Source organism: Aythya marila, assembly GCF_965140915.1.
Source record: "Aythya marila genome assembly, chromosome: 3".
Classification (NCBI taxonomy): Eukaryota; Metazoa; Chordata; class Aves; order Anseriformes; family Anatidae; genus Aythya; species Aythya marila.
Window position 1 is genome coordinate 104,564,286 of NC_139044.1, and position 144,179 is coordinate 104,708,464.

General features: G+C 38.4%; 3 protein-coding genes across 9 annotated transcripts in view; 1 reads left to right on the forward strand and 2 right to left on the reverse strand.

Moving 5' to 3' along the window:
- Positions 1-2,621: 2,621 nt before the first annotated feature.
- On the forward strand, positions 2,622-12,467 carry SLC66A3 (solute carrier family 66 member 3). The gene is made up of 7 exons (XM_082755609.1): positions 2,622-2,798; positions 4,795-4,877; positions 5,360-5,429; positions 6,046-6,103; positions 7,348-7,468; positions 8,625-8,666; positions 10,159-12,467. Exons 1-7 carry the CDS (start codon positions 2,656-2,658, stop codon positions 10,245-10,247), a joined length of 606 nt encoding a protein of 201 aa, XP_082611735.1. The 5' UTR covers positions 2,622-2,655; the 3' UTR covers positions 10,248-12,467.
- Positions 12,468-18,011: 5,544 nt separating this feature from the next.
- On the reverse strand, positions 18,012-120,661 carry ROCK2 (Rho associated coiled-coil containing protein kinase 2). 5 transcript variants are annotated; one of them, XM_082755893.1, is made up of 35 exons: positions 120,130-120,661; positions 78,182-78,263; positions 66,919-67,019; positions 59,896-60,033; positions 57,078-57,338; positions 51,456-51,600; positions 47,006-47,144; positions 45,217-45,308; positions 44,223-44,382; positions 43,437-43,500; positions 41,496-41,575; positions 41,160-41,208; positions 40,286-40,421; positions 40,069-40,160; positions 39,568-39,814; positions 39,119-39,225; positions 38,307-38,466; positions 37,054-37,214; positions 36,470-36,654; positions 35,168-35,237; positions 33,735-33,838; positions 33,395-33,581; positions 32,974-33,067; positions 32,763-32,857; positions 32,122-32,301; positions 31,718-31,886; positions 31,145-31,327; positions 28,560-28,630; positions 27,535-27,623; positions 26,886-26,964; positions 26,412-26,673; positions 25,549-25,762; positions 21,380-21,489; positions 20,119-20,153; positions 18,012-19,881 (listed from the first exon to the last, which is right to left on the reverse strand). In XM_082755893.1, the coding sequence occupies exons 1-33, from the start codon at positions 120,310-120,312 to the stop codon at positions 21,393-21,395; spliced, it is 4,476 nt and encodes a 1,491-aa protein (XP_082612019.1). In that variant the 5' UTR covers positions 120,313-120,661; the 3' UTR covers positions 18,012-19,881; positions 20,119-20,153; positions 21,380-21,392. The 5 variants fall into 5 exon arrangements, with proteins under 5 accessions (XP_082612019.1, XP_082612022.1, XP_082612020.1 ...); XM_082755896.1 differs by lacking the exon at positions 21,380-21,489; XM_082755894.1 differs by having other exon boundaries at positions 18,397-20,153; positions 41,496-41,569.
- Positions 120,662-136,392: 15,731 nt separating this feature from the next.
- E2F6 (E2F transcription factor 6) overlaps positions 136,393-144,179 on the reverse strand; it is a 10,796-nt gene continuing 3,009 nt past the window's right edge. For all 3 annotated transcript variants that reach the window (XM_082756976.1, XM_082756975.1, XM_082756977.1), the window contains exons 3-7: positions 142,858-143,074; positions 142,360-142,519; positions 141,021-141,134; positions 139,325-139,472; positions 136,393-138,596 (exon numbers count right to left, since the gene is read on the reverse strand). In XM_082756976.1, the coding sequence (XP_082613102.1) occupies positions 138,592-138,596; positions 139,325-139,472; positions 141,021-141,134; positions 142,360-142,519; positions 142,858-143,074 (644 nt within the window). In that variant the 3' untranslated portion in view covers positions 136,393-138,591. The remainder of the gene's footprint in view (positions 138,597-139,324; positions 139,473-141,020; positions 141,135-142,359; positions 142,520-142,857; positions 143,075-144,179) is intronic.

Genomic DNA, 144,179 nt, shown 5'->3' on the forward strand with positions numbered 1-144,179 from the left:
TTGAAGTGAAGGTAAATGGTATCCACTGCTCTTCCCCTCATCCTCCAAGCCAGCTAACTCACAGAAGGCAATCAGGCCAATTCAGGCACAATTTGCTCTTGCTAAATCCAAAACAGCTGCTCCCAGCCACACTCTTGTCTATCAGAACCTGGAAATGGCCAGAGGAGGCCAATATGGAGCATGTGCTCCATAATATTCCTGGGAACTGAGGTTAGGTTGACCAGCCTGTAGCTCCCTGGATCCTTTTTCTTGCCAAAAGACAGGGAATAACATTTGCCTTTTTCCAGTCATTGGGAAATGTCCTCTGCTAACCATCAACCCTCCAAAGATGATAAATGTCAGTGGTCTTGCAATAACGTCAACCAGCTCCTTCTGCAAGCTCAGATTCATCCCATCTGGTCCAGCAGAGCAGTCTTTGTCCAGATCTCTTCAGCAATCCTAATTCTTTCCCTACCACAGACAGTATTTCACTCTCTCCAACTGTGCCCCTAGGCTCATGGAACCTGAGGGGCCTGTGAGTAGACCTTGCTTGTAAAAACAGACAAAAGAAGGTAATGGCCATGTTGGCGTTTTCCCTGCCCTACCACATGAAGGAGATGTGAGCAGTGTGCTCACCTTTTCCTTCATCTTTCTCTTCTTGCAGAAGTGCTTATTGGAAGCTTTTTTTCTCCTTGACATCCTTCACCGATTTCAACTAAGAAATTGAAACAGAGTACTAAGAATTTCTTATTAACAAACAAATAAAAGCATTTTTCATTGGTTCATTATGTAATGCCATACACTAATCCTGGGCTGTGCAGCACCATGACACTTGTTTTTCCCCTAAGTGGCTACTTAGGTGACCACTAACACACACGCACAGCAATACAATTACACAGACACGACAGGGGAAGGAGAGTAGGTCTTTGTCTAACTGATTGCTTGCAATACGAAGCAAAATTTTGAAAGCTGCAATGCCGACTAAATGTAAACATTGCATGTCTTTGTTAAAATATGAAAACAGTTGGATAAAAGTATGCTCATGGAGCTGCTTAATAGCTTGAGTTCAGTTCAGCTCCTTGATTATTTCTAGCAGGATAGAAGGCAGTGAGTATTATCAGTATTTTTGGAGCACTTTGTTGAAGCTGCACCCACACAGCAATGCAAATATACAAATTCTACCTTAACTATTTCTCTATTATTCCCAGATTATCTGAAATGCCAAACACATCTATATCACAGGCCTAATTTTAAATGAGCATGAGATAACTTCTTGTGATGGGTTACTCAACTCTTTTCCAAGTACATAATACTCCCACAAGGCTGAAAACTCAGTTTATCAAGAAAATCTTGGAACAGTAATTATTTTAAGCTATTTTCAAGTTTTGCTTTCTTTTAGAGTTTGTCTTTGAAAAGGTTGATTCATTTGAATTATATTGACAGATCGTAGTTTTTAAATTAGAATTCTGCATTTTGAGAGTCCATTTTTTGAGATTTTATGTATGCATGCATACATCCATGTTTTATGACTGATTTACACAGAGGCTGACATGATTTACAAATTAGGCATTAGTAATATTATTGTTTTGAAGTGCCACTAAATGCATATGGAATGAATGCAATAAATCTGTTTGTCAAAGCATATTATTGAAACCATTGAAAAAAAAAAAAAAGAGTAAAATTGCAGAAGAGCAGAAACTGAATTGTATAAGGACCATCAGTCTAATATAAATACAGCTTTCATAAGAATGCTAAAAGTTTTATGCCTGCAAATAACCCTGAATGTTATTGCAATTATGCTGTAGGTAAAAACCTGAATTAATGGTATGGATTTGACACTTTGAGTAATCCCAGCCAAATGCAGTCATGAAAGAGCCAAGATCCTGTATCCATGTGATCAGTACAAACATGCATTCCTCAGAGAATGGCTTTCACTTAGTTCTAACAATCCGGTAGGTACAAAAGCTTTAAAAACAGCACTTTCCTATTTTTGTGCGCAACTGTGTATGGTAGGTAGGTGTTATGTTCCAGGAAAGCTACTCCAGCTCTCATTATTTGACAAGAATAATGTTCAGAAACTTAAAGCTTTTTATTTATTTATTTACTTATTTATTTATTTTTTATTTCTGTACAACCAGAACTGACACTGCCAAAACCACACCGTGCCTACTGATGGAGCCAGCACCGTGATGATTGAGACAGGGTGGCCTAAAAACCTGGGGGGCTGAAGGAGACTTCAGTTTGGGGTAGCAAACCGAAATTCGCCCTCGATCTCTGTGCTTCTCAACATCTCCCAAAGCACTGCTGAGATCCACTACTCCTAGGTGAACGCAACCTGTGGCGGACCCTTTACACGAACACCCTGCGACCATGGCTGTGGGACTGTCATTTTGGGGGACAGCAAGGAGGAATTTCAGGCTCGGAGCTCCTAGCCCCGAGCATGGGGCTCCTTGTGGGGCAGTTTTAGGGGAGTATATGGTTTTAGGGGAGCCCAGCGGGGCCGGGCCGGGCCTCGCCCTTGCTGCGGCCGCCCGGGGGAGCTCGGGGCGGAGATGGCGGTGCCCGGGCGCCATCAGCTGCTCCGTGAGGGCCGCCCCATGGCGGCGGGGCCGGGCCGGGCGCTGCTCCCCGCCCCTCCGAGCCGTGCCGGGCCGAGCCGGGTTCCCCATCGCCGGCATGGCCCCAACGCTGCTGGAGCTGGCTCACTGGAGCACCTGGGCGGTGTGCGCCGTGCTCAAGCTGCCGCAGCTGGCGGCTGTGCTGGCGGCCGGCTCGGCGAGGGGGGTCAGCCTCGGCAGCCTGCTGCTGGAGCTGGCCGGGTAAGGCCGGGCACGGGGAGGGGAGGGGAGGCGAGGCCGGGAGGGGAGCCGGGGGGGTGGCAGCGCCGAGCCCAGGGGCTGCGGGCTCCGGAGGGGGCAGCCGAGGCGCCCCCGCAGCCAGCAGCGGTTCTCCCTGACGGCTGGCAGCGGGGTGGGGTGCTGCCTCAAGCCGGCCCTTTTACCTTTCGGTTTTATAAAAGCGGCGTTTTTTATAGAGAGGTCCGGTTCTGCAGCCTCCACAGAGCCGGCATCCTGCTTCGTGTGACGCACAGACCTTTTTTTAACCCAAACTTCCCATTTCTGAACACTGCGCTGTTCAGACACTCTTGTGAGACCAGCGCAGGCTACCCGTGTAGTTAGAGACGATACCTGCTGTGGGATTTAAGCCATACAATCGAGTTATTAGCTGGTCCATGAGCCCTGTCGTGCAGGTGATGGTACCAGTTAGGCAGGATTCTTTCACCCAAGGAAGTAAAATATAATCATTCTTTAAGAAGATTACAAGCCTTGTCTGACTCGGAAGGTTTTTTTTCAGCCTGCAGTAATCATACGTTGGTTGGGCTTATTAAATCTTGCTGGAAGAGGATTGTACAGAGTGGAAAATAAATAAGCCACGGACGTGCACGCACAGATTTGGGTATGAGTCTGTGCAAAAGAGCGCCCTGAGACATCTTGTGTGTGCCAAGCGAAGCGGTGGAGGAGACAACGGCTGGGCAGAGGCTGCCAGCGCCGAGCCGCACTAGCAAAGGGTTTTTCACTCCAAAGCATCACCTTGTGAGCATGGTTTATGCTTTGTACACTTCAGAACTGAACCAAATTCTAGTTCCAGCAGAGAAGACTTACCTAAAGTCCCGGGCAAACAGCCGTAGTAACATTTTAAAACCATTTCATGTGTGTTGGTGAATACTAAAAAGGCTTTGTAAGTGACCACACTGCCATAGGTTCTAGGCCTGCCATGTGTTGAGGACAGAACTAACTATTCAGGAAAAGTTTCAGGGAGGCTTTTTTGAAACATTTACTGGGACTATTTGCTTGTTTAGTAGGCCTACTTATCCTTTAAAGACTTGGGGTCCAGCTGCAGAGAGTTATGGCCTACAGGCACACACTGGGATGGTTCTGCAGAGACCCAGTGCAGTGACCTGCCAAAGGAGTGACACAGATGAATGGTGCAATGCCAAGGGCTATAATTTGACAGTACAAGGAATAAGACTTGTCGGCAGTTCTGGACAGAATTCAGATATGCAAATTGTGAATATTGTAAAAGCCAGTTACCTAAAAGGCAGGCAGTTCCTCATGTATATCCTCAGAGACCTTTCTGTTTTCTTCTAGACTCTGCAGCTTTGAAGTTCCTGTCTAACTTCATGGACTTGCATGAAAGTTGAAGAAAGTAAAGAAAGCATGATAACAGCTCAGTTCCTTTTAGATACTGTATTGTGAAGTAGCAGGAAGGAGAATAATTGCCATTGTTTTGTGCAGTTAAGAGCAGACTCTCAATCTGACCAGTACAGCTACATGAGGTAATCTTGTAACAGTGTAGTCTGGATGGTTTGGAAAATATTTCTTACTCCAGTAAGGCTTATTTAATTTATAGGTGAAACTATGAACATAGATTAAAAAAAAAATCGGAACTATAACAGATGTGCCAAGGCAGATGCAAAGAGAAGGCAGTCTTTAAGGTCTGGAAACCTTTGTTTCTTTCTCACCAGTTGTAATTAATGAAATTATGCCTTTCATACTCTGACACAGAGACCTTGACAAGAAGTGTGGGCAGCTCTCTACATCTTGTTCTATTTGAAGATAACAAGAATAGACCATAGAATCATCAGGCCTGTGCTTTGTGTTCATATTTGTTTGATCAGTTTGACAGCAGGGGCTACACCTATCTGGATCCTTTTGGTACAACCAAAAGATAGTTTAAAAGACAATAAAAAAGAAGTTGTGAAGGAGCTGTCCTGTTCCTTTGTACAGTCATGCTGTTTTGTGTCTTTTTGTTCAGCTTCCTCGTGTTCCTGAGGTACCAGATTTATTATGGTTACCCTCTGCAGACATACCTGGAATATCCCATCCTCATTGCACAAGGTAATCCTTTGTAAGCGTGGTTTGGGAAATGAGGCAGGGCTCCTTCTACATGCAGAGGCTCTGCATGCAGGTAGAGTATTCCACTGTAATGATGTGAATCCATCGACTGATTCCAGCAGGGGTTGGGGGAAAGAGACAATGAACATCTCAAGTATAATTGAGCTCTTGTATGTGTTATGAAAATTGATGGTCAGGTAGAGCAGAAAGATCTAATTAATCCACTCAGTGGAGTTGTAGTATAAGCTCACCCTTTATCCAGTGGCACCCTGTGGAGGAGAAGCTGTATAAACACCCCAGACTCGCAAAAAGCTTCATTTTGGAGCTTGCAGTGTTTCCATTGAATTCCATTGAATTTGAGAGACAAACCTCTAAGAAACCAGTGTCCCATAGACATGGTGCCCCGTGGAGCTAATTCTTGTTGTCTAGGAGTGTTTGGGCCCTCTCTCTCCCTTCTCTGACAAGCAATCCTTTATCTGTTTCAGATGCTGTTCTCCTTTTGTTTGTTCTGCGTTTCAATGGAAACATGAAACGAGCTTTGCTCTATGCAGCCATGTATCCTTTAAAATCTGGCAATTAGTTTATGTAGCATGTTTGGTAGTTCTTCACATAGCAGTATCATGTGCTTGGTACTACTGTCAGAAATCGTATCCAGCCACCTGCCTCTCACCGTGCATTCCACATCCCCAAGTTATTTCTTGGATCACTGTAGATCTCTGCGTGAGGTAAACTTGGCATGTGGCTATGGCTAGAAGGCCCACGACTGCTAAGGAGTCTGACCTGTTCCTAATTTACATCTTTGCTAGAGATGCAGGGTACAAATCATGAATCTTCTGTCTCTGCTTCCTGTCCATGCAGGTTGTACTTGCTATGACAAAGACAGTAGTGTTCGTTTTTAAAACATACGTAGGATTTGGGCTTAAATCTCAAGCTGTGTGCATTGGAGCAGGTCTTGAGAAACCCCAGGCACTGTTCAACCAAGGACTGTGAAAAATAGGAGCACTTAGTGCTTCTACCGGTGCTTAATATGTTTTATCCAGATTTAAACTCTATTGTAGACTATACAATAATATTATTTCCAGATGTTAAAAAAAATAGTAATTTCCCAGACAGTTTAGAGAGCTTTGGTATCCTGGCATTTTCAGTGCTATGAAACTTAACATGCTGTAAGGTTTTGGGGAGGCTGGTACGTGCTAACGCTGCGGAAGTGGATAATAGACCTGGCCATGGTAAGTGCTGCATGATTGTTTGAAATCATGTCCACATATGAAATCATTTTTTGCGGAAGTCTTTACCGTTGAAATCTCTCCTTACACTTGGAAGAATTCATCATTTAGTTCAGCTTTCAGAACAAACAACCAGTTTCCAAATACAGCTGTTTCTTTCACTTCTGTGTGTGGCTTGAAAACATAGCACTTACATTACAGACTGGGGGGAGGGGGCGGGGGGGAATGTTCTGAGGTATAGTTATGTAAATTGTGTTGGGTTGGGTTGAGAGTGTTAGAAATGCTGGTGTGACCTTGTCACAAAAATGCTAAAAGTAGCAAAGGTTTAAGATGTCCTCATACATCCTACTGGCATAATCCCCATTGGTAGACCTTTAATGCGAAAGGTAAAAGAACACAGCATCAGTCGAAGCATTTGAAATGTGGAGTGTTAAATATATCACAAGATCTTTTTTCCCTCTAGCCCTAGAATTTCCAAAGAAAACTTATTATTTGATAATTCCCCTCGTAAGTTAAAGATGTCTTTGCCCTTTTTATCACAAGAGAGGAAGTTAGAGTTAATTCCAGATGAACTGGAACTGCTAATGTAAAAAGTAATGCAAATAAGGATAAAAGCTTCTGAGTCTAGTACCAATCCTTACTTACAAGGGAAATCCAAGCATTGACCAAAGACGCACACGGAGGGACTTTGCAAAATCCCCCTTAAAAAGATGACAGGTTGAATAGTCTTTTCCCTTCATTACATTTTTTTCCCCACCAATTGGACTCATTTTCCACACATTCTTGTCAGTTTTCTCATTCTTTTCTGGTTTTGTTTGCCAGACGTAATGGTAACAGATGGTATGAATCAACCTTGCTGTTTAGACTACATCAGTCTCATTTTAGCTAACTTTCATAATCAGTTTTAAGGAGCAGGTTGAGAGGCTTTTTTTTTTCTCCTTGTATTATATTTGCCTCAATCAACTATTTTCCAACAGTAATAGCAGTTGTGCTCTCTGAGCTTCTTCTTGAGCAGTACCTCAGAAATCAGTCCCATGCTTCTGGCAACTTTAATTTTGTGCTTCACGGTTCCTTAGTACAAAACTGTAACGCTTAAGTTGCAAAATACTAAGAAAGCATATATTTTTTTTCTATTCTAAATGAAAAAAAAATAGTCTTATTTTATAGTAAGGTATATGCTGACAGCCATAAGCTTAACACTCAGCACAATGGCAGGGGTTCATTCTCTCTCTTTACGTGCTTTTCAGAATTTGTGCACGTTCATCAGCGCGGCAAGTAAGCTGGCTCAGCTGCGGTGTCTCTGGCAGACAAAGGATTCTGGACAAGTGAGCGCCTTGACCTGGAGCATGTCTGCATACACCTGTGCAAGTAAGCTATGGATGGGCAGCTTGGTGCAAAGCACAGAGATCACATTTTTTGAAGCCATCTTTGCTCCTAATGCTGTCAATAGGTCTTTACTCAAATGTGTATCTTGCCTAATGCAGTTTCACTTAGTGTTGACTGCTGAGACTCAGATACCACAGTCAATCAAGTATTATTGACACTAGCTGAGTCACAGTGCCACTTGGATTTAGAAAACACGCAAAAATGGTCAAAGAATCTCGATGCAGATGAAATAATTGAGAGTGCCTTCATGAAGAAAAGATTTCAGTGTTCTAGAATTCAATAGAATTACCACTGATCCATCATGAAAAGGTGCTAAATTTTGTAGCTATGTCAACAAACAACACTAATTCTAAAAGCCATCTACGAATTATACTTAATGCTAAATACCTTTAATTATGTCTCCATGTAAATACTTTTTATCAACAAAAGAGAATTTAAGAATATATCAAGAACAGGGAGTTGTGCAGTTCATATGTTAATTACCTAGTGGCCAGCATAAACATTTCTACAGCTGTTTATCAGAAATACCTTTGTCATATTCACAAACCTTGTTTAAAATATCCTTACTGTAAAACATAGCACTGCTGAATCTATTTCCCTGTGAAACCAGTGTTTGTAAGTCAATAATTAGAAGTTGTGGTATGTCAGCTGAACAATGGTAGTAATCCTTGTAAATGGTTCCCTGTTCCGGATGTGAAATAATTAGCATTTAGATTTGTTGTGGGAAGGGAAACTGAATTCCTCATACTTGCAGAAGCCTAAAAGCATGCAGGTGAACATTTACAAAGGTTGTCACACTAACTCAATTGTGGGTGTAACCCAGTATCAACTGTGGAAGGAGGGGGGAGAACTGAAAGAGAAGCAGTAAACACTGACCACATCCTATTTAGGGACAGATTTTTTTATATATCTCTATCAATTATTTTCTAATTAAAAAAGGCCCTTAGTACAGTGCCACTCAGCTGTGAGAGCTTGATCTCTGGGACGAAACCAGTCAATCCACTAAAAGTGGCAACGTGTATACAACATATATTTTCATGCCATATTATCTGCTATTGTGAAACAGAGATTTCATCAGTTTATGAAAGTATAAGCATGTTGTATCTAATCCACTAACCACAATTCCTCCAATTTACAGCAAGAATATTTACAACTGTAGTGACTACAAATGATCTCTCAGGTGAGTATGAGAACAGTTTACCTTCCAGACTAATAGCTGCCATAGTAGTTTTTAACTGCTTCGTAAAAGCAGTTAAAGTGGCTTAAAATAAATATTTTGCAGCTAATATAATTATAAAGAAAATTTATTTAACATCTTCTTATCATCCTGTGAAAAAGTGTGATCCCAAGAAAACTGAAAGAACTAAAGAGTGCAGCAGGTTTATCAAAATCAAGAGTCAGTAGATGCAAGAACAGTAACAGAATCACATTATACTTTATCTGGTGGATTCTTTTTCTTGTTCAAAGCTAGAAATTCCAGCAGAAACATCATCTGAGTGTATTTTTGTTTGAGCAGTTCTCTGCAGCACAGTAAGGCTCTAGTTTTACAAGCAGTTAAAATGGCTCTTTCACTGGAAAAGCAAGTCCCCTTTTCAATTCCTTATTTCCACCCTTGTGCGTGCTGCCTGCTGTATGCCTGGCTAAAGGTGTATGGGGCCATGCAGTTAACTGGATCGCCAAAGAACTGGCATAATGCTTATGGCAGAAGTATGATCTGAGCTCAGTTCAGCCACAGCTACACACCTCTGCAGATTACAAGTGAGAGGTATGTTGAGGAGAGGAAGGAAGGGAGAAAATGCTGTCTTGACAGTGCTAGTAAAACCAAATCACTTGAAAGTAAAGCTGGCTCTGGTTACAGCGACTTTTGAAAATATAACACAGCACACTTTGGAACATGAAAGAGATGGCAGCAAACATTGACACTATGCAGCTCTAATGGAAAATGTTTCACGTTAACTTCTAGCACTTAACAGTTCGGTGTGTTTATCTCGGTTTCATGCAGGCATATGAAACTGTCAAAGATGACTTATTTGTGAAGCAAGGTTTCACGTACATTTCTGTCAATGTTCCATCTCCCACACGGGTGTTAGATGTACCTGTACTTCAAACTGTGGTCTCAAAGGTAGTAATAGTCTGCTTCCTTTGATTTAAAAACAATGTGAAAGTTAATCAAGATACTGGAAAACAGTTTTGTTTTGTGTTTTTTTTTTTTTTCCTCTCATTAAAGTCTGACAGATACAATTATTTCCTGTATCCCCAAGGTGTAAGCTTAACAGATGGCAGTAGAGAATCTCTATTATAAACAACACGCAACCATAAAGGACACAGAAGCTGCGGCTCCAAGTTTAAGGCTAGGTGTAAATATAAATTTTTATGAGGCTACTCAGAGTTGTGCTATTTTGCTGGTTTTGTTACAAAACAATTAAAGATGTATTATTTTCAGATATTGCTTGCAAATGTGAAATGCTCTTTTCTGCTCTGTTTACTTTGAGAAGTTCTGGGTTCCGGAACATGATAATTTAAACCAATTGGCTGAAATGAGTTGCGGAATGGGAACCAGCCAATTTGTACACCAGGAGAAGTTTACAAAACAACATGTCTTCTGAAAATGACAGCAGTTGATTTTTTTTTGGAATTACGCTTACAAGATTTTCTTTTTTTTCCCCTTTTAGTTCTCATCCGTTTCATAACCATGCTCATTCTCAATATTTGGGTCACAGTCACAATTCTGCGCTACAGGAAAACTAAAAAGACTGATTAGAAGACACATCAGCACACAACATAAAAACCAAATGAGTAAACAGATATAATTAAGCTTAAACAACAAAACAAAAGTTGAGGCAGCTCTCTCTCTTAAGCTTCATTTTTATCTCTAAACATATTTAGTACATTCCTGCTTATTTTCTCTTGGAAATAATTCTTTTAAGATACTTAATTTAAGCAGCGTATTTTTATTGGTTATTTAAGAGAAGTTTTACTGATACCACATTTTCTATGGAGTTTTTTACTAAATGGACAAGGTATTTTGTATTTAGATGTTTATATATTCTCCTACCACTGCAGTACTTTCTGGTTACACAGAACCAATTATTTTATTCAATTATACAAGAGCTATTTTTTGCCAACGTATCAACTCATCTTTCTGCATCTGCTGCAAGTTTGAAAACAACAGATGCTTGTCTTTTTCTTGCAAGCATTCCAGTTAAGTTAGGTATTAACCATCTATATTTTAGGATAAAGAAAATCTGAATAAAAGGCCCAATTCAGAATAATGTTGTAAAGGTGTTTTACGTAGTCACAAATCCAGCTGGGCCTGCAGTGCTTGCGTGCAACACTTAACCAGTACAATGTATACAGCTGATACAGGATACCCCTGGTCATTTTCTATAATGTATAGAAAAAAAGTGTAGAAATTTTCTATTTCTATACTGAGTTTTTATTATAAGAGCAAAAACTCAGTTATGTATTCTTCTTTTTCAACCTGAACATTCAGGAATAAACTGTTTTGGGAACAGAAGAAACTGGAAGGTATAGAAATGAATGGTATTTTGAGCTACAGAGTTAAAAATACTGTTCAAGCAGAAGTCCTGAACTGATGCCCAGTCTCGAAATGCAATCCATATGGGCAGTGACCCATTTACAAGGGCAGCTTGATGCATCAAGGCAAACTCATCTCCAGTGTTTTTTGATGATACTACTCCATGCTTTATTACTTTTTAACCTGTCTGTCCCGAAGAATTTGAAGACTTCAGTTGAATTTTTACTTTGGAGATTTTAATCGGTTAGTAGTAGGTATATTTAAATAGGGAAAAGTATATTCTTGAATATTGTAACAGGATTTTATTTTTGGAAGTAGTACTGTTCCAGCCAAAAGTTACAGAAGTAACCAGAGTAGTACAGTAACCATTCATCTCTCATTATGTTCTCCAAAATGAAAAAAATAGGCCTTTTCAGAAGAGATTTTATAGTATTACTTTTGATCGGCATGCTAAAACCCAGGCACCCTTGATCCTGACATGCTTGAAAACTATGGGAAGACTCGGAAGACTCCATTGACTGTGTTTGAGGCAGGCTTTCCTTGCAACGTGCTAAACCTTTGGACTCTACTAGAGCAGCAAGATCTGCAAAAGCCAGTTTACACGGGGAGAAAAGCCTACCCTGCAATCTCACTGAGACCTTGACTATCAGAAAATACAGCTGCTTTGTAAGCTCTGGTTTTGGGGTGGGAAGAAGTATGTCTGTGGACATACGATTTAATGTATCTCACATTATTGAGAGCAAGTTAAAAGATTAGTTTTTTTACTGCTCCAATAAATCTGTATAAATGCTCGGAAGTTTCTATGGTGGTTGAGAGAGTAACTGTAAACATTCTGCTATTGATTTACTAAAGCTGTGTTAAATACCTGAACTGGTCTGAATAATTTGGTGGCAGGTGGCATGTTATACATTTTCCTGGTCATGTTAATAAATGGTGTTAATCATGATTGATTCATGTCATTCTTACAGTGAATTTTCACTATGCATTCAATTTTTAATTCTGTCTCTGTTTTTGGAGAGAAAATAAAATGTTCTTTATAGGTCATGAATGGGCAGCTTTCATCTTAATATTCAAAGCATCAGTCTGTGTATCAATCTGTAAAATGCTAAAGAACTCCAGCATCTTAAAGGAAAAAAAAACACATCTCATCTCCTTTTTTTTTAAAAGCCTCTTGTTAGAGAAAGATTTGCTTAGAGACAAAACCCAGTTATTGGCGTCTTTCATACTCCTGAGTGATGCTGTAGCAAAATAAAGAGCATTTTTTGGCTCGATGATCAGCATTTGTTTTTTTCACCATAAAATGTTGAAAATACATTTAAGAAAGGTTCTGTACAGGTTACTTAATATATCTAGAATAAATCATCTTGGAAAATTGTGGGAAATAAAGAAAAGAAACGGCCGGATAATCCACAAACTTAAGTAAAGTAATTCTGTGGACTTGGAAAGCTGGACCAGGAGTTGTCGCTCAAGCTGCATGGGATATAGAACAAATCAGAAGGTAGCAACAGGTAGTTTCACATACTTTTAATTTATTTCTCTCTTTCTTTCTCTTCTTTTCTAATGGAGAATAATGTCTTTAATTTTTCTAAGGTAGAAACATGGTCAAGTCCTGGGCAAGCCCCATGGAAGTGTAGCTCCCTCCAGTACGTAAACCATAATCTTCCCAAGTAGCTGGATTAAAGGCAAGAGCTTTAGCCAAGATAGGGAGGACAAATCTTGTTAAACTTGTCATTCAGTGGTACCAGGGTGGATGCAAGCAAGTGCAGCAGCTGGCCAAAGGCACGCAGGAGAAGCATCTTGGACCTGTTTTACTGTGGTCAGCTAGTGAGTAACTTTTATCCACAGGGCTGGAAGTAACACTTCTCCAGTCACAGAGCCTGTTGAAGCGCTGAATTACACACCCAGCACCTACTCGCACCAGTTCACAACCTGCTGACAGGCTAAACCAGCTTTTCTTGGCTTGGAAGGTGTGGGGTCTCCTGGGGCTTTCAAAAAGTATGCATTTTCTTGCCCGTGACAGTACAAAACTTGAATTCTAGTACAGCCTACTGAAATTTGAGAATAACCCCAAACCTCTCCAGCTATGAGCTATGAGCTATGCATTTGGTAATGGATAAGCTTGGTGGCATGGATCATTTGGTGACAAAGCTCAGTTTAACAGTATGAAAGAGAAGACATTTATCATGACATGCGGTATCCAAAAAAAAAAAAAAAAGAAAAAAAAAGAGGACGTGATTCCAGAGATAACAGGTTTTAGTTTTAGATGTAGACAGTAGAAGACTGAATGGGTTTAACTTTTCCCAAAAGCCTACTTCTGAACAGGAGTTGTATACAAACGCATACAGGCACCTCCCTTCCTTTCAGGCATCCCTAACACTTGGTGGTTTGCACAGAGTAAGACCACGTAGACATGGGTGTGTTTCATTGCATTACTCTAATCCAGGAAAAGATTGTATTGCTTGGACGACTCAGAACTCCCTGTCCCTGAGCCTTGCCTGCTGGCTTGTGTGTGCATGTAGCTGCTTCCTAACCTGGCTCTGCTAAAGCAATCCAACAAAACAGGACAGAAAGGGGTGGGGAATGGGACTCGCACTGTAACTGCTGGAGTACAGAAGGAGGCTTTTACAGCAGATGGACTCTGGAGAAAATCATCCACAATTAGCTAACAAGTCTCAGGCAGCCTTCATTAGGTCTTCTACATTGCTCTTCCCCCACCACTCAGAGCTCACAGGAAGAATTATCAGAATTGTGGAGATCAACATAAATGGGGTGGTTTCCCAGCCATGCATTTTTGATGATGAATAAATTACTTCCTTTATAATTCTCTTCAGGCTGATTTATTCCATTCCATTCCATATTCTTCACTGATAATCACAGATCACTGATAGTTGAGATTCATATTCATGTATGTAGCAGAACATGAAATGTTCTGAACAATGCCCCAGTTTGGTATATAAGGAAGCTGAAAATTGTTGGAAAAGAAAAAAATAAAACCATAGAATTGGGTGTTATTAAATCTACTAAATTCTTAGTTTTTGCTGGAATTTAATTTGCTTGTATTTGAGCTTCACTCCTCCAGGACACTTAAGATTTTTCAGATATAATGTCTGTTAGGGTCAAATAGGTGTCCAAGAGCCACGATGAACATTACTCAAGAACCTACCAATTAATCACTGTTTTGCTGTTGTTCAACTGCCAGTGGTTTAAACAAGTACTTCTATATATTATGTGGTATTATTTATTCACAGGAAGAGCACTGTAAGAGGGTATACACCTTGTTTTATCTGTCAAGTATTCTGGAAACCAAAGGACAGAATCTGCACTAGGCTAAATGTGACAAGAAAAGCCAGCTAATAATGATTCAAATTGAATAGTAACGTGGCTCCATGCTAAAACGTAATTTTACCTACCAGCTTACTGTAATTGCAAGTCTTCTGTGTATATGCCTGCTTTGGGATGTAGATAATTTCCACTTTTGACTTTGGAGACATTAGTCAGCAGTACCAAGGTGCCGACCCGTCTCATACTATACGAAAAGCATAAATGGAAAAATTTGCTTCCTATGCCTCAGTGTCCCCCTGACACGTAAAGCACAGTCAGCACTCTACTGAAGGGTAAAATTGAGCCGGTGTAAAACATATTTTTAAGTTATGCACTTACTGTAAAGAAATTGTTGCCTTTGAGGTATTGACTATATACAGATTTCACTGAGCTGACTTCCAGAATGACTCATCTTGGGAGACTTTAAATTGTTTCCCCTGAAGTGCACAATCAGCAGGACTTATCAGCAGTCCTCGTGGTCTTTCTGACCTCCAGGATATTTTCTTACCTCAGTGATGCTGATGCTTTTTTATAAGCTTGGGTGTATGCTCACCTGCCCAGTAACAAAACTCAGGTTGCTGTAGCTCTGAATGGTACAGGGGAGCTCCAATACTGCATTTATCAAGCTCTTCCATCACTCCAGAGTGGACATGCAGCCACACAGATCCTACCAATGTTTGTATGAATCTCGGTCATCCTCCAGTACAACAAGGCTGTAATATGCCAGACGACATCACACAGGTTCATGGAACCATAGGACCCAGCAAATCAACATGAGTCTTGAAGTTGCAGACCTACCTGTGGCCTGCACCTAGCTCCAAGATTAGCTTCCAAAACCTGTCTTAAAGACAGAACACGGTTACAGAGACCCCACTGGGCCCAGCGAATGTAAGGGCGTTCAAGCAGCGGGCTTCCTGGCTCTGTCAGAACAGTGAAGGTGTTAAATATCTCAGAAAACTCCAAAAAAAAAGTTTCCACCAATTCACTTGTTAATGAAAAGTAGCACTCACTGAGATATGTCGCTAACAGGGCAATTTAGTGCTTAAGCTCCAAGCAGCTGGCAAGCTGAGGGAACAAGGAGGATTGGCAGCGATCCTGCAGGCCTTGTGCACTCCTTGTTTGGTGGCTGTGCTCACCAAGTGGTGCAACAGCATCCTGGGGGAAAGAATTCCTGGAGAGCTGGAAAGGGTGATGACAAATGACAAGATGAACTGGATTATCTAAGAGACACACTGGGATGTGACGGTGTAAATCTACACGTACAAGCAGGCTCACATTTCTGAACATTCAAGGCCTAGACCTCAAAATGGGGGTGATACGACTGAAGTGTCACACTCAGTTGCCTTGGTTGTGAAGGCATTGCTACGTAGCTCCTCCAAGCAACCAAAAAAGGGCCAAAGGGACATAAAACTGCTGCTCTCTTCCCGTTCGTTTCAGGGGGAAGAGGTTTCTTTCCAGAGTTCTTTAGTTATGCAGGAATACATACAGTTAAGGCTTCATAACTTTGCTCCCTCGTACAGCAGTTCTTTAACTTTCATTTTGAAAGATCACTTTAATCTTGTGGCTTCTGTAAGATTAATGAAACAAGAGCAGTATTGATCAAATCTAGCTGCACACTTGCAATAGCAAGTATTAGACAGTAACTTGACATTCGTACCCTGCTAAAGCAATACTTCCTGCCTTCCAAGGGGCAAAGATCCAAAACCCCAATCTTTATAACAAGACCTGGTAATTAGCAGCCCTGTGCTAATAAATTACAGTTCCTCTCATTAGTATCTTGGAACTATGGTTTTACATTCATTGTAGTAATTTCTGGAGTGAACTAGACTGGATGTGTTTAGACAGTGTTCCCATACATTTCAGCAGACGTGTCCCATGTTTTACATGAGTGTGTCTGAGTACAACATTGTCTACTTTATAGGTAACTTAACAAAAAGTATGAATTAGTCTTTGAACTGCTCTGCCAACATCTTTTACAGAGATCCAGATAAAAACTCCTTCCCACTTTGAATTATCCCCATAAAGGATAATTCAAAGCAACAAGCAAAACCCTATGATCTAATGGGACATTGATAATCTCTAAAGTAGTTTATAGTGCCACTGCAAGATTATATATACATATGCTCAAATTCCTAACAACCAGCTGAAGCTGCCTGCGACAAAGCACATTATTTCTAGCAGCAGCTTTGCTGGCCGTGGTGACTTAAGAGAGACACTGAATGCCTGTCAAAAGTTCAGCATCCCCAAGAGAGCTAGTAAGAGATTCAGACACTTGCAGAGAAACTTCAGTGATGTTTTAAATTTGGCCACTGTTGCCAACTGCCAAGATTCTTGAGCTTCTTGCATGTTTCCTAATGCTTGGTGGAACTATGTTCCACGTCATGTTTTGGTTACAGCATCAATCATGCTAAGAAGAGCAAGAATGACAAAGTTTTCTGTCCTACACAAGCTTGATGTACCCAGCATTGCTGTGAGGGGCTGAGCTTTGGCAGCAGTCCCTGGAAATAGGAAAGTGCAATACACAACTAGGACAGAAGTGGAAATCTTTCAGGAAGGCCCTCGTGACAGCTGACACACACTGCTCTGATGGGGTCTTCCTGTCCAGTTTCTGTGCTGGTGAGCTGTTGTACGGGAACCAAACAGCAACTTCCCCATGAATGTCTTGAGTTTCTGGCTCCCCGTCTGACCCCTGATATTTCCAGAAGGTTAATTTGCAGCTTGGCTATGCCATCTGTGCACTGTTGCGAAACAATAGGACTTGGAATAAGAGAATTTCTATAGATAGATTGAGCCAGTCCATAAAAATGTCCTGTTTGCTGCAACAGCCCTGTTACAAAAGTGTTTAAACTTCAGTGACTTTAAAACAACTATTCCTTAGTCCGGTAATATTTTCCACACCTCAAGAATTTCAAATGGTTACTACAGGACAAAAAGGAAACAACACAATCCCCAGGAACTAATGGTAAAGAGTTCTTCGCAGTCCACAGCTCAGCAGATGGAAGCCCCATCTCACACAGAAGGACAAGTGAGAAGGACAGAGGGAACTGTTTTCCCTTTTCTGTCCTGGGTACAAAACAAGGTTTGCTCAGCTCATACCATTGGCCAAATTGTCTCCATGTTACAGCTCAGTGTGGCCCACACCATTCCTTTGAGACAGGATTGCATGAAGGAGAACTGAGAAATGCTATGGTACTTGCATCCCCAGAGGCACTCAAAACTCAAACAGACCAGGTCTTGGGAACCTGTTCCAAGTTGGCCTTGCTCTGAGGGAGAGGTCAGGCCAGAGGACCTCCAGTGTTCCCTGCGAGCCTGTATCATTCTGTGATAGCTTCTCAATACAGCCTGCTGTACAAGTAGCTAATAACTCATTTATCTAAGTATAGAATGTATAAATACTATAATAAAGTACATTTACAAAAATGTCAGGCTTAACAGGGCCCCAGGGATTCCCAGTGAACAAGGGCAAGCCATGCGGAGAAGGTGCACCAGACCCATCCCCAGTACCTGACGGCCTGCCAAACCAGCTCCGCTGAGCCTGCCCTTCCTCCACACACAGCCTTTGCTTGGTTTTCTTTTGAGCAGCCTTTGCCTCTCACATATCTGCCGCAGTAGTTGCCTATGTATTTAAATATTTTAATTAATTACCAGCTTGTCGAGTTCAGGAACTATTTTACCTTACTCAAATAGTTTATTTAAAAATATATATATAATACTCTCCAATTCAGAAAAGGATAGAACTTCCCACAATGTAACATTTTTTTTATATATATATATAAAATATTTATGCATTCAGTGAATGGAAACAGTTTTACTGTATACATTTTTAATGTTGTACTCTATGCAAATCTGCATTACCTAAAAATATACCGTACTTCTGTAAATCAAAACAAGCAGGGAAAAAACACCGTAGCTGTGCATTGGGTTATAATACCTAACAGAAATGATATGCAAGTTTTAGGTTTGGATTTAAGAACCCACAAACAACGTTTTACTTTGCGAGTGCATAAATAGAAGACTGAATACATTCTGGCTCCGTTAAGACGAACTGTAGTAGAGGTTACAAAATGCAAATATATTTATTCATTTTCAGTATTTCAGTGTTTCCAAGTCCACCTTTCATGATAGTGTTAAATAAATCATGGTCCTATCCTTCCAAACATTTCAACACTCTTTTAAAAAAAAACAAAAACAAACAAACAAAACTTTAAAGTGAAATGTCCTCCTTCATTGAAGTGTTAGATCATATTTTAAATTACTGCACTCCCACACAATAGTTTATATATATATATATTTTAAATATATATATATATTTATATATATAAAGAGACCAAATAGGAGACTACATTTTTTACTGTCAATATGTTTAACATAGCATACTGTAGTTGTATAAAACATGCATTTTCTGGGATAATTATGAACACATCATGAATGAGCCCACATAAATTATATTTTTTGTACAACTCCAAGTAAAAAAAAAAAAAAAAAAAAAAAAAAAAAAAAAAAAGTCAGATTAAGTGCCTCTGAGGCCCTTTATTCCCAGCTATCAGTTCTCAAAACACACTACTGGAATATTTATCTATGCCTACAGCTATGTGCTGGAGAACCAGATTTAAAATTTTAAAATACATCTACAGTATGTTTTATTTTTTCTTTAAAGTTTGTGACAGTCCTTGGATACTGTTTTGTGAAATGTAAAAAATAATCACATATTCTCTTTTTTTTTTCAGAAATAAAAACTCATCTAGGAGAGTATGCAAAAACAAGGCAAAATGAAGTTTTCATAGCACTTAATGAGGGTTAATATAAGTTGATAACTAATATTGAGGTTTGTAAAAAGGGCTGGATGAGCAGTTACACGTATAAGTAAATGGTCTAGTAATTCCAATGTTATCAGACATTGTTTTTGTAACCAACACTTCTCCACCCTCAAAACCAGTCGATATACATTCAAAATAGGTTGACATTGATATACTTACTAGGTGTAAAAATAGTGCACTATTTTTTCTGCCACGAAGCAAAATTGCATCCTAAGAGCTGGTAAACCTTCTTTTCCTTAAATACAGAGAATGGGCAAAAAACTTGAAAAAAATTAAATTAAGGCAATTAGGCAAAAACAGACTGCCCATGATGACAAGCTGAAACTAGTATATACTTCAAACTTAAAACTAGCTGCTTAACATTGACGTGCAGCTTCTGATAGACGTGTATGAATGATATAAACTTCAACATTATGGCTTTATACAAGTGCATAGTTGCAACTGCAATAAGTAACGGTATCTGATTAATAAGCATAAAAAAATAAAGTGGAAAGATTTTTAAAACCCTCTTGCAGTATTACAGTACAATATATATACACAGTATAATGGTCACTTCTTACAGATGCAGTCTATATCACTGTGATTGATCTTCCTCCTGTTCTTCTTGCAGACGTGCTGGTGGCATCTTTACGAAAGCTGAAAAGTCAGTTTCTTCAGTTTAAATATTCATTCCTCTCAATCCTTTTATGAAATGTAGTGTGTGTGTCTTGCCGAGAAAGCTTTTGTGGAACAGAGTTTAAAAGGTTACCTAACATATCCTTTTACTATTTACCAGCCATTCCTCATTTGATCAGTCATTCAGGGGAATACAGGAAAACCCTCAGAGATTAGTAATTTATATTGCAGCAAAAATGTAAACCTCTGATATATATAGCACAATCTCTCAGGAAAATATATATTTTTAATATATTTTGGGATATGTTTCAGTCTTGCTGTAACGGGAAGAAAATTATCACCTTGAATTGTGTCTGCATTCACGGAAAGCAGTTAGCTGAAAAAGAAGCAGGAAGTTTGGTCAGTAAAGGCAGTGAATGAAAATCGGACAAGAACATACTTCCCCAAAACCTTCATTTAAGTTGGGCTCATCAGCATACTTGGGAGAAGTCATTCCTCTGCATTCAACAGCATCACGTTACTCAAGTATAGTGCATCCTTACGCATTACAATTCCAAATCAATTAACCCCCCTTGTAATATACGAGGGTCAAGTACAATAGCATAATTTAATAGTGAGTTATGAAAGATCAGTAATTTAAAGGTTTTTTATACATAAAGATGCATTATATTTAATTAACGTAATGAGCTGGTATCTCAACTGAGTCCATAGCTGAGGCACAGCCCTTGCGGTGCTGTCATTGCCCATTCTTTTATAAAGCTGAGACACACCTACGGACTATTTAGAAAAATTCTTAAGAGGTCACATTTTAATATTTAGGTTTTTCTGCAGTGTAAACGCAACATGTAAAACGACTAAACATTGAGAACTATGAAATAATTTCATTAACTCTTTCCAGTACATTCACGTTGCATATTTGAGTAAGCCACAGGGCAAATTAGACCAACAGAACAGCTGTATCTTTTCTAAAGCACTCAAGGAAACCGTGTCACAGAAGCTGCAAAGCCTGCTTGTTTACATAGTTTTCAAATGCATTGTTAGGTACCCAAAAAGCACAGCACTGCAAAGAGAAGCCAAGTCAAATTCACTTCACAACACAGGTAGAAAAAGCAAAATGCAGAACTCCTGGGATTTCATGTCTGCTAGCCATGGACAAGTGAGTTCATCTTAAAAGTTTAAGAAAAGAAAAGCATTTGTAAATACTGACTCTAATTCAGGTAAATATTCAACTTTTAAAACCTCCCACTTAGGCTTCAGAAATTATTTGCAGAGGTTAGCACTTCTAAGATTACTAATACTACTAGTATTAGCACTACGGATGAACAGCTACTCTGACAACAACAGGTATTTTGTTTTGGGGGCAGGCAGACATGAATTTTGAACAAAGATCTAAAATTAGAAAAATAAGAACATTGAAAAGGCAAAACCATCATTTTAATGAAAATAAGTCCTCTAAAATTTGTCACCATCAACAGAATCTCATTTTTGCTGTAAAAAATATTAAAATGAGATCTTGTGTTTTCTCTACTTTGAGAAACAAAATCCAACATAGCATGCTGTATTCAAAGGCAAACAAATCCATTCCTCACTATTTAGATTTACCCCTTATACTTCTTCAGAAATCAAAAACATCGTCATCATCATCATCACCATCAATATCATCAACATCATCAAATGACCAATCCCAGTCTTTAAATGCCAGATCAAGTAATCTGCAACAGGAGGGTTTGATATTTAATGTGTGTCACGCTTCTTACAGAAGAGACTTCAAAATTCCATTTGTTATCACTAAACCTTTCTATATAAGACTGTCTTAAAATAGGTGTGCTCCTTCCTTTGTGTACCATGGAATATGAAGATTCAGTTACCGTTCATGTACGCCACGAATGCTGTATTCAAAGGAAATTTATCTCACAAATCATTAAATTCTACCAAAGATTTCCCAGATTGATTTTTTCCCCAAATTTTCAGTAGGAAAGACCAACATTTACATTTCATAAAATTAGCTGCTGTTTTGCTGCAGCTGTTGTTGACCCAGGTGCAGTTTTATGCTCAGCTGCCGCCCCTTTCCAGACAACAATGCAAGACTAAATTTTTCCAGCAAAACTCAGTAATTTGGTTGTTGAACAGAACATCAAACAGAACAGCGTCATCTGAATTCACAAACAAATACAGTGAGATTATACTTCACAGCTGTCCTGCAGCTCATTATTTCACGTTGGGCAATGCCAAAAAAAGAGGATGTATCACCGTGTTCTCTATGCATCACTGCTGATGCTCCTTCTATGGTCACCACAGAATGGAGGAGAGAGAGGCAGGCTTTTTCAGCAAATGAGTCATTTCACCTATTTTAGGCATTCATTTTGGGATGGGATGAATCATTGTCTAAAGGCATTCATCTTTCTGCTATTATAGAAGGATTTTAGACAAACATCTCAAGTACTAACTTCTCAACTTACAAGAAATGAAATCCAGTCTAGTCATTTCTCCTCTGAGCTCAGTGGATTTGAAATCAGGGTTATATGCCAACCATATGTGGCAGAGATGGAAACTTTATTCTAAAGAAAGCCTTCAGGATATTTTAACTAAAACATGTTACAATGTTTATTATAGTTAATTGCTTGCTTTAAACAAAGCATGTTTCGGTTTTTATTGGGATTTCAGCTCTTAGAAGTTTTTACGCTTAAATGATATATCCCTAAAAAGGCTCAATATTAATCTATTATATGAATTGTGGTTATCATCTTCATAAAACACAGAAGTCATTAGGCATTATATTAGAGTTGATTTTTCTATTTTGGAACGATCCTTTTAGCACAATCTAGTTGAATGCAGAAATTATACAGTCTGTATGACAAAGTTCCTAGGACAGATGGCATTTATAGGACCATGTGGCTTCCAATGCTCTTCAGGAGGTCTCTCGGCTGACCTTCTGCTCAAAGCAGGGCCAGCTGTGAGGTACAGCCATCGGTTCTTGAAAGCCTCCAAGGATGGAGCCTGCCCAGCCTCTCCAGCCCTTCTCCCTGCTGACTGTGCTCATAGGGAAGAGGCCTGGTGGCCTCTGCTTGATTTTCACCAGTTGGTCAAAGTCTTTCTTGAATTTGGGGGTTCTAAACTGGACGCAGTGTCTCGCCATAGAATAATGAGTGATATCTCCTCCCTTAATCTGCCAGCTGAACTCCTTTAGTGCAGTCCCAGAGCCTACCTCGCTGCCAGGACATGCTGCTGGCTCATCTCCAGCTTGTCCCCAGCCACTGAGCTCCCACATTTATCTGGCAACTGGATCTTCATTCTCAGTGAAGTTTGTAACAGAGAATTAACTATTCCACACTGTAAGTGCTTGCACAAAAACATCACGGAAGCACTGGTGAGATATTAACTGGCTATAGCAGTAACAGAGATTTTTAAGTGTGTGGTTTCTAATTTAAAGTGTTTACATCCATACAGATTTCCACAGAACTTTGACAAACCTGCATTAAGATGAGATGACCTCACAGAACTACATCTGTAGTTCTTTCCCATCTGTAACTCCTGAGGTGACAGGTACATTTGAAAAGTTAAAAAAAAAAAAGTTTCCAAGTAAACTTGGAAAGTTTAACTGCAAGCATAAAACTGCTTATATGCAAAAATATTCATTCTCCTTTTTTTCCCACCATTACTAAATATAAAGATAGAAAAAAACACTGTTAGGGAAAAATCATTAAAGACTGATTTGGAGTGGAGGAGAACCACAATAGAAAGAAGGGCAAGCTAGATACAGTTCTGAAAGCATTCTGTAAATAAACATCATGAAGATTGAAAGAAGGGTGCTACAACAAGAAAAATTTCTTTTTGAGAACTCAAGCACAGCTGTGGAAAAAGAATCAGACTATAAAATATACCCTTTATATGTCACCAATAAGAAACAGAATAATGCTGATGAATTAGAATGTAAAAATGCAGAAGAAAAGCATTTTACTTGTCCCCCAGCTTGTCATGAATAATGTCGCCTTGCTTCAATCCAATAGTTAATATTTTCATTGATTTTGCACAAAGAATCCCTTCAATAATTAATCTCTAAAATGTGGAATTGAATTTTTCACCTCCACGGCTATAATCAAAAAATCTAATAATTTAAAATTCAAATTATTAGGTCAGACTTTCTTTTAAAGTATGGAAAATAAATCATCAAAAATTAGTTTGTACGGAAATTAGGAGGGAAGTGAAGTTATTTTGAGTCCTTTCACTATGTATTTCCACATATTAAATATATATATATATATTATTTTTTTTATTACTATCTAACTCTTCCTACCATAAGGCTGTTTTGTGATTGAAACAACATCACAACACTGAGCATTCTTGCACTACATTCCCCACTGTAAATCTGGTGACTCTTCCAACCCAATTTTCAACCAGCCATCTTAGACACTGGTGGCAGTCTGGTCAGAGGGATAAGGAAACCAGCACTAACAAGCCACTCCCAAATTGCTTCTTGAAGGAACAATTTTAAACCTTTGTTGGATTGTCCATTGCTGCTGGAACACTGCAACAAAGCATGTCAGACAGACCAAACCTTTCACAGGCTGTCAACAACTAGGAACTATTATGTTTAAGTATTATTAAGTATTAAATATTTATCACCTTAACTGTTCCTTCCTTCTTAACTAACTGTGCAGTACTCGAGGTGATAGAAAAATGCAAACTGGAAAAATCCAGAAATTCTGTACTATGCAATCACTTAACTGTAATCTGTAGAATGTTATCACTTCTATGGCTGCAACATAGGATTTTGCTCTTTAAAACTGATCCAATAGAAGATTACTGGGGTTTATGTGCATATTTCTTTCCCAAATTAGAGGAACTTGATGATAAGACTACTCTTTTAGGAAACATGAGACATAAGCATGAGTACTTCTAGGCTAAATAAGGAATTGAAACCAATTCTCCCTCCCGTTGGCAAGTGCTCCAACTACTTGTCCAAATGGTGACCACCACTTCCCATCTACCAGCTCTTTCCAAAAGCATGAGTGATGCTCACACAGATGCCTACTGCTGCAGAAAATGGCACCACACTGTGGAACCTGCATGGGCAGAGATGCAAAAGTGAGATCCATCTGAACTAATTTTTTGCTGTGGATGTCCAAGAGTGCTTTATGCTCCCTTTCTTCATTAGGATGTTGTGAATTCAATTGTAAAACTAACTCTTCCTACATACCAACTGTAAGCAGAGTTAGACATACATTTGGTCAGATGAATCACACTTGAACACACAAATTCTGAGTCACAGTTCTAACCTCAGAATGGGGCAGGAATTCAACACATTCCTCAAAACCACCCAGTATGAAAGAAAAGACATGCAGTCGTTAGGTATGTGGAAGACCTTCTGGATTGCTTTTTAAAGGCACCAAGTTCTCTCCTAGGTTCATTAGAACCACAAATACCTAATCATTATTCAACCTCAAATCATGTACAGTAGTGGCCATGTTGAAAGTCACTAAACCTTTTTTTTTTTTTTCCTTAATATCTTCACAACCCTCTCACTGACTCCTTGCCTAGTTAAACCCCACTTTCCCTACCAGCTGCCAGTTCAGGGGAACAGTAAGATACATTATCAATGCATTAGGTTAACTATCATAATGGGTCTTATAACTTAAATTAGGTTTATAGAATATGACATATTATATCAAACATCAGTAGTCAACAACACTAGTGGTCAGTTGACCATATTGACAAGTATCACTGTAATTGCAGAATGTTTAAAATAAAGTAAATAGCAGCTCTTGTGTCACCTTGGTTTGTTTGGAGGAAGCTGTCGACTTGGTCGTCTGATGGACTGGTTTGGCTGTACCTTCATGGAAGTTCTGGGAGAAGATCGAGCAAAGGGGTCTGGTGCTGGAGGCTTCTTGGGTATTTTTTTCACCAGTCGGCTCACCCATTTTTGCTGTTCTTCCGTAGAATTAGCTAACAGTAGTAGATTCTTTGCCGTTGAAATATCATAATACACTGTAATAATAGTTTTTCAAATAAAAATTAATATTGTTGTTTTTCTAAACATCTACCCACATCAAAAATTAGTGGTCAGATTACCATACTCTCAGAATCAACACAAAGAGAAATCTGCAGAGAAATCAAAAGCAAAGTGAGGCAGATTTTGCCAAACTTAAAGTTTCCTTGCTGCTGAGATTGCCTCCTTATGTTTGTTTACTGGATAACAGTTTAGTACTACGGAAGACACATATTCATATGTTAAAAAACAAGAAAAGGTAACACAAAGGCATGCCTGATCACCAGAAACCACAACCTAAGTCACAAGGAGCGACTTCACTGAATATCATCCATTTCCTAACTCCCACTAACATTATCATGTCACATAGCAATGCTGCACAACACACAGCAGTGTGAGCAGTCTTACAGCTACTATGCTTTGCTGCATGAAGCTGACAACACAGCACGCATGTACCTAATTAGCTAAAAGCCATTCACTCACAGCAGGGAGACAATCCTCTTGTAGATACCTTTAGGAAGCTTGACAGCTACGTACCCATAAAAGAAAAACCTACCTGTTCAAGTTTAGTTGGTGTCACACCACTACTAACATTAGAATGTTTTGTCATTCCTTGACTGTACACACAATCAAATACTTGCTAATTACCTTTGCAAGGTGCTATAATCTCTTCTTTTTTATCCATGTGGTCTTTGTGACACTTGATATGGCAACGACGACATTCTAGAGCAGGAGGAGGTTTAAACATATGCCACAACGGCTTCATACAAGCTTCACAATTGGTTGGAAAGTGATAAAGAGTAGGTATGAACTCATGTCCTTTGTGACAAATGTAATTTGACTTCTCTCCCATAGGCTCCACAGGAAATTCCTGTTCCTTTTTGCTCTCTCCTTCATTAGCATATAGAATCTAGAATCAAGGCAAAATAACCTCAGTACTCCTATATGACAAACATATATTCAGAGTAATTATCTAATTAGAAAGATTGAGGAATTACACCAGAATGGATCTTTTCAACAATTTTGTAGTAATTACTTCATTTGATAAAGTTATGAAAATATTTTTGACAATGTGATATACCATGTGTGTTACATTAGAGATATTTATTTATTATTAAGTACCTGGAATATCCTTGGAATTTCCTTGGCATCTGCTCTGTACACATCAGTCTGAGTGACTGGCCGGACGTGGAATAGTTTGCTATAGGAAATTATTTCAATAAATACAAAAATTAATGTTACCAAAATGATAGGCCAATCTTTGAATCCTGCACATGAATTTCCAAACCCTAAATAAAAACAAGTCACAAGTATCCAGCTATACTTACAAAAAAAAATTACAACACTGAAAAACTGACTTCATGTGACTTTAGTGATTGCTGGTAGCTTTCTAATACAATCCGCTGCCCACGCTCCAACCTCTGAACAGCCACAATCTGTATTTGTTAAGGAAATAAATTAACTGCACCACCTGCTTATAAGCGCATAAGTGAAAATGTACAAACACTGAAAATTACAGTCCCTCAGCTACAGATTTCTTAACGTTTCTTGCTACAGTGTATGAGGTAAGCCTAGCTCAGCTAGTGGAAGCAGTTCAGTGAGGTCAGTTCAGTGGTCTGTGTGGGTTAACACATGTCAACAGAGCTTATTGCAAAAGTATGTCCCATTTGACATTGTGGTCTAAGAAGGTCTTTCTAAAAGGCCTTTTGTCAAAACCTTTCTAACAAAGTCCACCTGCAAATCAGAGGAAGCAATTTTACAGCATACTTACTCTATATCTAATACCATATAGGGATTAGATTGTTCCTTATCTTGTTCGCTGTCATAGAACAGGATCTTCTTACTGCTTACAATTACATACTGTTCAGGGGCAGAAAAGCATACAATACACATTTTACTCCAACTCATCACATCAAAGATATCACATCAATTATCACAGATGTCAAAGCAATATTTCTCTACCTATTGTTTTGTTAAATGGTAACTAAAAGGACAGTAGTAGTACTGTATTCTGAGTCCATGATTTGCCAATAAATTCACTGGATTACAGATAAGATTTTTATTACTTCATGTATCAGTTTATGTTATCAGATTAATTGGTATTTAAACAGATTTAGTATATATGAGGAGACAAAAACAGAAGTTGGGGGGAGAGTAACATAAAAGCTTTTCCTTTCTATTTTACAGACTTACTTTTCACTTGGACTAATAGTTATCATCTTATAATGCCTGTTTTACATGTGCAGTTCACAACTAATAGGCATCCTGCTCACAAAGATCACTTATCAGTAATAATAGCAATTTTCATAAAACAGCTAGTTATCTGTAAGACCTCGAATTTCTAGAATTTTGTCCAGAATGAACACCACGATGGAGCAGTAAGCGAATTAGTATAAAACTGTGCAGGCTATTCTTTGGGTAAAGACCCACTGAAGAGGCTACTGAAAAGCAGTTACCAAGTGAGGGCTGCACACAGTAGAGGTGCAGCCACTAGCTTTTATCTCCTAAATAAAGTATTTTTCAAGGGCATCTGCTCCCAGACTATGTTAAGTTCCAGATACATTATGCTATTCAGAATGCTTATCGCTGATTGTACAAATGTCCAACCTGTTACTTTCAGACACAGCTATATTACCTAACATATTACATATATATTTACATATATACACATTTAAGTAATGAGTGAAGATGTATCAAAGATAAATGAAAGTGCTGAAAATCTGTGGTGAGTGTACAATCCAGACTACACACGAAAAAATATCATATATATATATATATAAATATACATATATTTACCTTTTTAACCCATCCAAATTTTTTAGTGTTATTTCGAACAGGTAGTGATAACCAGCCTTCTAATCGTGATTCTGAAAAGAAGAGAAATATTAAAGAACATAATTATTCACAAAACAATATTTTTGAGATTACTGTTCACTTAAAAATAGTTATTGAAGATCAATAATAAAGCAACAGAGTAAACGTTCTCATGAACTAATTAAAAATATAATGTCTTGAAAGGTTTATCACAGTAAATCTTTGGGAATAAATTAAATTGTGTATTCCTGAATACAGCAATAACAAACAACAGGATTACAAAAAACTAGTAGGTAAGAGGACGAAGGGGGGAAGAGCAAACTTGCTTATAGCACACACATTCCCTTAAGTTTTTGCTGCTGGCTTTTTTTTTTTAAAGACTTTAAGGTCTACCTTTTCCACTTAGAACAACATCCAAAGATATTAGTACAGAACACATGACATCCAGTTCTGCACAAAAGACAAAATAATGCAAACTACCATCAGTTAACATATATCCTCTGTGTTCCCGGTAAAATTTCAGAAGTTTTATATTCTTACTCATATTTTTTTGCTCTATACATTTTTTCTATTTTTCTAGTTCTGCCTACATCTCCTACACTTTCTAATCCAAAATAAGTAATTTTTGGGCAAACCCTAGGCCTTGCCTAAATTCAACTATGCTTTCACACACTTGTGATATTTTATATTTCACCATTGCATTAGTCAAATGAGTTTTATCAACAGTATTAATAGCTCAACTGTTTTTTGACATACACATTTCAGCAGCAACTAAAAAAAACCTAAAAGCTCAACAGGATCAGACTTTCCTTGTGCTTGGTAACACGTAGTAAATATCTCATAGACTTTGACACTATTCTTATAGTTCCACTTAATACAAGATTTTTTTTCTCCTATGATTTATTAAGAAAAACTCAGTTGTAAACATGATTGGTTTCCCACCCTAGCAGTTAACCTCTCCTGCTACAGACACCAAGGCTAAAATTACAAAGCCTTTAGTATAAACAAACACAAATCCATGAAAGGAGCACAGAAATGCCCCCAAAGTGCAAATGTTATTTTCTTTCTCATCAGATGGCATTTGCAATCCCATGCCCATATTTAGTATAGTGTAATAAATATTATTCATTGATTTTTTGTTACATCTAGAGAGACTTGAAGAGTGGTTATTGAGAAATATTCTGTCTTCAAATTTCATTTCCCTTTAACAATAGCTGCTGATGACACAGTTTAATGCCAAGTATGTGAAGCAGTTCTCTAACACATATTTTACTTCACACGTCACTTCAAATTATTCCTCTCAACTACACCTGATATAAGCAGTAGCAAGCATAATGCTGATGCAAAACCCACATGCAGGAAGCATTATGGATTTCTTAATGTTGAGATTTTTTTTTTCTAATCTTTCTCTGTAATCTCTCTAACTATAGTATGAAAGTGAAAAAAATGAGTTCCTTATTATATTTTGTCATTTCTGGCATTCATTCTATATTAACAGACCAGAGAAAAGCCAAAATGTTCCCAAATTTTCACAGCACGTGTTTGTAAGAACTAGGAGGAAAAAAAAATCAAACCTCAAATCTGCTGCAAATATCTTAGTGAACAGTCCTAGCTTAGGTATGATTTTTACTTTAGAACAAAATAAAACCATGCACATAACACAAGAGCAGCTAACAAGAAAAAAATATGTAAGTACTCAGTAATTCTTTCACCAGAAGCCTCACACACACACACACACACACAAAAAAAAAGAGAATGAAGAAAATATAGGAAATGCCATATGGTTTACTCTAGTCTGAAGAAGTAATGTCTGTATTAAAAAAAATAAAAAAAAAAAAGCCTTTGATTGAAAGGTATTCTTAGAAAAGCCTCAAGTAAAATATAGAAAATTGAACGCAATTAAAAAGCTCCGCTTCTGACATTAACACTAAGTACAACTTTTATTCAAGACAGTGTTCATGTAGTCAAGTAGAATGAGTATATAATTAATAACACAAAGCTCTGCTTTACCAGAGCTCTTTAATTATATTCTTTATGCATCTAGAAAAACAAATAGAAGTAATTTTTTCTTGCTTTATCATACAAGAATCAAATTTAAGATTCAAACTAAGGCAAAAAGAAAAATGAAAGGTACACTCAGAAGACTGAATTTCTATGAACAAGTAATGAACACATTCAGATTGTGAGAAGAGATATCTTGACATTTCACTGAAACACAAATAATTTGACGTTTTGGTATCCAGTACCTTAAGGTCATATAACTTATATAACACATAAGATACTGCATAGAGGCTACCCATCTGAACAAGACAATAAGGAATAAGAATTTATTCAATGCTTTAATAAAAATGGTGTTTTATAAATGGCAGCAACCATCTGAAAACATTTAGATGAAACAGGTGAATTATTTCTTCATGCAAAATTTATCATGCCTTTAGTTACAATGTTTGCTGCCAATTTTTTTTTTTTTTTGGTTTGTTTAAATATATAATGTATTAATAGTGTTAGTTTGAAATTGAGAAAAGAACACAATAAAAACAACACCAAGCAGTTCTCAGGAATGTCACCTGTACTATCAACTTCTGTAGGGCTGTGGGAACAAGACAAAGGTTCTTCCTCTGAGTCAGAATCAGAATCAGAATCAAGAAGCATGCGAGAACTGGAAGGCTTAGTGGCAATACTGACAGAGGTGGAAGAGTGCTGGTAGGTAAAAGACATGGATTCCACAGTGTGGGATTGAGTGATATGGACTAAACATAAAGAATAAAGGAGGAAAAAGGTAGAAAAGAAGTCAAAACAAAATCCCTAAGAAGAGAGTATTAGTTTTACATTTCATCACATAACAAAATGATTGCAAATTAACTACTGTCATACAGATGAAAAAAAAAATTAGTTCCAATGTGAGACAATACATTTTTTTCAAGATTTTTTTTTCAAATAAATTTAAGAATGAAGTTTGATTACATGATTACAGATAGATGTAGTTAGTATGTGGATAGTGAACACTATCAAAGCATTGATAAGATGACAGAAACACAAAGATAAAAAGCCCAAGAAACATCAGAGGAGTATTTCAATATTTCTGGTAAAACACAGATATACAAACAATTAACACAGAAATATTAATAAAAATAACATACCAGGGAATCCATCATCTGTCTCAGTATCTCCAGGTCCACTGCCTATGCTACTGTTATCTAGACCAATGTGCAATGACTGTAGCTGTGAACGAAGCTGTTCAATGTCGCTATCTTTGCTGTCCAGAGTCATCTGGAGTTCAATGCGTATCTGACTCTCTTCTGCTATTTGCTGTAAAGATAGATGAAAAGATTTCCTATTGTTACTATATTCAGTTACTCAGAGAAAACTTGAGTAGATACTTATGGAGACTTTGCAGCCAGTCTCAATAATATATTCTGCATGTTTCTTTCAGACATGCAAATTCAGGAATAGACACTTTATACGCTACCTTAAAAACACGAATCAATTCAACACATATTACAGCAAATGCTATCAATGTTTATATTTGCAAAGAGAATCTTACTGCCTGCATTTCATTGATTTCTTTCTGATATTTGATCATCATTTGCGTTAACTTCTCTCGTTCAGATTTCAGTTCCATATGCAGTTTCCTATTTTCCTTTTCCTTCCGCCGTACATCAGTGTCAGCTCCACGTTTGACTGGACCCTTCCGATTCATGATCTCAGCCAATTTATTCACAGCCTTCCCATGAAGAAAAAGAAGAAGAAAAAAAAACAAACATCAATAAGTACATACTGCTATACTGTGAAGAAGAGCATTCTCTCCTAACCATGACCAGGCACTAGTAACCTAATAGTTCTCTTCAGTTTCTGTTAGCTAGCCCCAAAATACATCTTTTGATTAAAATGACAATAACTCTAAAAAGCAACTGAGATTGACATCAGAAATTTCACATTTTATAGAAATTACAGAGGAATATAAATGAAAAAGAAAACCATATGAATTTGACTGAAGTCTAGATTTATGCTGGTGGACTGCATCCACGAGGAATTAGAATTAGGACGATTAGGAATTCCTCTATGATGAAACATGCAGTTGAAGTTTCACCACACAGTAAGTCTACTTAGTAGACTAAGTAAGTTTTCTACTAAAAATTGTTTCATGAACACTAGCTCTTCATTCATTTATATACATTTGCTTACCTGGGTTTTCAATGTTCTTTCATTCAATAACTGTTTCTCATATTGTGCTTTAATATTTCCTATATTTGCTTCTTCTTCTTTTAGCTTTGTAATTTCTGTAGCAATGTAATTAAAAAAAAAAGAAAACAATTAAAGTTCATTACAAAAGAAACAGTACTATTAAAAATGATACTGTTTTTATTTAACTGCATTTGGTTCAAAGAATACATACGTTCTTGTACTTCCTTCAGTTTATTGTTCAGTTCTTCTTTCTCATTAGCCAGATTAGCCACATCACTAGTTAGTGTTCTATTTGCTTCCTCCAACTGCAAACAAAAAGTATATGTGACTATGTAACTAAAAACATTTGACATATGAAAGCATTACACTACGGAAGGAAATGCCTGAGAGCGAAAAACAGGCAATGTAAGAGGACTAACTATAGAGAGGTAGGAGCACAGAAAACAGTGATCCAAGAGATTCATGGAGGAAACAGGGTATGAGATTTTGTTTTTAGTTAAGTCATAATAAAGAAATATTTTTAAATATCATTTTTACCTTTAAGTATGCTAAACAGTGTTGGATAAATCCAACTGCAAATGAAACTATCGCCCACATAAACCTTTACCAAAATTAGGATGCGTATTACTCACAGAGGCTATGGTGGCATCTTTCTCAGTAAGTTCCTGTTTATGCCGAGCCATCATCTCCTTAATCTCCAGTTCTTTCATAATCTTCTCTTTTTCCAAATCAGAATACTGTTCTTCAGCAATGGAACGTGCAAGTTGTTCTGAATCTGCTTTTGTCAAAGTAATCTCTAGCTGAGCTGCCAAGGAATCCCTGCAAATTATTGGTACATACTATTAACTCAAAAAATAGAAAGTTACTTAAAAAACAAACAAACAAACAAACAAACAAAAAAAAAAACATATGTAAACAAAAGCAGTAAAAAGCCATCCTGCTCTATGCATTAATAGCAGTAGTAAAATCTACCTCTCATCCTGTAACTCTTGTATCTTTTGCTGTATTTCTTTACAAAGTTTGGTCTTTTCTTCACATTCTTCTTTAAGTTCTCGAACTTGTGTCTTATACAGAGTCTAGAATTTAAAGTAGGAAAAAAGAACGTGACTTGCATATTCTAGCTTGAAGGTTCACAAAAATGATGTGATGATACAAGATGATGTAGTGTACAGCTCTATAATCACACACTCAGTTCAAGTACAACAGTGCAATGCTTTCTCTAAATTTAACTAAAAGTCTTCATCATTTCCAAATATGTCTTCATTTAAGGTTTTTTGTTTTGTTTTGTATTAAACTTGTGTTGTTTGTGGATGGATCTATGAGATACATTTTATATGTTTGCAAGCATACTGTGCATAGGACTCACAATATGAATTTTATTTTCTCTACTAATTTAAATCTCTGTCAGAGGTAGATTAGGTAGAGCTTGGACTCTAACCATAAAAATGTATGAAAGCAACATGACAGCCCAAAAGATAAAAGACATAAAGGAGTAAGAGAAAAATAGATTAGGAAAGTATTTGAAATTTAGATTTTTCTGAAAGGGATACAAACCTAGAGATATAGAGGAAATGAAAGAAAAATTATGTTCTCTGTGCACTAAGAATGACTGAAAACAGATAAAGTGCAAGTGGATTTAGTGCAGGACTTAAAAGACAACTCTCAAAATTCTCTCTCTGGTCCATCCACAGCAGTCAACTGACCTCAACTTTCCCGTTCTGTCTCCTTTCAGATGTACGGCTTTTTGATCAGTTAGTCCTTTTACTCACTGACATAAAGACCACAGTAGAAGCATAAGTTTCCTTTAATTCTCAAGCAAGCTCTCTGGCCTTTCCATTGTGGCTGGCTGTGCACTATTAATATAAGTTACCCTTCATATGATAGCAATGATTTCTACCAGCAATACCTATTTACTCTATTGTACCTATCACACTGAAGCAAAAACTCTCAACGGGTCTTTGCCAAGTGTAACTACAATGCAGAAATTTCCTTCAAAGCCTTATATGAATGTTTCATAATGCCACATGATTCTGATAATAGAGTTTTTTTCTCCCATGCAGCATACATGTAGAACAGATGCTGAATGCAAAATGCTTGAAACATGCACAAAATCATTTACATTGTAGAAAAGAAGGAAAGAGCTGCTTGACTACTTCTCCCTAAACTGTGCTTGGGACTCCCTTCCAAAGCTGTTAGATTTCTTAACACAACCTCTTTTACACTGCTCAGTGATCAAGAGCAAAGAGTGGTAACAGGGCTGCAGACAAGACTGAAGACAGACAGAAGTAAAAGAACTAGCCTAATATTTGAGCGGTGAAATGCCTCATGACTGAGGAGGAAGAAGAAAAGCTAACATTACACCCAATAAACATATTAGTATATAAATAAAGAAACATAAAACATACCGAGAAATACTGTTCAGCTTCAAGTTGGTCTTGAAGCTCTTTCATTTGTCCATCTGCATCTTGACGTTCCCTAGAAAGGAATATACTACGTTTAAAGAAAAGATAGGGAGATATTCCAAACAAGTAAACAGAAAGGAGTTCATTTACACTCTTAACATCCTCAGTCTGTCTAGATCAAAGTATGATCTGCAGTTAAACTTGACACCTCCTTTGGGTACCAGACTTTCTCTCATTTTCACCCGTGCAACTCAGAACGCTACACTAATGAGACACCAGTTTAATACCACTCACATACAAACTACAACAGTCTGACAGTTGAACCACTAAGATACACTGATAAAACAAACAGCCACTGACAGAATCTTATTTCCATGTAAAACATCACTGATCTGACAGACTGTTTTGTTTCTTGTTTGCTAGAGCTCAGACTCTGAGAATGCCTTTATTCTTTGTCAGGCATCATTTCTTGAATTCATCTTGTAAAACAACTCAAAGTCACTTAGTCACATAACGAAGAACAGTAATGTAGTAGAAAAGACTTCCACTGTTATTTTATGCTATAGAAATCATCATACTTAGTCTTCCAAGTGAGTAACTTCATCTTACTCACAGAAAAGACAAAGCACAAGGTACATCATCAGAAGTCTAAAAGAGCAAGGAATAAAACACACCTGATATACATATTAAACTTGTCTTTTCAGTCACAAGTACATTCTTTGTGTAAGAAAACCTTAATATTTATTTTCAGTTGCAATAATTGCTTGTAAGAACTTGAAGAAGAATTGCTAGGATTTAACACAACTCCAATTTGAAGGTCTAATGTGTGATTAAACTCCCTTAGCACAGGTTATTTCCAATGGTTACACTTCACAGCTCTGTATTAGCATTACTGTCCAACTCTAATAACCTCTCCTAGACTAGTAATGACCGCATCTTTCCTCTTCACTGAAGCACTCAGTTGTTTAGAAGAAAAGTTCCTAAGCGTTCTCCTAAATAAATGTTTCTCAACTCCTCACACTCTTGTGTTTAAGGTTTTTCTTTTCTTTTACTCTTTTTGTTTCTGATTTTAGGTCTTCAGGGAAGCAAACACTTTCTACTGTAAATCCATCCATACATTGCTCAATCACTAAGGCTAGAGTCGCTGTAAATTATATTAAACAACAATTAAATTTTGCATTATGGAATAGCATATTCTGTGTAAAAATCTTTAAAATTAATGTGGCTCTCAGCTTTTGCAAAAAGAAAATTACAAATCAGCGTTACTTTAAAAAAATAAAAAATAGACTGAGCAACTCTGCTTACTTGCGAAGTTCATTATTTTGTTTTTCCAGACTTAATTTGATTTCCTGAAGATGGTTATTCTCCTGTTTTAGCTGCTTCTCTGACATTTTTAAGGTATTGACCTGTTGTGTTTGCATCTTGAGGTCATTTTGAGTGAGACAACGCTTTTGTGTTTCTTGCTCTATTTTTAATGTCAGGTTTTTTACCTAAAAACATAAACAGAAAGGTAAGTTTTACAAATCTACACAAGGAAGTAACAGTGTTTCTTATTAACTCTTTCTACATCTTTTTACAACTTGTACACATCTTTTGATAGACAAATCTATTTCTTGAATAAAGTTATTAGTATAGAATAAATAAGCTAGTTTTTCCATGTCCATCTCTTAGCATTTTACATTCCAGAAGAAAAACTTTTTAAGATCAAAAATGCCAAAATACTTCAGAGAAGTGAAAATACAGAAAGCAAATTTAAATCCAAATACAAAGGAGAAGTAAAAATTGCTGCCATTTACTTTCATATACATCCCTTAATACAGATATAACAGGGAAAATACAAAGACATTTAAAACAATGTTCCAGAGAATTCTTTTGTCATTGTTACGTACATCTTCATTTAGTATATCCTTTTGCCTAAGGAGTTCATTTATTTTCTGTTGTGATTGTTTGAGATCACAGTCCAACATGGAGCGTTGTTTTTCAGCTTCTAACAATCGATTTTCTACTTTCTGCTTTAAAGCTCTCTCTTCCAAAAGTTTCTTCTCCATTTCTGTGAAGAAGGAGATTTAGTATCAATGTAAATCAGTCCATGTTTCAGAGGGTTTCAAGAGTGAGAAGGAGGTGGGAGGAAGGAGGAGGTCTAGCCCTTCTTAAGAACAAATAAAATGTTTGTTCTTTTAGCACTGAAGAGAAAGATTGCTGAAGAGTAATTCATTAAAATTTTCACAGTAAACCATGAAAAAGCATCCAAGAGGATGCTTTGCAAATATTTCTGCCTGAGACCTATTTCCTACTTCTGAGTTTCAAGATAACTTCTAGCTTATCTGCAACACATCTGGAATGGATAAAAGGGCGGTTACTTTTTAAAGAAATATTTTGTATCAATCCATGAAGCGTTGCTTTGACGATGATAATCTGAAATCAATTAAAGAATTGAAGCTGTTCAGGAAACTGACAGACGAAGTGACTCATACATTACCACTGAATTGTTTGTGCTTTTCTGAAACATCTGCAAGCTCAAAATTTTTGTGAATGCTCTGCAATTGGAATGATAAGGTATATAGGTTGCTTTTTAATCAGTCGCAATAGACATAAGCAATTCAATTAAAAAATAAGAGCCATCTTCTGAAGTTGTTTGCTAATTATTCTTCTCTCTGAGAGATTTCAATTGTTAGGCGACACCAGAATACGCATGGTGACAATTGAAGCCTAGCAAAGGCTTTACTATTTTTAACACTATCCACTAACCTCAGGTGTTACGTTGCTGACATATTCTATTTAGGAAGACAATAAGAAATTTGACTACATAGATAAGCTCTTGAAAGTTTGTATTATTAAAACTGTTTGAAAGATTTAAGAAAAATTAGTTCAGAATACCCTAGCACAGAAAATGAATTAGTGATGTCAGCAAGAGAGAGCCTGCTTTACTCAGCAACTAACTGTCTTTAGCCTAGCAAAGCAGAGGGATTACAACTGATTTTTAAAACTGCTTTACAATGCTAATCATATTTAAAAAAGAACAGAGGAACTGAAAGAAAGAAAAAAAAACACACTACATTTAAATTCCCAGTAACATTAAAAGATTATATTATCTACATTCTATAATTTATACTTAAGTCAACCTGTAATGTCAAATAAATACCTTTCATGGCTTCAGATTTTGCTTCCTCTATAGATTCATAAATCTTATTTTTGTCTGCTAGTCGTGCTTTTGTGGCTTTATGCTCAGCTTCCTCTTGTTCAAGATTCTGCTGCATAACTTTGAATTTGTATGTCATATCTATTTCCATGTTGCTCTTTTCCTGTTAAAGAAAAAAAAATATATTAAAATTTAAATACATCAGGTTAAATACAAAATTTTGGACAACAGTAATATCCTGCTTGGAAGTAAGCTAACAGCAGAAGAAACAATATACAGACCCTAAGGTACTAAGAATTCTTTCATCATATGCTTTTCCAAGGATAACAACGTGCTCTAGAAGTTCACAGCAACATTACCACTTACAAAACCATACAGAATTATAGACTTTAAAAACAGTGTTTTGTGAAAAGAGTTCAAAAATTACATTTATTGAAGAATTGTTTGAATACTTTTGCTTCAATAAAAAAAATCCTAAAATATTAGCAAAAAACTTTTTTTTTTTTGGCAATACTTATAGTTCAAAGAAGGTCAGATTTTACACCAGAAACGATGTGCTATTTCTGCACTTCTAAGCTATACATTGGAGTACATTATTATGTACTTTAGAAGTACAATATATTGTAGTCATAAGGAAAATGGTGTTTTTTTTTTCCCCACTTTTCAAATTGCAAGAACAACAACAACAACAAAAGTGACACTGAAAACAAGTTGTTTTTTTTCACAAACTTTGTCCCATGTCTCAATTAACGAATGCACAAATTTTAAAATTAAGTAAGAATGTAATACCAAAGTTTACTTAGAAGTGCTGTTACCTTCTCTAAATCTGTAAGCTTTTCCTGCAATTGTCTCTTTTCCATTTCCAGTTTGGCTAATGCACTCTTTCCATTTTTCACTTCTTCCTCCAGGCTAGATATTCGACCTAAAAATGAACAAAACATCTATGAGGCCAGGCAGTGTTTGAAAAAAGAATGTACTGGATCTACTTAAACAAACATTTCAAACATAACAGCAGCTTCCAGTTCTGACTATTAAGAAGAGCTCCCTTAAGGATGATTTTAGAAATTATCAGTAATACGCATTCTTATATATATCCTTACTCATGTTCACTTTACTGTGTCCTCACTTAAATAACACTGTATAAAACAGCAAACTAATCTAGTCACAGCAAACTAACCTAGTCACAGTTTGAAGCTCAAATAACATCACCAAAACCTATTTTTACTTCTGAAACTAGAAGAAAGCTTAACATTTGCTGTAATACCTTGTAAATCGCTGATGATCTCTGATCCATGACTTCGATCTCTCCTTTCTGATTCTAGAGCTGACTGAAGATTGAGAAAGTCTTTCTCTAGTTTGAGTTTAGCATTCTCCAGCAGACAGTTCTTATCTTGCAGTTCTCGATTATTAGCTTCCAGCTGCTGGATTTGCTTTGTACTTTCTGTCTGGTTCTTCCTTAACCTGGTTGCAGTATCAGACTCTGATCGCAGCAAAGAATTGGCTTCATCCAACTAAGGATTGATAAAAACATACTTCAGAAACAATTAAAATGTAACATCTACCAGTGCTATTACAGATATTTACACTTAACAGATTAAAGAAATAAAAAGGTTTATTTTTTAAGATTATTTTTGAACACTGGAACATGAAAAAAAAAGAATGGCTTTTAAAACTTCACTACACATTTTAACTCCCACCACTACTAACACAATCTGAACTTCAAAAAGCTACTATTTTAAAATAAACATATAAAAAGTTGACATGCCTGTCTTTGTAGTTGATTGATTTTCTCATTGGATATTTGAGAGTTCTGATTTCTCTTTTTTAAATCTTCAAGCTGGTCTTTCAAACTGTTAACTAAAACAAAAACAAATCAAAATTAATCAGTGCAGTGAAAAAGCTTTAAAGTCAACTATAACTCATTTATTTTATCTTTTAAAACCCACATCAAAATAGAACCCTTCAAACATCGTTCAACATACCCTCATTTTCTAAATTGCGTTTCTTATCTGCTTCATGTTCTGCTTTTCTCTGGTATTCTGTATTCTTATGCTGAAGAAGAGCCTTCTCTCTTTCTAGCTGTCTGACTGCAGACTCTACGTTCTTCCTTGAAGTTATCTGGGCATATTAAAAAAAAAAAAAACACAACACTAATTACATACAGAATCCTGACATTTTTTAAGTGATAAAGAACAGCTCACGCATTCAGTTTCGTTCACAGTGGAGAAAGACATGTTCCATTTGCTTACTGCAAACACAGCATATCAGAGCACATGTTCAAATACAGCCCAGAATAACTACAGCCAGGAGCTTTTACCATTTAAGACTGTATGATGGTTTGACTTCAGTGAATGTTGTAATCTGTTAGCATCATGAAGCATAGAAACATACATGTACTGAAAGATCTCAACATGCACCTGAACGAACAGTACATTAAGTTGTACATGCACTCTGCAGAAATGATAAATTTGCAGTAGCATTAAGGTGCAAAGCTGGGCAAAATAGGGTTCTTTCACTGACACAGTTTGGGCAGGTATAAAAAATGCTGCAAAGAATGGGCTTCCTTTTCTATCAACATCACTCTCATCTTCAAATATAATTACTAGAATTGTATATGGGGTATTTATGTTATCCTCCAAATTGAAAATTTGGAGATTCCGAAGATAATGATATTAGGGAAATCATAACGAAAATCTTTCAGCAGAGGCAGCAATTTAATGCGTGTGAATATCAGGAAATCAGCTGGTGTTACTTGCCATAAATATACAGCTACTCAAAAGTAATTTTCTGGTCCCTAAGGAAAAGAAGACACACATAAAAATGTTCAAGTTCTAATTCCAATGAGAAATAACTTACCTCTTCATCTAGCTCTTTCACTATCTTCTCTAACCGAGTATTAGTAGACCTGAAGGAATTTGAAAAATATTTTTAAACCTTACTGATTACACAAAAATTAGACTCTTTGGATATGTCTCATTGATTTTATGTAAGCTACCCTATTTTCAGCAATCACATGAAACTTTGATGGCTGGGGAAATTATTCAAACAATAGAGAGATTCTTATGGAGAGATAAGGAAGAAAAAAACGTAGCCATGGGAGTAGCAAGAACTTTTAAGCTTTTAATCATTCAGAAACAAAAGGTGTAATAACACTTCTATATGAACATATCAAATATTTCAAAATATTCTCACCTGTACTTCTGTTCTAGTTCATCTTTGGCTTGTAATTCATTACTGAGCTGTTCTTCTAACTTGCTTATTTTTTTCTGAAACTGAGCAAAATGTGAAGATAAGCATGGCCATCATATAAGATTGTAATCACAGTGTAAAACAGTTTAATAACAAAAAATGGAGAGCAAAGAAAATGAATTCAATCTACATTATGGTTTGTTGTTTGTTTGTTTTTAAAACTATCACCAGAAGATTATTGCATTTCTATTTCTCATCTGTACAAGTTATTAATCTTGATAATTTTTAAAATACCGATGTGTAGTAACAGAATTTCCTACATGCTATGTTAAAGCTAACTATCACAGAATGACTGAGAGTCATAAAATTTCTATGGGCAAAGAATGTTGCTGCTGGCCATTTGCTCTCATTTTCTCTGTCTAGAGTCCTGCTGGAGCAGAATTTTTGGGATAGTCTTTTCTAAGTAAAATATAAACAATAAAATAAAAGGTGGGCACATAACCACATGGGACAATATTCAGAGAATATCAGACATTATTCAGAAAAGACTAAACATGCTCATTGATCTCACATATTCAGAATATTTTTTCCATCTAGCACATACAGAAGCAACACTTGAAATTTGGGAATGTTTTGTTTCCCTCACTAAAATATTAAAAAGATATTGTGAGTCAAGTACCCCAAAATTAAAAAAAAAAAAAAAAAGATTATAACAAGTCTTTTAAATTGACTCATGTCTTCAGGCTATCGAATTAATTTCTTTTCCTCCCTTTCCCTTCCTCCTCCAACCCCTAAACATAAAATGCAAAAATGTGGTTTTCTAAAATACTTTGTAATTGTTACAATTATAAGATTACCATAACAGGGACACTTAAAAAGACATCAAAACCCAAGACTCACTGCTTGAAAAAATAAAAATTAAAAAAGTTGTCAGAATGAAATGCAACATTTTACCAACTTTTACTCTCACAATATAAAGCAAGTATCATGAATGTGGCACTCTGTATTTTAAACAGTTGCATTTCTCATTAAACAGGAAACTAAAACTATTATTCTGTTCACTAATTACAGGAAGGAAAGAAGTAGAGTCCAATAAACATTTGCGCTTAAATTTACACTGCCCAATACATAATGCATTTCCTTTACAACTCCTTTTCAAAGTTTAACAATTAAGTAAGCTTTAACAAATGTTAACCATAAACTACCTACACTTGAATAACATAAATATTTAAGTAGTATAATGAAGTAAGTTTGTTACATGAAAAAATCTGTAGCATTCTCCTGTCATCTGCATATTTAAATTCAGTTGGCAATCTTCAAAAACTGGATGAACATGCTTCAGACACTCACTACAGCTGAGAGAAAGATTTATGCTCATAAACATTCCTTTATCAACATAGGTGACAATTTACTTTTCCAAACTCTGGATAAATCTGTCATGAATCACAGACAGTGTGCAGCCGTGATTCACAACCTTTCCAAGAGTAATTCTGTTTGGAGCAAACAGAGTCTCATGCATTTGTTTTCAAAACAAGTTCTGGATTCCAAAAGAAGTCAGGAAAAATCTGTATTCATTCATCTATACACAGGAGTACCTTAACACTTGAATATAACAACTCATTCATAAACTATTTCAAAACACAATTGGTTTACTGTTAGAAAACTGTCAAATAAACATTTACGGTATTTCATGATAAATCATGTCAACACAAATTATGTGGGAATGATTTGCTTCCTTTCATAATTCAAATAATATACTCACCTCCTTGCTGTACTGTAGATGGAAAACATATTTTTATTAATGAACATTAAAAAACTAAAAGCCTCTCCCTCCCTCCCCCCCAAAAAAAAAATTTCTTGACATCAGTTTTGACTTTGCTTTTTCGTAACAGACTTAACCAAATTAGTTAACCATCCATTAATACTTAGAAAAAAGGCACTAACCTCATTTTTACTAGATTGCACTGATTCATTTTCTCTGCAAGATTGAGAGGAGTCACTTAGCAACCTGTCAAAAACAAAAACAAATCCCTCCTGCTCTTATTCAAGTTTTCAACAACTTTGGCAACCTCACCAATCAAGGCATTTTAATCACTTCTCGCAAATCTTAATTTGACCTAGACTATTCTCAGAATGAAACTTGTTTTACCTTGGTAAGAGCTTTCTAATTTGAATCTTTTCTAATTTGAATGTCTCTAATTTGAATCTTTTCTTCTTAAGTGAAGTATAACGTTGAAGACACTTCTACTGTGTAACAAGCTGTAACAGCTTATTTTTAATTAATACTTGCAATTATTTCATGACTATTCAAACACACTGAATACGACTAACAATGCTAAATAAAGGCAAGGGGTAGGCAAGTGATGCCTTAGCAAGCTATTATTTTGCATAAACTTTTTTCTAACTCTACAAATACCAAATTATTTTAGAGCTAAACTACAAATCTAGTGTTTTAAAATCTAGTATTTTAAAGCCAAAACCAGATTTACAAAGACTATATATTTTTACATATATAAAAATACTATTTATTTAAACAGAATTATCAAGGTAGCCACAATATACTTATATTCTACTTAAATTCTGCATTTTGTATCTTCACAGTTGGACACAAATTAATATAAAGCAATGAATAAATTATGTATCTAGGGTAAAAATAAAGGGGGAGAGGGGTAGGATATAAGAAAAATATGCAGGTGTACTTCTAAAAATGCATATTAAATTCTCACATACAAATTGTCTCTATAGTAGGTAAATCCTATAAAAGGCAGCTGGTTTCCCACGAAGGCTTTGGGGATTGGAAAGGTTTCCACGTCTCCTTTGTCATCCTCAATGTCATCAAAATTACTGCTGTCTATATCACTGCTAAGCTCAGGAACAACAGGAGCAGCAGCTATAGAAGGGGGAGAAAAGATCAACTTCACTCCAGCCACTTGGCACATACTGGTACCTCTAATATTAAGAAGCATACTATGTAAGTTGTCATGCTAGTTAAATATGTATTAAACATGCAGTAGAGCTGTACATACTACTGTGATATATTACTGTGATATAATATATAATATTATTTCCCTAAGGAAAAGTATTTTTTCATTATTTGCTTAGTATATGGAATATCGAATGCTCAAAATGTATTTGCTAAAGTAAGCACATTTTGGAATGGCACACTAAATGCAATCACCATTTTAAGAAACTTCAGTAAATACTTCAGAAGTTATGATCAAGCACAGGAACAGAAATACTTGTTTTTCTGCCTAAAGCTATCAAGTCTCAATACTTTAAACAAAAAGCAGTAAAACCAACAAGACCATTCTTAAAGCTAGTCTTAATTACACATTTTAAAAAAGGTTAAAAGGTTAAAAAATGAATAAATAAAACAGAAATCCATCAGAACAACAATAACAAAACCACAAAAAATAGAACCTATTAAAAATTTATTCTGCCAAGATTTCTAAAACATCCAGTTCTGCTGTTCAAATCTATAGAAATCTACAATTCAAGCATGATAAATGTGAGAATAATTTCAGTGGGAAAAACATCTATTATCTCTTACTGATACAGCTTTTATAATACAAATGATAAATAAGAAAGCTTAAGAGAGATTCCTGATAACAGAAAACATTTGCTTAATTTATAGAGCCTTAAGCCTTTCTTATATATGCTATTACTGAACAGTAGTCTTATGCAAATATTGAATAAAAATCTACTTTTAAACCAATTTACTTACTCTCTCGAATGTTGTCCCAGTTCCACTGATCACTCTTAAAGAAAGGGTGATGCTTTATTTCTTCTACCCCATTTCTCCCAAGTCGCACATCCCTAAACATAGCAAAGAAGCCAAATTCACATTAGGAAAAACAGCACTTTGTTTTGCTTTGTTTTTAAATTCTGACTTGCTCATAAGCAGCAGAGCAACTTTCTGTAAAGGCTGTCCCTGTAAACCGCATTAATAGTCAAATAAAAGAAAAAAAGAAAACCAAAAAACCACCAACCACAGGTCTGTAGTTTCTTATATAAAATGTACTTGGTTTCTTAATATCCACTGCCTGCGACTGCTAAAACGTCCAGAAGTTGGAGTCTGCCACGTGGGGAGTAATGCAAGAGAGAGAGCAGTGAGGCAAAAAATAAGAAACTAAAAACAAAAACAAAACCCAACACCCTGGGGGAAGAAAAAATTGCTGAAGTCCGGTGTCTGCCAAACCACATGACAAACCTTAAGGCTCAAGTGAAGGAAGGTCTAACTTACTGCACAGAACAGTTATTCAAAGCTGAACTGAAATAAATACTTGAAGAATTCCATCCTCTGCCCCATAATTAACCCTGACACATCTTTTGCTGATATTTACAATGAAGCAAACCTAAAGTTCAACAAGAAACTTCCAGTTCGACCAAGAGAAGCTTCCCTTAAAATGATCTGCAGGAACAGAGCATAAAACCGAGGCGAGTAACATAACTAATAAATCACGGGGTAGATGCTTATTTCTTCTTGTCCCTTTAAGTGCCTCAGCAGTTATCACGCATACAGCAAGAAGGCATCTGTTTCAAATAAGTCGCCCAAGCACTGCACTAAATATAAACAGGAAGACGGACACACGTAGTGGAAGTACACCTCGCCGCATTCCCATTATTAAATTCTACCCCTCTTTTCTCTCCACCCTGCAGCTACTGGTTAGAAACGCTTAACGCCTATCTTTCCTGAGTGTGATCCTGCACAGTAGAACAAACGATTCTCTTTGAATGCAAAAAACATTATAAGACAACGTATTTATGCATTTATTTTTACTAATCCCTCATTCTCTACAAGCTAGATTCTCTACAAGCCAAATTTGGGTGATCACTGGAAAGCATAAAAAGGCATTATCAATCCACAGTTAACTTTGGACCTACAGTGTTCTTTTAAGTCAAATAAATTCAACTTAATCTGTGCTTTTTGACACTAAAAATTTAAATATTCAGGTCAAGAACAAGTTTACACGGCTAATATCAATAAACAGCTCAGCTTCACCAAGGGAGACCTCTATGATTAATTTACAGCCAGAACATCCTCTTTGTTTGCTAGCTATACTTATCAATTAGTACCATAAGGTAAATGAAAAAAAGTTCAAACCTTCTATGAAAATTTAAACAAACTAGGTAAATGTATGCTTAACTTCATGAAAGTATGTTTTAATTTTTTATAAGCAATACCCACTGAGCACAACAATTTGGTCCCTGCCTTTAGGGGCTTAAAAATTACTTCCAACCTTACAGGTTTGTTGCTCTGTTTTACACCACACAACAGCTGGGAGGATTTGTTCAGCACAAATTATGTTGTAGCATGAGCCATCAGAACTAGTCACAGAAATAAAATGGAGCACCTGGAAAACACCCCAAAAGACAAACTAGAGCGCAGATGATTTTGCAAAAGAGATTTGAATATAAGTTAGCAAAAGCAATGGAAGGAATTCATTTTTACAATGTACATGTGCTAATACCATCTAAAATAGAGACAGGACCAAAATAATACATACACCTACCTGTCAGTTAAAAAGGCACAGATGAGGTTCTTTGCGTGCTTAGAGATTTCCACGTCATCTGGGAAATGTAATGAGTTCTTATGATCCATAATTTTACTGTATGTTCCTACTAACGAGTCTGCATAAAAAGGAGTATCGCCTGAAAATAAAATAGTAAAATGATTGATTTCCAGGCGTGTTCAAGTCATGTAAATTGAAGAAGACAAAAAAGAGAAGAGATGTAAAGTCTACAAGCAGTTTAGCCTGAAATTGTCTTTACATTTAAGAGAGAGAAAATGAGTGCAAGGTACAAAATAGCATATCCTACTAGAATATTCCTTTGTCAAAATGCCTGTGTTACATATTAAACCATTCTCTGTATGACATATTGCTACCAAACTTTTGCCCAGTGAATTGCATCTTTTGTTCTACCTGAATAGTGTCGCTGTGCTTTCTAATTTACATGATGGACGACACCCACATGTAACCCCCTCTTCAAGCACTTCCGAGGGTGTAGGAGAGGAAAACTCAGTAAGGATTTGCTGAGGTACATTCCTTGAAGAGACTCCACCACTGCTCTCCCAGGCCCCTATCCAGGGGCAGGCAAGCCTGGGGCAAGGCAGCTCTGAGCAGGAGCCTTCAGAGTGCATTACAGCATCACCAAACCCACATTCTCACATCTTGTTGACTGACAAATTATATTGGCTTGGGTGCCCATAGTAACGTGGGCAGGCAGCTTTTAAAACTCAGCCCATTCTCACCCAGAAGCTTGCAGTGTAAGGTTTAATTAATTTTAGTTTCTTTGCACACGTAAACTTAGAAAGGTAAAACTGGGACAACTGAAGAAGAATCAGGATCAAGAAAGGTATTTGACATTGAAGTTCACTGACAACATGCTGGATATATAAATGGTACGGGTCAGTAACCAAGAGGCTGCAACTTGTACAAAAATCCCTTTTCACAACCAATCCATAGGCTTAACGGACAAGGTGAATAATTAATTGCTTATTAATTAATATTAATTAACAGTAAATAGTTAAGCAAGTGTGAAAGCCCACAAAGGCTTTTAAAAACAATTGTTAACTGTCTCTTGACAAGGTTACTTCAGAACTGAAATGATAACGCTAAAATTCTTTTATGTTAGGTACTGGTACTAGGGTGACAAAAAAGAACTTTTAAACGGTCAAAACCCTGGGGACTCAGCAAAGGACAGGAAAGGATGGCTCAAACAACACTTGAAAGTTCACAGGTCTTTTATTGGTGGTAAGTGAAAGGCAAGCAGGGGCCAGCTGAGCTAATGTACCCCCGCTTCCCACTGGTGGTAAATACAGAGTCATTCCCCCAGTCCGTCCCTGGCTGAACATCGTCCTCCTCAGGCTGTGCCTTGATGGTCGGCCCCCATTTTCTTCATGGGTGCTTGGTCCTGGGCTGGACATCGGCCTTATGTGTCACCATGGTGGTCTGCACCAGCTTTGTTGGTGGGTGTCTGTCTGTGGCCTAGACATTAGTCTTCGCATTGTGCATTGTGATGGTTCCTCACTGACTTTGTTGGTGGGTGTGTCTGTGGCCTGGACATTGCTCCTCTCAGGCTGCGCCATGATGGTCTGTGCCGAGTCTGTTGGCGGGCATCTGTCTGTGGCCTGGATGTTGCTCTTCTCAGGCTGAGCTCTGATGCTTTGTGCCAACACTGGTGGTGGCTATCTGCACCAAATTGCCATCATTTTGTTAATGTCAACCCACACTCTGATGGTCCGCAAAAACTTTGTCAGTGGGTCCACTTCCATTTCTGCATCATCCACCTTTTGACGCTTATGGGGGGGTTGGCCACTGAGGTCATCCAGTTCTTGGGTGTATTTCCTCTTCCTCCCCAGCCGTACCATTTCATCCAGCCTTGGACGCTTACAGGGGGGTTGGCCACTGAGGTGGCCAAATCTCACTTATTGAGATTTCCTCTTCCGTCTGAGATGGAACACGACATCCATCCTTTGGCTTTTGCAGTGCACCGCTCAAAGGCTGGAAATTCCTGCCTGATTTCTCTGCACCCTGGCAACTCCAAGTCTCCTTGAACTGCAGGAGCGAGAAGCTTGGCAACATGTTGCCAGACACAGGGCAGCCCTTTTTATAGGGTGGGTGCCAGCGGACACGGAGGTGGCAGCTGGCACCACAGGAGGCCTCTTTGTGGCAAAGGAGGCAGATACTGAGTACACCCAGCATCATTTGGCTCATCCTTACCACAGATCAAGAAGCAGTCATCTCCATTTCATCTCCAATTCATCCATCTTACATGGCTCAACAAATTGTCTACCTTGCTGTGGGAGATGGTGCCGATTAGGAGAAACTTCTTAGAAAAAGTGGTTAAAATTGGGAGGGGTTGCTCAGGGAGGTGGTGGAGTCACTGTGGCTGGGGGTGTTCAAGGAAAGGTTGGACGTGGTGCTTAGGGACATGGTTTAGTGGGTGATGTTGGTGGTAGGGTGATGGTTGGACCAGATGATCTTGGAAGTATTTTCCAACCTTAATGATTCAGATTCTATGATAATAGAAGTGATAAGGGTTTCAAAAGTCAGCTAGCCACTATCAAACACTCCAAGCCATCTTATAGGTGTCTGTTTCATAGCAATATGCACGTGGGAGTAGAAGATCTGTCTTGAATAGTTCAAATACAAGAACCAAGAAAATTAAAAGGTTATCTGAGAGAAGCAGCATCTCGATTCAGACACTATCAAATGGATGTCACATGAGCCTCAAATACTGTGTTTGTAAACAAAGCCATTGAAGGAAATCATGTTGGTGCTGGTAGACAGGAAATACAACTGAGATTGGAATAAGATGATGACTGTAGAACAACAAATAAACAAACAAATTACAGGGCATAACCAGGCTCTGTAATTTTCAGTATGAAGGTGAAGCAGGTTTTAACATTTCAAAAAGACTGCATGGATAGTAAATCACATATCCTCTTCAGAGGCAGAGAGGCTCAGAATGAAGGAAAAAAAAGGGGGGGGGGGCATGAGAAGCTCAAAGAATGAAGACAGAGAGTTCAGCAGAAAGGGTACAGTGTTAATCACATGTAGTAGTATGACATGGCTAAAACCAAAACAGAAACAAAGCCATGATTTAACTCCCGTCAGAAAAAGTGTCTAAAAATCATAGCCTTAACAAAAGCACAGATTGCAGTCTAGCATATACACAATAAAAAATGATGTTGAGTACTAAAGAAAAAAAAAAGTAGTAAAAATAGTGTAGGTTCAAATATTATAACAAGATAGCCTTTGGTAGGAAAAATGCATGAGACCTCTGAAATGTTAGGAATTTTTCAACAGACAACTCCAGACTTAATGAAAAAGTACACCAAATAAAAGTACACCACTTAAACTTAAATTACCCAAAGCCTGGAATAAAGCCACAGTGATGCAGTGAAATGAAGATGGATTTTTGTCCTAAGCATGTATAGGATCCCTTACATAACCAAGCTTCTGTAAAAACTGTACCTCTTCACTTCCACATCAAAAAATGTTTTTGTTAGAGGGATGAAAAAGTGAGCATCCTCTTAAGATACAGGAAAAAATGAAGTTCTGAGAAAACATTTCTGAGCAGCTATGTCCAGTATTTTAATACAGAAGAATTCTATTTATTGCTAAAATTGTTTTTGAGATTAATAATTAAAAAATATACTTTTTGTACATCAAAATGCCTTAATTCCCAAAGGCATGGAGATTTCAATAGCAGCATACATTGAAGTGTCTTTCCTGGCTCAGTGTGCCAGAAACATCAGATCTGCAACATTCCCAGAACATGCTGATTTGAATTTTGAGTAATTATATGCTCAATTCCATCCTTCTATAATCAGACTATAATACTGATCTTCAGTGTATTTTAAATCACAGATGACTCATCTCTTTAACAGATTATATTCTATGTTAGTTGCCATAGCAGTCCAGTTTGCTTTATTGGAAAATCCTGACCCAAGCACAAAACAAAGAATTAAGCTATACTTCCATAGTCATTTTGACATAACAGAAGCAATTGCTGGGAGAAGAGGGAAAAAACAAACCAAACCAAATACAAACAAAACAAAATAAAACAACCATGAAAACAATCAAACAAACCAAACAGTTTTGCCCTTCCCACTCTTTTCCCATCTCTGCATCCCTGACATCTCAATGCTGCCCCAAAGATGGGACAAGCATTTATTGAGGTTGTGAGGTAGCTGATCCAAGTCAAAAGCTATCCTAAGAATTAGTTTTAAGCTGAACCAAGTCAGGGAACTAATCACTGTGCAAGCACCCAAACAGCTGTCGCAGCAGAAGAGTGACAGAAAGCCCAGGGCACAGGAATGAAACCACCACACCAGGCAGAAGCCAGAAGCTGTGAGATAATGACGCACAACCAGCCCCCTGGCAACAAAGCACATCTGAAGGCACAGTAAAGACTAAATGCCAATGTTATTAGCAGAAAGAAATTGCTACTTACCAACTAGCATCTCAAAAAGGAAAACTCCTACAGACCACCAGTCGCATTCCCGTCCATAATAGCCATCGCCCCCTTGAGATTTCAAGACTTCGGGGGATATGTAGTCAGGGGTTCCAACAGCCGTGTCACAGCGCACCATGCCTGTCTGTGCAAGAGCAGCAAGTCAAACAGCTCTATTAGAAATACTGCTGAGTCTTCACACAAAACTGCAGCTAGCTTATTAGTTAACCAGGAAAACATAATAAAAAAAAACATATAACCCAAAACACTTGGTTTGAGGTACACATTTGAAAGCTTCTGTTTTTTACTCCAAAAGCAATATGGACTGGAATGAGAAATCCTGATAACCTGCTCTCCTCTCCTTAATAAATACAACTCAAAATTTGAAAAGTTTTGTGATTTTACTCTTGTTTTCAAAATGAACAAGTACATGCTCTATTGGACTGGTCCTTATCTCACTAAATTCACAGACAAGTTTCCAAATACTTTTGATTAGATGAGTTAGGCCCATCAAAGCAGGTACATAACATTTTTGTGTAATTCAAACAATTCAGCAACTTATTGGTAAATTATTACAGTAATGCCTGTTTTTTTTTTTTACTTAGAAAAAAGTTAAAACTATGTTTAAAGAACAGCAAAAAGTTTTACGAAAAATAAAGTAAAATATAACTAAGTGATTTTTATTAACATATCCACATAGTTGTACTAATGGAGTGATTCTTTATCCTCTTTGCTTCACACTGACAGACTACAAAGGCAGGGGCTAAGTGATGCAGAAATAACACCAGATCTGCCAGCATGCTGGTTCAAACTTACAAGCCTTATTTCCTTTAATGAAATTCATTGCATTCATTCCAGAGAGACCAGATGGGTGAATGAAATAAAATCCTGGATGAAGCTAAAGAAGTACCAAAAATACATTCGTCTTTTACTATGTCACTCAGCCTCAAGTCTTTTCCAAGTTAGCTTACAAAGTTCTCTGTGCATTTTGCCATCACCTTTGGCTGACTGTTAATACAGAGTATCAGTAGGAACAACTGAAGCCAAAATCCGTATCTATAGAAATTAAAAGAATCAATTTTGCTTTTGGAACTATCTATACATGGAAAAATTAGATACCAAATTACAGTATTTCTTTTCACATGCAATACAAACTGCCAGGAAATTTTATTTATGTACGAAAACAGGATCCTGGAAAGTCATGAACCAGTAGGCCAAAACACTAATGTGGTAATTAAATACTGCAGAGACTTAGGGAGTACTGAAGATCTCTTCCCTATAAATGCTTATCTTCCTCTACAACTCCATGCTGAAGCTCAAATGTAAAGGAAGTTTAATTTCTCGGTTCCAGAATGAAGAGCAGGCTAACTTCTGTTTCCTGAACTATAAGCCAGATAAAAGCACTCCACTTGATCATCCTGGGCTAAGAAAACGAAGCAACTCATTTTAGAGAAGCTAATGCATTCTTTAGACAAAGAAAAATATTGCATTCTACATTAAATGACATTATGGAAATAACACTGGAAAATAAGCTAACGCCCAAAGGCTCCAAAAATCTAAAGTCAAGAACACTCAAAAACGGATCTGGCACAAGAGGAGAACAATTACTTTGTTGTCCTGCTTCTAACAGCATTGAGGCAAGTAGGGCTGCGGCATCTTAATGAGGCAACAGCCTCCAGCACTGGTGCACATCTACACCTTCCTTACCCAAATGCAAAATTACAACAAGGGAATGTCTCTGCCTTCCCTCGGTGAAGCCTGGCTGAAGCCACCTGAATTCGTCCCCAGGTAGGAAGCTTCGTTAAATACAGTGTCACCACAACAGCGCTGAGAGGTTTCTCTGAGGACTGCAGCTTCAGTCACAAGATCAGCTGCATCACCTCGACACCTAAGCACTTAATGACACCCCATTTCCCATTCGTCTGTAATTAATACAGCAAAACAAGAACACTTTTTAATATTTTATACATGTTAATGTTTTATGAGGAACAGGCGGCCCTACCCAAGTCTGATGGCTGGTAGGCGGCGACAAGAAAGCTTCTTGTCAATGACGTTATAGATACTAAAGAATTCCACTTTGCAAGGCCTGAAGTTTTCAGACAAGATGTCAAAGAACAAAACAAACAAACAAAAATATTTCTCCAGGCAAAACAAAAGGGCTCTGTGTGCTAACATCAGTTTTCAGAGGGCTGTATTTCTCTTAACCATGTGGTGTTGGTTACGCTTTCTCCCCACAGAACTCGCTACTGTCTGTCTCAGGAGCCAATCTAAAAATGCATTATCACTTGACTAGAAACTTGGGTGTTGTCCTGTATGTATTTTTAAGTACTGGGTACTCTTACTACCACGGTCGGACCAGCTTCTGTGATCTCTGGCATCTAAGCCAAGTAAACAGGGAAGTCCTCTCTGTGCGCTCCATGACATCTTGACATTCTGTACATTCTGTGAGATGGCTTCTGCCTTCTGTATTTCATCAGCTGAGGAGAGATCTGAAGGGGGCCGTTTTCTCTGGACAAAGTGCTACTCCCGTGTTTCAAATCCTAAGCTGCTGCTTTATGCCGAACACCACACTTATTTATAGCAGTTCTGATACTGAACTTCCTCTCAGTAGTCTCAGGCTGGCGTTTTTCCTGAGACTTTTCTCACCACCTCCAAAGATCAGGGTGGATCTTGGAAGCCCATTTGAGGGAAGCTCCCGCAGCTATGTGACAGATGTGCAATGAAGGGCTTAAAAAAAAAAAAAAAAAACACACCACAAAAACAAACAACCAAAAAAAGAAGTTGTCAACAAGACAGTATGTTCTCACAGCTTGTGAAGATTTGGCTGTGAGGCTGCTGTGTTTCCTAGGACCGATCGTACAAAACCATTACACTGCTGAAGGCAAAGCAGTTCTGGTTTCATCCTCAGCCAGACCCGAATGAGTTGCTGACTTGGACCAAGGCTGAGAATTAGACTTTCATTCCCTCATGAATTTCTTATCAGCAAACAAGAGCTGGAGCGTGCTGGTGCGGACATGTTAGGACAGTGCAGATCAGGTGTTAATACTACCCTCAGGCTGCAGACAACAAACTGAAGGAAGAAGGATCCAGCAGAGTCTTGGAGGAGCATCAAGGAGAAATTGGTGTCCTGCTTAGCAGGGAGGCTGGACCAGATGACCTCCAGAGGTCCCCTCCAACCTCAGCCATTGTACTGTTATTCTGTGAAATACGCCAGGTTCTAAGAAGATGAGCATTTCTTCTTTCAGCTAAGCTATCTGAGCCGAGGCAATAATCCCAAGTGATAAATGGTTCCTCTTTCAGTCACATCTCTTTTCTAAGCCTGTGCTGTCCTGAAAGCACAGTTAGCACAAGCCAGAGCTACGTACTGAGCCAGGCAGCACTAGCAGTTTCTGGCTCTGCAACACCTACAGTAGTCAACCGTGCTACTGCCTAGTTTAGTAATTACAGCAAACCCGAAGAATAGCATCTGGTGAAACCTGCACTGGGCTTCTTTCCAATACCTACGTACCTAAAGGAACTACAATTCCTACTAAACCTCTGAGGCTAACTCCATCTTTTATTCAATTACAGATATTCACCTTGTTGCAGATTAAAAAAAAACAATACAACACGACCACCAAGAAAACATCACAACCAAGATACATAAAGAGACCGTTTCCTTTCATGTTGGAAAACATCACTAAGAGACTTAGCAATTCTTTCCACATTCTGGTAAGGAGGAATTCTGCTTCAAGTGTCCAGAGTGGCCTGCACAACTTAACACTCATTTCAATTCCACAGCAACTATCAAAAAAGTCTCCCTTCCAAATTGTGTCTCCCACAAAAATTGAAACAGAATTTTCCTCAGCTCTCAACAGTGTGAGGAAGATGCTCATATGTACAACTGCTAAAAGAACTCCAAGTCAGAGAAAATAAATAAGTGTTGGGTAAGCATATATTGTCTAGAAATCATCCTGCCAACATCAATATTATATTTACACAGCTGGGATGTGTTCATGTTTTGTAAGAAGTAGCATGAGATTTGGAGACAGTCCAGAGCCTCTCAACTTCTAAAGCTTCCTGTATAAAATATTTTTGCCATTCCACTGAGTCTGAGAAACATGAGGAACTTAAAATGTAGCCCGTTAAAAATTAACTTCTTTAAGAGATCACCAGTTCACTGATGATGCCCAGTCCAAACTGGAGCTTGCTATAGCTCTTTATGAGTTGTGCATGCGATTCTCACTTTTATAGCATGATCACCCACATTTTAGTATTCCATACTTTTAGACAAAACAAACAAAACAAAGAAGAAGAAAAAAAAAAAAATTGGTTCACAATTTCTGGGCTCCCTAACATAGCAGAAGCAATTACCTTTTTTTATACATAAGTGTTTTGAACTTTTTGAAGCTTTTTTATTGGCTCAAAATGAAGGATAATCTAAAGACTGTATTAAGAGATCAAATACCACTTTTGACTTTTCCAGTTAAAATAAAGGCTGTCCCCTACAGGCAGCTAAGTAACGAAAGTGGAGGTAAACAATCTGTACGTCTTTGGAATAACAACTACAGTATCAGCCAAACTAAACAGACTTGAATCTCAATAAACAGATGTGTTTGTTCAAGAGTAATATATTGTCACTTGAAGGGGAAAAAAAAATGACAGCATTTCTAGATACAGCTGGATAGATACTAAATTAACAATGCAAATGCAAATTAAGTAGATTTCAGAAACTATACCAAGCACTACCTAAATAATACAGAATCTAACCCATTAAAGCAAATAAGCTGAAAAAGAATCATCCTTGCCAACATTAACACAGAAATCTTTCAAGCAAATGATAACATACTTTCATACAAGTTTTTGAGTATCTGTTATAATTTCATAGGAAGAATGTATCATGTAAATTGCCTGACACTGTTTGTCAGGGAAGATTTGTGCAAACTATTAAAGATAGTTTTATTTCTATGTCTCCTTTAATAATACAAGGTAGTACATCTTGTTAAAAATACAATAGCTATTCTTACGCAACTTCATTAGAAAACTGTATTTGGCTGTACATGATACAATCTAGACAGCTAAAATATGACATTTTGACTAATAGCAAACATAAATTTTAATCAGTAGATCACATTCCACTCCTGCCTTACTGTGACCTCATTTTAATGACCACTAGAGGATGCTATGAGAACAATTAGACCTAGTAAAAAAAATAATATATAATATATATTCTTTTATATATATATATATATAAAAGAATGTTACCTTGCCTATAAAATCATTTCATTTATAGAAAACTGTCAGCTTATGAACTGTTCCAAGGTTACTAATGTTGAAACTAGGAGTTGTCTCATAAGCTTTTCAGACATTTGGCAAAAAGATGAACCTCAGAAATTCATAAACACGCATGCTTTCAAAAATAACAAAAAGTAAGTTTATTTCCTTATTCCATGTGCCAAAACAGTTTGTTATAGACAATGTTACACTATTTAAAGTATCCTGGTATTTAAAACTAGGAGACAAGGAACAGCTTTCCAACCAAGTGGACCATTTGATAAGTATTCCTTTGAGTGTTATAACTCATAAGAAAATATCCCTAGAGTTACAGTTTATAGATTATATATTATTCAGTTGCATACTTACTTCATCCATTTTCATGCAAGTGCCAAAGTCTGCCAGCTTCAGATGCCCATATTTATCTAAAAGCATGTTGTCAGGCTTCACATCTCTGTGTATCAAGCCCATGGAGTGAATTGCATCAAGAGCAAGAACAACTTCAGCCGTATAGAACTTGGCCCATTTCTCAGGCACATCGTAATTGCTCATAAGGTTTACAAGATCTCCTCCTGGCATGTATTCCATTACCATATACAAGTATTTGTCATCTTGAAAGGCACAAAAAAGCTGCAACATAGAAAAACAACAAAAAAAAGGAACAATTACTTTTCAGAGACAGCTGGGAAAAATAATAAAGTACTTGAATACTTCAAGTTGCATTAAGCTTGAGCATACATTTTCAAGGATGTAAAATAACTTTATTTTATATATTCAAACCATCTCTATTTCCTATTAATTATTGCAGTAGCTTGAAATTTAGTGAGCTTTGAAAACTCTCACTTTCATTTTTAAGGAAATAAAAAAATTTCCCTGTTACTTCAGTGGCATGACTATGTAAATCTCCATGTTTCTTGGCATTAAGAAGCATCGCTATGAATCAATATGCCAAATATTAAATCTGAGAAAGGGGGTACCTTGTAAGGATTTGAAAATAGCTCAACAGTGAAGGGTATTTTACACACTTTCTGAATTTCATGTACTATAAACATATATATGTGTAACATTTCTATGCATATTTATAAAAACAAAACAAAACAAAAACAAAAACTGTCAATACTGATTTTGTCCTAAAACAACATGTATACTGAAATGAGAACAAAAATGAGAACAGAAATAACATGACAATAATAAAATGTAAAGAAATTATCCTTAACAATGAAATTAACTGTTTGGCATGCATTACAGCTACTGTGTTTCAAACTGGCATGATAGTTAAGATAAGTTTAGTCTTTTTAAAAGACCTAGAGCACTGAAGTTTTATAGAATTTCACTCAGCAATCACCAGGTCTGAAAATGACCCAAAACAGCAAAAAGAATCACTATGTATCTGAAAGTCACTTTCTCAGAGAATATTGCTCATTAAAAACTAAAATTATTCACATCTTCCAAGTTACACGTACTCACACAAAGTTCAAAGGCAATAAAAAAAAGGATGAATGGAAAGGAAGAAATCAGAACTAGGGAGTCTGTGGAGGACAAGGAACCCAGAAAGATAGGAAATTTATTACAGAGATTTGACCTTCATAGTAAAATTTACTGTGTATTACTTTTCACACATACATGTAGATAGTATACACAATACACAATGTGATCATGTATTTAATCATTAAAGTCTAAATTAAAATCCAAAATAGGGCCTATATTCCCATACCTAAAGGCATTAATTTAACACAATAAATAACACTATACCTTTATACAGCACTTTCACTATTGATCTCTAGAGATTTCATAAATCAACAGTATCTAGGGCTCTGCTTTCACCTTTTTTTTTTTTTTTTTCCCCACACACAAAGAAGAAGACACAGAAAAGCAGTGTGAGCTGTCCCAGTTTCTAGCTCAGAGAGCAGGACCTACATTTTCTTAAAACCAGCTCCAACCCCCCTGGACCACAATAGCTAAATATATCACTCTATACACTTCATCACAGAAAGCACAATTGCAACTATAACACAGTTGACATTTTCCATTTATAAATATACATACACATGTAAAGATCATGCAATACCCTTTCCTGTGATAATAGTCAGACATTTTCTTTCAACTGCATGATCATTCAGTTCAACTGTAAAAAAATAAAAATACTTCTAGACAACTTTTGTCACTAGAACAAAACCAAAGTAATAAATAAATCATCTGTCCTGTTAAGTATTTCGCTTGAATACAGACAAGAACACAGAATATGCTCAGAAGAGCAAAACATCTAAATGCAAAAAAAAAAAAAAGTGAAACATTGCTTGAAGGCATGATGTAAAATATTATGAAAAATACATGGAATGCTTAAGGCCTGTTTTTACTTTCTAAAAATACAGAAGCATAGCAATGTAACTGAGAAGACTTAAGTGTATTAATTATTTAACAAAATATATTAGTAATACTTTTCCCTAAACATATACTTTCACTATGCATTTTATTAATCTGTGTAGTCTACCAATTATACAAATTGTAGTATTTAGCACTAATTCTTCCCAAAAGGATAATCCATTTTACAAACATGATAATGAATACCATGAGACAGTTGCAAGCAACAGACAGCTGAAGAAGTAGTCAACGCTCCATCAGCTGGAGGATATTACTTCTGAGCTGAGAAGTGGCAACTGACCACCAAAGAGATGATGGTTTCAAGCAAACCACTGTTACAATCTCCCATCTTGCAGGACACCAGGAGTGTGAACTCATCCACCTAGCATATCTCAACTTAAAAGCCAGAAATTTCTTCAGGCACTCATAATGCCAATTTCTTATGATCAACTGACCGTATCATCAAGAAAGCCTGGAAATCATGCTGGCATTTGTTACTATATTCCTATACAGATTTTTTTCTAGCTGGAACCATAACTTCTCTTATCTCCCTGTTATTCCCGATAATTATGTGGATGCTTAATTCTGTTATTTTTGGATACTTAAAATTCTGTTTAATTCAATTTTATGATGCATTTTAGCGACCAAAATACAAGTTAGTCTATGTCCTAACATAACCACACGCACAAAACTCACTGAAACACACATCTTTAAAAAGTACGATCTGAATCTAAAACATTCAATTTGGTAAAGTCAAAGGCAGCTCAATACTAGGAATGATTTATGGCTTTAATATTATTATTTTACTCTTATATTTCTGCCTTACCTGAACCACCCATGGACTGTTGGCGAAGGCCATGATATCTCTTTCTTCCCAGAAAAAGGCTGAATCTGATCTCTTGATCATTTCAAATTTACTAAGTAGCTTCATTGCGTAAACCTTCTGTGTCATTTTATGGCGAACCTGTTAGTTGAGAAGAAGCAAACCAACTTTTTCAGTATGTCTCATAAAAATAAAATGATAATAATAAAAAAATTGAGTACCAACATAGCAAATTTCTCCTAGCTGCAAACTGTTTGTTGTGATGTGATGCCTCCAGATCTTCATATATCCAACTTACACAGTAAGAACTTGAGTACTTCTAAACCTGGAAAGAAAAACCTGACAGCTGCTCCAAAAAACATAGTAGGGAAGAAACACGGATGCCAAGCAAAGGAAGATATGCCAGAGCCTGGCCAACTGCTGCAGCTGCTGCTGTAACCCCAGAGGAAGAGTTGTGGGGCCACAGGAAGGACGTGCCTCAGGGTTGCAGACTCTGGGATGTCTGCTTTTTACTGAAGATGCACTGATGCACAAACATATGTTCTTTGTTAATATGGCTATGACCATAAAAATGAGGGCTGTCTTCAGTAGCCTGCTTAATCCAATTGAACCTGCTAAAAGATTTTCTTAGAATCCGAAATGTGCCACCTTCCCATAAAGAGCAAGACTGGTCCTAACATTTTCTGAGTGAATATGCCTACTTCAAATCACCAGAGTACTAGAAAAAAAAACAAACAACAACAACAACAACAAAAAAAACAATAAAATAATTATTTTTACAGAAGAAAAAGAAAATGCTTTTCTATGCTCCCTTTAAAAGTTTCATCACGTAAGAAGAAAAAAAGGCAACTCTGTTTACAACTTCTTATTCTGAACACAATCTCTGTTTCATTAATCTGTTACAAATTCTGCAAGCAGTCCACTTCAGATTCTTCCATCTATTATGTTTTCATGAAAACACTGTTATTTCTTTTCTTGTTTTTAAATTCATTTCAAATGGTGTGAAATTAGTAATACGGATCTTGTTAGAAAACTGAAATTAAAACTTTTATCACCAAATCTGAAAATATTTTGGAAAATTTCATCTGAATATGGACATGAAAGAAAATCCTTACGACAGACTGTAAAGTCATTATCCTGTTAGTGAAATATTTGATTTATGTTACTAATGAAACAACTACTAAAGGGTCACTGTTGTAACATTTACAAGTGTTTCTTGCAGAAATCAAGGTGAGGACTATTCATCTATGAGATGTCTGAGTCAGCAGAAATCATGAATCTTAAGTTTTGGCATATTTTATGCATTAAAAAAAAAAAAAAGAAAATTAAGTTGGCCTAATTTGTGACATCAGAACCAAATGGTAAAGCCTTTGTGGTTCATTTTAAAACCTAATGTGTAGTAAAATAAATCATATTACCCAACCTGTTAGTTTGATGCAATGTCCAAATTTAATCATGATTCCTGAAATAATGTTCAATAAGCTCTTTTCCTGTACAAATCGAACAACTTCAGGTTCATTATAACTGCAGTGCAAAGCTTCAGAGAAGCGCTTATGTGGTCTACAAACACGGGAACATCAGCCTCCTGCTCCTGAGGAGCCATAAGCTTGAGCTTGTTGCTCAAGCTAAAAGGAATGATTTGTAGAAACAGGTAAAATATTAGGTTAAAAATTAATTAAGAAAGTAAAATCTTAGAAGAAATGAAAACATGTATAGAAACTGGATTACCTATCAATTTACAGTTCTTGAAATTGGGTCTTTTTGCTTTCGAGAAACATGTACAAAAATTTTAATGTCAACACCCTGCACAGTTTAACACTGACCAACAACTTTCTGCATAACTAAGTCAAAAAACCTCCAGCCAAACCCTAAGACAGAAACACGTCACCTGCATGCTACGAACATTAACAATTAACCAGCGAGTGAACATGTCTTATAAGAAAATACTGAAAACTACCTTCCTCCCATTTTCTAATCCCTGATGGAAGTATTTACAAAGAATTGGTGGTACACCACAAACTACACTCCATAACGTGAGCTTTTGTAATCCTGCTCAAAAACAGAACAAACTCAGCAACAAGAAACCTCAAAGAAAATCTTGGTTAATTGCAGAAGCATTTTCTGTGAACCTGCATATACATCTCTGTAAGGCATTTTAGTAGTTTATGGTTCCTAAATTCATCATGTAGTTTAGTACAGCTGCCTTCATTTACAGAAACAATTATCTCCAATTACTTAGAGAAAAAGACTCCAGTAGTCAGTACACACCCCAAAGAAGGGTCATGCATAGGAGGAGCAAAAGAAACTCTTGCACCCCTCTAAAGTAATGACATTGGATTATTATTTGACTAAATTATTTCTTGAGAAAATTCAAGATAGGTTTCTTCTGGCACATCCAAAGGCTGTCTGTGTTGGCTTGCTTCGCAGGTGAACAGACCTACCAATTATATTACTTCTTATATCACGACCATGGCTGCTGAAGACAGCCTGTTTAGATGTTCGCCACTGGGCTCTTCACTCAAGAGCTATATTTGTACATACATATATTGGCTCGTATAGCAGATTGTTCGTGTATTAAACTGTCATGATGTTTCATTTTCTTCCAACTGGTTAAATGAACTGCCAAATTTAAACTGCAGCTCACCAGCGTAACACTCAAAATAGGTAGGAAAATCCCTTCATGCCATCAGCATAAAGTAACATGGCCTCATTAACTCCTAGAACACAGTAAGGAATGAGAATTTCCCTCTACTCTGCCTCGTCATTGACAGACAAAAAATCACATCAATGTAGGACTTTCAGAAAATGCACAAAATGCATCCATAATTTCTACAGCATTCACATCAGATCATAATCTGTAGGCAAATAAAACAACAGAAGTATGTAGAAGTGTGTGGACTTATAATGGTACCAACTCTTCTACTGTTAAAGAAATGAAAATCCTAGAGTGAAGTTGTGAATTTAACCCTCACGTTTTGAATATTCTAAATTACTTAATAGAGCCATAGGAAATTTCTGCAGATAGGGTCCTGAAGTTCACATCCTGATAAACTTTTGGTTAAGAGACCATGACTGCTTTATATGCGCTTCAACATCATCAGCGTTTGGGGAACAAAGCCTCATAGAGAAAGCATTTCCTGGAAAATACTAAACCAGCACCTGGTTACACATGCTATGACAACCACTAGTTTGCAACACTAAATCACACCGCGTAGACTGTCACCCAGAGCATCCTTTACCACCCCAGCACCAGAAGGATTTAGCTGTTAGTTTCTGTTCCAGCATACGACCACGTCAGCCTGCTGCGTCATTGCAGTGTTACAGTACTGTGTAATCAGACCTGGGCAAAGGAACTGAGAAGTTTTGATTTCAAATCAAGAGGATTTTTCCTAAAGTAAAAACAAAAGAGGTACTCAGGATGTGCTTTCATTAATTGCTGTTTCTGTATGAACCACAAGCAACAAATTAAGCACCATAATTTGATTTTTATGTCTGGCCTAGACACCAGTCACTTTTATTCGCGCCACTACGTATGAGAAGAGATCTGGCTGCAGACAGGGATTTCTTAGTTTTCTTCACCACTACAGACCCACTACAGACCCAGCAAAGAAGGACAGAGGACAAGAGTCGAGTTTAATACTTCTCAAGTCCTCGGAAATTGCTTTTCCACCAAAATCTCTTTACCAGACTGAATTTGTGTGTGTTGGGGGGAAATCAAGGCTTTTGTTTTTTCTTTTTTAAAATCTAGCTATAAGATACAACAGCAAAAAATGTTTTTCTTTCTTTATAATCTGCGAAGTTGATCTCTATGCTCTGCTTGTTTCACAAGAAAATGCCATTGTGAAGCAGAAAGCTTGGGGGAAGAAAAAAATTACATGAAGGCAGTCACAGCTGGTTATTCTATGCTATATGTTAACATGCTCATTTTTTGTCTTGTTATATTTAAATAGGACAAATATTTAAAAAATATTTGTTCTACATAACTTTATGCACAAATGGCAGGCACTGATAACATGACAATCATGAATTTAACTCATACTCAAGCACATTTTATTTATGGTTCTTTCTGTAGCCCCCAGTGAAACAAATTTCTATTTTGATCACAGAATGTGTTGCAAAATATTTTGATTACTGCAAATCCATCATCTGCAACTGTGGTGTTAACATTAAGAATGGAGTAGAAATAGATAAAGCTTAGCTCAATAGTTTAAACTTGTATCATACCTTATGAGGCAAAACATCTAGGTATGTATGCCCTCATCACTAGCTAATATTAGTTCAGATCTACAGTTGTATTTATTAACCCATTGCTTTTTAGCTGTAAGACAATACAACATCATGGTTTCTACTTCTGTGTTTACATTCCAGAAAAACAATGCTCTTTCAAGTTGGCATGAAGTACAAAAGAGCTCTATAAGAACACAAAGAGATTTCCTTCCAGTACCAACCATTTTTTAGCTTTTTTATTTTGGGGCTTCAAGCACCTGCTTAAAAAATAGCAACTATTTTGGTCATATATGACCAATTTACTGTGTGTTTCAACATTACATTATAAACATTAAGCAAATGAGAACTAAAGTTTGTCTTCAGACCACTCAAACTACCTAGCTGAAGTATGTGCTCTGTCAACAATTTGTACTTTAAAATTTTACAAAGGTACGCATGATACAGTACGTTAAGAGGAAAAAAAAAAAAAAAAGGTTTTCCTTCTAAGCCAGAACAAATTAAGAACATGAAAATTAAATGACAAAAAGCAAATGAAAAAAAAAAAAAAAATTTAATGATTTCAAAAACAAACAAACAAACATGAAGTGCTTAGAAATGTATATAAGAAAACAATGTATTTTCATTTTTGAAGCACATTAAAAATTTAATTTTCTTGCATGCTTCCGGCAAATATGTCAGCGTGACATCCAAAAAACGCCAACAATTTCTGTTACTGGCATCTTCCCCTTTTCATCTCCTCCCAACAATAAATGGAAGAGGAACTCCAGTTGTTACAACGTGATTGTTCTTCGATTCCCACTCGAGCACATGGAAAAAGAGCATCTCAAAAGCATCTCGAGTAGATGCTCTAAGTGCAAATATACAATGAAAAAATGTCTAATATAAGACTTTAATATGAAACAATTGACTATCACTGAAAAGACAGAATAGACCATTTTCTTACAAAGCTCTCTGCAGCAGTAGCTTCTCAAATACATGGAGTTCTGCTGATGGTTTTGTTTTTGATCTCTTGCCAGCAAAGATATAAAAGCAATACACCAATTAATTCTTTAAAGTTTTGATTGAAAATGGCATCTTTGGAAATATCCCTCTCTGTATTTCACAAATTCTTCTTGATAGAAACAGAGCACAACTGACTGAGAAAGAAATAAGGAAGAGGGAGCTACATTCCCATGTTGCCACACTTGGATGAAACTGCCTTAAAAAAATAAAACAAAATAAATAAATAAAACTTGCTGATTCAGTGCTGTTAACTGCCCCATGGATTACATCTAATCTTGCAAATTACCCATAAGGCACAGAAGTAGTGTTAAGCTAGCCATCGTTTTCCCCTACTCCATTTTTCATTTTAACTTCAAAAGCACGTTATACAATTAGCCAGAAAGAGTATGCAAGCAAAAGCTTCACCTTATTTACATTGTATTACACCACAACATGCAATCCACTATTCAACTTATCTAATTTGTTAATTTGATAACCAACACTTGCTGTAACTATTTTGAGATGATAAATATTGACTTATAGGTAATGAAGGCTCAAAACTGCATCTGCTTAAGACAACACAACTTTGATCAAGTCACTGCTGCAAAGTAAACAAGGAATAAACATTAAATAAACAGTTGTAAAAGCTTGTATTTCCTCCATGTTTCCAACCAATTTCACCAACACTAGTATGGAATATACAAGTAATTTGTTAAACAGGTAATAGATTTATTACTATTATACATTGTGTGCCTCCTACGAGCATTGCAGATATAACAACTTGCAACATTTCTCAAGAAATCTCCAAAATACTGTGTTTTATAAAAATACCTTGTATTACCATTGATATGACTTTTCCTTCTTTTTAGTACAAAATTAGCACAGAACAGTAAAATGCCAGTTCCATGTCAAAAGCCCTAAGCAAAATAGAGTTTCTGTTACCTTCTGGTAATGAGAAAACTAGCTTTAATTGCTGCAAATTAGTTGTTCCCCTTTCCATTGACTTACTTCACATCTCTCACATCCTCTAAAAATGCTTACACAGAAAATTAGCATGGATCAGGTGATACACAGCTACCTGTTAGCTCACGGAAACTTGTTTGTGGTATTCTCAGATTCCATTAGCTGCTTACACCTATAGCATGTTTCAAAACAGACATATCAATCTGTCTCGTGCTCAAATGTTTCTGCTGTTTATCTCACAAAATGACATGGAAATCCAGGACAAATCGAAATTAAATGCAAACTGTGCATGATATATTAAGTCAGACAGTGAAAACTTTTTTTGTTTTGTTATTTGACATAGAATTTCTTTGCAATATAAATTTTAAAAGTAATCCATCTCTGACATTAGATATTATATAGGATCGGCTATTGGGTAGAAAATGTCAAGAGAAGAGTCTTAATGGAAAGAAAATACACAAATCATATCAGTTAAATACAATGCAAAGATCAAAATTACAAGACAAAAAGAAGTTTGTTGTTGTTGCACTATTAGCTTCTTCTTTAATTGGAGGATTTCAAACATTATTACATGGTGATAACTGTGGCCAAAAAAATAAAATTGCCATGAACTGCCTGTTTCATTCTGATGACAGCATGGCAAACTGTTTCCCAAGTTTCCCTTCCAATCCATCACATTCTAAACTTAGACTGTATTGGTTTACTATCCATAGAAATGACCTCAGGATACAATGAAATTTCTGCTTTAACATTTATTCTTTGTAAGAACACATTTTTAGATATAAAGCATGCAAGACTGGGTAGGGTTTTGACTACAGCCATAAATCTGTTTAATCAATAAATCATCAATCTTACCAGCTGTACTTCTCCAAAGGCCCCTCTTCCAATCACCTTAACAACATCATAGTCTTCAGCTTTCATTTGTAAAGCTCGTATTTTTTCCACAATCTTCTCATCTAAAGCAAATTAAATAAAATGTGTTGTAATGCATGTGTTAACCAAATACAGTAATTTTCTTTAACATTTGCCATTTAGAGTCAAAATAAGACATTTGTATGCAAATGTTTAGAGCCTTATTGCTAATTCTTGAAATCTGTAGTCACCATAGAATCACCATAGAAAAGCTCTGTTGGAAAAACAACGAATGTTGTTTAGATGTAACAATTGAAATTTCTTTTGGATTTTGCCAGTTCTCATTCTACACCTCTGATAATCATAAACAAGCTTCCAGGAAGGCTCTGATAAGGACAAGAACCAGAGATGCCCATCTCGAATTTTCACACGTTTACTCCTGGCCATATGCTGTGTCACCACAATCGATGGACACTGTACGGAGAACACAGGAGTAAACCAAGTGAACCAAGTCCCTGTTACACACAAAAGCACTGCGGGTACAGCCAGCTTGTACACAACAGTCAGACGGTGAGGAATACAGCTCAGTAACCTTCAGGCACAACTTCAGGCTAGATCACACTAGGATATGATTTCAGATCAATTTGTTCATGATATTGTAATTCATTGAGTGTATTTATGTAACTGCTGGTCATCACAAAGATCCTCCTTAGTGTTCACCACTTCTGTAGTATATGCCAACACCTCTAAAAGTTAGATCTACAATATCACGTTCTAGTATTCTCTGGTACAATATTCTGCAGCTAAGTTTTTTTTTTTTTTTTAATATAAAAAAAAAATTGTTTGCAGTTGGGGGAATCTCAATGAAAGTCAATGAAAGGAAAGTCAATGAAATTCTGACCTTGGACAAATTCTAAAGAACTGCAAGGTCCAAGTCACTGTAATTTTGCAAATGCAGCATGCTAGTGAATGCACTCCTGGCTAAATGCATTTAAAAAAAAATAAAAAATCTATTTACAATGATAAAAGCTAATGGAAGCAATGAGTGCAATCCAAAATACTGGAGGTGATCTTTCTTAAAAGTGACAAGTCTCAATATTGCCCTCACACATACTTATAGGAAGAGCAGAACTGTGCCAAAAAGGGCTGGCTCGAGCAAGATCTCTGCCAGGAAATATCATGAGATTGCATGAAGAGCTGTGGATGCTCACATCCAGAGAGGACTAGAGGTGTATATTGTGATATCCCTGTTTACAGTCAAAGACTGTGGAATTCGATCCCAAGAAAGGAATTAAAAGGGACTTCAGACTTAATGGGGGAAACAAAGGATTAGAGATGCAGTTAATTCAGTATGACATTAAAGATGGCATTGTCAGCGGGAAGTTAATGATAACAAATACCTGGTAAATAGTTTAACCATTCCTACATATTCCTGAAGGGCAACCTGGCAGGCTACAAGCAATCTATGAGATTCCTGACCATCGAGAGCATTTCTTTTAACCCCAGTGACCAGCAAGCCCAGTCAGGGAGACACCCTGATGTGTTACTCACAAACCAGAAAGAACTGACCAGGGATGACAAAGTTAATGGCAGCCTTGACTGAAGCAAGTGTGAGTTGGTGAAATTTAAGCTCTGGAGAAAACTGAGGAGGGCAAACAGCAGACCCTGGGCTTCAGGAGAACAGACTACAGCTTGTTCAGGGGATTTACAGGCAGGATCCTGTGGGAAGCTAGAGTGGAGGGCAGAGGAGTGGGTTGATCTTTGAAGATGACGTGTTCATAGCACAAGAACAGTCTGTTCTAGTTAGCTAGAAATCAAGCAGGCATGGCAGAGAGCCACGCTAGCTGAATGGATAACCTCTGCCTCAACTCAAGCACAAAAAGCAAAGGTTTGGAACACGGAAGCTGAGATGGGCTACCCCATACCCAGCAGCAATATCCCAGGCACATGAGGACGGAATTGGGAAAGCCAAGCTCAGCTGGAGCTGAAAACTAACCAGGGTTATGAAGGGCAATGAGCTTTTATAAAGCCGTAAAACTATCAATAAATGAAAGAATGATGCAAATGTTGGCCCACTGCTCCCAGTGGCGTAGGGCTTCAGTGGCAAAGGACATGGAGAAGATCAAGGTACTCTTGTGTCTTTTTTTGGCTCAGGCTTTACTGGCCTGTTCACAGGCCTCCCAGCTCCCTGAAGCTGACAGCAGAATGTCGGGCAGCCACAGTAGAAGAAATCAGAATTAAGGACTTAATCACCTTCCCTGATAAGATGGAAGACAAAGGAAGAACAGTGTACTTGTCCTTTCCTTGACTGTAGCATGGCTTTCAACACAGCATCTCAGTGCGTCTTTGCAGTCAAACTGGGAGGACACCAACTGCAAGGAGAAATTACACGGCTAGTGGAAAACTTGCTGAAGCAGTGGTCAGAGGTTCACCTGTCCACCTGGCTGCTAATTCCAAACAAGGTGAATTAGGGATTGATACTGCCCCATATTGTTTAGTGTTTTTATTAATGGTCCAGAAGATAATATCAGTCTCCTCATTGAAGGTTCACTGATAACATGGCAAGGAGCACAGTGGAGGGCAGGGCTGCTCTTACAAGAATCACAGAACCACCAAGGTTGGAAGGGACCTTCAAGATCATCTGGTCCAACCGTCTCCCTACCACCAATGTCACCCACTAAACCATGTCCCTAAGCACCACACCCAACCTTTCCTTGAACACCCCCAGGGACGGTGTACACCACCTCCCTGTGTAACTCATTCCAATGTCTAACCACGCTTTCTGAGAAGAAATTTCTCCTCATTTCCAACCTGAACCTCCCCTGGTGCAACTTGAGGCCATTCCCTCTAGTCCTATCACTAGTTACCTGTGAGCAGAGGCTGATCCCCAGCTCCCCACACCTTCCTTTCAGGCAGTTGCAGAGAGCAATAAGGTCTGCCCTGAGCCTCCTCTTCTCCAGACTAAACAACCTCAGTTCCCTCAGCCGCTCCTCACAGGACTTGTGCTCCAGGCCCTTCACCAGCTCCATAGCCCTTCTCTGGACATGCTCCAGGGCCTCAATGTCCTTGTTGTAGTGAGGGGCCCAAAGCTGAACACAGTACTCCAAGTGCAGCCCCACCAACCAGAACATAGTGTGAGAAATGGGATCTGAGAGCCCTAGTGAACAACAGGATGAATGAACATGAACGAGTATTAAGCCTTTGCACTGACTGGACACCACCAGGTTGTTCTGGTTAATACACAGCCCGTAGGTTGAGGGAAGTAGGGAAGTGATTCTTCCCCTGGTTGTTACTTGTGAGACTGCATCTGGAATGGTGTATCTAGATTTGGGCTCCTCAGTGCAATAAAAAATATTTAAACACTTCCTAGCCTACTGGAAGACCACCAAGAAAGGTTGGACCACACAATGTACACTGAGAAGATGAAAGAGCTGGAGTTATTCAGCTTGGGAAGTCCAAATGGCTGGCCTAAACAGAAGCTGAGGGTTACAGAGCCCAGCTCTTCGCAGAGGTGCAGACTGAAAGAACAACAGGCAACAGATGAGTTGGCACATCAGAAATCCTACAGACTAGGAAAAAAATCCACACCAAGAAAGTGATCAGCACAGTACAGATTGTCCAAGGGAACTGCAGATTCTCCATCTTTGCAAATGTTAAAAATTTAACTGCACAAGGCCCTGAATAACCTGATGTAATGTCAAAACTGTTTTGCCTTCAAGCAGAGCTGGACCAGCTGATCTCCAAAGGTTCTTTCCAATCTGCTCCATTTTACAGTCCAATGATTCTGCGGGCTTTCAATGCTCACAGTACTGTGGCACACAAAATTCAGTGTACCAACAAGATTTATGAAGGAATCCAGAGTGTGAACAGGAAAAGAAGTTGAGAGAATGCAGAGACCATTTTCTAGAGCTTAGGCAGCAAGTATACAACAGCAACAGTGGCTCTCCCATGCAAAATTTATTATTTTGTTCATGCTGTGAGCTGATTTTGCAGTCTGAGAAGGAAATGCACTTATTCAAATGCAAATCAGAAGCTTTGGCACAAGACAGGGAGGACCAATGCAAACTTAAGGGAAGCAGCAGTAGAGAAGGAGTATCAGCAGATTTCATGTCAGAGAGAATATGCTGTTCTCTGTCTTGTTTGAGCCCACAATGTTACATGTCACAAGGGAGAGGAATCACATCAATTTTATTTCCAAATGTTTCTGAGATGTTTCAAATGTTTTGAGATGTGCGAGATGAGATGGCATGGATTTAAATGTGTAATAGTAGGGTGTAGATCTACATAGCTTCATTACTGGTCAGAAACTCACAGGAATACTTCTGCTCTCAGAATATAACAGAAACATTATGAACAATTTTAATACAGTTCCAGTGAAACCCTTTAAAAATCAGTATTGCAGTTAATACATTATATATATAATGATATATGTATTTTTATATCTATAAATATATATATTGTATATATTTTATGTGTGTAATCAAATGAGGTACCAGCTGAGGAATTACCAGTTTTATCAACCCTGTGAAGTGTTAAAGGTAGAATACTACTTACTCTTCCAAGATTTAATGATCTTTGAAAAAAAATCTACAGAGACAGATGTTGTGGGTGTTATATAGATGTCACTTATACAGATGGAGTTTCTATTTTCTCATAAAGTTTAACAGATAGGGAATAGATAATCAAAGCATGGAACTAACTTGAAGCAAAACACAGGCTGCAGGAAGGCAAGCTCAGAGAAACCCTGAAGCAATGTCATATCTGCAGCATGCTGAATCATATGATTTGGTTCATGTATCACATAACATGACCTAACTCAAGGTGCAGGAGACCTTTCCAACACTATCCTTTTACTACAGAAAAACATTTCAGAAGGTTTCATGCAGCTCAGTTTGTATGCACAGATACCAGAGATTATATCTTACACATCAATTTGCAAAAACAGGAAGTCCAGCAGAAGAAAAATATCAACTTAAAATGTAGACACTAGATGGACTGCCCAGTACCAGAATAAGATGGCACTCTGACATTTGAGTTAAAATTCCTAAAATGTGAAAATATCATCACCTATGATTCAGGTTTCTTCATTAGGAAGGACAAGGAATGCTAGATAGCAAGAGTGTTTAAAGACAGCTTTTGATTTACTACTTGAAAATAGCACTATAACCTTTAAACAAACGAAGCTTCACTTTCTGAAAGGGCAGAGTGTTTGGATCAGTCACTGACAGCTGGCAGCAAGAATGTAGCTGAAGGTTACAAGTGCTGGTGAAAATGGAATAAATACCTAACTAGAAGTACAAAACTGAGGGTGGTGAGGCTGGCGAGGCAAGCTTTTCTTCTTTAAAAAAAAAAAAAAAAAAAAGTGTCATATCCAAGTTATTTCCTTGAAAGTTAAAAAGAACATGTATCAGGCAGATCTGGGGTGTGCATATACGAGGAATAGAGGACTAAGAATGCAATGGAGTGAAATTTGACTATGTCTGATCTGTAAGAATAAATCACAGAGTGCTGCTATGAAGTATAGTAAGTCGAAAGTTGCTGCTGTGGGCAAAAGTCTAGCCAGAACTGAAGCTGAAGTACAGCCAGGAAGTGCTGCAATCTCAAACCCTCCCTAAACAAAACAAAAAGCACAACAGAAATACTGAGGTAGGTATGCATTAAGTAAAGGTGTCTGGGGAACGCAAGCTGCTGGGCAACTTGTGGAAGGCGCAAAAACTAGGACTCAGCTTCAGACAGACTAACATCTCCTCCAGAGAAAAGAAAGACAGATACATCTTGTTTTCCACAGATAAAATGAATAGAATATACAGAAAGAGAAAGTAGCTTTCCTCACAGAGGAGACATCCCTGATCTAATGAAAGTAAGCCTGAACGTACCCAAATGGAAAAATTTTAATTTTCCATTTAATAACAATAACATATTTCACAGCTCAGAGGAGGGCCACAAAAATGATCGAAGTGCTGGAACATTTCTCCCAAGAAAACAGGCTGAGAGATTTGGGATTATTCAGCCTGGAGAAGAGAAGGCTCCAGGGAGACCTTAGCACAGCCATTTAATGCAAAAAAGGGGCTTAAAAAAAAAGAGAGAGAAAGACCAGGGCCCTTAGTGACTGGACAAGATATAAGGGTTTTAAACTAAAAGAGGGTAGATATAGGCTGAATATAAGGAACAAATGTGTTATGATGAGGGTGGTGAGATACTGGAATATGTCGCCCAGAGAAGTTGTGGATGCCCCATCACAGGAAGTGTTCAAAATCACATTGGATAAAGCAACCTGATGTAGGTGTCCCTGCCCAAGGAAGGGCAGCTGGGTTAGCTGATATGTAAAGGTCCCTTCCAACCCAAACCATTCTATGATTCTGTGTAACTTGTTTATACATGCAAGACATTCTGTCTTAAATGTTGTGGGCCTAACTCATGCTCCTCTTGGAAAACATTGATTTGATACCTCCCCATCACTACGCTTAACAGAATGACAGCATTAAAAATGAAAATGAAGCCAAACCTGCTCTGGTGGCTGCAGTGACCTGGCAAGTAGTAGTCTTAAAGAAGCCAAGAGAAAATAAAAGGGGAAATTAACTCATTAACTCAACATAAAAACTAAATTTCTAAGATTTCTCTTGGCATGCAACATTTTGCCTGTGTCACTGACACGAAGCACGGAACACAGAGTTACAATCATGATAAGCATTAATGCCATAATGAATTTCTGTTGGTAACTGTATAGCACCTTCAGTGACATAACAAAACGTAAGGGAAGGAATTAGAAATGTCAATTTTGCAAAAAGTTCATCTTGCAATAGGAATCAATGCATAGAATGTTGTTGATCAGTTTATGGAGTTAAACTGACCTTCTGGATTGTACCAGGAGTGTTGATGGAAACATTCCCTTTGCAGCTTGGTCTTCCTTAAAAACCATTCTTCGTTCCCTTCTATTCTTGACAATAGATTATCAACAATTAAATATATTTTGTCCATAAAATTGTTGCTTAATTATTTAATTTTCCTTCTCCCAGAAGTTAAAGCAGCTAACAGGCTGTGGTAGTACCTGTGTGGAAGACAACCTGAAAAAGGCATGACCCACCAAGACATGATTCAACACTTAGCAAATCTCAGATGGCAGAAAAAGAGACTTGGAAGAATTTACTCAATCTGTTGTTATAGCCTAGATGACAGGCAAGGAAAAGAAAAGGAAAGATTTATTACACCAAGACCATCCTGGAAAACTCAAGCTTCTCCTCTAAAATTAGCAAGCTAATTTTTGTTCTCAGAGGACTATGAAATTCCTCTCATTGTTTTTGGAATGAGATATTACGTTATGCTTTCCTGTCCCATGAATACTCAGAGAAAAAAAAGCAGTTTAAACAGAATCCTAACAGCAGAATAAAGCAATTTAGAAGACTGAAAAGGAGTGGTAATACTTATGTGCCCCATGTGATAAATACATGCTCTACTTTGGTTCCATGTTTTGGAAAAAATGGCAAGAAAACAGAATAATACGGCATGGTGGCTTTTACCCATTTGGGCATCTGAACTCCACCACAACTGCTCTCTCACTCACCCTCCTCAAAGAGAAAGGGGGAGAAAATAGGATGGAAAGGGCTTAAGGGCTAAAATAAGGACAAGGAGACCACTCAACAATTAGAGTTATGGACAAAACAGACTCGGCACAGGGAGATTAATATAATTTATTGCCTACCACTTTCAGACTACAACAGTGAGAAACAAAAAAGCAAACTAAAACCACCTCCCCCCCCCAACAAGCAGCATTGGGGAACAGGGAATGGGGGCTGTGGTCAGTCCCTGAAGCTTCGTCTTGGCTGCTCCTTCACAGTCACTCTCTGCCCCTGCTCCCACATGGCTCCGTACCACAGGGTCCATCCCCCAGAAGCAAACTGCTCCAGCACGGGTCCCCCACGGGCTGCAGCTCCCCCCAGACCCCCTGCTCCTGCGTGGGCTCTCCATGGGCCTCAGCCTCCTCCAGGCCACATCCACCTGCTCCACCAGGGGCTCCTCCACGGGCTGCAGCATGGAGATCTGCTCCATGTGGGACCCATGGGCTGCAGGGGGACAGCCTGCTCCACTAGGGGCCTCTCCACAGGCCACAGGGGAACTGCTGCTGCGTGCCTGGAGCACCTCCTGCCCTCCTTCTGCACTGACCTTTGGGGCTGCGGGGCTGCTTTGCTCTCATTTCTCACTCCTCTCCCAGCTGCTGCTGTGCAACAGGTTATATTTTTTGTTGCTATTATTATTATTATTATTATTATTTCTTAAATCTTTCAATCTGCTCTCCCAGAGGCCCACTCACCATTACCCACTGGCTCAGATGTGGCCAGCAGCAGGTCCCTTTTGGAGCTGGCTCTGATCTGACATGGGGCAGCTGCTGGGCTCTGCTCACAGAGGCTGCCCCTGCAGCCCCCCTGCTTCCAAATCTTTGCCACATGAACCCCATACATAAGGGAAAGCAGGTGATAAAAAAGTTTCTTGCTATCATACACATGAAGAGGCTTCTTCTGCAAAATGGTAACAGAAGCAGAATATACCAAACTCTTACAGTACAAGCAATTAATAAATTTTAACTCTGTGAAATGAGCTAACACTTGAATTTCAGCTTGAAAATACGTGTTGAGCTGAGTATCAATTAATGTCTCATCTGAGACGTAAACATTTCAAATTAAAATAAGCCACCAATAAAACATTAAATCTTCTACTAATGACTTGCAGTAAATTTGAATTAGGATATATTCAAATCCCTGGGAATATAGTAAAAAATAAATGCCCTTCTCAAAGCAGTATTGTGAAAGAACTGATTAAATTGACTAAAATTGTCATGATTATTGCACCATTTTGCACAAATTTTAAAGATTCATATGATGTGGATAAAAATACTTCCTTTACTTTGCATTATAGAGTGTTTAACTCACAAAATGGCCATGACACCTCTCTGCAGCTGCCTCAGGCCGCCCTTCTGCCTGTAGGAGGGATGCAGGCTCCAGATTCCCCGAACAGACCACTCAGCAGAGGTCTGTCAGAACCTTTTGACAATAAAACTCATCCAGGCATTTGCTACAGCTCTTCAGATGTTGAGAAAAATGAGAAGAGACAAGAACTCGTTGTTCCCTAACCTAAGAGAAGAACTTACTGTTCCATAAAATTTAATACTACTCCCAACTCCTCTTCCAACACCACAACAGCAAGAGGCTTCAGCAAGCATGGGTATACTCTTCCCTTCAACTGATACTTAGAATGGTTTCCAAAAAGACTTAAAATATTGGTTCAACTTGAAATTGCATAAAACAGTAAGGACAGTAAGAATCTGATTTTCTTTGTTTTTTTTTTTTTTTTTCCTGTACCTGATCAGATCCTTTTATGCTGGTACATGTAATGGAGAAGTGATATGAAAATCTGAAACTGGTCTTTTTTTTTTTTTTTGCCTGACTTGTTCTAACAGAAATAAACCAACAAAACTACCAACCCACCATCTGCATTAATTCGGATCAGTTCCCCAGCCTGGTTCAAACAAACCACACACACCTGAATTGGACAAGACTGAAACAAATCTCAGGTTTCTGATTCTTTCAGTTGCAATGCCAATGCATTACCAGCTTCAAAGGTCTAGAAAATTCTCACTTCAAAACACTTTTTTAAAAAGGTGTAAGTCACAGAAGATATGCAGCACTACTTTTCTTTCTTTCCCAGGCAGTACCAAAACACAAGTTACATCGGTAAATTCTTTAAAGAGATGAATGACTTCACAACGTGTGAACCAAAATAGTCACCTCTTACACATTTTTGGTTTCTTCTCCCCCTCACCCTCCAAAGTACAACAGATAAGGATAAAGTGAAAACTCTTTATTAACTACTGTGAATTTAAAGACTTGTCTAATTGTAAGTGACAGATTTTTAAAGACACATCTGAGGTCTGAGGTCTCTTTATCTATTATTCATCTATTTCAACCAAAAACTGTCAGTTGACTTCAAAAACAAAAGCAGTAATAAAACTGTGAACCACAGAAGATGATTGTGTTTCTGCCACTGCTGGTAGCATGGCTGCCACATCAGATACTGAGTAATATTTAACACAGCAACAAGAGAGAAGCTGAGATAGAAGAAGGAGCAGCAGTCTTCAGAAAAGGGAACAGACAGCAAGAATATTCAGGGAATATTCACTTACAATACACAGTTGCAGGTAACAAAATTACCTAAAATCCTGTTCCTGACCTTTTTTCTTTTAAAAATATCTACTTGCATTCATTTTAACTTAGGACTATGAAAAATCCCAAGGTATGCCTCCACTTCTAACCTGCCGCTTCTTATTTATTCTGTATTCAAGCTATAGAGCTCTGCAAAACTTCACAGAGAAGCACTGAACTCCAAACATGAGAACTCACTACAAAGGACTACGCCAGCAACCACTTATTTGAGAGGCATGGAAATTCAAAGAAGTCCTAGAGCAATGGAGAGCAGCCTCATAATTCTTACTGGAAATGAATCAAGAGGAGTGGCTGATAGACTGCATTCACAGTAACCTTGACACATGCAAATTTTTTTAGTGTAAACAACAAAGAGTTATCCCAAAAAGCCTTACTCACTGCAACATGTATTTTAAATCAAATAACCCACTATTTGTACAATATTTTGTTTATGTACATACATACATGGCTGAAAAACATTTTAAAAAGATAAAGTACAGTTACTCTTAAAATCAAAATAAAGTTAACTCTTACTGTAACAGTCTTACATTTTCACATGCTCAATAAATGTTTAGATCCTGTCTACAATTAATTTGCACAGAATCAAGCATTTACACGAAGGTCCAAAAATGCACCCATAGATTTTAAGGTACAATAATTAAGTTTTAAAATCAACAGAAGACGCCTGGTTAAATAAGACTTTATATACAGTGTTTACATTTTGCATAAGTCTTACTTGCATAATTTATAATAACTGGGATATGTTTTGCAAATTACTTCACAGCACATAATCAAAATAAATATTTAACACAGAAGGATTTTTCTAACTGTAGTTGTAAAAATTACACTCTACAGTCAGTATTTTCCAATACATTTTCACCAATATAACAACTCCTTAAAATGAAACATCTCTGTAACAAGTGGTCCTTCAAAGCTTTCTTTAACATCTTTCTTAATAAAGTCAGAGGTACAATAATTAGTAAAAAAAAAAATCAGCAATGCATTTGTGACCACTCAGTTTCTACAACTACAATCACAACAATGTCGTCGTTAAAAGGCCGCTTGCAACTTACATCTATTTAGGAAATTATCAATATTCTTGTTCTTCCTCAGCGCTGGGTAATCCAGATCAAGGACCAAAGAATTCAAGCCATCCTGAAAAGAAATAAAAATATGTTAACTGAGTACTAAAATAATAATTACTACACCACTTTTCTTAAGAGATACTGCACTGAGACTGGTTGTATGTTATTTAAACATGTGTTATATTCCTAGCAGGAAAATAAAACAAGCTCTCAAGTGTGCTTATACACCACTCACCCCAAAGCAGCACACAAAACACAATGACAGGTTCCAGACTGGTCTAGAAACAGTGCAGATACACTACCACTAATTAGCGGCACTGGGACTTAAACTGAAGGAGTAGTTTTAATCTTAACCAGTAAGCAATCCTAATGCTTAAAGACGGATTTAATTACCCACACTATTATTTTGATCACGTTGTCTCTACCTTCTTATTCTGGCTGTTCAAAATCTGACAGCATATTTTTGCTCTTGGAAGGAAGGCATGAAGGTTCACCACATAATTCAAGCTCACAAAACGATACTGCTTAATTTTGAGGTGAGTCAAAAAAAGAAAGCAGAAGCCTGTGAACCATTCTGCTAATCAATGCTTTCATCAGCTATCAACGCTGCCATCTCCACACCCGAGACCTCTCAGAACAGCAAAGAACAACATCACCAAAGTCTGACCTAAAAATAGTCTTTTAAACGCCTGCTCCAAGGCTTAAACTCAATTCCACCTTTCAGCAACCTAGAAGAATTTCACAGATTATGCTCCATAACACACAGCCTTTTCCAGTAACACAAAGACAAATAAAAATAAAAATTAGTTTCAGCCACTAGGAGCCAGAGACTGCATTCATACTCAGCATCTTCAGCATTTTACCTGAACTGCCAGTTTTGTTCACTGCTTTAAGAACAAAACCCTGAGATTGCTTCTTAAGGTTTCTGAGCATGAGCAGGGCACAGAGATTTTAGCCAGAGACCTCATCATGTGTATTAATAAGCAACCAACGGAACTGCACAGCCTTTCAATACCCGACACTCATAAATGAGGCTACAGAATCATAGCTATAGCTACCAACCCACTCGTTTATTTTTAAAAATGCCCGGTAAGGGATTGTTTCTGTTGCAAATCTCACTAAAATTATTATCATCTCTAATACTATACCTACTTGGATAGGTATATTTAAAGGCAGGGCCCAAGATTATTAGATACCCACCAAATGCCAGCCTGTGCTACATATGTATATATACAAATAAGACAGCCTCATCCCTAGAGATGTCACTTTTCAGTTTCACCGCATAAAACATTAATGATTAAGCACATTTTCAAAACTGAGAGACTCAATTGCACTGTTTTTATATTTTATCTTATTTGTTTTGCCTCCTAGCAAATGAAAGTGTCTTGGGAAACATCGCTAGCAGCCACGAGACCATTTATGGAAAGCAGGAGTTGCTGAAGGAATTACAGATGTATTTGTGTGATTTCCTATACAGATGACTAAAGGTCAGAGACTACAAGCTTGCCTTTCCTCTTTGTTTAATTGGTGTGAAAACATAATTAGCATCTCATTAGGATCATCCGTGGGGTTCCTAACTGGACTACAATTATTGTATTTGACGTAATCATAAAACATCAGACTCACAGACGGATTAAAACATTGCATGAAGCATAAAACTTCATCAAAGGCAAAAACTCTTGAAAGGTCATCCCAACAAGTAGGAAATCAAGCAGAGGAAGCAGAAGGCCTGCCTGGATGAGGAAAGAGCTGCACTCAGACATGAAAAGCAGTGAGGGCAGGTGACCCAGGAGGACGGAGCTGATGTCCCATCGTGCAGGCACAGTGTCAGGAAACCCAAGGCTGACCTGGAGGTGAGGGAAGGGGATGGAGAAAACGCTTCTGAAAACCAGTTCCAAACACATGAACAGCAAGGTGATCAGTAACAGTCAGCATGGATTTATGAACAGGCAATCACACTTTACCAAGCTGATAGCCTTCTGTAATGAGGCAACTAATTTGGTGGATAAGGGGAAAACAGTTGATGTTGTTTACCTCAACTCTAAAGATTTTGGCACTGTCTTCCACTGCATGCTCATAAACAAGCTGACAAAGCATGGGTTACACAAGTGGGAGGTGAAAGGATTGAAGACTGGCTGGAAGACTGGGCCTGGAAGACTTTGATCACTGGCAGAAAGTCCAGTGGAAGGCCAGTCGCTAGTGGTACACCCCAAGGCTCGATACTGGGGCCAGTAATGTTTAACGTCTTTATTAATGACTTGCTGCACCCTGCAAACAAACAAAAATAAACTAGGGCACGCGGCTGACACACCAGAGGGCTGGGCTGCTATCCAAATGGACCTCAACTGCACAGCGAGAACATCAAGGGGAAATGCAGCAGGGGAGGAATAACCCCAGGCACAGGCTTCACTTTTTAGACCTTTTTTATTTTTCTTTTAGACATGACTTTTTAGAACCTCTTTATTAAAGCAAACATAAAAGCGTCAGTAAGCCCAAAGGGAAGGCAATGAATAATGCACTGTATCACTCCTTAATTACTTTAAGAACAATGGTTACAGCCAGTACTTAAGTCTTGATCATAACTGCCCCTGCAAGACCCATTAAGGAGAAAGGAGTGATGCATTGGACATCGTACCCATCTTTCAGAGGGACAGAAGACATAGTACCTATTCTTAAGTTTGATTAAATTTTTATGAAAGATACAAAAAATCTAAAACAAAGTAACAAAGCTGTTAAGTGCTCATGAATTAGTCACTGCATGGATTGTACAGGAGTTGTGTCCGATGACCTGGACATAACCAACTGAAAGTGTTCTGAGCACAGACGACTTCCTGCAAAATAATGTAACAGAGTATGTCATTCCAAACTCTTTATTTAGCAAGTACTGGCTTCCAAAAAAGGACAACTCATTCTACCAGACAGAGTATGTCTGCATGTCAGCAGAAATACACATCTTTACCTTGCACCATGTAGAAAAGGACCCCAGTGGATGATACGATGGAGAACAGATGGGCCATCTTTTAAAATTTAACCTAGCAGAATGAAGTCCCAATTCCAATGAGCTGGTAGTCAAGCTCTAACAACACCTAACTACGTAAATGTAAAAGCACTCTGTATCAACACAAATCAGTGAGGCACATTTCTGTTCTTCATATTTTTGAGGGAGAAGAGAGGGGAGCTCACTTCCTATTTTAATGGTTTTTAGGCAAAGGTATTTTAGAGGCTGCCCAAGTAAAACATTGTTAGTGTGCTCTATTTATATCTTATTCACAAAGGTAAAATAACGAAGTTAGCAACCCCAACAAACATTTTAGTGAAGCTGGATGACAAGGTTCAAAAGAACCATAACTTCTAACTTAAACTGAGCTGTACATTATTTATTTATTGGGTGGGGGAAGGAGGTGCAGAAATATAAAAATACTGAGAACAATATTTGCAGATAATTTTTGATTAGCTGTCTCCTTTTCATGGACTGCGGGTAACAATTTTCACAAGCAGCTATTAACAAACAGAAATTTGAGAAGGGCACAACTGCCTGGTAACTATTTGGAAGTCTCCTAGCTCTTGTGGATATTGCGATGCAGTTGGCATCAGAGAGGTGATTAGTATCAGCATCATAACAAACAGTGTCAATTTGTTTGTATCCCCGTGAACAAACCTTATTAGCACATTTCAAAGACAGGATTCTATGCTCTTAAACATAATTTTAAGTTAACGGATTGCAAATTCTTATCAATGTACTTTATGAAAGACTTGTGTCTTGCACATTAGCATTTTGTTAAAAAGCCTTTCCTTAAAGCTTTACATTTTCATTAAAAGGCCTTGTTTACATTACTTAACACTAAAATTGCACTACAGTTAGGTTGGGTCAAAAGACTACACAGTAAAAGAGAACACTCAAACCAAAGATAAGCAATCCAGGAAATGACATCTCCTCTGTCTAGGCCTCAGAGATAAGTCACTTGAACCAGGAAATATGTTATTAAAGTGATTTCACTGTTCGCTTCCTCTTTCTGCCATTACAAAAGGTTCAGAAGCTAAACAGGACAAAAATAGCAGCTTCCAAACAAACATGCTGTTGGCAAAGACAGCTCTCTCTGCCCACACCATTCCATTAAAAGCCTTTTGCTCTTGGCAAACAGGCTGAAACACTCTCCCTAGATTGTCTTCCAACAGTAAAGTCCAAAGTAGATATTTTTGCACCACCATCCTACATCAGGAGAGAAGAGCTCTAGGCCACTGCGGTAGCAGAAATCGCCTCTGGGGACAACGTGGAGTTTCACCTTCTCAGAGAGCAACTTGCACTGTTACAGACCTGAACAAAATCAAGAAAAAATAGGCAAGAAAAAATCAGGAGATATGAGAACTAGTAAATGTTTGATTTCTCTCTCTGGCAAAAGGGACTGTTACAGGGAAAAATAATGGTAGCTTCCAAGTAACCAGTTCAATGTTAACTCCCAGCAATGTCACTGAAGCCCTTACAGAATTAAACCATGCCATGCCAATTCTGATTTTTAAAACTAAAACAGCTATTTTAACATGTCCAAAGTTGACACACACATATATTTTCCACAGGATGTCAAAACAGCTTTGGCTACTTCAATTTACTTCTCATTTTCATGACAAGAAAAAATAATAAAATAAATCAAAACCAAAAAGTAAGAACACTCAATAGCAGCAGTATCAAATGCTTCCTTAGTATTCACAGGAAACAATTCATAACCCTGAAATATTTGGAAAAAAATCACTAAACCATTACATGTAAGAAACCCAAAACACTTTTCCTTTCCCCTTTGCCAGCTTCCCAAATCCTCAAATAATATTTAATAAACTATGCTGCAGTAAGAAATAAGGACAGAAAAGTCTGTAACTTCAGACTACATTTTTCTAACTTGGCCTACGTGCTTTTTAAAGCAGAACTTCCTAAATCTATGCACATGTGAACTGACCATCTAATGATGCTTCACACCATGATTAAATCCCCACTATATTCTTCTATATGCCAAATGGACCCTTAAATGATTTTGGTCTTTACTGACTAATTACTTCTTTCCATAATATAGAAGTTACCTTTGAATATAAGGCTAACAGCTCAATAAGAGCATACAATAGGAAAAAGAACTGATAGATATATGCAAGGCAAACATACTGTTTTCCCAAGTTTATCCTACTCCAATGATCATTAGGATACCTCATAATTTGTTTTTATCTTACTAAAATTTAATTAGTATGTGAAGGAATAAGTCACATCACGATAATGCAGCCAACATGTATTGTCAGAAGGTCTTATTTTTCTGGAAGTTCTTTAACATTAAATAACAGGTTTAAGGTCAGACATGTACCAAGCATATATATATATATTTTAGAAACCTAAAAGGAGTTGTTGCCACAAACTTTGTCTGTAAATACTTCACGGGTTGTACTTGCCATCTGATTTCTGTATCATATGGAGATAAGCAAGTATTGACGCATGATTTAAATACTGTCTACAATTGAACAGATGTAGATTTTTCTTCATTGTACAAGAAATACCTCTCAGTGTCTGTCATCATGTGCTACATCCTACATGCACATTTTAATGGTTTTACAGTATTATGTTAAACTCTTCAATTGTAAAGACAGGATGACAACAGACTGAAAACAGCTTCATCCTTAAGGCCCAGCAGAAGAATAACCACAAAGCAATCTTTCAAGATGCAACATGAACAACAGAAAAACTAAGGTGTATAATTGCTTAGAGCTTACAAGTAGAAATGACAGAAGATATTTTACTTAAGGATGATTAAAATAGAATCACAGAATATCCTGAGTTGGAAAGGATCCATCAGGGTCATCAAGTCCAGCTCCTGGTTCCACACAGGACTACCCCAAAATCAGACCCTATGTCTGAGAGCACTGTCCAAACACTTATTGAACTCTGTCAGGCTCGGTACCATGACCACTGCCCTGGGGAGCCTGTCCCAGTGCCCAACCACCTTCTTGGTGAAGAACTTTTTTCTGACACCCAGCCTGACCCTCCCCTGTCCCAGCTCCATGCCATTCCCTCAGGTCCTGTCTCTGTCCCCAGAGAGCAGAGCTCAGCGCCTGCCCCTCCGCTCCCCTCTGAGGGAGCTGCAGGCAACCATAAGGCCTCCCCTCAGCCTGCTCTGCTCCGGGCTGAACAAATCGAGTGATTTCAGCCACTCCTCATATGTCTTCATTTTTAGACCCTTTGCCATCTTTGTCACCCTCATTTGGATACTCTCTAATAGTTTTATGTCCTTGTAATGTCGTGGCACTCAAAAATGCACACAGTGCTGGAGGTGAGGCTGCACAGTGCAGAGCAGAGCAGGACAATTCCCTTCCCGCGCCCGGCTGGCAGTGCTGTGGTTGATGCACCCCAGGGTATGGCTGGCCAGGACACACTGCTGGCTCATATTCAATTTTCCATCAAGCAAAACCTCCAGATCCCTTTCTGTGGGGCTAATCTCCAGCCTGTTGTCCCCCACTCTGTATGTGCAGCCAGGGTCGTCCCTTCCCAGGTGCAGACTCCAGCACTTGATTTTTTAAACTTCATATTGTTGGTGATTGCCCAGCTCTCTAATTTGTCCAGATCTCTCTGCAAGGCCTCCCCATCCTCAATGGAGTCAACAGCTCCTCCCAATACAGTATCATCTGCAAACTTACTCAAAACACCTTTTGCTCTTACATCCAAGTAATTTGGGAAAACGTTAAAAAAGAGAACTGGAAAATAAAAGTCCATCATAGGTTAAGAAAAACAAACCAAACACAGAAAGCTCAGGCTTTCCATGCTTTCTTCAAACTTTTTTTCCTTAATGTTATACATCTGGACATACTTACAAGGAAAAAGAACAAAAGAAAACATCATAGTGATGTTCACTACAGATGAGAAAATGTCCTGAGAGCATCAACTGAAATTCATTCTAGAATACTTAAGGGGGCTGTCCTAGTCAGTCAATATTTTTCTGAGTAGTCAGGAGAACAGGAGAGATCAACAGGACTAAAAAGAGCCATCCAAAGCATTACCTTCAGGGTATCACGGTATCAAAGCATTACCTATCGGGGGAGACAACCTTCCAAACTATAGATCTGAGTGCTCAGGGAGAGGGAGCGAGAAAAAGATTTTAATCTGTAAACACCCAAAAGAGGTAAGATCCACATTGCAAGTTTTTTGTATCTCTCTCTCAAAGAAAACATAGAATAGTATTATGTAACTGATTTCTGGTAGAACACAGAAAGCAGAGCATCTTACCATAGGAATAAAAGAGAAGATTCACCATTCTCTTAGAAAAATAAAGAATTATACTGTCCAGGGAATCATGGAGAAAATGTCTGAAAGGTAATTATCAGGAGTTTGGTATAAGACTTCAAAAAGTGTGTCAAATAAATTAACCTGGGTTTGTCCTGTTCCAGTTCAATGCGGTATTTTCATTACCACAATAAAGCAAAAAAACGAGTAATTTATCTGTTACAAGCAAACAAAAATCAGCAAGTGATACCAAGGCACGGAATTCTGATAAAATAAAATTCTATATTATTGTAATAATATAATATATATTATAAATAAAATTCTATTTTATTGTAATTTAAATGATCTTGAAGAAATATTAATTTAAATAACATCAACTCAAGGGGTGAGCACAAAAAAAAAGAACCCACCAACATACGCTTTTGAGAGAACTTTAATTTAAATAACATGAAAATGGGAATAATTAGTAAACAGTAAGATAACAATAAAAGACACAGAGTTATAGCAGACCAGAAGTCAAATCTAGGCTGTATAAACAGGAGGTTCACTGTGTAAAACCTCACAGAGGACTCATGTTGTTTATGTACTGTTATAGTCTAAACCAGATTATTGTGTCCAACTCTGTGAATCCCTATAAGGATTGCAAAAGAGCAGCAGCTGGAAGACAACTGAGGGGAGGCTAACAAGAGCAGTAAGTGATAAGCAACATGTACAAGGGAACACTGTTGAAACCAGAGTCTTCAGTCTTAAAAAAGATCAGCTTAACAGGAGACATGACATCTCTTTTCAGAATGTAAAAAGCTGTTATGAGTGGTGATGGATGGATGTTTCCCCACATTACCAGAAACACGGTAAGAAATTAGCTGAGTTTGGAGTAAAGATTTAGGTTACAGATTAGGAAAAAAAAATAAAATCTAAGTAGCAATTGTGACAAACTGACATAATATGACATAATGAAGCAGAGAAATCTGCCTTACAAGGGTTAGACAAATAGCTGCAACAGCAGATCTATACAACCATGTATCCTACCTCTCAGATGACGACTGCGCTAGTGATCCCTAAAATCCCTTCCAAGACTACTTGGAAACTCTTCATAAATGAGTTGAAGAAATGCATAAAAGCAGGAACTTAAGCCAGAGAGAGAGGACTGAGAAAAAGAGTATATCGGGAGCTGTGGGCAAAGGTACAGCAATTTAATCTTTAAAATATTATTCATTTCAATAAGAACAATGATTAAACAGTTAACCATTGCAAAAATGCATGTTTTCTTCCCAAATACATTAATTAGTTGTTTCTCTGCCAAATCAGTTGCTGCTATTTTCTCCTTAAACCTTAGTAGAATAAAACAGGTCTGCATGTTTTGCTAGTTAGCACTGTAGCCATGGAAAATTCAGCAGTTCAGCATAATCTGTTTTTATCTGAAGTCACTGTACATTTCCATGTTCTTTAGTTAACTTTGATTTTAGAATTCTTTTTGCTTTCAAAAATTACTGTGTACTGAAGCCCAGAATTGCAACCCTGTTAAAGTAACACTGGGGATAATTTCCTATTAATTTGAATTCTCCAAGGCCTTTAATAGTAAGCTTAGCTTCTTAACAAGAGAACAAAAGCAGTATGGTCATTTCCACTGTTAACTCTCCTGCAGCAAGCCATTTATGCATCGATTCAGAAGTTCTCCCAAGCAATCAAGCAGAACAGCATGAATACTAGAACTGCAAGCAAACTATCTAAAAATGCACAGAAAACAAACACAAACCTAAAACTGCTTCTCTGACACCCTGAAAAAGTGAAATTACCTACTGTTCCATAAAAATCCAAATGGAAAATGCCACATCTTATTCATCTCTGTTTTCCTAAGCAGGACTTTCAAAGCCTACAGCTGCAGGAATCAGTGGTAATACAAAACACCCAGATAAAAGGTCAGGGAGCTCATCTGCGGTTGAGGTAGGAGACAGATGTACAGTCTATTCTTAAAGTCCTGTTTTCACCACAAGGCCATCCTTGTTTCATATTAATTAAGGGCTCTGCTTCTCCATCATTAAAAATGTTTCTATTTATCTTTTCTTACCCTCAAGCAGCTCAATCTGTGAAGCGAGTTTCAGCAACAAGACACTGCACCTTGCACCACCTGAGACATTTATCCCTCAATTTCACAATGAGCTTATTTTTAGATAAATATATTTCATATCTATTTCTTCATATATATGTTTTACTAATCTATTTAGCAGTCTTGGATAATAAGATGTAACAACCAATCTGGCAACTAAAAAGAACGCTTATTAGAGTATATAATGAAAATGGCAACAAGCTGCTTCATAGTAACTAGAAGAGTAAAAAAAACAGACCTGAAAGAAAAAAAAATCAAGATGCCATTTAGAATCATCCTCCTCTAAAAGTGAGATGAACTAAAGTAACAAAAGGACTTTTATTTTTTTTTCCGCCAGTCACTGATTCAGAACAAATGATTACAAAACCTCCCAGTACTAAAAATATCAGCAACTGTTTAGAATATTTCTGACCCCAATAAATAATAGTTTGCCTATCATGGTATCTCCTGCCTAACCTCAAAGTTGATGTCAGCATACTGATCAGCAGCACCACATATATCTTAAAATATAATTCCATGAACCCTGATTTCCAGTTAAAGTGATAAATAAAACTGAAGCAATCAAAACCACATCTAACTTTGGAGTAAACAATTTTCATGCCACATGGAGAAATGTAGAAGACTCACTGTCACAGATTGATTTTTTATTTTTATTTTTTAAAAGGTCAAGATAACCAGACTAATCCAGCAAGCATCAGAATGCTTTGACCCATAAACTAGCAAAAACAGCCCTGTTTCCACACCAGGGGAGAAACAATTCATGTCAAATAGAAATAGACAAAAGAGAGTTTTACCATTTACTGCTGCATTACATACTAACACATGGATATGTTTTATGAAAAACAATCGGAAAAGGAAATAATTGTAAAAATGACTGCCAGGAGAAAGGGAGTCTGCAGGTAAAAGAGAGTATTACATACAAGACAATTAGCTTAAGATTTGCTTTGAATGAGTACCTACCTAATAACAGTGGAAGAAAATTAATGGAATTTAAACAAAATGACTACACACAATAATTTATACCAACCACCAATATCTCAAATAATTGAAGCAAAAGTTTATCAACATAAAGAAAACCAGTTTTTATTTTTGCAATAATATATATGCATTATATATTGGTAAGGAGATGATTATTTTAATCCAAAGAAGCTAAGCAGCCCTAAAAAATGTCTCACAGAAATAAATTTGACAAAGGAAAATTACAAATCATTTTAGCCTATTTAATTAAAAGCATATTTCAAGAAAATATTGTATGAACGCCTTATTTTTTAAGGCAAACTGACAGTATTTGTACCCATTCAAAATCTTAGCTAACACAGGATTTATCTTTTCTATTACGAATTTTAAAAAGGGCATCTAATTCTATGGAATCAGTTTGAGGAAAGGTTAGTGACTTTCCTTAGTAGAACTGTGTGTTCCTAAAGCATAACTCCCACTTCATACATAAGGTTAACTTCATTTGGAGTTGCAAATAAGCACATTGCGATATCCTGCTCCACCATCCAATATGCACCCTCCCCTAGAAACAACCTTCACTGATGACTTGCCTGCAATCAAATTTACTAATAATTTTGTCTCTCAAATAGATAATGAACTCTTCGATAAAATAAACTTACATAATGAAAATATGTTTAAATACCTAATAATACAGAAATACCAATTAAATTCCAATTCCCGTGTCAGGACTACTAATGAGATATTCTAGGCTTTATAAAGCGTAACAGGAACTTTTGTAGATGAATTATGCTGAAAACTCAAAACATATGCTTTTAGGGCCTGATTAGACTAATCTTCCATCCTATGTAAAATTCATGAGGACTATTTTTCATCAATGAACTGAAATTTTCTCACCAACTTCAACAATAAAAAGGTATTTAAGAGGTCACTAGCCTCCGCTTCTTGCAATGGAAAGAAACACCAACTAGATTTAATGGTAAGTTCAACTAGCAGTGTTTGATCTTCCATGTTTGTCTCTGGAATAAAAAGAATATGTCATGAAATCCTTTGAAGAAATTTCCTATTACTGAAATGGTGACAAAAATAAAAAGAAAAGAAAACCACATAACTGGCTGTCCTGTAAAAAAAAAAAAACAACAGACCAGAATCACACTTGGCATAGACATTAAGTAGCTGCTTTGAGCAGGGGCTGAACCCAGATGACCTCCCGAGGTCTTCAAAGCTGAATTATTCTGTGATTCTACAATTACATTTGAACTGAGCATATGCAAGTCGGCACCATTGGTCCAAAAATGTCTGGTTCAGCAGAAGATAATCCTTAAATAAGGATTTTCTTTATTGTTAAAAAAAAAAAAAAAAAAAAAAAAAAAAAAAAAAAAGTTTAACAGACTTTGGTTAACAGGAACCTCTTCTCTACAAATTTTGACAGACTTAATTCAGAAAGCCTAATGAAGTGAGGGTCTACTGTAATCGTCCGCTGTTATTGCTAATTTTTCAAGTCCCTAAGCAAAAAGTTTATTATGTACATAAGTAGATATTGATTAGGTATTTCATTTAGAAGATCAGTCAGGACTTTGACATTGCAAACAACTAACCCATAATGTTGGGAACAGATTTTGGTAATAAAGAGGTGGTCCAAAGGGGCATGGAAGAGATCAGGTAATTTCTTCTGAAGAATTTTTCAACTACTTCATCAATAAAAGAATTCAGTCATGGAAGAAAAAATGGTTGCTTAGTCACTAAAATCTGAGGATTTTAAAATAAGACTTTAATGTCAAGATACGTGCAGAACCTTGCTTTAGAAGTAAGAAAAATTCATTATAAAATACAAATTTCCATCACAGTCAATCACAAACTGGGAAAAACAACAGCTCTTGACTTCTGATCACTTTATCTAGCCATAACTTCCAGCCAGTGCATCTTGTTATACTCTGTGTTATCAATCAATTTGCAGATTCCTCTTCCAGCAACTAAATATTGGAATGGCTGTGATTAAACCTACTTCTCTCGAACTTAAAGTTACGCTGCCCTTGCAAAACCACAATACATATGCAGACATGTATATCCTTGCACACAGACATTCATATCCTGGCAATGAAAGGATATGAAGGGCAGTAAGAAAGGCTGCTACTAGCGAATCATCAGCAAAAGTAAGTACACGTGGGCAGGCTTTCTCAGTGGGGTAGGAGAGCTAGTGACAGAAGGCACAGAAAAGACTGGGTAAGCTTTTTTGCTGCTGTCTCCTGGGACACACACTGCTCTCCTGCAGGGACTCTGATGGGATGCAACTGAGGGAGCTAAGGAGAAAGTCAGATTCATTACCAGGCTGCTCTCTACCACCTTAGAAAGGTCACAGCAACTTGGGAGGCTGCTGATAACCGGAAAAAGGCAAGTGTCATGCTTGTCTCCAAGAAGGGCATGAAAAAGGATCTGATGAACTACAGGCCTGAATTACAGTTAACCTCAGGTCCCAGGACAATTATGAAGCTAATCCCTCTGGAAGCTATTTGCAGATAGATGAAGAAACAGATAACTGAATAAGCATCACAAGCAAATTGCATCCAATCAATCCGACCACATTCTAACACAAGAGGCAACAGACACAAGCTACCACATGGGAAACTGCAATCGCCTATATGGAAATGATTTTTCCACCAATGGGAGCAGTCAAACATTGGAACAGGTTGCCTAAAGATAACATGGAGTCTGTATTTGGAGATTTTTAAAACATAACTCACCATAAAACCATCATCATTTAATGGGACCTGCTTAAGAGCATATCAGTGACTTGGGCCAGAAGAGGCCTCCAAAGGCCTCTTGCTTCCTAGACTACGCTATGATGGGTGCCTTTATTCAATTCTGTAAAAAAGTTTCAATCAAACAGAGCTCAATTACTGTCAGGATGCCATGTAAACCTTCAGAGATGCCACAAATTATTTGGCTAGACAGTGCTGTTAGAAGAGCTGACAGGAAATTTTGGAAAACAATGCTTCTTCGTGAGCTGTATTGTCACAGCGTCATTGATCAGGGATGATGGCTTGTCTGCGGAAGATCGTGACTTCGTTTTGTTTTGTACTGCTGTCAAATCTAAGATAAGAGATGGATAAACACAAACTGGAATACACAGAGCATCAAAGGCAATCACCTTAGATCTGCTCTCCTACATATGTGGTGACTCATTAAAATAAATTTGCTCTTTGGATCCCAGTTAACAATAGGATGGAAGGCAAATGAAGCTAGCATGCAAGAGACTCATCATGGAAGATTTTTTTCACATCACAGAGTAAAGCTGGAACTTATTGTCATGGAATGTTTCTGCTGCCAAGAAACTCGCATTGGTCTGAAGGCTATTTGATTCAACAGAGATGGAGCTGTCAAAAGCTACGAGACAGAAAAACACTCCAACTACCTCAGGAAGCTCCTGAACTGTGTTGCCTCCACAGGCTGAGAGATTTTAACAGTATAGGAAGTTTCCTTCTCTTACACTCTCTCCTAGGCATTTATAGCAATTGGCTACTGATGATAACAGGGTATTAGCCTAGACAGATTCTTGGTTCAATCTAGTTTCCATTCTAGTCATTCATTTTCATGTTATTACTCTGGGCAAGCTGTTAAGAAGCTGCTACGATCCCAACAAGTAATTACAAGGAAATGAAACAGAGGCTGTTCTTCAGTTCCAGTGTTATATCCTCTGTACAAAAAAAGGACATTAAAAGGTCAAACTCAAAAATACCCAAGGAAAAGGAGAAGAGCTTATCAATAAAGACCAGCACTCTGAAACTAGTAGTGCACTGCATCTTACCTCAAATGTAAAAAATGAAGGCTGGGTTCAAAAGTCACTTCTGGCAACAGCCAAATCAAGTGTCATTGCTATAAAGCAGGTTATGAGCTTAACAAAAATATTTGAAAGTACCTAGTATTGGCTCCAGATGGAATAAAATGGGTTTTCTCATCTGAGTGATACACAGAAGAAGAAAACTATTTATCATTTAGTGATGTTTCTAAGTAATAACTCATCTATTTTAAGCTAACATATGTATCTGAGAAATAGTATTACCAATATATACACGTACAATTTTATATTAAAAGTTTTCCAACATTTAGATATAATAGACTGAAGGCTGAGCATCCAACATTATTTCACTTCTCCTTTCACATGATGATAATCCTTCCAGCATGGAATGGGTGGATATGCAATCCGGCTTTGTATCCTCTTCCCGAGATGCAACTTCATCTCTCATTCAGTGAAAACAAAACCAACAGTACCAAGTGTATAAAATTTCTCTTTGGTTGTTTAAAAACAACATTCCAGGTACATTCAATGCTTTTAGGACTTTATTTTCATTACTGCACAGACAACGCAAAAAACACTCACACTGCAGTTTCTGAAATAGCATGACTGATTATCAATTTTACAGCTGGTTAAACCTCATTCTAGTTAGAAAAGGCTATTTGTTGTGGTAATACTCTAGATGGTAATTGTGAAATAAAGTGGGACACTTGGTCTGCCATTTGCATAACAAGTTCCCAGAACATTTTTCTTCCCCAGTATCCCAGCTGTAGGTGCAATCAAACAGTTGGGTGCACTTATGTATACACCAGATCATTTTGTTTGCATTTCTGAAAATGAATCACATCAAATTAGCAAAGGAAACCGCAGCCTTCTAAAAATACCCCAAATCATACTGCAATTCCCTAGACTTTTACTGCTAAAAGTGAAAACACTTATAAGTTGTAGCAGAATGTTAAATGTATTATTCACCTTCAGGAGAACACCAGTGTCTTATCTTTTAAGAAAGAATGCCTATTTCGATCTTCAATTTTCTGTTTAGTTGCACAATTTCACCAACTTTGGAAATCAGACTTCTCAAATACCAATTCCAAATAAGGCTGATCTCCAATAACAAGTAGTATTGTGAAATTGTTCTGAAATCAGCAGTACTGGAGTAAAAACAATTTATTTTTTTTTTCACAAAGAGTTATGTTCCTGAGTCATTGTACAATCTCTCTTCTGTTCATTACATATAAAACTTTTGTACATATGCACATTCATCCTCCTAGCCATGAAAACTGTAATGTGGTTTTCAGATGGCCATACAAGTGATACATTCTTGAGAAACAATCACTTCCAAAGATACTACATTTTGAAGTCAACATTTACCTTCTTTTACTCTTTAAGAGAATTCCTGCTCTCTAACTTCCTCAACACAAATCATGAATATTTATATATCACTGCATATCTTCATAACATTCCCTTCTCACTTGCAACTCGCATGAAAACATTTCAAAGCTAATACATAAACACGGCATTATAAAAATTTAGTGTGTTGACACAATGCAGCTTACTTTCTAATACTTATTTCTACATTTTAATATCACCTTGTTCTACATACTATGCAATTCTATATTTAAGCCATCTCTTCACTCAGAATGCCATCACTCTCAGTGGAAATACTTGAGTTAGATACCAAAATAGAACTCCTAGAAGCATTAATCCCTTATGCTGACTCATTTACCTGAAAATATAACTTCAGTTCTTCGAAAGTACAAACCTAACTTCATTAAGCATTCAAATCACAGATGTTAAACTATACTTTTCAGAAACATTTATTACAGTTACTACTTTCGTCATAGTAACAGCTATTTATGATATTTGGCTAGTATGCAAACCATGCTATTTTGTCTGATCCTACTTTAAATCATCCTGAACAATAAACTGACCATGAAGTGCCTGTCTAAAAAGTATAAACCAACTGCATTTGCTATGCATCAGCAAGTAAAACCATTTCCCTGAAGGACAGATAAAGAAGATTTCAAGAACCTAGGAAATATTGCAGTAATCAAATTTGGAGATATTAAGGTCTCAAACATTAATCATCACAAATACCAATGCAAATTTAGCTTCAAAACTAGACCCCACTTGTTCATGAAAAGGACCGGGAGAACGAAAATCCACAGACGAGTTTCTACAATAAATCACAGTACTGAAAATGAAGGTTTATAGTAAAATGACCAGAAGAAAAAAAAAAAAAAGGCCATTTTTTTTGTAGACAAGACATAGACAAGAAAGGAGGTCAACAGCTGAAAAGATGTAAGGATAGAAAAGGATTGCACACGGAAATGCCTAGCATCATTCCAAAGACATTTTGAAAGGAATTCTAAATATTGTTATCACTCACAGTTGGGCAGAAGGAGGAGAGGACCAGATAAAATTGTTACGGCCTTTTCAATCTGAACAGCTATTTCAAATTATACAATAATGCTTCCACATTCACTTTAAATCCTATTAATCACTGAAGTTTGTGACAAGCTGCAGCTAGAAATCAAAACTTTAAAGAATGTCAGCAAATGATAGATGGATATTCATCTCTCTATCTACCATTGACCAATATTGTGGGGGAAACTGAAGATGCTTATTTTAAAAGAAAGCTTTCCTGTGAAATTATAAAATGCTACTAATACATACTATTTTTTATAGATTCACTTAAATTTTTTGCTGATAAATTTATTTAGCAAAAGGACAGTGCATTTTTTTGCAGATATTCCTATATACAGATATAAAAAACAGTGTATCAATAAAGCATAAAAAATGACTGTAAGATGACCTCTTTTCTGAGGCCTTCCCAGTTTCAAATAAGGAAAAAATAGGAGTCTTAGAGTTTCTTGTTGAGTTTATAAAACGGATTCCTTTCAGATCCATGAGCAACCCAGCATCTACAAAGTGAGAGTTTGGAAGGCAGCAGCTCAGACATGAAGGCACAGAACATCCTCCTGGTGGATGTGGGGTACAGGTCAACTGAAAAAACAAAACCTTAAGCAGTCCTACTATCTTTCAAGAAGGCAGCCCTGATTTAAGAATGACACGTTCCAAATTCCCAGAGAAAGGTATTATGGAACAAACAAGTCAGTGCAATCTTCTGCAGCAAAAATACCCAAAGCAATGACTTAGACCCCGTGTAGACCGTGGAGCTGTATTTTATGCTACTGTCTGTTTTACAGGAGTATAAGCAGCAGGATTACACCCCACAGAATCCAGTACAGCTCTTTCTTGCTCTTCCCATCATAAACTGAAATGCAGACTGAGACTATGGCTTGGAGTAGGTGCACAATCATGCTGGGTTGATGACACGCTTCCCTTCTCCTCCCCCTTACTAATCTTCAGTGTCAAAGATTATTTCCCATTCATGACTCAAACTCACAATGCTGGTAATCAACTGATTTCCTTCACTGGAATCTGTACAGGATCTGCTTTAATGCAAAAAAAAAAAAAAATAAAAAATAGCAAGCTATATATTTTTTAAAATGCCCTTTATTAGACAAAACTGGAGGACGTTGTACATTGGGAACATGACGGGTAAAAGGACAGGTAAAAGACCTCAAGATCAAAGATAGGTTTGCCAAGTACCATAAATTAAAACAAACATCCACCAGTATCACTCATTAGTGAGAAACCATTCACCTTTGCTACTAAAGCAACCAAAGCAGTATACTAGCATCATTTTCTGTTATGTCACCTCCTTATCCCTATTTTTACAGCAGTTTCTACAGTTCAGGAACATAAAAAAGAAGCCTTTAATCAATACTTAGAAACCTTGCCCTTATTTGAAGTGTATTTATAATATGGACAACGGACATTTGTTCAAAGTTTAAAGTGCTGTATATAGTAAGAGCACTCCAAAACATGAAAGCAGGGCCTCTTTTTATGAAGTATCTTCTAAAGTAACAAACCCCATAATTTATTTAAGACTTCGAAAGAATCTTCACAGGCCATCGTTGGAAATATTCATCATTGCCCCATCAAAGCGTCCAACAACCATTGGAAGTGCTCAAAGTCTGCTGGACAGGGCTTTGGCCAACCCGATCTAGTGAGAGACATCCCTGTCTGCTGCAGATGGGTGATCTTTGTGATCTATGTGATCTTAAAAGGTGTCTTCCAACCCGAAGTCTTCTATGGCTCAGCGATCACTCAATTTTCACATGCATGGAAGTTGACCCTCTTCCTACACTGTTCATCTGCTGACTGAAATTTTACATATTCTTACTTGGCTTTTAAAAACTCGATTTTAAACAAATATGCCAATTTTACTATATCCAAATACACGTGTTCAAGTATTCTGTTGCTTCACCAGTACCAAATACGTTTGGTAAAACCAACAGCCGTTCACACATCTGCCAGCTGAGGTCATGCAGAATCGCATCCCACCGCAGCAGCAAGGAAGACGCTTGGCAGAGAGGTGAAGCTGTGCCACCAAGGCACGGTGCTGGCAGTGGAGCAGAAGCGTGGCCACGGCCGGGGATGACCAGTGCTCTCCTGCAGCTCCACCTTTCTGTTTCAGGCAGGAGTGTGCCTTCCAGCACAAAAAACACAGGGATCTCCTAGAAAGAGTCCAGCGGAGGGCCACAAAGATGATACGGGGCCTGGAGCATCTTCCCTATGAGGAGAGGCTGAGAGACCTGGGTCTGTTCAGCCTGGAGAAGAGAAGAGTGAGAGGGGATCTCCTCAATGTGTATAAATACCTGAGGTGTGGGAGACAGAGGGACTTGGCCAACCTCTTCTCAGTGGTTTGTGGGGACAGGACAAGGGGCAATGGCCACAAAATGGAGCCCAGGCAGTTCCGCACCAACATGCGGAAGAACTTCTTCACGGTGAGGGTGGCGGAGCGCTGGGACAGGCTGCCCAGGGAGGCTGTGGGGTCTCCTTCTCTGGAGATATTCAAAGCCCGTCAGGACGCCTGCCAGGGCAGCCTGCTCTAGGGAACCTGCTTTGGCAGGGGGGTTGGATCCAATGATCTCTGGAGGTCCCTTCCAACACCTACAGTTCTGTGATTCTCAGCTCTCCTCTCATTCACCAAGTGGGGTGGCCAGACTGCAGTCTGCCAGTGCTGGGAGGATGAGGTGCCAAAATCTACCATCCCCTCCCTGTGCCCAAAACCCTTCATAGCCACTTCCCCCTCCAGTATGTGCCAGCTCTTCCCTTCTAACCCACACCAACATATGTGTTTGAAAACTGCAATGAGGAGGAGAAAAATCCCCACACTGCAAGCATTTTCCAAACTTGGAGACCATCCTTCAGTTACATCTTAAAGCAAATTCTGCCTTCAGAGTGCAGGCCCTACCTTCCTTTCTGACACACACTTCCATTCAAGTTGAAAAAACACACAACCATAAATAAAAGCCAATATTTTTTGCCAAAATGCAGTTTACCAGGAATTAGGGTTGGTTGCAAGGACGTGTGTATCACTTTTGCATATCAACTTGACACGTACTGTTAACAAGAATGCTAATAAAGATACAAACTCATCCACTTTGGCATGCAGAGATATTTTAATTGTGAAACTTCTTATTAACACAATTTTAGGTATTTTCTAAATATAAATACATAAATTCACAAGAAGTCTCCCAAGTTCTGAAGATATTTATAAATACGTGATCTAATCTTACTTTATTACATACATGCAAACTCACAAAAATGCTTGGCTGTATGTTGATTTCTACCCTTTCAAACACTGCAATTGAGATTGTTTGTGCAAAGTCAACAGAATCAAGTCTTCACCTTCTAAAAATGTTTAGAAAAGTATCATCATACTTCATTTTGGAAACGTCTTCCACTCATACAGAAAGCAACTGAACAAAGAACAGATCAGTGCACCTGTCCACCCCTAAGAACAGCTGCTCAAACAGGATCCTGTAGTAGGTAGATGATTAGTTGGGAAAATCATTTAATGTCGTCATCTGTCCCAAATTTCAGATGATACGTAAGGTCCATCTGCATGAGCTACTATGCAAACGTTTGTGTGAAAAGCAGGAATTTTTAACAATACTACAGTGAACTGCAACTTATCCAAAGTATGCCTATGTAAACTTTAAACTCAAAGTGTGACAGCATACACATGTGAAACTCTGACATTCCCGATGGAAGAAAGTGAAGTTACACTCTATGATACAGAAAAATGCAGTGCTCTATTCAAAATTACTTCAACTACATAATTATGTTACACTGTAATTAAGTGTATTCTTCCAACTAGCCATCACCTCCACAAACCAACTCGCTCCTTTTGAATGTTCCTACTAAGCCAAAACCAAGGAAGCATCCAGAGACCTTCAAGGAGCTCTTCAGAAGCCCCATGACACAGCTGAATCCTGCTGGCACCTCATATCACACTAAAAGAGCTAAATCCTTCCCTGGACAGAAAGGGGTTGAATGAAAATGTTCAAGTAATAAGCACAAAGGGCAACTGAGATGTATGCTGTGACTTTTCGGGCAACTTTGAGGAACGTGAAGCACTGTAGCTGTAAATGCAGAGGCAAGCTATGCTCTCCATGGGACTTGAAAGTGAGACAAATGCTTTTCCAAGTTCCACTTGGAAACTAAGCTGCATCACTTCTGCTACTGAAATAAGGATGAAAAAGTGAAAGTTAATCACTACTTTGTACTGCAATAAGATACTTCAGTAAAGCTTCACCTCATTTATACTGAAGTCAGTGGAACTCTAATATTCAAGGCTTTTTGAAAATGTGTTGTTTTTTTTTTTTTTTTTTTTTTTTTTTTTAATGTCAAAAATAGTTATTTAACTAAGATGTGTTACTGTATACCTAGTCCTTTGCATTTTTTTTCCTTGCTGGGGCTCCACCTCAGCTTGATTTCCAGTGAAATGTCATTTTCTCAAAGCCAATTTTGCATTATTTCCATAATTTGCCATTAATTGATCTTGTGATTAATACAAACACAGTCACGTGCCTTCTTCAAAGCTGCCATGGATTATTCAGCCAGCACATTTTCAGCTTTTTTTTTTTTAAACTCATCTTATTTACACAGTCCAGCTTGCCATGTCATTTTTTCCTACAACCATTTTTTTCTTTGTTACATGTGAACAGGTCTGCTGTATTAACAATGTGTGTTGGCCTTCTCAGCAGACCACACAGCAAAAGACCTTTTCAAAGCTTCAGATTGAAAAGACCACAAACTTTTGAAGACTGGGGACCTTTTTGACAAAGAAAGTCAATCTTTTGAACAATAATTTTAGGAAATCTATACTTCAACAGTTAAGCTGTGCTTCTCCCCCCCACATGCACATACAAACCTGCAGAGGACTTTGGATTTTTTTTTCCCTGAAGTTAGTGACTCCTTTAGAGTTTAAACTGCTCTCTGAAAATTTTTTTTCTCTTTTCAACCTACTCAAAATAACAGTGAAGTCTATTTCATGGCTAAACAATAACACTAAGAATTTGGCAAAAGCAAAGAAATTCTAAAACACTACTATTAATAACCATTTAGAAAGAGGTTCTGAAGGTCGGTCACTTTGAATGATACTGCTATCGCAGCATTTTTTTTTTAAAGTATTAAATCTACCATACAGTTTTCGTTAAGTTGTAGCTTTATTATAAGTATTTTACTTCCATGTGCCCAAAGAATTGCACTACACAGTGAAATTCAACAGAAGTACCCAACTTAACTGAAAAATTCTGTCAGCTAATTAGCAAATGTTTGATAGAACTGTTATTTAAGCGCACTTCAGAAACTTGACTAGGGAGCAAAAGAGGTTCTGTCTGGCACCATCTCCCAATGAGAGGCACATCTCTGAATAAACCATTCAGGTTTTGGAACACCAACATTGACAGAACGCCTGGGTGGCCATATAAAGTTGCAGCTTTATATTCTTAGTATTTATTTTCCATAATTTCTTGGAATGCAGTTCATGTTTTGTAATAGAAGTCTTTCCAATCTTCACGTTTTAGCCGTGTGATGTCATTTCACCCCTTTAACAAGAGACGTTCTTCAGCCAATTAAGCCATTTTATTAAAAAGGTATTAATGTTCTCATTTACATAACAAGCTCTCCATTGCTATGTATTCCTTCCCTAACATGACAGCCTCACATTAGGAACAATGCACCTAAGAGATTTAATTATAAAATCTATGCAGTGCATCCCTCCTAAACCACCTACCTCCAGGTCTCATCTCCAAGCAGCTGGCTTAGACAAATCGTAACAGATACTATATACATTACCTATACAGAATGTATGATTTTTTCAAAAGAACTTGGATTTTAAAATAAAGTGAATAAATTTGCAACACATGATAACGTATTAGAGTTTATTAAAATCATTTAAACGTGATTGTGTTAGTGTTAAAATGAGTAAAAGCCCAGAAGTTGTAGTAAGTCTCACTCTTGCAATACATGATGAAGCACTTATTTGCTACACCTTCTAGCAAAGTCTGAAGGTCTTCCACAAATACCAGACCTGAAACTGTTGAAATTGTAAAAATGTTGGTAAGTGTTTTGTTTTAGCTCACTGAAGGAAAATAACCAAAATCATTTTTTCTGAGAGTGGTTCTGAGATAGAATTTAGTGAACAACTTGCACTTTTCCTTAAAAAAAAAAAAAAACACCATTCTGGGAACTTTCATAGAAGGTAATAATCAGCATATGCCATTCTAATATACATGCTCTATCAAGGACAAGTAAAGAAATACACTTCAAAAGGGTCTTCTATGTTAACCCCAAACTGTAAAAAAACAGCCACTATATTCTTGGCACTGTCCAGAAGCATTTGAATAAGAACTGCAGAGACATCAGCAGCTCAAGCCTGTGCTATGGTTAAGTGGTATGTGATATCCACAGCAGTTAAGATGGATGTCTCAAGCACTTACTCCATCTGACGCTTCTCAAAACAAACTACGAAAGCAGGTTAACATTACCCTCTGCTTCCAAAGCTATGTATGTTGAAGGCGTCTAACAATGAATAAATCAATTACAGCAACTGGCAGTAATTTTTCAGGGCTGCAGATTAACCAGTCAAGCAGCATGTATTTGCATATAGCAATAATCTATTCAAAGTCTGAGGATGAAGTTCCAGGACAGTCTAAACCAGTCTCCCTGTCCCCTAAACAAAAATCCCCACCCCTCCTTTGACTCAGCAGCAGCGTGTTTCTCATCCTGAGCAAGCCAGTTCAGGGAGCTAAACTGGACAGGTCTTTTGCACTTTTCATTTTTGGTCATTTATCTCCTTAAAGCTACTCACTGCAGCAACAGTTAAGCAAAGACAACAGGAAAAAAAATAATACAGCAACCAAGACAAATCAGATTAGATGCACAAGTAATCATCCCTGGTACAGGATCCATTCATTCAATCTTGAAGGGGAAAAAAAAAAAAAAAAAATTGTTTCTTTTAAACATTGTTTCTTTTATCAATACAATTTCAGTTGAAAAAAGATGTTATGGAGTCTCTAGAACTAATTGTTTCTGGTTGTACTAATCAGTCTATTTTAAGTACAGAAAATACTTTTGTAACTGTGTAAGTAAACTATGCTAAGCATACTATCAATAGCCATTAGTTTACCCATAAAAAATGTTTTGCATTTCATTGAGTTATATTTCACACTGAAGAGGACTGATACATTTCTTTGAAACAAAACACCCCCTTCATATATTTTTTTAAAGTTATTTAGTAAGTTCACTCTTAATTTCCTGACTTAAAACTGTATAGTGTCACAACAGGGAATGTTTCTATACTTAAATATGGAACTGTTCCAACATAAGTACAGTACTTTCTTTTGCTTAGAGGATAAGAAATTTAGTGAGTAAATAAAAAAGGTAATTCTTAAGAAAGCCATATTTAGATATTAAGCAAGGGCCACTTTCAGCTGTAACATACACAGCTGTATCAGTAAATAGGTATTTTGGGAAGAGAGTCATCATAAAGTACCATGATTTAAAAGCTTCCATTCCAAATTGATTCATCCTCTATCTAGAAACGGTAACATTACTTCACTTCTTCAAATAGATTTTTCCCCATCTTATTTAAGACTGTGGTCATGACCTCCTGAATAAAAGTGCTGTTTGGATTTATATTAAGTAGTTTGAGTTATTTATCCTGGGTTTTGTGTAAATATACCTTGCAAAAAAATGAACACTCTTCCTCTTCAACTTCCTACCCCCCTCTGCAGATAAGCCTTATTCACTTATCTCAAATCTTGGATGGGGTACTGCCATACAATTTCGTTGACACGAAGACTTCTGGAGCCCAGTTGTGCTGTACAAAGCAGTGCAGTATTCCTTGGCAGGCAGACGAGCTGTCTCAGGCTTGCCTTTGGCTCCTGTGGTTGATTTACACTTTGAAGACTCTGACCTTAGCATTCCTTGGGAAACAATGTGTGCATGAACCGTACCTTATAATATCACACCAGTGGAATCTCCCACCTCAAGATCATGGTTTATAACCACATTCCTCCTGAGCAAAGAGGCTTTCTACAATTTGAGGGACTGGTCCAAAACCTGGGGATGAAATTCCACAGAAATGAAGGATCACAGAAAAGCTCAACAACTTCCCAAGTGCAAGATGCCTTTTCCTCATCTGATGCTACTTATTTGCTACAAGCATTACGGTGAGGAAGCAAGCGTAACAGCGTAGAGAAAAAGAGAATATAATTCCTTACATTCTAAAGATAAAGAGAGCTGACAGTAGCTATGAAGGCAGTCAGCCCTGCCTGTCAAAAACAAATTGCACCTCTTCTGACTTATTTTTAATTAAAAATTTCGTTCTTCCAACAATATTTGAAGTTTGTTGAAGAAACCTTCTCCCACATACACCAAAAAAGGTTAGCAGTTACCACAATTACTTATAAAATAAACAGTAAGGAAAAACTTCCAGAATTTAAAATAAATACTTATTCTTTAAAGATGGCCTGTGCACATACTAAGAAAAGGTAGGAGGAAAGAAAGAAACTGGTTATTATTTGACATTTTGGGTTGAAATTCCTCTTCAAAGACTAGGCTAATGAAGGTAGGATGGGTCACACTAAGATGACCAAACTATATAAAATTGAAGTACCTAAATGCTTGACAAGATGAGATGAATGTGACAGAACATCTGTCAATCAGCATCACCTGATTAAACTTACTGAATAGTTCAGAGGAAAGAAAAGACAGGTAACGTATGCGTTTTTCTCACTAAAAATATTGAACGTATCCATATTTATTTTTATCACCTGTATTATTCACTTAATTACTTAATAACAGCGTATATGAAAAGTTGCACATTTTTGTAATAATTCGAGTCATGCATGTGAAACAAACCTCAGGCCGAAGTTCACTTTCTACAGTAGAAAAAAACAATAACATGAAGAAATATTAACTTCGAAGAATGCATGTGCATGCATAACCATATACACTGCAGCTACTACTGGGAACCTCAAAGAAAAGCAGACAGTACCATAGAAAGCATACATTATCTTTAAAAGATAATCCTTCAAGATGGGTAATGAAAAGGTTGTAGCAACTTTTCTTATAATCAGAGAGGTGATAAATTCATAATTTGAGTTCTGTAATTTTCATCCCAGTGGCACCACTGTAAATATGCTCGTTATGCTCCAATTTAAGTTTCACACGGCTATTCTAGAAACAGAACAAAACATCTGGAGTCTGAGAAGAAAAATTAAATCACTGAATCCAGGACATATGCCTTTTCCTCTTCCTAGAATTATTCCTCCATGAGGCGCACTCAGAAATACAATGACATACCTGAGAAACAAGGGGTGGAATTCCACAGAAATAAACTGAATGTATCACTAAATTTCATGTAAACTGTTTTATTTCAAAGCAGCAATGACTAAGCTTACAGAACTATGTGCTAACACAACACACATTCAAACATTAAGACTAAGATGTCAGGAATTTGTTTAAGCAAAACATATTTTTATTAGGAAATAGATTTCATTCGTTAGTCTCAACAGAAACGGCTCCCTGTTGCTCTAAGATGACAAGAAAGATTAAAATGAAGTGGATACAAGTATCATACATATCAAAGAGATGACAAAAAAAAAAAAAAAGGCAACTGCAGACTGTCACTGACAACCACCACCAAATCCACAGCCCTCTGGACAAAACCACAGTCCTGTGCCTTATTATGGGCACATGAGTAATCCTATCTACTTAATTGCATTTGCTAAAACATTTCCAGCTAAACATGAATGTAAGTGCCTGTAAAAATGGACTCTAAGAATATTTCTGAGAGACATCTATAAAAAAAAAAAAAAAAAGTGCCTTTCAAAAGGCATTTAGTATCCAGTTCACTTTTATGATTTGTTAGGTAATAAAAAAATTACCTAGTCTAGCTATCTAATCTGTTTATCTTGGGAATTATAATAAGAGAGAGATAAGAGAACATATAAATACAGAAAGAAAGACTCCCCATTATGACAGAGAAATGCATTTTGTATTTTATTTATTCAAGCTCTCGAATACAGATCAAAAATTAAAATTTTGAGAACATGTGAGCAGGAAAACAATACGGATTTCAAAAGTGTTTTTTTTTTTTTTTTAAACATTGTCAGAAATGTATCTTCCATGAAAATAACTGAAAAATAGCATCCCCTGGAGTATATACATCTCTGAATAAAAATTTACTCTAGGATGCCAGACCAGGAGATTCTGTATCTATAGAAAGGGATCCTGCTGCAGCTCCTGCATTCTTATGTTGAAAGGTACTTTTTGGTACCACGCCTAATTTGTTTTGTTTCCAAACCAGGGCTCTGAACTGCTTAGTATCAAGCTACAAACAGGAAATAAATTCAATATAAAGTAGACTGAGATGCTGCTGCTAGTGTCTATTCCCTCAATTCAGCATATTTGATGTAGTTTTACAAGATTTTAAGACAAATAATCAAGAAAACCAGTTCCAGTTTAACTCAGCAATTTATGGGCCTAGCCTGAAAGACTTCAGCAGAATGTAAAAAGGCAGCCTACATCAATACCAATCACTTTCTTAACAATTTAGAGATAGTGCCAATCATTAAAAATACACTTTTTTTTTTTTTTAAAAAAAAAAGCAACTGTGCAATTAAAGCATGCTTTCTGCAAAACATAAAAATACTTTTATCTGTAATAAACATATCCACCTCTGCATTAACAACCTGGAAGTAACTCCTTTTTTTCCTTTAAACCCAATTAAACCTCACTCAGCATTAACACCACTGATGTAGCTGATGTTGTAGCCCTGGTGTAAGACTATTCCATCAGAAAACCCTAAGTATAACATCCAAGCAGCATTTGTACAATTTAATCCAGTCAGCTATCAAACTGAGCTGCACGGCCTGCTTTGTGCCAGTGTAACATGCTGTCTGTATCCGAGGTTTACACTGGTGGAGCAATGGTAACATGGCACGAGGAATAATTTCCAAATAAGCACTGGCAGATAAGACCTCAAATTAGTCAGTCTGGCATTTCACATGTTGATGCATTCTACTATTACAGCTATTTTCAGAAGAAAACAAGAGCCAGTATGCGTCTTTAAAACGAGCTTGTTTACACCCACAATTATGTTGTTTCCTAAAACGGGAAGAAACAACAGATTAAAGCAATGGGCGACAACACAAAAAGCAAATTTAAGTTACTCTAATTTAAACACAAGCAAGCACTGATAGGAATCAGCCTTTTTCTCCCATGCAAGGATTGCTTAAAACGAGTTTCTTCAAAATAAGCCTTTCCATTTTCAACTATTTTCTCTGTATATAGGCTAGGAAGACAGCATCCTATCACCCCATTTCTTTCTTGCATAGGCCTGAATGTGATAACTCATCTCACTTTTAATCTAATTCGCTTATCTTCGGAATTTATATTATCTTGGTTAACTTTCAAAAAAGTAGCTTTGGGAGGAAACATCTCGAAACATTGCTTTTTCTAGGGCTGCAACTGTCACATAACAGTTAAAAAGCTGATTCTATCTGAATTGTTAAGCTTCTCTGTAACTTTGAAAGCAGGTAGAATATTTGCACCCCCGTGCAGAGCTTTGTTCTTGTCACCAAGCTCCCTCCATACTTGTGGGTGCACCCCACCACGGCCCATGGACTTGCCACTTTGCTCAAATTTTCCTTGACTTGATGCTCTCCCACCAAAGGTACATCTTCCTTGCTCCAGCCTTTCAGCCCGGTCTCTGGGATTCCTGAAGGCCAGTCTTGCCGGTAAAGACTGAAGCAAAGCTGGCATTCAATCCCTTGACCATTTACCTGTCCGGGTAGCCAGGTCTGCTGTTTCCTTCAGGAGAGGGCCCATATTTTACCTTGTCTTCCTTTTGTCACTGAGGTACTCGTAGAAGGCTCTTCTTCTTGCCCTCAATGTCCTTGACAAGATTCAATTTTCTCCAGGCTTTGGCTTTCCTAACCTACAATCCCTGCCTGCTTGGACAATGTCTCTGTATTCCTCTCAGGCTACCTGTCCTTGCTTCCAGCCTCTGTAGGCCTCCTTTCTCTGCTTGAGTTTGGCCAGGAGCTCCTTGTTCACCCATGTGGACCTCCTGTCATTTTTGACTGACTTCCTCTTTCTTGGGACGTCATGCCTGAGCTTGGAGAAGGTGACCCCTGATTATTAACCAGCTTTCCTGGGTCCCTTTTTGCTCCAGGGTTTTATCCCATGGGGCTCTACTAAGCCGATCACTGAGGAGGCCAAAGTCCCTCTCCTAAAGTCCAGGGTTTGTGAGCTTGCTGCCCTCAGGATCTCCAGTGGTGCCCAGTGCCAGGACAAGAGGCAATGGGCACAAACTGGAACCCAAGAGGTTCTGCATGAATATCACAGAGCACCTTCTTAGCATGAGGGTGCCCAGGCTGCCCAGAGAGGCGGTGGGGTCTCCTCCCTGGAGGCCTTCAGAAGCCGCCTGGCCATGGTGCTGGGCACCCTGCTCTGGGTGGCCCTGCTGGAGCAGCGGCTGGGCCCTGGAGGTCCCTTCCAACCATAACCATCCTGTGATTCATTACCAGCATCGGTGTAGGACACCCAGATGACAGTCTACATTCAGAAGCAGCATACTTTGATTAATAAGCAGACCATTCAACTGAAGCCTAGGTCTTTGAGGAAAGGAGGCAGTATAGATTTTCCTGTTTGTTTTTGACAAATTTAGGATTCTTATTTAAGTGACATAGTTTTAGTTACAGCCAAATTCTGCCAGGATTAAATAGGAAATTTATTTGGTTTAATTTTAATCAAGATTAGTTACTCAGGTCAGTTTACAACACACTAGCATCATTTGCATCACTCTAAAGGTGGTGCCCCATGGAAGGAGGTGGAGCTATTTCTTTAGCTGATAGTGAAAGTATTTGTGGAACTTGACTAAGCACCTGTGTGTGTTTGTTTTTGTTGTTGTTTGTTTGTTTTTAAATCAATATAACTAGGAAGGTCAATATAACTAAGGGAGAAAGGTGAAAAAAAAAATCTGAGATTGCTTGGCTGCAGTTTCCCATACTTATCTTCTACTTCCTCAGATTTTAACATTTCTTTTTCCAATATTAAATGCTGCTTCATTTCTTCCTCAAACGATGTCTAATTATATTGGTTTATCTGCATTTTCAAAGGTTAAATTATTTTTATTAGGTATATATAAATTTGATTGTGACTATCCTTAATCACTGAAGCCCTTAAATAAATATAACAATATACACACCTTTAAAAAATTAACATCTAGATTAGAGAATAACCCTGAAAAAAAAAAAATTAATTATTTCAAACATAAAGGCCATAACATCTATTCCTCTTCTAAACACGCTGCTACTGAGTCAGAAGAGCCACACTAGTTCCATCAGTGGCATTTTTTACATATAAACACAATTGAGAACGCACGTCTGCGCTCTGTCGTGCACGTGTCTGACCTAATTCCCAAGGGATGTTTTGGTGCTGCGCACCCAGCCAGCTCGCTGGGCCACGTAGGGCCCATTTAGTGTAGTCACAGTTCCTGCCTTAGACCAAGGAATCTTGTGTCCAGCTTTCTAAAAACAAAAGGATTGCATTGTCATACCTTCTTTCGGAGTGCCAGAATTACCACTGTAGACTACCTGAAAGCAGGTAGGCTATTATTAATTACTGCTGTATTTACCTCCACCACACTGCAGGCCAGTTGTCTGGCCCAAGACCCATACTCATCCCATTTAATAAGCTTTTGTCTGCACTGTGTCATCTCTTCCTGCTTCTGAAGTCATTCAGAACAGGTACTGTATCCTAGAATATCCTAAGGTTTTCCCAGTCCCCTGACTACCCGTGGATTTTAAAAGGATGATGACAGAGATAATCTGAAAAGACAGAAAGGCATTCAAAAGGACTTCGCTTATGGTCGATATAAATCTTCACAAAGGAACCGACGTCCTTGGGAACTTTGCTCGGTCAGACAATTAAGCACCTTGTGTCTTCGTAGCACCTTGTGTCTTCGTACTTGTAGGTGTATTTCACAGTCTTCCTCAGGAGCTTTGCTCTCAGCCAGACAACTAAGTATCTTGTGTACTACAGTGAACAACCCCTAGGTACTAAAAGTCTTAAACCAAGTAGGAAGTTTTACTTTTGATACCTAATGGCCTTCAAGTTTATGGTACTATCTCCACACACCTGGGCAACAAGATTTCGTCTTAATCACCATATCACTGAAGATAAGATAAGCATATCTGCTTTTAATGAGACAGTTAAATGGCAATTCTACCAGGATTTATTTACATACAGATATCAAAATATCAGCAGAGATTACAGTAGCTAAAAGAAATTTTATAATGGAAGAATATTTTCATTCATTTAGCTTGCATTTACTGCAATGTGATTAGTTTCTCCCTTCTGTGAAAATTGAACTTTGGAATACAAAGAATTTAAAAACAAACAAACAAACATGAATGTTAAAAAAAAAAAAAAAAAAAAAGCACAAAATTCAGGACTAAGTGAATATCCCAAGGTACTTGGAAAAGCAAAGCAAAATGAATAAAATAGATTTCATGTTCACTGCGGTTCTGTAAGTGGAAATAGTTTTTCCATGGGTGATGTTTCCTAAAATTTCCTTAAGATTTGGCAGTAGGCATTTCCACCTCTGAGGAGAGGCTGAAAGAGCTGGAGGAGGCCTGGGGGGATCCCATCAGGGTCTGTCAGTGCCTGAAGGGAGGTGCTGAGAGGACAGGGCCAAGAGGCAACGGGCACAAAGTGGCACACAGGAGGTTCTGCCTGAACATCACAACGTGCTTTGTTAACATGGGGGTGCCGGAGCCCTGGCCCAGGCTGCCCAGAGAGGCAGATTTACCTGTGTCTCTTGGAAAAGTGCTGTGGCACACATCCTATATGGCACATGGCAAGTACAGAGCACAGACCCATGAGCTAACTAGAAGCAGTAGAGCCCCATTCAGTGCAGTGCCATCCTACAGCATGAGGCGGCTTGTACTAAAGCCACATTTAGATCTGGTGAAATAAAATCCTAACATCAACAAAAGCAGCTTGTCAGCTTCACCACACATCATTGAAACAAGAGCATGACCTGATCATTTCGAGCCATTCCAGACCAAGTAATGTCCTCTGACTGACTCTGGTTTCTTCTCATTCCTTGCTACCCTTCACGGAAAATCCATGTACAACCACTGTATGCATCCTATTGTCAAAGGGAGTTCAAGCATAAAAAAAAAAGTCCAGTATTTTCAGAAGGTGAACATTGGAATATGGCTAGATAATTGGAGTAGCATTACTTTAATGACCTCCTACTTTACTGCCTCCTGCTCTGCTGGAAGAGTGGTGGTACCCAATTTTACCAGAATACTACTTAGCCTGCTCTGTCACACCGTATCCAAGCCAGTAAGTCAAACCAGTAAAATAATCATCAATTCATGCTTAAAATAAACCCTAAGAGTACTCTGGCTGGGTGATGCACTTCAAGGCTTGGCCTGCAGCAGCAGGTTAAAGAAGAGCAGCAGCTGGGCTCACCTGAAAGAGCCCAGTCCCACACCCAGATGCCCGTCCCCGCAGTGCACTTTGGACAGCTGCAGGCTGTGGCTTTAAGCCCACGGCTGAGGGGAAACCACACCGGCTGGAGCATGGCAGGACCTGACCAGGGTCTGGGTCACTGCTATAGATGCAGACTTACAGACAACAGAAATATTTTTTAGTGATTATTTTACACACAATGAAACTTTAAAAAAAGAAAAATCATGATCGTCCCGTGATCTGTATGTACCTTCAGCATCACTGGCCCTACTATTACAGTGCCAAGCATGTTTTTTCTCTCCTTTCCTCTCATCTTTTCAATTCTGGAGAACATCCATCCAAACACTGATAAGATTTCATGCAATAAGAAATAAACCAAGCCATTATGACAGTAAAAGCAATACCAATTCTATAACACAGAAAATGATTTGATATATAAAACCAACAACAATTCCTATGTGCCAAGAAAGGAGTTGAATCACATGGCAGTGTACACTGGTATTTATGCATTAGAAATTAAGATTGGAATAAAAACACAACTAAAAAGTTCTAAAACTTAAACATAACACCTTTCCTCTACCCCCTCAATTCACCATCTGTGTGATGTACACTGTTGATAAATAGAAATGACTTTATTATACATTGATTGCTTATGATTTAATAAAAAAAAATATTTGGATTGTAAGTATACTGAAACTTCAACAACTTACATCTAAGTCTGAAAGGCACACTGTGCATATTCCCTCCTACACTCAGTGTGATTTCAAAAAAAAATTAAAAAATTACAAAACGTACTTTCAGCAACACAGTCTAAACCAAATGTACTGTACAGAAAATTTAAACTCTACAGTAAGGCTCAACACTGCCTGAGGCATTCTGATTCACTGAAATATATCCTGCAGGGTAGTCATACAGAATCTAGGATATTTTTTTAATAATGATCAATGTCACATTTTACATAACTGCTTTTAAAGTTTCATTCTCAGTATTTAATAACCTAAGTTTTGATAAAGATGTTTTGGAAGGTAGGAAGGGGACAGTTGCGACCTCTGGCACTTGAGAAACACCACGAGGCATACATGCAGAAGAAAACTGGTATTCCTTCTGGAAATGAAGAGCAATTAAATAGTTTATTTTGACACCTGAATTGCCTTTCTTCAGAAACAGCCAATCATGAAAATAGATGAAATGAGTCATGCCTCATACTGCTACTGTTTCAGCCTTCCACATAGGAAGGGTTCTTCATCATACTGTCCATATTTAATGTTTGCTTCAGCATTCTAACAGTTAGAAATTATTTTCAGAGCAGAAAACTAGCTGGATGTCTACACTTAAAAATATTATGGTGGCAAATCCTTTTAAGGAGAGCCAGCTTACATTAGTGTATTGTTAGATATTTGTCTTTTCCTCATTCAAGCTGAAATTATTCCTGACATAGAACAAACATCACACGCACATAAACAGTAGTTCTGCTCCTTTATTTGCTGCTACATTCATATTTTGCACCAGAACTCTGAGAACTGGGGTTCTGCTATTCCCTACCACAACAATGTTGGCAGAGTCAAGGCGAGACCTTCAACTCTGCAGATATGAACTCCGGGGAAACCCACAGAGATAGGGATTAAGGAAAATAACTGAAAAATATAATTAAATTAAAAGTACATTTCATGTAAGAGAAATTATTTATTTACAGTAGTACTGACCATTGAACTCGACAGAAGCAGTGAAAAAACAAGACTTTACAAAAACTTTAGCAATCACCTTGATAATGTAGTTCTTTCTAGCTTATCCTACAAGATCCATAGCTTAGTTCAGGTGCTTATAATACCAGCATGGATATCTCTTAATTTTAACAAAATTACTAAGTATTTTGTACCCCCAGAGAAAATACTGAACGTAGAATAATGTTCAAATTAACTGCAGGAGCTGCAATACAAGAATAAACTGTCAGGATCTCCCTACCACAGGAGTAATTCAAGTAGTTGTCTTCAGTTACCTTTCATACGGAAGAATTAAAAACAAAAAGGGGGGGGAGGGAGGAATTATAGTTTACAATCCAGGATTATACAACTTAAAGAGGTCATTAAGTTAAATAGGCCAAGAATTAAAAGTTATGGCTTAATGCCTAAATGGGCTGACTTTTACTGTTGGAGGAAGAGGCCTGAAACGTTCACTAACAGAAACAGGCTGCGTGTACACAGCTGGCACTAGAAAGGTTTTTCGTTACTCACTAAGCCCTCAGCTTCCAACGCGGTATTTTTACCTGCTCTTCTCCATTTTCCTGCACTGTTAGAGGGAATAGATCTACTCCTAAGGGGGGACTTCATGGTCATTCTATCACAAAGGTTTAAAAAAACTGCAAAAGAAGCATTTAGAAGTCAAGGATAATCACACAGTTGCGTATAAAAAGGGGCAGAAACAGCATTAAGTAACTCAGCAGTATCTTATACCTACTTACTACAGCTTGTTCCACGTGTCTTCAGCTGCACATATCAGAAGTCTACCACAAAATACGCTCCCCTGTACACCAGCTGGTGATAAAAGATTTAAAAATGGAAACCTGTGTCCTAACAAATGACAACGCTCGTCTCCTTGATCTTGCGCTCAGCTTAATCAGTGCTAAACTGAAAATGGCAACCAGAACAAACCAGTCGCAGAAACCACAGGGAAAACCAGTTTAAAACTAGTTTCTGCATGGAATGGAATATTTTCATAGCATAGGCAAGCCAAACTGAATGCATACCCCTCTACCGAAAACTTTGCTACTGCGAATTTTTTTTTTTTAGAGAACAATCTCCTTCAAGATATGCACACACACACACACACTACAGTGAACTTACTGATGGAGCCCTTTACTTTGCACAAAAGAAAATGATGGAGGATCAATCAAGTTGTACAGCAGCAACAAACATGAGTAGACTAAGTTGTCCAAATTCACAACTCGTTCAATCAAAATTAATTTCCAAGAAACACCCAAAGGTATTTCTCTCCTACATCACTTCAGAGTAAATCTACGCTGTTGAGACAGCAATATTTGATTTTTAATCAACAGCTAAGCTACAAACTTTGGATGATTACATGTAACAGCAGTGACAGCTGTGGACAAAAAAAGATGAATTACAACCTCAGAATAGTAATTGCAATTTTAGTTAAACTTTAAATACCATTCAGAAGAAGTGTAGAACTTCACCGTTTTCTCTTTCAATTTACTTATTTATTCAATAACAGTAACAGTCAACGCTGTTTGTTTAGAGATTGAAAAGAATAGAAGGCATATTTAGTAAAGATTAGCTTGTCTTCCTTCCTCATGGTTACAAGCCTTATTTCATGTTTGTATCTGACCTCCACTTCATTTCCTCCTGAAGAAAAGCATAAAAAAAAAAAAAAAAAAGCTATGTTTGGATCAGTCACCCAAACTTTATCCTGCTTAATGCAGGATCCTGTTATTCTCCACTTTAAATGCAGACTAAAAGTCACTACCCATGACTTAGAGCGGTCAAGACAGAAGGCAACCACTTAGTTATCCAAGTCCTCAAGCTTCAGAATTAAATACTTTGTCATAAAGTTTGCTCACAATCACCCTCTTTATATCACGTTAAGTCCATTCTAAACATTAAATTCTTCTCCAGCACAGGAGAAAAAAAAAAAAAAGAAAAGCTTTTCATGAAGCTGGAAACCAAGAAAGATTTGCCTGATGACATGCAGTGCCAACACAGGAACAGAGCACAGAGCTTCCTGCACCGCGAGCTGGTTGCTGATCCCTGTCTGCAACATCTGACCACCACCGCCCTGCTAACAATATGACCACAGCAGTAACGGGGCAGGGCTGCACATTACCATCAAAGCCCTACCGTTTAGTCTGGGTGCACAGAAAACACAAGATATGCAACTGGTGACCATTTGCAAATGATTTGACTTCAGCAAGTTGTTCTACATAAAATAAAATTAATGGCAGACAGAAATAATGAAAAAAACATTTGCACACAGATTTTCTTCTCGCATTTACCATCTTCCAGATCCTACAACAACTGAGGCAGAGACTGAACAGAAGGGCAAGTGGGTGATGAAAGCTACCCCTGTCCCTTGATGGGAAAGAAAAGCTCAACACCAGGATATTTCACATAAGAAAAACAAACCCACTCTCTTAGTAGCAGTAACCATAGCAGAGGAACATGGAAAAGAAGATGAAGCTAAGTCCACACCACATAAGCAGCTGCTACTGATCGATACCATCCAACCTAATAAAATTTTGCCCAAATTCTTACCACCGCCATCTTCCAAGCACAGTTGGACCCCCTGCACATGTGGTTGTGGCCAAATGACCCCTTTAAGCACAGCATCTTACAACTCTGTTAGCAAATAATTAATACGATGCTCTAAAGTAAGGCCACAGGTGGCACTTCACCTGCGCTAAGGAAGCGGAGACTTTGCTGGCTTGGAAGATGAACTCCTTCTGGCTGTACAGCGAGCGTTTCTGCAGTTCCATTGCTGCAGCAAAAGAGTCACACACAGTAGGTACAGATTTGGAACCAAGCACCACGTTCAGCGTGCTGTTTACATAGCAAAAGACTCATTAAAATAAGTTTATTGCTACCAAAGGCTGCCAAAATAAACATAGTATTCTTGTTCTTAACCAGCATGATGTATCAGGAAAAAAGTATTTTGGGTAAATTTTTCACTGGAATCATTTGGTGCTTTTAGGAGTAGCAGTTTCAAACAACCTCTGAGTTCACACAGCATCTCCCTCCCCACACCTATACTTATAAGTTATTAAAAAAAATACCTATATATAAATAATAAAAAAAAGCACACATAAATTCTTCTATTCTTTCATTACATAAAACTCTATTACCAAGTTTCAACCCCTCTCATCCCTATAATCCACAGATAATTCCTCCGCAGTAGCAATGCAATACCAGTTATTTTTATAGATCAAACATTGGCAAGAAAGCATCAGTTGAGAGCTGCAGAGATTGTTTACTGTGGTAGCATTTTTTTTCTTCAAATTAGGCAGCTTTTGGCATGGAGAGCATCACTAGACAAATAGCCAAGTGCTTTGGCATTGCTCTGCCATTAGCTGAAACCTGAAATTTTATTTAACAAAATGGTTTTTAATCAATATTTGCTGGTTTGCAGAATCCCCAGTGGACACTGAGGCTACTAATATTTGGAAAAAGAGATTTTTTTTTTTTTGAAGAAAATCAGAAAAGAATGGTGCTAGCTGTTACAAAGGCTGAACAGCTAAAGGATACTAATGACCCACTCTGCAATCTGATCAATACAGGCAAAAATATTGGGAGCACGTATCGTTCTAGTGAATGCACATGAAATCTGGCTGCATCATACGTGTGGCATTAAAGGCAGAGAAAAATGTTTTTTCCCCCCCTTTCTTAAACTAAGTGAAATGCTTTAATTCTGGTGTGTAATAATACAGAATATAAGAAGTGTCAGAAAATAGAACTGTCCTTTTCCAGCTAAACTATATTGCTATATATAAATCCACCACCCAGGAACAAAGAACAAAAGGCAATTCTGTTTCTTTAAAGCTCCTCTCTTCAGGAGACGTTCTGAAATTACAAATTAAAAATAGAAAGTTTCTAGAAAGAGTTAGGAGCTAAGGAAGAAATAACAGCACTAGAACTATAACAAACAAGGAAAAAAAAATATTCAGGAGCAGAGAAACATTTGGCTTGTCCACTTACTGGGCAATGAGTTTCAGATCAGATCCTGATAGCTGCTACATGTTCAGCTTTTCGTTGTGCTAGATGGTTGAAATTAACACAATAGATTGTTCTTACTCATCCAAGATTACGTGACAATAAGCTCAGGAAAGTGAGTGACTTTAAAATTAATTCTGAAATCCTCTGAAAGCTCCTAAGACCAAAATCTTGTGACAGGATAGATGCATGTCAGCCATGAAGACCTGGAGACCCTGTACAAAGAGAGCTCAGCTGAGCAATCTGCTAAGTTAACACTGCTGGTGTCACGTTGGTACCCACCCAGGTGATGAGACAGCTGCAGAGACATCTACTGAAAGGGTGAGAGTCACAGCTGCACCAGTAATGCATTTTTCATCAGGAGCAATGCTCTAGGGTCTTGATGGGAAGGCTAAATTTCGCTGAACTTCTATTCCTGTCCAAACTGGCATAAATACAGCATTTACCCATCAATTTTATCTTAACAGAGAAACAAAAAGCCATTTTTCCCCAGTTTCAAGGCATGTATATTCCAAGACACTGAAGCACGCCACTGCCAACCGCCTCCCTGCTCTGCAGCGTGCCACAAACATGCCCACAGTCAGCACCGTGATCACTGCCTGACAGCGAGAACTGCTCCTCCTGACAGCTCACGCCACCATGGCAAGGCTGAAGTGTAATGCTAAAACACCAGGGCTCACACTGCACAAAGCAAAAGGCAGCTGCAAACTCCTTTCTCTCCCCAACTGCCCTCGATCACAGCCTGCAGCGCGTGCACCCAGCGGGGAGGAGGCCGGTAAGATTTATGGGAGCTGCTCGTCACCACCCCGAAATTCTGTGCTGGAGTCCAGCACGTGCTGAAGTCACACAGTGACACGGGGCAAGGAAAGGGAAGTCTGGGTTAGTTGTGCACAGCGCACATTGACCTGTCTGCTCTCCTTCTGGAGAACATTCAGTCTTCAGATAACACTTATCAGCGCGCCCTTAAATAACACATATTCGATACCATATAAAACAGTTCCATTTGCATATATGCTCTACCTACAGCACAGATAAATAAAGAAGCACATGTAGTTGAGGACTGTTAAGCTCTTCTTCAACGTAGCTGGCAGCTCAGAATCATTCAGTAGGGCTGTATTTATAGTAGGGTTTCTTATAGATCACCCAAGGTCAAATGCCATTGAACACGATCATCAATGTGTACATGCAGCACACATAAAGGTGTCACCTCACAGAATTAGCAGATGACACAAACTGGCAGAGGAGCCAGTCACACCAATACAGTAGTTTTACGACCAGACCGGCACAATCTGATCGTGATACACCAAAAAGGTTTTCCTAACTGCTGCTACAGGACCAAAAAGAGTAAGACTGTATCACAGAGGTGTAACAAAAAGCTTATTTATCTTCGGACAGGCAACACAGGCTTTCAGCACATTACAATGGGTGAAGGAACAGTCACCAGATGTCTAAATAAGGCTGCAGAAACCACTTTCCTTTGTAGAGGTTCTCGCCTGAGCCTACAGTGGCATCGTGTACACAGCTCTAGTGCTGCCATTTTCATTTTCAACTCTTTATCAGACCAAAACCAGAAGAATCCACCAAGTGCAGCACAGGCTGTGCATCTGAACCACCTTAATAAGTTCTCTATGGTAACCTTTTTTTTTTTTTTTTTTTTTTTTAAATTTAGCAGGAAAAGGATGGCGATAAGCACGCCACATATTTCAATAATTCTGCCCTCACAAGTTAGCTACCATGACAAACTAAATGGTGAGCTCTGAATTAAGGCTATGTGTCTTCTCCAAATATAAATCTTATTCAATCACAAATGATTATGCTTAATACAGGCAAAATAGCGAAGTATTAAGTCATGTAATATAGCAGTGGCCATATTAGAAAAATCTAATGGTCTCTGAGCCATACAGGGGTGGAGGGAAATAATCAGCTATCTGGCCTCATCGATGCTGCTGTTGAAGCAGACGATGTGGTGAGGAAGATACACAAAGAAAACCTCCTCGTTTGCAGCCACCGCATAAATTAGCTCCTGATAGGCAACGGAACTGATATCTAGAGACAGACAGCTTATTACCTCTGCTGTTCACTTTGTTCAAATTTGCAGCATGTGTTGTAGATTAACAGTTACTTTTTTGCTTTTTACAGCTTCCCAAAAATAAAACACGCACACAAAATGCAGAATAGCAGCTGTTTATGACTTTTTACAGCGTAAGGAAATGAATTCCATTTTGAATTCCATTCCACATTTTTAGTTTTGGTTATGTTATTTTTGGAGGATGAAATAGTAGCATTCCAGCCAGTCTTTTTAAGACCTTTTCCCTGACTCTTAGTTTCTGTTGCTGTATTTCTACTTCTAAATGAAAACACATTTCCACTTATGATAATTTACACTGAAAGTGAGCTGTTTACCAAACAAGTCAGTGTTGCAATTTGAATATGATTTTTTCATATTTGGATTGCAATAGTCAGCCTAACAAAACACCGATACAAAATTAATGTCAAATAGCATAAAGCAACAATACCAAAGCCCCAAAGGCTTTTACAGGAAATCCACTGCAAATTTCATAAGGTCAATAAAAAAGCCTAACCAATTCATTATTTCACACACAGGCATGCAGAATGCAAAACTAGGAAACTTGATTCATTAATGTTATAGTTTCCTTGCTGTTAATTATTTAAACAATACTTAGAGACCCTCTCTGCACCCTCTCTGCAGAGAATAAACTGATGGCCTTTGCTACAAAAATATGCATTTACAATCCAGTTAGGATGCCTCCATAGTTTACTGATTTGTCCAATGTATGACATGAACTGGTCTATACTATAAAATTACAAAACGTATCTTTAAAAAAAATGTGCAAAGCAGCCTAGCTTTTGCAATTAGAATTCCTTTTCAGAAACATACACAGTTTTTAGCGTATCTAATCCATGTCCACAGCATGGGAGGCAAGAGAATAAAAGTAACACTCCATTGAGTATAAAAGAAGAGTGTGAAAAAGTCTGCTGGGGTTAAACATTAACCTGATGCATTTTTCAGAATGACTGTACTATTTTTAAACTGCTCTTTTTTGGCCACAGGTCAAAGTTTTCCTAGCAAAATACCAATGTGAAAACGCTGGGAGCGAAGCCCAGAGGCAGCTCTCTTTGCTTTGGCCTAGGCCAGAACTTATCTGAATCTAGCTAGATATGTTGCACTGCTTCCCACTCCCCTTCATTGACTGCTATGGGTAATATGCCTCGTTACGCCTCTGAACGTCTCCGAGAGGAATAATGCAGCACTGAAGCCTTGAGAACGACATTTTTCAGATGTTATAGGAAATTCCTATACTCTCCACACAGCACAGGCATACATACTGTTCAGTCAGTTCCTGTCTTTTTGGCCAAACAGAACTGAGTCATTTGAAAGAGGGGGAAAAAAAAAAAAAAAAAAAGAGAGAGGCTCAGTGTAAGTGCCTTGAGCAACTCTTGGAAAGGCTGCGATTCTTTCCCCCTTTTCTGTTCCTCTTCACTGGGACACACTGGAAATCTTGGGAAAGAGTGGAAATATCAGGCCTGAAGACCCAGAGCTTCGGTTTAAAAAAAATATATTGACGAAAATAAAGCGGGGCGGCTCTCACGGCCTTTTTCCAGGGTTGAGATGTTTTCAGTGAGGAAGCCTAGCTCCCTTCCCACTCCTTCCTGAGGGCACGGATTTCTTGCGAGGGGAAAGTCAGCTTCACGGACTTACTCTGCCAAACGCGGCTGGCCACGGAAGACGGGGCCAAGGGCTGGAAAGCGAAGGGGACCCCAGGGGCCCGCTGAGGGCTGCATGAGGCGAGCCCCCTGCCCCAGGGGCTGCTTTGGGCGGCGGGCGGCCGAGCCCAGCGCGGTGCGGCGGCTCGCACAAAGCCGGGTCCTGGCTCCCTGTGCTCGGCAGGCGCGAAAGGGAAGGGTGGGAGCGATGCTGGAAGCGGAGCCGCCTCCCTCCGCCGCTCCGGGCTTCCCACAGCCGGCTCCGGGCTTCCCTCACCCGCCTCCCCCCGCCTTTAGCTCGGTGTTGAAGCCCAGCGCGCTGCCCACATCCCCCTTCGAGCCGGGAAGGAGCCTTCCCCGGCCCCGCTCAGCCTCCTGCGGGATGCCGGAGCTCTTCCCTTCCTTCCTCCCCGCCTGCCGAGGCGCTGCCTTTGTTCCCCCCCCCCTCCTCCTTCCCCGCCGCCATCCCCTCACCAGCAGGCTCTCCACGTTGACCGGCGAGCGCGGGTCGCGGATCATGGACTCCAGCTTCCTCTGGCGGCCCTCGAGCATCCCCGCCGCCGGGTCGGGGAGGGGGGCCGCCGACATCTTCGCCGCCTGCTGCTGCTGCTGCTGGGGCTGGGGCTGGGGCTGAAGCTGCGGCTGCTGCTGGCTCATCCTGCCGGGGCTCGCCCAGCGGCGGCGGGACGCCTCCCCTCGCGCTGCCGGGGAGGAGGAAGAGGAGGAGGAGGAGACGCCGAGGGGTCGCTCCGGGGCCTAGCGCGGCGCGGTTGGGCCGCCCCGCGGCCGCCCGGCCATGAAGGAAGCCGGGAGGGGAAGGGAAGGGAAGGGAAGGGAATGGAATAAAGCAGGGCGAAGCGGGGCGCAGCGGCTCCCTTCCTCCCGCCGCTCAGCGCCGGGGCTGCCTCCCCCCGAGCCGCTCCCGCTCCCTCCGAGCCTCCCTCTCCCGCTCAGTCCATGCTGAGGCGGCCGCCGCTGCCCCTTCCTCGCCTTCTTCCCCTGCCGCCGCGCCCGCCCCCGGTCCGGCCCCGTGAGGCGGCCTCCATTACCCACAAGGCTGCGCTGCCGGCGGCCGCCGCGCTCGGGGCTCGCTCCCCGGCCCGGCGGGGCAGGGGGCTCCTCGCCGCTGCCCCTTGTCCCTTGGGGGGGGGGGGGGGGATCCCAACGAGGGGACCCCCGGGCCTGGAGGCTGTGGGGATGTGGAGTGGGGTGGGTGGGGGTCAGAGCTTTTGGTGGGTGTGAAGAGAAAAATGGGGGGGACACGGGTTGGGATGAGGAGGAGGTGGGCTGCGGGGTGTGGTGGGGAAGGGGGGTGTAGTCCCGAAACGGAGGAAACAATAAAAAAAAAAAAAAAGAAAAACTTTGAGAATTAAAAACTTTTCGTGTGGATTCCGTCTCTGTGTGCTTACTGGCGCAGTGCACGAACATCCAACAGGCAGAGCTCGTGTCGTGCAGAGGGGGAAAGGGCCGCGCTGCCCTGTGGGCTTGCTGATAGCTGGATGGCAGCGGGCTGATGTCAGGAAAACGGGCAAATGCTTTGGCTTGAAAGAAAGAGTTCAAAGAGAAAAAAATACGTGACTCACTCGCATGGTTCGGAGTGAGATCACCCTGCTGTGTTCTGAGTCAGGACCCTGGAGCCCAGCAGCCCCCGGTGCCAGGGGGATTTAGGTCTGGGTGCCTGGTAGCCCCCAGCCTCAGTGCCAGGCTGCCTTGGGTAAAAATCGCATCTGTGCGTGTCAAACTCACATTTCTTTCACTGAAATTCCTTCAGGAGTTTGGGTTTTCTGATGGAATCAGTGACAATATGCTTGGGAGATGCTCTTTTATTTGTATTGTAAGGCTACCTCACTCCCAAAACTGATTAGGACCCACTTCGCTGTAACGTGCACCCAAAAAAAATCACATCATTTGCTCAAGCATGTTACACAGAAACAACATAAAAGATGTAGGTCCAAGGGTTTCCACCAGGATTAGGATGTAGATGCTGGTAGCATTGTGAAGTTACATGAGCTAGCACTTCAGCCGTTAGAAGCTCTAAATTACTTAAACATAATTTCTTCCCATATGGCCTACTTGCAAGTGAGTAGGCTAATTTCTTGTAAGCAGCAGAGCAGAAAATGTGTATCTTTTTTTTTTTTTTTTTTTTTAATGAGATTTAAATAGGTTGGGACAAAAGACCAAATGCGCAGAACATGTTTCCAGTGATCAACACACTGGGTTTTGTTAATGTCAACAGGAATCTTTGGGGTGATTTCAGTGAGCTTTGAGTCAAGCACCAGACGATTTGAAGATATCGGTTTCCCGTTGACTGTAGGCAAGCTGTGTATCTCTCCTCATTTTTTTAATCTATAAGGTTTGTCAAAACTAATCTGTACTTTATCTAGCTCATATGATTTATAGACATTGTTTAGGGCAGTGTTTAAATGACCGTAGCAAAGAAATTCTTAAATAAGCATAACAGCCCTTTTTGCATACAAAAAAAAAAAAAAAAAGCGATTGCAACTTCAAAAGTGAGTGTGTAGAAACAGTCCCTTCTTGAAATTCTTGCCCAATAGATCTATTCCTCCAGCCTTCAGGACATAGTTGCTTACTGACGAAACTAGTTTTACTCTGTTAATGTTAGAGAGACAAATTTACAATGGCAGCATCAGCTGAATTCCTTTGTACGACACAAATCCTCAACAAAATCATCAGCTCAGTTCTAACAGCAAGATCTTTATTACTGGTTATAAATGATTAAGTGACAGAAAGAGCACTTTGAAAGTCAGATACTGCTCTCAGTTTGTAGGCTTGGTATTTGGGAAAACACTGTTTTAACATGCTGAACAAATTGATACGGGTGTCCTAAAAGAAAAATAACACCACCTTGAGTGGTGTTTTTGCAATGCTACCTTTTCTGTCTATAGTACCATATATCTCATAGGATAACACATATCCCTGATAGCATTTAAGGAAGAACTAGCTTTATTTATTCCATGCACAATGGTTCTGAAGTCTGCTGCAGTGAATTGTCAACTGTTACTTAACCATGTTTTGCAAGGCAAAGCCCAGGACTCCCTGGGTGCTCTGAAAGCAGGCTGCAGCTGTAAGCATGTGAATCCACAGCTGGAACCTTCTCTCTCTCTCTCCTCCCTGGGGTGCCATTTAACTCTTTAGGTGTCTAAATCCAAATATCTCTTAGGTGTCCTGAAGCACTCATGAGTTTGTTGTTGACCATTTTCGGAACAGTCTGAAAGTTTATAAGAAAATTTGTAAGAAGCTGGTAAGCCGGACATTCATCAGCTTCAGAGCCTCATGCAAAGCAATTTTTAATCCCCCAGCACAGCCCTTGTAGGAGCGTCACACACTTTTAATCCACAGGGCTGGGGATTAGGAGTCACCATCTCTGAAGTGGTCAGGCAGTTGGACTCGATGACCTTTGAAAGTCCCTTCCAATTGAACTATTCCATTCCATTCCATTCCAGATTGTTCCTTCAGGGTACTTCCAGAGGGATCACGGCCTCTCAGGAAGACAAGGAATTTGAATCTGGACCTCAGACATGCTTTACCTACTAGCTATTGCAAAAGAGGAGAAAGGAGACAAGCCACTCACCTGTGCATCAGCTTTAGGAGAAGGGGCTGCTCTGTTCTTAGCACTTTCAGCTGGCTTCTTTTGTGAGTGTTCTTCCTAGGCTCCCACTCTCTACCCTCCATGCAGAGAAAATTAGATGTAATACCTCCTGTGGCCCTGCTCTGTGTCTGGGTTTTACATATGAGTTGTCAATGATATCACGTAATACCTCTGTGTAGAGGCATCGGTTGACTCTAATCACAAAATCGAAGAATGATCTGGGTTGAAAGGGACTTAAAGATCATCTGGTGCATCTGCATGGGCAGAGAGATCTTCACTGGATCAGGTTGCCTAAAGCCTCATCCAGCCCAACCTTGAACACTTGCAGGGATGGGACATCCACAGCTTCTCTGGGCAGCCTGTTCCAGTGCCTCACCACCTTCATCATTGTGACAGCAAAGTAGGAAGGACAGTAAAAAAAATAGTCCAAGCATGTACACAGTCTTTGAAATCTGCCAAGTGTAAGCTATGTCAAACTGCCAGAGGCAAAGGTGTGCAGCTGTCAGCCCTCCCCTTTTGGGAGCCCAGGACACTGCTCTGACAGCTTGAACATTGCAGTCAGTTGTCGTGATGGAAACAAGGCGAGAGGCCGTGTTTTAGGTAATAAGGTCTTGGGACATTAGAGGTTACAGCTAAAGATTGTCATCCCGCCTTCAGAAAATGATCTACATTGATTTCACAAGCATAACAGGTGCTTTATTTTTAGATTCATAGATATGAAATAGGGAAGGAAAGGAATATACATTTTGTTTGTTTTTATTTTTCCTTTTTTTCAGATGGTAGTGTTTAATCAGTCAAAGGATTAAAAAATTATTTCTTCTGGATTAAAAATTAAGCCTTTTTTCTTGATTTCGGGTTAATGAAGACAGTAAGAAAGGTACCTGACTTTGTATCTGGGAAATGTACATGTAAGAGGACTTGTTTTAAGGGAGCTGTAAAGTTAAATAGCCACAATCATCATTGTTGTTGATTTTCTGATTACACTGTTGTCTTGGTGCAAATATTTTAGTTATGCAAAGTACATACACAGAAAAAGCATTTTTTTTAATGTTCTTTCATTTATTTTGTGATACAGCCTCTGTTGAATTGCAACTAGCAGCTTTAAATACAAGCAGCTTTTCAAAACCGACGCATTTCTAAACCAGCCCTCAGTAAGAATGACACCACCACATCAATCCCTGGCACAGGCCAGCTATAAAATTACAAAACCACTCAGCCATCTGTATAATTAAATGCAAACCAAAGTAATCAAGCAAATGTTAAAGAAAATATCTTCATTTTGTAAACTTTGTAGGTGAAGGCCTACATCTGCTGATTCTGATTGGGAAGAAATGTATGTCTCCGACAAATATGCCTTATTATAGCTTCCCACTCTTTCAAACAGCATAGGCTGCTAGCAGATAAATGCAGAAATATTATTTGGTGCCTTCTGCTCTCTAGAAGTCAGTAATCTAAATCGCAAATACCAACAGATCAGGTAAAGGAGGTGTGAAATAAAAGTAAAGTGGCTGTGCAAGGACTGGGTGTGTCCTGTTAATGCAGGACATTGCCTCTGCCTCTCTGCTTTCATGCGTTACATAATTTTCCCCAGCTAACTACGGTGGCTTTCGTTAATAAGGTAGTTTTGTAGTCTCTTGGATGCATCAGGAAGACTGAAGCGAAACTGTGAATCTAGGTTAATTGAAATGCTTACGTGATGTTGATGTGCTAGATCCTGTGCTGTAGATCTCCGGAGGAAACCTGTAGTAAGCATAATTTGGAAAGTAAGGACAAAGTGACCTAAAGATTTCTTTTGCTGCTTTCTACGTTTAGCCTGAAGTTTGGAGCTCTACATCCCATAGACATGAGTCACAGCAGTTCAAGGGGCTGATTTATGAAATCCTCCCCGTTGTGCTGTCAGTAGGCTGCTCACAGTACACTAGAGCCGAGGAGCATTTCTGCTACTTTTATTTCTGCTGCATGCATCATCTCTGGTGCGTCCCTTGTGTGATACACTGTAAAGGCTGCAAAACTGGAAGTGTGCACATTGCAAAGCTGCTGGTCCCTCAGAAGTGCTGGCCATGGCTTCTCAAAGCTGCTTCAGCTCACTTTTAATTCTGATGAGGAGACAAAGAGGATCAATTCACTCCTGCCACTTGCATGCCTGCAATACTTGCCTCTCTAGTGAACACATACCAATACAAATATAAGCATTTCTGATCATTTATCCTGGATTTCAGATCAAACATTTAAATATCTACCCCCCAAAGTGGAACCCAAAGTCCAGAGTTGGGCAAAGAGGCTGCTTATATAAAACAGGAGGAGAATCAGCCAGTTAGTAAGCAAACTTATCTAGACAATAATTGAGAAGACTATATGTGGATTACACTCTTGGGTTTTGGTGTAAAATCCATTGTAGTCATGTAAATCCTTCCTCTGATCTGGCTTTTAGCCATAAGTATGCAGCAACTGTCTTGGAGAGACAGTAAAACCCTGGGCAACAAACACTCCCGGCAATTAGGGTGAAATGCCAGTGGAAGATGACTCGTATATAAGAGGCTAAATAAAGATGAGTATTGCTGCAGTTTTGTGTGCATCTCTGAATGCCCACATTATGTATCTCCATATTAGCACTGTCATTCCTATGATCTGTTTTTCATCAGGACTTAGCTACTGTGAATTGTGGGGAAAACAAGCCAGTCTAGCTGATGCTGGGGGGTAAACAACTATGGTTGCTGTGCCTGCTCTTGGGGAGCTTGCAGAGGTCGTAAAATAAGAATAAAAACAGTCATGAGCGTGCTAGTGAAGACATAGCTTTGCAGATAGGAGTTTACATGCTTGGAGAGATTGTGTCATTTTGTATTTAAACAACAGCAAAGTCAAGCAGCAAAGTCACAACAGCATTGGGAAGGAGGGAAAGAAAAAAAAAAAGAATAACCAGACACTTTAATATTTTCTTCTTAAAAATGTAGTTTTCTTATTTTCTCATTTTGTCCAACAAGAAGGACAGTCTTGTTTAAGAACTGGAATGCTGCAACTGAGGGCTACAAGGGGAGGGGGAGGTTGCAAAGAGCTGCCTTTGAGAAACAGCCACAAACAGGTTGAGAGCTGGTGGGTAAAAATTAAGGACTGGACCAGTAAAGGACACCTTGTGGTTGGGGCCTACTACAGGTTGCCTAGTCAAGGGGAGTCTGTTGACGAGGCCTTGGAGGCGTCATGCTCGCACTCTCTCATCCTGATGGGGGACTTCAACCACCTGGATGTCTGCTGGAAAAGTCACACAGCTTTCTAGTAGGGAAAGCGAGAAACTGGGGTGGCTGAGCAAGGACCTGCTGGTCAAACTGAGGTGCAAGAGGGAAATGCACAGGCAGTGGCAGGAGGGACACGTGTCCTGGGCAGAGAACAGGGAGGCTGTCTTGATGTGCAGGGATGGGATCAGGAAAGTGAAGGCACGGATGGAACTGAGCTTGGCAAGGGATGCAAAGAATAACAAGAAGGGATTCTCTAGGTACATTGGACAGAAAGGATAGGAAAAGGAGACCATACCCCCTCTGATAAGTGAGAAGAACTGGTAACGACAGGCATGGAGAAGGCTGAGGTACTCAACAACTTTTTTGCCTCAGCCTTCACTGCCAGTCGGGCATCCCATATCTCTTGTTTCCCTGAACCTGTAGACAATGGCTGGGGGAGCAAAGACCCTTCCACTGTAAGCAAAGAGCAGGTTCGAGACCACATGATGAAACCAAACATATAAAAAAATGGGGGGAGTGCAGCTCATTTACCTTCAATAAAATAACTTGATATGGTAAAGCTGGAGATTATATGAGTTGATAAGGGAATCCATAAAATGTTCCTGAAGGTAGCATGCTATTCTAGAACTACAAAGAACTGACTGTAGACAGAAACGCCTTATGGGGGGAAATAGGAACGTTTTTGTGGAATCATTGAAAGTTCACATTGGTTGGAATTACAAGGACCAATCTTGGTCAGTCTCGTTAAACATTTTTGAGTTAACCTTTTTGTTTAACAGCATGAAATCAAGGAGTGTGCTGATGATCTTGGCTGTTTGCACAAAGTCAGAAGACAACATCAAGCAATCAAGAGTCAAGGACTAGGATATAGCTTGGGAGAACTGGATCATCTCAGTGACAGGAATGACAGAAATGGGATGTAACTAAACAGGACAGTCTGTAGTGGGATGCGGGTTTTGGGATTAATAAGAAATTCTGATATAAGGTGGGAACTTATCATTTGGAAACAGCTGAGGAGAAAGACCTCAGGCTGTTTTAGTTGGTAGAAGTGTGGAATTAAAATGCATAAATGGTGCTCTAAAAATTAACAGATACTCTAGTAAGATAGGGTAAGGCCAAGATCAAGTAAAATTACTGCTGGGACATAAATAGTTCTAGTCATCTGTGTCGAATGAGAGGAGCTGAAATGGGAAATTGGGCAGAGGTACAGCACCAAGGGAGCCTGTTTTATATGAGGCTACTATGAAGTGCAGCATGCGGGTGACTGAGAGTATGGTGGTCTCTGTAGGTACACCAACGAAGTCAACACCAAGGAGCCTAAGAGCTGTTTAAGTTACAGAGCAATGCTGACAGACTAACGTATGCATGGAAACTGGCCACAAATAGATTTAGATTCGAAATACGAAGCTCCTAGCTATGAGCAATGAGTTTTTAGTACCACCTTCATCTGAGTGAAGCCGCAGGAGAACAGTTGCATTCAGCAGGAGCAGCACGTTTCTGAAGGGCTGTGTGACTGGAAGGGCAGGGGCTGGGGTCGGGAGCCCTACAAGTCTCTCTCAGCTATTTGTTCCTGTAGCTGCAGTCCTAACAGCTGGTAAAGAGAGTAGTAAGGCCTGGATGAAAGCGAAACCAAATGATTTCACGACTGGTCAAAGACTTTGTGAAGACGGCATTTTTGTTCAAAAGCCACAATGAATATGACAAAACCATCATGGTTTGGATGGAACCAAACTGACTGTTTTCTTTGCTGAAGGAAAATAACCTGGGGGGATTTCTCTGCACAGACCAAAGTTCTGCTTGAGCAATGCAGGCCATTTGCTCTGGATGCTTGAAAGAAGAGTGACAATTGCTTTTTATCTCACAGCACAGAGATACTCGGAATAAGGAAATCCTACTTGTGGCCAAGGGAATTTGAAGCAGAACCCTACTCTTTAGGAACTTGCCCAAAGACTGAGGATCCCTGGAGTGGAAGAACAGGGAAATTTTTCATGCTGGAGCTGTTCCCCTGCACAAAGGCATCAAGTTGGTGGTGTTGGTGAGGAGAAGCACAAGAATGGTGGCTTCCCACCCTGTGCAACATCCAGGAAGGAGCAGGAAGGATTGGGTTTTACCTGCCTCAGGACAGCATGTGCGAAGGGGGCTTTTCTACCTATGGAAATGCTCTGATCAGTGAACTGGTGGTAACTGGGGACTTTCCTCCAACAGAGGTCACCTCCTCTTTTTTTTTTTTTTTTTTTTTTTCCTCTCAGCCAAAACCATTCAGCAAACTCAAAGCAAATAGTTTAGGGATGACTGAAACCACATTTTCCAGGGAATTAACTATTAAAATAAATAAATAAATCATCCAAATTCTTAACTATTACCACTTTTAAGCTTTATGCTGCTTCTTTTGCACCTAAATTAAAATGCATTTTAAATTTTTTTTAAGTATAAAAATTTGATCTTTCTACCCAGCCAGGGCAATAAATTAGGGTTTATTAATAATGCTGTTCTACTGGGGCACAACGCCTATTAAATCACTTACACCTAATGCTTAATTCTTCATCTTACCATTTTTTTTCCTTTCTTTGCAGCCCCTTTTAACTGGTCCAGTCCAACAGCCTGTCTCTGGAGGAGGGAAACTGGTATTGAATTCAGTAGTAAATTGCCATCCTTTCTGGATCAACTAATTTAAAACTAATAAAAGGAAGTGTCTTTGTCACTGCTACCTGTTCAGTAGTTTAAGTAGTTTGTGCTATGCCACAACACACAAGTAAAAACCTAGGAAACAAATAAATAAGGAAATATCTAGCAGGAGTCGATGGAAGTGCAGGAGACGTTACAGTACGACAGAGTTCCAGCTCAGAAGCAAATGCTGGAAGTGCAACACTTCCAGAATAGGAATATGAAGAGATTTCACTTAGAAAATTATGAAATTTGGGCTTTTCAGAGTTTTCCAGGCAGCCGCTCAGGACTTTCCCGCAACAGGTATTGCAGGCAGCCGGGCTGCTGGAGACATGGATGCCCTGGAACCTGGGCTGGCAGAAAGTCTTGGGTGCCCTATGTGCTGAGAGGAAAACAGCAGCTGGGCATCGGGGGGAAGCTGTTCCTTTCCACCAAATTAGAATTTCACAGTGGAAAATTTTTCAGCTGGAAAATTTGTGATCTGCTGCCTTGGATCTGTGCAGCACAGCAGCATTGTAGCATCTTCTCAGGTCAGCAGTTTCCGAACATTTTCCCTAGGCTGTGGTGTATATGGGATATATTCCTTATGGTGTTTTCAACTGAAATGCTTCATGCTGAGGATTTTGCAGCTCACAAGAAATGTTGAGCAAGGTGGTGGAGTCAGAGTGGGCTTGGACAGCCCCCTGGTGGCCTGGGGCTGGGGACGGGGCTGGCAGAGCTGGTAAAGGTGTAAGAAATAGGGATAATTCCTCTCTTCCTTTTCCTTTTCTCCAAAATTTCCCTCAAAACTCTGCAGCAGTCCAAGCTACTTAGAGGATTTATCTCTCACCAGCTGTGATGATGAAAGGAAGTATTTCAGTTCCTATCTGGCCAGTGTAAAAAGGACATACTGGGAGATGACAGAGGGAGGAGAAAAGGGTTAAGGTTATCTCCCAGCTTTTTTAAGTGTCTGATTATTTAACCTAGAGAGGGAACAATTCTGTCATTGTGCAGGTTACTGAAGAATAATCAGATGTTTCATATTTTCCTGTATCATAATACAAGAAAGATAGGACACCAAAGGAAAAATAAAAAATAAATGCCTACATAAAATTAAAATAAGGAAGATTTATTTGTGCATTTGTACATTTTTGCTTCTCAATTGCAATTGTCAGTAAAATGCTAATTTTGATCATGTGCTTGGAACATTGAATTATTTTGCAATTTAATTTCTTAGTGGTTGCGCAGTGAAGTCTGAGAGCATCAGTAAGCCCTGGGAAAGGATCCATGAAGACAGCAGAAGCATTTCCAGAGCTGTCTTTGAGAGGCTGCTCTCCTAGGGCATCCTCAGAGATGGTCCTGGCACTCCTACGGCTGCTTCAGGGTGCAGAGCCTGAAGTCCTTGTTCTAGGATCAGCAGTCTGTGGAAGCTGATGAGGACAGGATTCATTGCAGAGAACAGCTGACAGTAATTTGCAAAGCAGATCTAGGTAGTCACCCCTATTCCGTAAATGGGCACAGAACAGAGAAATTATTTGCCTGGTGGCAGGGTGATGTGGTGGCAGTGGGATGTGTGGATGTGGTCGGATGTATGGGTGCATAAGTGAAACTGCCCCTAGAGGACCCAACAGTGAGGTTCTCTCTGCCTGGAAACAGAATACCCAAATCTCATCCACTTGACAATTACAGTAATTCTTCTACTACCATTACTACCATTGTGAATCCATTATTACTTTTAAAATGTGAATTACCCATACAAAATATAGAAGTGTAACAATTCAGTTCCACGTATAATCTATGCAGCTTACTCATACCCATTTAAAGCCACCATTTGGTGTCAATGAAGCACACTGCTGAATATTCCTATCAGAAATGATTAATTGAATGAACAGACTTAATTCTGATCAGTATTTGATTTCAGAGATGGTAAAAACTTTTCAGGTATTGTTCAGATGTACTTTTTTTTTTTTTTTTTTCCTTTACCACTATACCATTTTTTCTTCAAAACACCACTACAATTTAGCAGATTTCCCTCCTTATCCCACGATAGCTCCCACTTGTCACTTTTAGCAAGAGTCCAGTGAAGGCGGGTATGGAGCCAGCTGAGGGAGCATAAATGCATGAGAAGCTTGCAGGCAACCTCTGTGTAAACAGTTTTTGTTTTCTTGTTTTCATTTCCAGGCAACAGATTCTCAGCGAGACATCCATAGCACACAGACTATCTGGACAGCTGTCTGACCCCTTCTATCCAGATTGTAACCGTCTGTATTTTCTCTGGGTATAAAAGAACAGTATTTTCAGATTGGCAATAAAAGATATTTTCATTTGGAAGATGCTTCCTTTTAAGATTCTATAAAACAATCATTAAACATCACAAGTTTAATTCCTTCTTAAAAAGAAGTCTGATTCCTGAGCTTAAATCTGCAGTAGATTTTTAATAGTGTATAGAGTTTTTCAGATTGGAAAACAAACAAACAACAACAACAAAAAAGTAGTCACTAAATGTACAGTAATCCATCATTTTCTTTTGTGCTACTCACTGGCCAAGGGCTGTCAGCGCTTATGACACTTTCCAAACAACTCAAATCCACTGATCTGTGCATTGGGACTGCCGACATGTGCCAGATTTGGTAATTAAAACACTATATTTGTATTTATCTCTTTAGTCAGTTCTTTAAGAAAAAATCTGCAGTTAAGACTTGTTTAAGCTCAGGAGAGGCAATGCTAATGTTTTCACAGTATGTTCTTTTACTTTGAACCTCCAGCCACAGGAAGAATTCATCCCACAGGCCTAGAGGCAGATCTCTGCATTTCCCTCATGAATACTTACCCAGGATGGAATCATTTTATATGATTCACAGGTGTTTAATATGAATCACAGGTGTTTGTTTTATCTTCAGCTGGATAAGGACAGAAATCATCAGCTCAGAAAGCCTCTCCCCATCTTGCTTACCTTGCTCATGTTGCTGGGCAGTTGAGGTCAAATCTGGCTCCAAGGGGAGTTTTGCCACAAGACTTTGTCTCTTACACAAAGCAAAATAAAGCATTAACAATTTATGGAGAGCAGCATTACAAAGGAAATCACAGTTCTCTGTTTCAGGCTACGGATTCTGTGCAACCTGCTTTAGTGTGAAGGGTAGAGGCAGCACATGAACATCATCCCCTTTTCTGAGATGTCAGGGAAGAGGAAGTTCTGCTTCCATGAATAACCACTGGGAAGTTTGCTCTGATCCCTGCACACCCAGAAAATAGTAGTGCCTGGTGTTACTCAGAGTACTTTCATACAGTCAGGAAAATATTTTCTGAATGCTCCTGATTCTTGCCAGGGAAAACAGGAATTCATTTTTTCATTCATTCACATTCATTCTACATGCAATTTATTTTCTGGACCCTTCCAAACAACAACACAGACAGAATACAATCTAGCAGATGAGAACTTCAGAAGATCATTTCATCCCAGCTTGCAAAAAGAGTGATCTTATCAGTAACACCGTTAGAGATATTTACTGTGTTCCCATTTTCAAAATTGCATTCATGCCTTCCACAGTTCCAGACAAAAGGCTAGAATTTTACTTTTCCTCTATTAGCAATACTTAGTAGGATGCTTTTCATAAAGGTACCATTCAAGAACTCCTTTGTGAGTGCTTGTAAGGAAAACAAAGGAGTAGTTAGGTGCCTACAAGCAGCTACTGCTGCAAATAATGAAGGGAAATTATCCCTTTGCTGATGTTTTCTTCTGAGTCCCAGCTGTCTCACAGTTATTTTGGTCATGCTAAGTCTCAGTCAGATATCTTGATCTTAAGAAAAGTCTGCATCTAGCTTCAACTTTTACTGTTAATGACTGGTATAATAAATATGGGGCCTATTGACCTCGTTTTATTCTGAGTTGGCAGGTATTTGCTTCTTAGCTTGCGCTGAAAGGTTTGGGGCCATCTCTAATTCACAATCCCCTTTAAAACTTTATTATCCCAATAAATTCTGAGATGTTTTTTTACTGGACTTTGAACTTTTCTCCTGATGGATAACTTTTATTTTCACGCTTGGAAATGAACTCTTTTAATGCTGAGGTCACAGTTTGTGCACACAAATGTTATCCTAGATTTAGGAGCCAGCAAGCCTCTCAAGAATGTGTGCCTTCTAATTAAAATCCATATAAAAAAAGATTTTCCCTTTACCAGCTTGCTGAAACTTTATATCTGATCTGATACCTTTCTACTTAGTAAGACAAATATGTTGTTTCATTTTTTCCGTGACATTCACTTTGGCAGCATGATAGAGAATCAACTAGTGCTGTAACCTGCCTGTGACATTTTTGTGGTCATTGAGAATAAATAAATAAATAAATCCTTAGAAAACAACAGCCACACAACCAAAATGTCTTGTCTGGCTGGAAAAGAACATTGCATTATCTAAAATCAGTTCTGTATGGGATTTGCATGAGAATCTGTAAAAGACTGAAAGCAAAGCTGTTCCAGGAATTCTAATAGCTTCTTGCAGATTTTTAGATTCCTGCAGTTTTCATTTGAAGTGCTAATGCCAAGTCTTCCTTTTGAAGAAGGATGCCATAAAATATGAGAGGCCTAAAAGTGTCAATAAAAGGTTAACAATGTCCTGAGCTTTCATCTTTTGGATTTGCTGTTACAACTTTGAGGATTTAATTATTGTCTCCTACAGCCTCATCCCTTACTCGAGGGGTGGCTACAAACACCACCTCATTCATGGGGTGTGCTGTGGGAAGCTGCCGCACATCCCCATGTGCTGGGAGACACAGCCACAGGCCCACAGGCCCTCAGACTTCATCAGAAGGCCCTCAGGCCATCATCAGAGGAACTTAAAGGTTGGATGTGGTGCTTAGGGACATGGTTTAGTGGGTGACATTGGTAGTAGGGGGATGGTTGGACCAGATGATCTTGGAGGTCTTCTCCAACCTTGGTGGTTCTATGAACTAGGTGTGACTTACATGATACACATGGGTATTACAGTCCTTTAGGAAACATCTGTCAGAGAAGCCTTCTGGAGAGTTATATAAACCATACACAACCGTGTTGACTTTATTCAATGAACTTCTCACAAAATACTGTTGGGAACCCAAACCAGCAGGTTACTGCTCTGGATAAACACTTGAGTGGTTCCATTGTGTCCAGGCCCAACACTGAGGTGATGGAACAGAATCACCTAGGTTGGAAGAGACCTCCAAGATCATCTAGTCCAACCTCTGACCTAACACTAATAAGTCCTCCGCTAAACCATATCTCTAAGCTCTAAATCTAAATGTCTTTTAAAGACCTCCAGGGATGGTGACTCAAAGCTCACCATGAGCTCCAGCTACCCAGGACCAGCCAGGGCCTAGCAAGCAGGCCGCCCTCAGCACTGAAGATGACACGAGCTGAAGTAACTTTTGAAATCATTGTGATTTAATTATGCCTATACATGAAACTCTTTGCACACACAAAAAATTATTCAATATAAGGAATTCGCTGTCTTTTAAGTACTTTCCTGAAGATACTAATAATTTAAAGTAATCCTTTCTCTTCTTTGCAAATTGCATTATTTAAAAACTGCAGTTCACATCTGAAAATCCCAGGGAGTAATTTCCCATCCCAAATAAGGCCTGAACTGGCAGCTTATGGAGTTTGTTCCAATTACAGAGTCAGCAAAATCAGGACATTTTATAATTATAGATTTTGGCTGTTGTTCTTGCTGATTAATGCATTTAGATCCTCAGATGTTCTTACTGAAGGAAAGGCAAAAATGTTATTAGAGCTTTCTAATTTATTGCAGGCAGAGTTTTCAAATAATGAGGGAAATGCTTAGACATAAATATGCTGAAAATAGACACATTGGGGACTCAACAAAAATATTTTATCTTAATAACCTGTCAGAAAAAATCAAGCATTATTATACAAACCCAGAGTAAGATTTTATCACGTTTACTTTTTAGGCAAGCTTGTAACTTGCATTTAGTTTCAGCATCGCTCAACAACTTTTCCTACAGACCAACTCTAATCTTTCCAGCAAGTTAGATGACTTTTCGAGCCCATGCAGTACATTGCTTTCCAGTACCGCAAGTGGATAATGCTGCAAGTATTCAAATAACAAAGATATCTTCCAAAGTCCATTTGTTCCACTCTAGGCACATTTACTAAAACAATCCAAAGTATTTAAGAAAATTATTCAAGCAGAACTGTCATCCTAGAGCTTCTCCCATTTGAGTGATAATCATGCAGCTTGAGGTTTAAAAATAATTCTGCTGCTCAAAAACCTGCACAAAGGGGGAACAACAGAATCATTAGAGGTTTGTTCCAAACAAAACTCCCTAATGTTCTAATTAAATGATGCACATTCTGCTTTTTAAAACAGCCTTAACATTTGCAAAATGCTTACCTTGTAAAAGTTGCTTTCTACATAGTTCAAAATGCCGCATCATCAGCTAACAAAATCCCACCCTAACTCATGGTATTCAGGGTGCCTCATTTGGTGCTGGAAATTGTTACAGATTTCATGGCAAACGTTTTCCCAAGTTATTGAACAAGTCTAGGTGAATCAATACTTACAGAGCCCTCTCCCTCCCCCCAAGAAAAAAAAACAGAGCAGCAGTGCAAAAATCAAATAGCTACTTTGCCATTTGGGGAGAAGACAAACACTGAAGGAACAGGACAATCTGTTTGTGCAAAATGATTTCTTAATTTTAACCCCCACCCTCAGCTTCTGGAGGAGCATATTCTTCTGTCTTACTCTCCCTGATCAATGTACGTAAGGTCCTTTCAGTTTGCTTTTATTATTGCAATAACTCAGTCTGTTGTTTGTGCTTAAAAGACATGCAGAAAAAAGGGATCCACCACTGAATCCCTGCCTCCCAGAGCTGGAAGCTGATTGAACGTACACAAAATGCCAAGGTTACTTTCTAACACAAAATTTGTGTTAGAAAGTATTTCGTAGTCTGCATAATACAATATTTTGCAGAACTAGTGAACCTTGTAGAAGACAGATTAACTCTCAATCTGTATTAGGTTTATTTAAGCTCTTCAGCGTCAACTGCCCTACTTTATATGCATTTCTTCAGTAGAACAAGGTAGACATTTAATTTCACAGCATGTCTAAAATTGGTGCAGAGATGCTGGTTAGCGCTTTCAGGGCTTTATCTGATGGATAGTTGATACGGTGCGATCACATAATCCATGAGTTTTGATTTTTTATTTTTTAGATATCACACACAGGAAACTTTGAAACACACTTTAAACCTAAAAAGAAATAAGCATATGCATGGTATTTGTACAGTTACAAGTTAATTCACTCAGAAGACTATTGGGTTGATCTTGGCTGGTCACCCTGTGCCCAACAAGCTGCACCCTCACTCCCCCTCCAAAGCAGGGCAGGGAGAAAGAAAAAACAAAAACAAAACAAAACCAAAAAAATTAACAAAACTTGTGGGTTAAGATAAGGACAGAGAAATCACTCACCACTTACCATCATAAGCGAAACAGACCCAGCTTGGAAAATACTGATTTATTACAATTAATAGGCCAGAACACTGAGAACTAAAAGCAAACTAATCCCACCTTCCCTTCAGCCCTTTTCTTTCCAGGCTCAAGTTCAATCTCAATAATTCTACTTCCATCCCAAGTGGTGCAGGCAAATGGGGGCTGCGGTCAGTCCCTGACACTTATCACTGCTGCTCCTTCACGGTCCCTCTCTGCCCCTGCTCCACGTGGGGTTTCTCCCACGGGATGCCATCCTTCCTGAACTGAGCCTGCGTGGGCTGCCCACAGGCAGCAGCTCTTCAAGCACTGCTCCCACACAGCTCCATACTATGGGGTCCATCCCCCAGGAGCAAACTGCTCCAGCACAGGTCCCCCACAGGCAGCAGCTCACCCCAGATCCCATTCCTGCATGAGCTCCATGGACTCCTCTCCATGGACTGCAGCTCTGGCCAGGAGTTGCTTCTATGTGTACTCTTCCCAAGCTGCAGTTTCCTTCAGAGCACACCCACCTGCTCCAGCACAGGGTCCTCTGCAGGCTGCAGTGCGGAGAATGGCCCCAACATGGGCCTCCACAGACTATGGGAGGAAAGCCTGCTTCACCATGACCCTCCCCACCAGCTGCAGGGTAATCTGCCCTGGCACTTGGAGCACCTCCTCCCCCTCCTTCTCTACTGACCTTGATTTCTGGTGGGTTGTTTCAAGCTTTTCCTCACTCCTCTCTCACAGCTGCTGTGCAACACTTTTTATCCTTGCTTGAATGTTATCACAGAGCCACCACCAGTATCACACACACATTTACTTTAGCCAGCAGCAGGTCCCTTTTGGAACACTGTCCCCTAAACCCAATACAAAGGCCCGGCCCTGACACTCTGAAGTCTCATTTTACACATACTGAAGGTAGATAAATACAGAAGTTGGATGCATTCTAAACTCTCAAGTATTTCTTTAAGTTCAGAAGTATTTGACAATACTTGCAAGCTGAAGCTACAATGAGAGTATGGTACCAGGCTAGGGCTACACTATAGGGTCTAGAATTTCTATGTAGTGACCAGTTTAAATATTTACTATTAATTGTGTTACAGGAGTGTAGTGATCTTCAGAAGTATCATAACAAGAGCAGCCAGCACTACATTTAACAATTACGTTTTTTTTTCACAGCAGTTTAAAAATGTTATAATTCACCAGGTGAACAAACATTAATAACAAACCACCACATTTAGACTGGCCACTTTATGTTTTATAAGCTTATTTTATTTCTTTGCTGTACAAAGGCAGAAATGCAAACCACCTCAATAAATCTACATCAGTAACTACCTAGACATTATACAGATATACAAAAAGCCCATTTATTTTTCAGTGTTGATACCATAGTTAATGCAGAGCTGGATGCAACAATGCAAACAGCATCTACACAGTGTAAGGCGTAACTCTCGTAGTATTTACATATCTTGTTCCTTATAGCGAAGGCTTCTGATGCATCAAGCTCTTTCTTCATCTGTATTTGACGATCCTGCTTAGCAGTAGTGCAGCCTCAGAACTGAAAAGTGCATTTCTTTATTACATACATTCTCAGAAGGATTGTGGATTGTTCCAGAAACAGTTTCCAACAGTTTCATTTTAGGAGTCATTCATTAAGTATGTTTTCCATCAATTAAAGTCATTTCATAAGCTAAAAATACTTTCCCAAAAGCTCTGTAGATCACATGCAATTACGAAAACAAAGCTCCTAAAAGCAAATCTAGGAACTATCGTCTTCTGACTTGGAAAGATAAAACAGTCCCGTGAAACCATTCAATCCACTGCTGTTTTAAATTAAAAACACTCCAGAGCATTTCAGGTCGGTAAGTTCGCAGTTCCAAGCAGCTTTGGAAAAACTCTATAACAGATATTTACATTCTGTATTTGATTTTGAGTTGTAATTTATCTATCTCAGTGTATATACATATATATATTACTTTATTTTTTGGAGATCTCACTCTGAAAGGGAAGTGAAAGAGGAATCTAGTTACTGTAGGAAATATAATTGAGTCATTTCACAATGACTAGTGTTAAATGAAAGTCCAAGATTAAATAGTCAACTCTTCCTCTCTACTATGAAGTAGAATTGCTAAAAATAAACTCTTACGTCTTCTGAGCTACCACAGTTCCCGCCACATTTATTTTTAAACCGCAACGTCCTGCAGCACCAGAGCTCTTGACAGACTGAATTCCAGCCGGTCTTGTTCTAGGATATTAAAATACTACATCCCATCTCCTGGCTGTCCTGCTTTAAACAGGGCAATAATGAGTAAGAGCCGTTAACATTTTGTTTGAAACTCATCTGAGCTCCCACGACAATTGCTATTTCAGCCGAGCTGCTGGCCTGGACATTGAAACAGCTGAGAACTCGCACACAGTCCCATCAACAGAGCACAGAATGGTCTGCTCTGACAGGAAACCAGTAACGAGCAAAGGAAGGAAGAGGGTCGGAGAACCAGAGCAGCTTGCTATGTGTGCACATGCCTAACCCTTTGGCCTTCTGCTGCTGTGAGGTAATGCGCCACCATAAGCTGAGCTTTCAGGCACTTCCTGTCCTCCCACGCATCTTAGCCCACTTAAACTATGCCCAGTTAACACTCTCATACCATTCTGGTAAAGTTGAGAACAGGTTTTCTTTAAAGAAATAAAAATCAGATGAGGATAAAAATGTAAGTGGGAGACGCTACCTTCACCAGGAGGAACCGATGTCTCTGTTTCAGATTTGACTGCATTCATATTTTCAAAAGTTTTGTCACCTGGCTTATCTTGTTCCACCTCACACAGATACACATCAATGGGTCCTTTTGTGCTCTTTACATGTACTTCTATGCAGTCCTAGAAAACAATGACTTACATATTAACCAGAAGACCAATCTTATACATCAGTTATCTATTTTTACACATATTTTAAAGCCAACAGGTTAAGAGGAGAACAGATACAGAAGTGACATAACTACTTAAAATTGTGTTAGTAGTTCCACGTAAGTTAGAGTACTTAATAAATTTTTAGGCCAATTATTAAGTACCATTAAGCTAACTAGGTTTCATTTTTGACATGCAATGCACCTAATGAGTCTTTGTTTAGTCTTTTCAATGATCTCTTGATATATTAGCCAAGATTTACCATATGCTTAATATGAATAACAAATAAGAACTTTACCACCAATGCCACAGATCAGCAAACAAATCAGAGCACATAGCAACTTTAGTAGTATGGCAACACAAATAAACCGTACTACCGCTTTCCTTTAGCAGACATCACATTGCAAGGCACAGAGTAAGCCAAATCTATGGGAAACAGCTAGAAGAGTGTTTTCTCTAAAGTACAGCCTTTCAAATCTTGACTTCTTTTGCTTCAAGGAACCTCTAGGATCTTCACAGGATTAGACCCAGCTACTTTTACCAGTGACACCACTGGAGATACATATAATGGATCTAAGTCTTCTGTATCGATTCCTTTTCCTAAGATATCCTCTCCCTTCCTGTGCGCCCAAGTAAGGCAAATTTGAAGAAAACATAACTAAGAACATTATAAAATTGCATGTGCAAAAAAAAACAAAACAACAATTAAATCTCCATTATTCATCTCAAGCTTACGTCCAGTATTTCTTCTTTCACAGCACTACTTTAAGCAGTGGGTTCAAAGTATATGGGAGAAGATGCAGTGTAACTGGGTGCAGAGGGCAAAACTATGGCTCTTCTGTGTGACCTGAATGGGGTGTGCATGTTGTACCATGAGGCAAGGACAGGCTACATTCCCCGCCTCCATCAAAAATCCATCTTGACATGGTCTACTAGAACGCAAGAACAGTTTTGATCATACCGTACATCTCATACTTCAATATTATAGTGACAGCAGCTGTTGACTCATAAGACAACATTTACTTGATGTTAGGATGATTATTAAATTAGGCATAATATTTTGTTTAGTTAGATTTCCAGCTTTTATAGACTTTACTGAAAATATTAACAGCTGTTTGTTAGTTTCATTATCACAGTAATTATCGGACACCAATATTACATCTGTTCCATCATTTACTACAGCTGTTCCATCATCTCTAGCAAAACTAACATTTAGATATGTTTATACTATAATTTAGGTAAGCAAAACAAAATTCCTAAGACTAACTTTCTTAGACTACATATACCTACATATTATTATATGTATATCTACATTATATAGATATCTATTATATGTATACCTACAGAATTATTTAGTGGAGCACAAGAACAACAAACTACCTGTACTTGCTATATATGACCAAGAAATTGGAAGTCAGTTGCTGATAACTGTTGCAAAACCAAACCAAAACAAAAAAAAACAAAACAAACAAAAATTTAAGAACTTTTCTTCCATTAAGAGGGATTAGGTATAAAACTTACTTCCTTAGGAATTGGTATTTCCAGTTTGGTTTCTTCTGGAGCTTTGATTGCAATCACAATCTGTTTCTGAAACGCCTGAATGCTACGGATGTCTTGATATGTCACATAAGCTAGTGTATACATTGGTCAAGGATTCTGTATAGCAATTTGCTAATGGGCAGAAGCAAAGAGAACATTAAGACATGCTGAAGCAAAATATCAATTTTGAGAAAAACAGTAAATATTTCAGCTGAGGTTATTTCAATATTAGCTTTGTAAAATCAATTATTAGCTGACAATTGGAAAAACTTTTTTGCTGTTAGGAAGGGGAAAAAATTAAAAGTCAACACACTCAGTATTTAAAAACACACATTTGACAAACAGTCTTCACAGATGCTATCATAAATCTATGTAGCAGATGGAATACTGCTTTTGAGAAACCTTTTCTTTCCTTTTGTATTAATAATACATGGAAATCATATCCTGGAAAACAATAAAATTACTTTCTTAACCAAACAGGTAAGGTATAATGATTTTTTTTTTCCTAGATATCGTACATAAAATGAACACATTTCTCTCCATTTCAGCACCAATCTTTAGCACTGCTTTTGGCTGAATGCTAAGTTTTATTTTATTGTACCCACAGCCAAAATCCAATATTTCTATCATATTAAAACAAGTAAAAAAGAACCCCCTTTCTATTACCAAATCACACCTGAAAGATAAGACTGCATTGGAGCCTCTCCCCAGAGACAGAACACTATTAGGACATGATCAACGTACCATGGTATCTTCATGGCAAAAGGCCACTGGGACTCTGTATTGGGTCCTCTTTCTTATCTCAGTAAGCAACTCAATCTCACTGGTTGGTCAAGACCTGTCCCTGAGACAACTTTACTCTATAGTGGAGAGAACAAGGTAATGGTCAGGGTACTAAGACTACTGCCCCACTTCCATTTTTCTTTTCCTCATTACCACCCCCACCAGTTCCTTATTTCAATAATATCCTGTTCCTTACTCTCACTGCCACTGGGATACTCTGCTTTTCTTTCCATGGCAGAGAAAGAAAGGAATGAAGGACTTACAGTCCAACTCCAGTTCCTCCCACTCTACATTCTCTCAATCTTCTGCAGTGGCAATGTCACACGAGTAGCCCTCCCCTGAGAATGGGCTAGACCATGTATAACACTACATAGCACAAGTCTACTATATACTAATATAAAATAAACAATGAGTTCCTTGTTGTTTCATTATCAACTATTACGGCATACCTGTGGTATCAGCCTACACCTAATGCTAGAATGCCTGAGTGTTGGCAACCAAAACCATGAGTTAAAGTAATGCATGAGTTAAAAGGATATTTTGCATTTTCTTTGTCATCTGTTAGATCAAATAACTGATGAGCACAATCCTTGATTAATTCATCCAGAGCTTCTTCCATGGCTGACAAGTCAGAGAGTTCATCTTTAAGGTTTTGCTGCTCTGCTGCCTTTCCAACAACTTGGTCAAGATTAGAACCTCTAGAAGAATATGAAAGTTGTCTAGTATGTTTATAAAAGTAAAAGCCTGTTTACTGAATATAAAAAACATGCTAATATAGAAAGCAACCAGAAATTCTGGTATTCTTTACTCAGCTGAAACATGCTTCAATGTGCTTTTTTTTTTTTTTTTTTTAAAACATTTGATACTTTTTAATATAGCATGTAATTCAGACAACTTAAGGATGAAGAAAAACTTAAGATCTTTCTATCTATTAAAAATAATTCAATATGATTAAAAATACTCTCAAAGTTATAAATACTAATCAACATTGCTGGGTTTCATTGCTTAGAAATTAAGGGTTTCAAAGCCCACTTACACCCACTGGATATGATTCTTAGATCTCTTCTGAATTAAGTGAATTCCATCCAATACGTTGGTGATGTCATATACTCTTCGTTTTCGTACTCCAAGAGTTGTTGCTACTTCATTTAAATCAAGGACACCATCTGGAGCTCTTTTGACAAGATCCATGAATTTTCGGGTCAAGTAAACCAAGGATGCATCAAATCGAGGCCTTCTAACCTTCAGAGTTCCTGTAATGTTTTGATACAATATTCAGGGTAAGTTACTATGACAATATGAAGTGTTTCTTAAAAAACACTAGTCATGAAGTTGCAATGAATGTAAAAGTATAAAACACTGCAATTTCAACACCTGTGGTTAACTATCAGCAGTGTCAGGGCACAACCAGAGAACCACAGCTGTGTCATCTGCTCAGTGACACCAGTAAAGTGGTTGTTCTTTTGGCCCAGAACAAACCAGAACATCCCCCAGATAACTCTCAGGCATGGTTCAGGGACTATTTCAGGCCAGTCAGTTCCAGAGTCTGAGAGCTTAATGTATGAACAAAATGCAGCTTGTACTAGCTGTCCTCAGGGCCTAAGAATTGGTGATGTAATTCTTCAATTTAATAAATACAACAAAGATCTACAGTTACCAGGACACTATAGGTTTAAGATAGACACCTGTACTATATAGATCTAGTACCAGCATAGTCTCATAAACAGCAGAAGAGTTACAGATGAACAGCTTTATTAATTTCAGGTTGTTATTTATGTGTGCCTGACTACTCATGTACTTTAAAGCATAAAAAAGTAGTAGCACATTTAAAAGTTCTGCTGGCCAATATGACTGTCAAATCCTGCTGTTATTTGTGCCTTGTCCTGCAAAGCAAGCCAGGTAATTCCTACGTAATCAAACTCTTACACTGAATAAAACTCCAGTCTAATGTTTCAAGAGAATGTGGGTACATACGGAAGGAAACTTCCTTAGCAAATGCTACTTCAAACTTCATATTTTTCCCCATATGAAGAATGTACACTTCTCTTCATAACTTACAGCCCTCATTCTACAGCTACAGGATTGTCTGCTCTTTAACCTGAGGTGACAAGTTCAACAACTCACTACCTAGTTTTGAATAGCACTACCACTGGAGTTGGACTTGACAATCCTTATGGGTCCCTTCCAACTTAGGATATTCTACAATTTTACCATGAGATATGGAAGACTATTCAATTGGCGAGAAAAACAAAGGAAAATAACCAACTCAATTTCACTCAAGCTTGTATTTACATTTGTTAACACCAGCTGAAAAATGTTTGCCAGCATAATGTCCCAGTTGTCTCTAAGTCACTTTTT

What these genes read in the sequence shown, in the direction of transcription:
- SLC66A3 (XM_082755609.1), top strand. Translation starts at nt 2,656, where the DNA reads ATGGCCCCAACGCTGCTGGAGCTGGCTCACTGGAGCACCTGGGCGGTG. An exon ending in CTGCTGCTGGAGCTGGCCGG is followed by an intron (nt 2,799 to 4,794) that starts GTAAGGCCGGGC and finishes CTTTTTGTTCAG; the next exon opens with CTTCCTCGTGTTCCTGAGGT. An exon ending in GACTACAAATGATCTCTCAG is followed by an intron (nt 8,667 to 10,158) that starts GTGAGTATGAGA and finishes TTCCCCTTTTAG; the next exon opens with TTCTCATCCGTTTCATAACC.
- ROCK2 (XM_082755893.1), bottom strand. Translation starts at nt 120,312, where the DNA reads ATGAGCCAGCAGCAGCCGCAGCTTCAGCCCCAGCCCCAGCCCCAGCAG. An exon ending in GATCATCAGCGATTTACAAG is followed by an intron (nt 39,226 to 39,567) that starts GTATTACAGCAA and finishes GTTCATTTTTAG; the next exon opens with GTCGAATATCTAGCCTGGAG. An exon ending in AAATCAATGAAATGCAGGCA is followed by an intron (nt 31,887 to 32,121) that starts GTAAGATTCTCT and finishes CTATCTTTACAG; the next exon opens with CAAATAGCAGAAGAGAGTCA.